The sequence below is a fragment of the Nuphar pumila genome, chromosome 10 (assembly GCF_984573655.1).
Source record: "Nuphar pumila chromosome 10, dmNupPumi1.hap1.1, whole genome shotgun sequence".
NCBI lineage: Eukaryota > Viridiplantae > Streptophyta > Magnoliopsida > Nymphaeales > Nymphaeaceae > Nuphar > Nuphar pumila.
Window position 1 is genome coordinate 115,688,444 of NC_143258.1, and position 144,179 is coordinate 115,832,622.

The 144,179-nt window shown below is 37.0% G+C and overlaps 3 protein-coding genes across 7 annotated transcripts; 1 reads left to right on the forward strand and 2 right to left on the reverse strand.

Annotated features, from left to right (window-relative positions):
* Positions 1–17,324: 17,324 nt before the first annotated feature.
* LOC149828012 (small ribosomal subunit protein uS11y-like) lies at positions 17,325–22,899 on the reverse strand. Its single transcript, XM_090019798.1, has 6 exons — positions 22,790–22,899; positions 20,300–20,422; positions 19,269–19,314; positions 18,697–18,782; positions 18,161–18,290; positions 17,325–17,631 (listed from the first exon to the last, which is right to left on the reverse strand). Exons 1-6 carry the CDS (start codon positions 22,790–22,792, stop codon positions 17,564–17,566), a joined length of 456 nt encoding a protein of 151 aa, XP_089875924.1. The 5' UTR covers positions 22,793–22,899; the 3' UTR covers positions 17,325–17,563.
* Positions 22,900–30,259: 7,360 nt separating this feature from the next.
* On the reverse strand, positions 30,260–35,992 carry LOC149828013 (small ribosomal subunit protein uS11y-like). The gene is made up of 6 exons (XM_090019799.1): positions 35,890–35,992; positions 33,406–33,528; positions 33,178–33,223; positions 32,609–32,694; positions 31,079–31,208; positions 30,260–30,586 (listed from the first exon to the last, which is right to left on the reverse strand). The coding sequence occupies exons 1-6, from the start codon at positions 35,890–35,892 to the stop codon at positions 30,519–30,521; spliced, it is 456 nt and encodes a 151-aa protein (XP_089875925.1). The 5' UTR covers positions 35,893–35,992; the 3' UTR covers positions 30,260–30,518.
* A 19,702-nt stretch (positions 35,993–55,694) lies between these two features.
* On the forward strand, positions 55,695–115,585 carry LOC149828014 (chloride channel protein CLC-d-like). 5 transcript variants are annotated; one of them, XM_090019804.1, is made up of 23 exons: positions 55,695–56,194; positions 56,336–56,408; positions 65,407–65,628; positions 65,734–65,780; positions 65,876–65,974; positions 79,039–79,113; positions 82,274–82,362; positions 83,055–83,195; positions 83,287–83,357; positions 83,453–83,532; positions 83,638–83,787; positions 95,837–95,896; positions 96,016–96,090; positions 97,129–97,280; positions 100,278–100,413; positions 100,484–100,615; positions 100,711–100,788; positions 100,884–100,939; positions 101,112–101,195; positions 101,269–101,425; positions 101,522–101,623; positions 102,495–102,563; positions 115,252–115,585. In XM_090019804.1, exons 1-22 carry the CDS (start codon positions 56,012–56,014, stop codon positions 102,546–102,548), a joined length of 2,316 nt encoding a protein of 771 aa, XP_089875930.1. In that variant the 5' UTR covers positions 55,695–56,011; the 3' UTR covers positions 102,549–102,563; positions 115,252–115,585. The 5 variants fall into 5 exon arrangements, with proteins under 5 accessions (XP_089875930.1, XP_089875927.1, XP_089875926.1 ...); XM_090019801.1 differs by having other exon boundaries at positions 102,495–102,541; XM_090019800.1 differs by having other exon boundaries at positions 55,756–56,194; positions 100,218–100,413; positions 102,495–102,541.
* Positions 115,586–144,179: the final 28,594 nt, after the last annotated feature.

Here is a 144,179-nt window from a genome sequence, read left to right on the forward strand (position 1 = left end):
CATTGTTTTTAATATGTTCACGATGCAAATTTAAACACACAGATGAATGCACATAAAGCCAAACATATACACATGTGAACATATTCTAGCCGAACATGTTTTCATGATCAATTTCATGCATAAATGTCCAAACGTGCATATGTTCACATTTATGCAAACATCAAATATATTTCAGACTCGTGCGTATGATATGCACAATTGCAAGTCAATCAAATCAAAATCATGTTTATATATCATTTCAGAAAGAATGCATACATTAATCTTAAACATATACATGACCCATTTCATGTATTAAATCAACTATGCAGAGATTTATGTCAAACCAAATACTTGGGTTGATCCATGTAAATGATCATAATCATGTGCATGAGTCAACTAGACCATATAAAACCATGTGTACAACATGTACAGCATGCTGACTACACTCATACATGAGTACAAAATCAATAGAATTGTAACATATAATTTTCTACAGATGCATGCACATGTAATTTGACTAACAGAAAATCAAAACACCATATTTGAATGCATGTGCATGCAGCTGGATATATCTAAATCGAAATCCAAAAGTCATATATTCGGCAGATCTGGACCAGATCTGCCAAGTGCATACACTCGCCAGATCTAATTCGAATCAGTGTGCCTCAGACTAGACAATTCTAGTCAGATTTGCATTGTATGCAACTCGGCAAATCAGATCAGATCTGCATACACATAATCAGCAAATTCGGATCAAATCTGCGTACTTATGAAACTTGGCAGGTTTGTCTAGATCTGTCAATACATGCACTTGACAGATCTGTCCAAATCTGCCAATGCATATACTCGGTAGATCTGTCCAAAACATATGAGAATCGATAGATCTATCATAAACAACGTGTGACTATTGCTCGGCAGATCTGATCCAAAATAGCATGTTGACTGATCTAAATATAGACATTTAGGTACATGAATATGTGGGTCACCAAATACTCAAATAAGAAAATATTTTTAGAAGCATGAATAAGCGAAACAAACAAATCTAACACAACAAAACATAATCAGTTGTATGCATGTGAGCTCGATCAACTAAATACAATCAGACTTTTCGAATATGAATATAACTCAATAAATTTGATTCGAACATGCAAATTCCATAGTATGCATATAGGTACAACTTTAAGAAATCAACCATCATGAATATATATATATATATATATATATATATATATATATATATATATATATATATATATATATACTCGATAAGCATAAACAGAAAAATCAATCATTAACATGTATTACATGCATGTTTAGTTTTAAATCAAGAAAAATTGACATCTTTGGAAACAAAATCTTACATATTTTTAGAATTTGATACTTTAGGGAAATCGACAAATCTCAAGAATTAAACATATACATGTATATATATAAAATTGTCACTTTATATATGTATATATATTCTTTTGAATCAGATTTTACTTTTTCCATTTAATACGTATAAATAAAATCAGATTTATACCTATTTCTTCTCGTAAAAACTTAGAGAGAAACTTGTACCTTGATCGAAAAGTGAAAAAAAATAAATAAAATGATGGATATATGAAGAAAAAATGGTTTTTCTTCTTCTTCTCCTTCTTTTCTTTCTTTCTTTTCTCTTTTCCTTTCTCTCTCACACAATTTTGGGGTTTTCCTTTCTGACTATTTTTCTAACTATCTCTCTAGAACACGAGTTCTAGAGAGAGGGAGAGACCAACCCTCTATATAATAATTTTTTTCTTCATTTTTTTTAATTTGATTTAATCTAGAAGGGAGGCAATGTCCCCTCTAGATGTCCTTAATTAAATACAATTCTTCTTCATGTAGAACTCTACACTACCTTCTAGATATTATCTCTTTAATTAATTATTTAATTTAATTTTTCTAGAAAATATTTCAGAGGTGCCACCCCCCTCTGGAAGACTCTATGGGGTAAAGTTCTACCCAAATAGAACTCTACCTCATCCTTTTTTAATTTAAAGGTGATTTTAAAGTTTTAAATTGGTCATCGATTGATTTCGGATCCATATCTAGATATAATATCTAAATCCATATGGATCATACCTAGACCAGATCCTAGTAAATATGGATCCTGGACTGGGTTCAGATACATATTAACTTGGATCAAATGGAGCATATTTAGTCTGATCCAATCCAATCCAAAAAAAGTAAAAATTAGAGGCGAGTCATTTTTGAAAAATGCAATTTTTGGGCTAATCGTAATCCGATTTCAAAAAAAAATAGGTTGCCAAATGCGATCAGTATTCCTAGACGCATCTAACAGTGTATATACCTGAATTTTGCTTGATTTTTACTCGAATTTAAAGGTTAAAAACAAAAAATTTCTTAAATTGTAATTGACTCAACTAGGTCTTGTTAGTGGGCTCTGGGCCTCGCCCAGACCCAACTGACATCACCTATAAAATCAACTTTTTTTCTATGATTTTATTAATTTAATTAAATATATAATTAAAAAATCATATTTATCATTTTTAAAAATCTTTAAAAAAATATATGATATTACATCCATACCCCCTTAAAATAATTTTGTTCACAAAATTAAAACATACAAAATAAATGTGGGTAGTGGTTACGCATATCAGCCTTGGGCTTCTAGGTGCACTCGTCTAGTCTATGATGCTTCCAACACACCTTCACGAACGAGATCGCCCTAGTATGAAGTGTCATCTTCTAGCAATCCACAATCTCCACCAGTTTATCCTCTTCTCGTCAAATTAGGTTGTACTTCGATCGCCTCATAGTGAATCACGTGTGAAGGGTCAAGCACATACTTCCTCAATATCGAGACGTAGAATACGTTGTGGATATAGAAAAGTTGAGGAAGAAGCGCTACACGGTAAGCTAACTCACTGACACACTCAAGAATCTCTAAGGGTCTAACGAACTAAAGGCTCAACTTCTCATTCTTTCCAAACTTGAACATGTTCTTTATAGGTGATATCCGAACAAACACGAGATTGCTCATGACAAAACTAAGCCCCCTATGTCGTTGATCAGCGTAGCTCTTCTGTTTGCTTTTCACTGCAACCAAACGCTACTGAATCAACCGCTTCTGGTCCAAGTAGTACTGGATAGCCTTTGAAGACTCCACTTCACTCACTCTAACCTCATCCCAACATACCAAGGATATGCAAGGTCTACCATACAAAGTTTTGTATAGGGCCATATTATACTAATATTGTCATGATAGTCGTTATTATATGAAAACTCTACAAGATTCACATGTTTATCCCAATTCAGCACGCATGCTCTAAGCATATCCTCAAGTGTCTGTATTGTGCGCTATGTATGCTTGTCAGTATATGGGTAAAATGTAGTGTTGAACTTTAACGTAGTACCAAGAGCCTTCTGCAACTGGTGTTAGAAATGAGACATGGAATGAGGGTCTTGGGCTGACATAATCGAATGTGACACCCCATGAAGTTGGACAATCTCATCCACGTACAAATTTGCTAAGCTCTTCGGACTCTAACTCATCTTAATAGGTAAAAAATGAACACTCTTTATCAATTGGTCTGCAATCACCCAAATGGCATCATGCTGATGATGGGTCCTTGACAAACTCATGATGAAATCCATCGATATGTCTTCCCACTTCCACTCTGGGATATCCAAAGGATGAAACAGTTTACCAGGTCTCTGATACTCGATCTTTACATGCTAACAGGTGAGACACTGAGACACAAACTCCTCAATATCCCACTTCATCTCATTCCACCAATAAGTCCTTTGGAGATCTTTGAATATCTTGGTAGAACCAGGGTGAACAGAATACTTTGACCTGTGGGCCTTACGCGCTAGCTCCTCTCGCAGTGCCTTCAAAACCCACCATTTGTCCCCAATCATAATGGTCCTATCCTCCTCACGATGAAACTATGTATCTGCTTCTAGACACTCGCGTATAACCTGTCGAACTCTAGATCGACTCACTAAAGCTCTATAATATGGTCTATAATCTCAGTTCTCGCCTTCATCTCTGTACAAAGTATGCGTCTAGCTTCATCTGTAAACGGTTGCTACTTAACAAACTCTATATGCAAATCCCAACACTGTCTAATCAAGTTGACTGTCGTGATTGATGTCTTTTTGCTCAGTGTGTCTGTCACTATATTCGCCTTACCAAGGTGGAAGGCTATGGTGAACTCATAATTCTTGAGGAACTCCAGCCACCTACATTGTCTCAAATTCAAATCCCGTTGCGTGAAAATGTACTTAAAGCTCTTGAGGTCAGACAGAACCTCGAACTGCTTCCCAAACAAGTAGTGCCACCAAATCTTCAGCGTGAAGACAAAAGTTGCTAACTCCAAGTTATGTGTGAGATAGTTCTTCTCATGCACCTTCAGTTACCGAAAAGCGTACGCGATGACCTTTCTGTGATGCATCAAGACACAACTTAGTCTGGTCCCCGAAGCATCGTTATACACTACGAATCCTCTCACCCCATAATACAAAGACAACATTGGGGCTGAGGTCAACCTTTGTCTTAACTTCTGGAAGATCTCCTCACACTGAGGCGATCAAACAAACTTTACCCTCTTCTGTAAAAGTCGAGTCATTAGAGCAGCTATATAAGAAAAGTCATGTATAAATCGACGGTAGTAGCCTGCCAACCCCAAGAAACTCTTGATCTCAGACACTGTCTTTGGTTGTTCCCAAGAGAACATTGTCTCCACCTTAACACCCTTCTCTAAAATTTTGTGTCTGAGAAATATCACCATGTTCAGCCAAAACTCACACTTAGAGAAGTTAGCATACAACTTATGTTCCCTCCCTGACTGCAACATAATTTGCAAGTGATCTCGGTGCTCCTCCATGCTCTCATAATATATGAGGATGAACATGATGACAAACTGATCCAGCCACAATTTGAAGACCCAATTCATCAAGACCATGAATGTTGCAGGGGTATTGGCGAGTCCAAAAGACATCACCAAGAACTCGTAGTGCCTATATTTGGACCTGAATGCAGTCTTCAGGATATTCTCTGTCTTGATCCGCAATTGATGGTACCTAGAACGAAGATCGAACTTGAAGAACATTTTTGCCATATGCTATTGGTCGAACAAATAATCAATCTTGGGTAAAGGGTACTTGTTTTTCATGGTAACTTGATTCAGCATGCGGTAGTCTATGCCGAGTTGCATGGATCAATCCTTCTTCTTGACAAAAAGAATGGGTGCACCCCAAGGTGACACACTCAGCCTGATAAAACCCTTATCAAGAAGTTCCTACAACTACTTATTCAGCTCAACCAACTCTACAGGTGCCATAAGATATAGTATGCGCTATACTGGTGTCGTTTTAGGCACTAGCTCGATCAAAAACTCGATCTCTCTGTGAGGCAGCAAACCTGACAAGTCCTCTAGAAAGACATCCAGAAAATCGTGAACCATATCCAATTGCTCCAAAGGTGTCTCCTGACTGTCTGTGGTGGACACATTGGCCAAGAACATCATATAATCATGCTTGTGGTACTTCAAGATCTTCATAGCTGAAATAAACTTCACCTCACTCACAAGCCTAAACACCAGAAACACAAGAGCAGACAGGTCAAAGCATTCCAACAAAACCTTCTTTCCCTGACATTGAAGAGTCGCATTTTGTCTAGACAACCAGTTCATACCCAGAATAATGTTTTATAATGTCTTGTCTAGTATGACCAGGTTGGCAGACAACTCATGCCCCTCAATGACTACTCGAACTGCAGGAAGGTACTTCCCACAATGAGTAGACACGCCAATTGATGATATCACATCAAGAGTCTTCTCTAGGATAGACAAAACAAGGTCATGCAATCTCGCAAAAGACGAAGATATAAATGAATGGGTAGCCCCCAAATCAAGCATAACACAAGTAAGAAGGTCAGCGACTACGAACATACCTTTGATCAGGTCAGCCTGATCGCCCTACTCGATAGTCGTGGTAGCATAAACTCTTCCATGGGTCTTACTCTACGCCTGATGTTGAGGTCTTTGCTACTGCTAACTGCCTTGAGCCGCTGGATTGTTCGAGCAGTAAGAGGCGATATGACCAGGTTGTTGGCACTGGTAGCAGACCCCATTGAAAAGTGAATAAGAGCCCCGAGGATGTTTCTTGTTGCACTTCCTACAAATGGAATAAGTCTTCCCCAACTACAACCTTTGTTAAGATCGACTCTACTGGGTCTTCTGCCTCTTCGCCTTACCCTACTGTGCCTTATCACCCACAGGTGGGTTCTTCCTTGTGTTGTGATTCTTGTTTCCTCTCTTCTTTTGTGATCCACCCTTGAACTGCTTTCACTCCTTGTTTAGGATGAATATAGACTCTATCAGCTCATCATGACATAAATTCAAAGACCGTCCTTCAAACTGCGTACATACTTTTTTGCCATCGCCTTATCGTCAGCAAATAGGTTTAGGGAGTATTGCTCCAGACTAGGGAATTTGATGGTGAAGTATACCAAGCTCATGTTCCCCAAAAAAATTTGAGAAACTGTTGGTGTATGCTCTCCTGGGCATAGGAAGAGAAATACACATTCAGGAACTCCACTCTAAAGGTCTCAAAAGGGATATCCTCCACTCTGACATACTTTACATGATGTAGGGCATCCCACCACTTCTTGACATTTCCCTTCAGCCAGTACGTGTCAAAGTCTGTCTGCCTGTCCTCAAGCACAAGCAGAATGCAGAAAGCTCTCTATCTCCTCAACCCAACTCTCAGTTGCTTCTAGCTTGGCCTTTCTTGAGAAAGTTGGTGGATCCAACTTCAAGATTTTCTCAGACGGCACTGCACTGGTATTTGTAGTAACCATTACAGAATGGACACATGTTTTCGATTGCGTTGTCTGCGCTTGAACATGTGTAGTCACTATCATGGCCAACGTGTTGAGGACATTCGTGAAAAAGTCTCTCTACTCCTACCAATCAACTGGAGTGCTAGAAAAAGAGATGCGGGTGTGGGCATACATCTATAAAACAATTTCAGCAAGATTTAGCAGAAATTTTATACCCTGATTAAACCTACCCCTTGAGGATTGATCCAGAACAACAATCACAATCACAATCACACAAGCACAAAAAAATTAATTCACATGCATGGAATTAAATTAAATCACTCCTACAGTAAAAAATATAGAAATTCAACAATTTCAAGACAGAAAGAAAAAAATCACAAGATAGCGCTTATCAGTGATATAGAAATCATTTCTATAGTATGAGTTTGTGACATTCTAGTAATGGTTCTGATAAATCAAGTAATTCAATTCATGGCTCTGATACCAACTCTTCAATGACCACAACTAACCCTCATAAAAATAGTGGATTTTTTTTTAATAATTGTGGAAACTAATCCAAGAATTCAGGCCTCACAAATTTAATATACCAAACCACAAACTATAACATGCATTAAAACAAATGAAGAATAATTCAAACTTTATTAATTTAATAAAAATATCAAATAGTCTAGATCAACAAAAATCATTTATCTTAGTAGAGCCACCCTGTTAGAACTCAGAAACCAGTCACACAACTTGTAGTCTCCAACCAACTAGTTAAGACATCACTAAGCATCCGTGCTTGTAAAACAATTTTAAGAAAATAGGTAAGAACTAAAGTTATTTATAAGAATTTCTCTAAAAATCCAAACAACAAAGGAAATAGCATAAAAAAAAATTATGCATAAATTTCAGAGAAATATCACATTTAACAACTTATCATTCAAGCATTTAAACAAGATATCATGCAGAATCAAATATTATGCAAAGCCAAATATGCATAAACGCATGAACTAATGTTGAATAGTAAATATGTATAATTCAATGCACATGTATGAGTAACTTATTAAGTTATTTATCATAGTTGTTTTTGCATTCATGTCCCTATTAAATGCATACAAGTTTAAATTTCAGTTTTTCTTAAACCTGCAGATAATCAAAACAAGCAAAAAATTTTGAGGTCCAAGTTAGGTTCTCAATTGTAGCTTAACACACAATTTGTATTTTATTACTGGGTTCTATATTTGTTCATTGACTGATATCAAGAAGCAACACCATCTATCAGAATATTAGAAATCAACATCTAATGTCGAGACATCAGAAAAATTAATATATACTCACACCACTTTCTTGATATACCAATAACTACAACTAAGTCAATAACACCACCCCTAGACAAAGTGATTGAATCTCCTTAAAACCGTGGTCGAGAGGTGAACTACCATATCGGGCTTAGGGACAATCACATATGAAGTTTTAGTATCTTCATGGTCCCCTAAGATCGCCATCCAAGATTCCCCCACTGTGAAAGAGACATCAAGGAAGAAATTAATTACAATGTTTGGTCTCTTTTACCTTTTCATATAATTTTGAGTTCTTTATACAAGAAATGTTTAAAAAAAATATGCAAAACCAATTTTTGGCCCTAGTCCGCACAATTTAACAATGCAATTAATTTTAGAAAATCATTAAATTTTCAAAAATAAATTTTATAATGCATAAATAAAATCACCAATGAGTGAAGCAATACATGCTCCTGACATACATGGCCCGCAGTGGTTCATATATGACCACCAACACATCTCAAAAGTGATTTATGCATCTTTGCAAAATTTCAGTAAACATGCAACACACTCATTGTTTTCAACATGTTCACAATGCACATTAAAACACACAAATGAATTCATATGAAGTCAAACACATACACATGCGAACAAAAACTTACATAACACATTATCATGATCAATTTCATGCATAAACATCCAAACGTGCACATGATCACATTTATGCAAACATCAAATAAATTTCAGACTCATGCGTATGATATGCACAACTGTAAGTCGATTAAATCAAAATCATGTTTATGTATCATTTTAGAAAGAATACATACATTAATCTTAAACATGTGCATGACCCATTTCATGTATTAAATCAACTATGCAGAGATTTTTAATGAACCAACAACTGAGGCCGATCCATATATATAATTAAATTCATGTACATGGTCAGCCAATGCTGAAAACTATGCATTTCCAGCATGCTAGATAATCCATGTACATAAGGATCATAATCATGTACATGGGTCAGCCAAACCATATGAATCCATGTGTATAACATGTACAACATGTTGACTACACTCATACATAACTACACAATCAATAGGATTATAACATATAATTTTCTACAGATGCATGAACATGTAATTCAACTAACAGGAAATCAAAATACCATATTCGAACGCATGTGCATGTAGGTGGAAAGATCTAAATCAAAATCCAAAAGTCATATATTCGACAGATCCATACCAGATCAGCCTAGTGCATACACTCGACAGATCTTATTTGAATCAGTGTGCCTCAGACTCAGTAAATCTGGTCAGATCTGAATGTATGCAACTTGGCAGATCAGATCTGCATACATATATAATCAGTAGATCTGGATCAGATCTGCACACTTATGAAACTTGGCAGATCTGTCAACACATACTCGACAGATTTGACCAGATCTATCAATACACGAGAATCGACAGATCTGTCCATAACAGCATGTGACTATTGTTTGGCAGATCTGATCCAAAACAGCATATGCATGTCGTTCAATAGATCTGATCCAAAATTGCATGCTGACATATCTAAATAGACATTCAGGTACATGAATATGTGAGTCAACAAATACTGAAATAAGAAATCATTTTCAAGAGCATGAATAAGCAAAACAAACAATTCTAACACAACAAAACATGATCAAGTGTATGCATGTGAGCACAATGAACTAAATACAATCAAATTTTTTAAATATAAATATAAACCAACAAATCTGATTCGAACATGCAAATTTCATAGTATGCATATAGGTCCAGCTTTAAGAAATCAACCATCCTGAATGTATATATATATATATATATATATATATATATATATATATATATATATATATATACCGAGTAAGCTTAAGCAGAAAAAACAATCATTAACATGTATTACATGTATACTTAGTTTTAAATCAAGAAAAATTGACATCTATGAAATCAAAACCATACATTTTTTCAGAATTTGATACTCTAGGGAAATCAACAATCTCAAGAAATAAACATATACATGTATATATATAAAATTGCCACTTTATACATGTATATATATTCTTTTGAATCAGATTTCCCTTTTTCCTTTTTCCATCTAATACTTATACATAAAATCTAATTTACACCTATTTTTTCTCATAAGAACTTAGAGAGAAACTTGTGTCTTGATCAAAAAGCGAAAAAAGATAAAAAAAATCAATGGATGTATGAAGAAAATTTGGTTTTTCTTCTTCTTCTCCTTCTTTTCTTTCTTCCTTCTCTTTTTTCTCTTTCTTTCTTTTCTCTTTTTCTTTCTTTCTCCTCACACGATTTTGGGGTTTTCCTTTCTAACTATTTCTCTTAACTCTCTCTCTCTCTCTCTAGAACATGAATTCTAGAGAGAGGGAGAGACCAACCCCCTATACAATATTTTATTTTCTTTTTTTTTTCTAATTTGATTTAATCTAGAAGGGGGGTGACATCCCATCTAGATGGCCTTAATTAAGTATAGTACTACTTCATGTAGAACTCTACACTACCTTCAAGATATTATCTCTTTAATTAATTATTTTAGAGAATATTCTAGATGTGTTGCACCCCTCTGGAAGACTCTATGGGGTAGAGTTCTACCTCAGATAGAACTCTACATCATCCTCTTTTAATTTAAAGGTGATTTTAAAGTTTTAAAATGGCCAAGGATGGATTTTAAGTCCAGATATGGATCTAAGATTCAAATCCATATGGATCCTACTTGGATTAGATCCTAGTTAATATGAATCTGGACTGGAGCAAACGAAGTGGATCCAATCCGATTCAATCTAGATAAAGTAAAAAATAGAGGTGGCTTATTTTTTAAAAATACGATTTTCGGGCCAACCGTAATCCAATTTCAGAAAAATAGGTTGCCAATAAGATCAATATTCCTAGGCGCATCTAACGATGTACATACCTAAATTTAACTTGAATTTCACTAAATTTTTACTCAAATTTAAACATTAAAAATAAAAAAATTCTCAAATTATAACTAGCTCAACTAGGTCTTGTTAGTGGGCTTTGGGTCACGCCCATACCCAGCTGACGTCACCTATAAAATCAACTATTTTCCTAAGATTTTATCAATTTAATTAAATATATAATAAAAAATCATATTTATTAATTTTAAAAATCATGAAAAAATACATGTATTATATGAATCCCCTTTGAGTACATAAAGAATAAACAAATAAAAAGACTAAAGTACCCCTAGTATTAGGTAATGTGCAATAAGTCCTAATACAAGGAGGTAGTACACAAAAATGTAAAACCCTGTATTATATGGTTACATAGTTCTAAATACTCTCCTTCAAACTTGGGAGGATGCAAAGGAATCATTCCAAGTTTAGAAAAGAAAGCATTGAAGTGCGAGGAAGGAATTTTTGTGAACACATCCGCAATATGATTCTTTGAGCTAACATGCTTAAAAGCTATAATCCCATCTTCATACACCCTTCTTGTATAATGGCATACTATTTCAATATGCTTAGTGCGCTCATGAAACTCTGGATTCTTTATAATATGAATAGCACTCATATTGTCACAATATAAATGAGTCTTATTTTCACATGAGATTCCTAATTCATTTAATAACCATCGTATCCAAATAATCTCAACACTTACTTGAGCCATAACTTTGTATTATGCTTCTACAGTAGACAAAACAACTCTATGTTGTTTCTTGCTCTTCCATGAAATCAGAGAGCTTCTCAGAAATATACAAAATCCTGTAGTGGAAAGTCTATCTGTGGTGAATCCTTTAAAACCGGCATCACAAAAAGCTTCCAACTCTATGCGAGATGAAGATAAGAAAAACATACCATAGTGCATAGAGTCTTTTTCATACTTGATGATTCTGAGTACAACTGTCAAGTGTACTAATCTGGAGGTACTCATAAACTTACTAACTACATAAATTACATGTGTTATATCTGGCTTGGATATAATCAATTATTTAATGCTCCCAACTAATTGCCTGTATACTACGAGGTAATTTAGCTCAATGTCATCAATGGTCTTCATCTCCAAAATTGTCTTTATGGGAGAGTTTACCCATTTTTAGTCATCATCTAATCTTGCTTTCACAACGAAATTTGTAGCATACTTATCAAGCTCAATAAAATACATTAAACGCCCAAAGTCTTTCATCTCAAACATGTTGGCAAGTTTCTTTTTGGTTTCTTCAATCTTCTTTATGTTGTTTCCAGTGAGAATCATATCATCTATATAAAAAAACAATATACATCTTACATGCGAATATGAAGACACAAATAAAGCATGATCATGATGACTCTCCTAAAAACCAAGTGATCTCACTATTGAACTAAACTTCTCAAACCAAACTCGAGGTGCTTGTTTGGGTCCATACAGTGCTCTGCGAAGTCTAGAAACTCTACCTTCTAGATCTAAATATCCTTATGGTAGTTTTATATATACTTTCTCTTGCAAATCTCCAATCAAGAATGCATTCTTGACATCTAACTACCAAATATTGCACTGTCGTACAACATCCACTGCTAGTAATGTACGAATTATGGTCATATGAGCCACAAGAGCAAATATTTCAGCAAAATCAATTTCAAATCGATGACTGTATTCCTTAACTACTAACCTGGCTTTGTACCTTTCTATAAACCCATTTGCCTTTGTCTTTACCTTGTACACCCATTTGATTCCAATAATATTTTTCTTTGGAGGAGGTTTTACTAATTCTCATCCCTGCACCCTTTCAAGTGCACTCATTTCGTCAAGCATGACTCTTTATCACTCTTTTCTTACTACCTATGCATAGGACTTAGCCTCAACAAAGGAATGAATTAAAGCTAAAAATGCACAATGATGAGAAGCAAAAGACTCATTGGATACAAAGTACGAGGGAAGCACAATGGATCTATAAAACTTTTAACTCTAAGTTTTGTTGGCTTGGATAAGCTGACGTAGGAATAGGATCAGGATTAGTCTCTTCACTTCTTTGCACTTCCACTTGATCTAAAAATGGGATTTAATCACATCTTCATGTCGCCTTAAATAAGTTTGGTCAAACTTATTTTTCTTAGCCAGAACATGCTCTCCTTGACTTTCCATTGCCTCTCTCATTTGTTTCTTTTCTTTAAAGGGAACAAAAAAGGACAAATTAGTCTCATTTTCTATATTTTTTTCATTCTAACTAAAATATAACACATTCTCATAAAAAAATACTGAGATACCTACACTTTTCTTTCAATATGATCATAGTAGTTGTACCTCTTTTTACCATTAGCAAAACTAAGAAAGCAATACTTGACAACCTTAGGAGATAACTTATCTTTGTATCTATCAACTAACAAGACGAAACACAGACAACCAAACACCTTCAACATATCATAGTTTGGAGCTCTTTCATATAATTTTTGAAAAGGAGATATGTCCTTAAGTACTTCAGAAGGCATATAATTTATCTGATAAATTCTTAGTTGAACGATATTTCCATAAGAACACTTTAGGTACTTTTTCTTCAAGCAGAAGAGCTTTTGTTGTCTCAAAGATATGTTTGTTATTTCTTTTAGCTACACCATTTTGCTCAAGAGTGTAAGGACAAGAGTCTCAAAGAGCCTTTTAAATGTATAACTGATATATTCACCACCAAAGTCAGTACGAAGAGCTTTAATCTTGGTAGTAAATTCTTTCTCAATCATGGCACAAAAGCTCTTAAAGATTTAAAAAATATCACTTCTATTTTTCATAAAATATGTCCATGTAAATTTTGCACAATCATCTATGAAAGTAACAAAATATGTTGATCATATTTTTGACACAATAGAAAGACCCCACACATCGGAATGTATCAGACCAAAAGGACTTTCTAATTTTTTATCACTGGACTTGAAAGGCAAAACATGACTCCTAGCCAATTTATAACTCAGATAGTCTCTGACATGATTTGACACAACTTGGATTTTTTACAACTTCTCGAGGACACTAAAATTTGTAACCTAGAGCTGAAAATATGACACAGTCTCTGGTGCTACAAAACAGACTCATTTATAACTAAAGCTTCATATCTATTTCCTCATATCAATTCAGTCCAAGTAGTAGAGATTTTCTTTTCTATATCAATCCCAATCTTCTTCCTTGACAAATGTTCTCGCACAACACAATCAACATGGGAGAAAATGACATTATAATTGAGTTTGGTAACTTTATAAAAAAAAATAAGATTCATAGCAAGGGATGAAGCATAGTAAACTTAAGGAAGGTTAAATTTACTACCAGGATAAGAATTACAAGTAATTGAACCTACTTTGAAGACAAACATAGACAAACTATTTGCAATGCGAAAGATACCATTGCAAGGTCGACAATTGGCTAGAATAAACTCTTGAGATGCCATATCACATAAAGTCCTAGAGTCTATTAGCCAACCAGAAGAATGACTTGAGATACTTGAGAAAGTAGTACTAGAGGAGGAGGCCAGAGTGATAGAAAAAGAAAAGTAGCAATGGTTGGCTGTGTAGGAGTTGTAGCTGTTAAATCTCATGTTGAACTTGTTCTAACCTTTGGAGTTGCCCACCACCTAATACTTCACTTCTAGCAGGTAATAGGCCAGCTAGCTGACTGCTAATTCTTGGACATTACACTCACACTCTCATATGAAATTGTATGTACCCCACCTTTCCTTTTCTTGAGGATGGAGCAATAATTTTTTATATGCCTAAACTTCTTATAATAGTGATAGTGAACAAACTAAGGTTACATCTTCCACCAAATCCCAAATCTTCTTGTCCTCCAGTCTTACCACCACCTCTTTCACAAAATCTACTACCCATCGGCCTAGATACCATGACCTTATCCCCAGATGAATATGATCCAAGAGACTTTATCTTAGTCTCTTTTGCAATTACCTCTGCAATGGCTTGAGTTATAGATGGTAAGTAGAAATGATGCAAAATGGCATTCCTCGTCCCATCAAATTCTAGTCTGAACCATGAGAAACTCAATGACTCTATCAATCTTTTTGTATTGATCAAGAAGCCTCTGACAGGTTTGACATGATGTACAGAAGACACACTATGTATATTTCTCACATTTCTTCGGACCCTCCATAAGAGCAAGAGCATCAAAGGTTCTCTGCATATTTGAATAAAATTCTTCAATGAATTTGTTTCCTTGGTACATACTTCTCAATTCTTGAGTAAGTTGATAATGTCTTGCCCAATTCTTTTGTTTATAGACTTGCTTGAGTTAAGCCCAAGCTTATTTTGCTTCATAAAATTTAGAAATATTTATAGCGATTCTCTATTTCAGAGACCCGAGAATCCATGCCTTGATTCTAACATTGTTCATACCCCATTCTTCTACAAACTTATCAAAACCCTCATCAAAGACTTCGCGTTTTACCTTTGAACCATCCAAGTAGCCTCCCAAACCTTTTCCCACTTCCAAGAAATCAATCCAATTTGCATAATCAGTTTCTTTCAACTTTATTGGAATGATTTGAATCCCTTCCTTCTCCATATCCGCACAAACAACCAATAACAGACAAAAGACCAGAAGAAAATAAGCCCAACAAGATCACACTACACCAAAATCCAAATGAAGATCACAAAACACCCCCTTACGCACAAAGGATGTTGAAACAAATCATACACAACACATTGGTGGAAGAGGAAATGAGGTTGGTACCTTAGAACCCCAAATCTAGGTTACCACCACCTATAGTTACCCTTAAAACAACCCAAATCTCTTTCGAAACCCCAAAATAACTTACCCAATCAGTTTCTTCAATCCCCTATACCAAAAACGACCTGAACAGAACTGATTTGAGCCCTTAAAAACCAAAACCAAAACAAAATCACGTAAATTCTCAAACCTGGACCGACCTTTTCAATAACTTTAAGAAATCTTTAAAAAAACACCAAAAATCCAAAAGAGCTTCAAATCAAATGAGGCTTGATTTGTAGAGTTTCTAAAATAACCTCCAGCTAACTAAAGAATCAAACTAACCCAAATTGAACATCATTCCAAGGGGGATGAAGTATTCCTTCCAGATTCAATAGTTCCTCCTCCCTGCACCCTCTAGCTCTCTTACCATGTTTAGATTTATGAAACCGGAAAGGAAGAAGAACCAGGGTTTTAAAAGAACACCAAAGAGTGAAGCAAAAGAGTACTTTCCAACATAATATCATGAGAGATTTTCTTCTCACTTGAAGGGTCGACTCTCCTTGGTGTACATAAAGAATAAAAATTTAAAAAATTTAAAATACCCCTTAATATTAGGTAATGTACAATAAACCTTAATACAAGTATTGCACAAAAATGTAAAGCACTATATTACAAGGTTACGTAGTTCTCGATATAAATTTGCACTAGCCGAAGAGCAATACAAATTTATCACAATATCCGTTCAATCGCAACTATAAAGGGTAAAAAAGTCCTATTGGGCATTTACAATTTTGAACATCAAGAGAAGAGCCAAAATTGTAGGGTTTTTAGGGAAACATCCGGTCATTTTCAAAAAAAAAAAACTATTTGATTAGTTAGTGGCTCCGACCACAAAAGCTCATTAACACGCACGATCCGAAACAAACAGGGATTAGCTTAGAAATTGCAATAAAAAAACTAAGAATATTTCTCCTTAACCTTCAAATAGAGCAGCAGATTGATTGTATCTAAGCAACACACAGATCTGGCTACAACCTCCGACCGATTGCCACAAAAGCAGCCATTCATTCGCCACCCACGTTAACTTTGGGAAATGGGCATCAGTCACAATGGTCTAAACATGATAATTAGTAACAATAATAATACAAGAACCGCTAGTCAAAAACATGTAAGGGAATTTGATGGACCAACCGGGGAAGGCTCACTCCGCTACTGTGGCAAGCCAGCCTAGGGCTTTGACCCTAGACGGATTTGTATCTTAAATCATAGCACAGTAAAATCTGAAATCAGCCCTAGGCTGAGGGCAATCACCAGGCCCAACACGCATCTAATGAACCGACCTAGTCAGCCTGCTCTGTTTCACAAGCTTTCTAGAACAAGCAATATGGGAAAGAAGCTAAGCCTGAATATCCAACAGAGAACAAGATGCAGACATGGCCCCCCAAACTCCGGTTAGCCACAAAGCACAAGCCAGTTCATACAGATACAGCAGGCAATTGCATTGCACCAACTTATGCAAGTGAGCTACCAAAATACGTTAAAATCCATACCTCAACAAGCCATGCAAACACATACTGCACATTTTAAATAATTAAAGTTATACCAAGAAATAAACCACAATTTAACTGTCATTTGTCTTTCCTAGGATCAATTCAAGAAGCTATCACGAAACCAGCAAAACATCCCTTCAGAACTAAGTTCACTAGTTCATTGCAATGTTTAAGAAAATATAATGAAAAGGGAAAAAGGAAATTTGCGGGGATTCCCTAAAAGTCCACGGCCTTCAACTTGAACATATCTGGATGATGAACAGTAGGAGTTTAAAGCCTTCTTCCTCTTCTCCCACCCTTTCTTCTGGTGCTATCAGTAGGAATGGGCGTCACGTCCTCTGCAAACAGCCATAACATGAGGTTAAGTAAAACAGACCCATGAAATAATCGAAGTCAGTCAGCAAAAACTATCATAAAAAGGAAAGGAATACTTATCTATTAAGAATTTTATACTGAGCAAAATCCAACTTACACACTTACACACACACACACACACACAAAGAGAGAGAGAGAGAGAGAGAGAGAGAGTTTAGTCCAAATCATGAATAAACCAAGAATAATACTACAAGTAACAAAATGGGGATTCGATTCATCCAAGTTTAAAACTGGGTGCAGCCTTTTTTCTTGCAGAAAATTGAAGCAAAATGTAACCATGCAACTCAACAAGAAACAAAAGAAAAGGAAAACTCAATGAACCATGACTCAAATGTTTTCCTTTTTAACAAAACTTACAAAAGCAGAACTTTTAGAAATTTCCCTTTCAACATTAGAAGTATCAGCCGTTACACTCAATTCTCCAACTCCTTGAAGAAGAAAAAAACTGCCAAAATTGTCCAATTTCAACTTAGTGCAACAACATAAGCATACCTATACGGCCAATCCTCATTCCAGAACGTGCCAAAGCTCGAAGAGCTGACTGTGCTCCAGGTCCAGGAGTCCTGGTCTTGTTCCCTCCTGTTGCCCTCAACTTAATGTGAAGAGCAGTAATGCCAAGTTCCTGCAGAGGGACAACACTGTCAGATTTGATGGTAAGGAACTTAAATCCAGATAATTCCACAGAAAAAAGATAAGGGAAAGGAAAAAAAAGAGGAAGAAGGAAACAAGGATACTGTAGTAGTTCACAAACATTTACTTAAGGTTAATAGTGAGCAAGATCAGCTTCCACAACCAAGTTAGGCAACCTAGCCCATGCCATACCGACCCAGATAGAAATTAGACAACTCAGACTGGACACAAGACCTTGGATCAAGCTATGCATAATGAGGCCTATCACAATCCCCACCAAATTGTCAAGGACAGTCCCTTAAGCCATTAGTACCAAGATGGCTCCATGCACGAACAAACAAACAAACATGGAAATTGCCACTTATTGACAAAAAAGCAAATCAAAAGGAAATCAATACCTTGCACCGCTGAGCAACATCTTGAGCTGCAAGCATGGCAGCATAGGGGGAAGATTCATCTCTATCAGCCTTCACTTTCATACCACCTGTCACAGAGAGAACCCGCTTTCACTAACATAGCTAACGTGTTTAAAATTACGGGCTTAGACTCCAGAACCAAAAGAAACCTGGATGGATGTGGATTGAAATGGCACACTTGCACAACATATGGCGGGAATAAAACAGCAGTGAATTCATTATTTGATATGCATGGGCAAATCAACTAGAGGTTTCAGGCTGACATGGGGGAGGGGGCCAGGAACTCCTGGCATCAAGTTAGCAAGAGAACCCATGGAGACAAAGTACTATTTATAGACTAAAGCAACTCAGACTGAACTGCAGTAAGCCATGATCATGCCAAGTTTTGTAGCCCAAATGACGAAACTGTGACTTGTTCATGCAATGCTTTTAGCTCTGAAAGAGGTCAAACAAGTTGGACTTGATGACAAAATATCAAAGGAATTTTCCTTCACATACAATCTTTCTAAAACAAAAAAATGACTACAATGACTACTTGTAAAAGGAACAAGCACCTGTGATTCTTACAAGGGTTTCCCTTCCAGATAAATCTGTTATATGCTGCAAAAAATACAATTCCAAACAACTCATTTGAGCGACAAAACAAGCAACAGGGAAAAAAATAAGAGCTATATTAACAGTCAAGATAGTTTTGTATTCTAGACTTGAAAGGAATGATATGCAAACAACATTCATAAAAAAACTTCACATGCTTCAATCATCTGATGGGCATAAGACCCATTCTCTGCTATGTGGTCAAAAGCCCCGAGTAGCCATTGACTAGTCGGTAAGACATAAGTAAAACGCCTAGGCTTTGCAATTCCTAGTTGGGTACCTTAAAAGGTACCAATTTTGCCAACTAGGCATGGACTAAGAGCCTAGTTGGCAACTAAGCTGCCTCCGCCTAGGCACGAGGGCAGTTTTTATCCATTTATTATTCTTATATATATTGTTATTTTATATACATATATATAAATGTGTGTGTGTGACTTGTTCTATAAAATCATGAAAACATGCTTAGTTATTATATATATAGAGAGAGAGCTAGATAGATAGATGGGTGTGTGTGATACTTTGGATTTTTTCTGTGAAACATTGAAAGCATGCATAGTTCATTTTAGTTGATTATGTTTTTTATATATGTGTGTATTTGTATTTGATGAATTTTTCTATAAAATCCTTAAAGCATGTTTAGTATTATGAATAATGTAATATGTTATTTATATATGTATGTGTTATTGTGCTTCTGTGAAAGGTTGAAAGCATATTTTGTTGATTATACTGAATTTGTTATGTATATTCGGGTTATGCATATGAATATATTTTGTGAAATCATGTGTATTTTTGTACTTGTGTAATGAAAACAATCAAAACATCTTATTACTAAAAGAATTAAACATATTTTTATGTATATTTTGTGTACTTTTTTATATTTCAATTGGGTTATCAACTAGTCTGACTAGTCTTTTACAGGTCTACCTACAAGGCACCGCCTAGCACTTTTGACTACATAGATGCGCTGAAATGATAAGGTAAAGGAACCAACCACAAAAGTGTCATTGAAGGAAGCAAAGATATGAGCCACCCCAAACACATGCTCTCCCTCACGAACATTTGGTCCCAGTGTGACATTTTCCTCCTTAACTTCTCGGGTCTTCTTTCTTCCAGACTGTCCAAACACCAGTTAGCCATCATCAGTAACAGCAAGATGTACGAAACTAAGGTAAATGATCAACATTTAGAAAGGTGATAACAGCATTGGCAAAACTAAAGTACTTTCATCTCTTAAACAAATACCATTATGTGATAAAAATGAACTTAATTATTTTATAAAGATGGAACAAATTAGGGGCTGAGAAAAGCCCAAGACAGGACAATAGCTAATGGGACAGACCCACATATTAATCCATATGACCCCATTTGTTTGTTCCTTGCTTGTAACTACTCAAACTGGTTCAGTCAATGACCTTGACTAAATTAGTTAATGAACATGATAATGACATAACTAAAAATAGCATAATACGTCAGCAATAACATGCAACTAAGTAAAGTTGTGTTTGTCATCTGCACTCTTTGTTCAAAAACATGTTTTCAGCTTGAAATTTGTTTGTTTGCGTTAATACATGTTTCATTACATATACTTTTGCAGACTCTCTCCCATTATGTCATTAAAAAAACAAAAGGTTACCCTAAATGAGAACCTCTGGCCTCGCCTCCTTTCATGATTTCCCTTTTTTTCATAGTAGCAAGGCAAGAATCTTAATCAAAGGGAGTTAAAGAAAGAATGACATTCAAGTAGAAAAGTGATCACAAATTTGACCCTTTCTATTACTTCATACAGTTTTCCTCTCCAGATTACCAAGTTTGACTAGTTTCTAATTTATTCTGATTTCCTCCCTCAGGGTTCAAATAAGAGTTGTCAGTCGGGGATGCGGGAAGCAAGGCTCTTTTAAAATTTTAGGAAGCGGGAAGTGCGGGACGACTTAGAAGCGAATCATAAATCGTCTTAGAAGCGACCTAGGAATCGAACCAGAAGTGACCTATGAAGCGAGGGAGAAGCAAAAAAAGAGAAAAAAAGAAATAAAAAGAAAAAAGAAGGGGAAGAGAACTTCCCTAAATAGGAAGGAGAAGCGTGCTTCGCAAATTTTTTTGGTGCTTCCCAGCACATTTCGGAAGCGCCAGCAAAAAGCGCTTTGGCGCTTCCCCATGCCCTATGGGGCTTCCAGTAACCATGGTTCAAATAGCCTGAAGTATCCAAAAGACTTGTACAATGTAAAGGCAAAAGCACAAAAAAGACAACTATTAGAGTATAAAACCATTTCACCATCACAGACACTCAATTGTAGGCTCAACATGCACCAAACAAAAAAACCAAAAAAGATATGCCATGTATAAGGGCAGTTCCTTGACAGGCCCATTCTCCTTGTATTGTGTAGTCTTCAGATCTTTGTAGATTCTCATTCATTCAGTGCCCCGCTTAAGGGCAGTTCCAAACAATAACTATATCTTTGAGTTTTTGTAGTTATTTGTACTGCGACACTAGCACTAGGATGGGGCATTAGTTCTTTCTCCCATTCCGAATCACAATGGAATGGTAGAGGAACTCATTTCTTTGGCTCTTTGCTAACAAATAAGAATTCTCTCCGGCAGTGGAAATAGAAAGTGAAAACAATAAAATGAGCCGCTTCAGTGACTTTGAAGCTTTGAAACATGGACATAAATTTACAACAAGAGCGAATAATTTTTAAACGCTACTTAGAGGAAAATGTCCCTAAGAAATAAGAGAAAAGAATAACCCGAACTTGGAAACCGAGTTGGCATGGATCACGAAAGAATCAGAGAATAAACCAGTATTAGAGTAATATGATCTTTCCAGAAACCAATTGAAAAAACGAGAAAGAATCATCAATCGGACACAGTACCAGTTAACTCGACGCAACTTAATGCACAGGTTTTAAGGCATACAGGCAAATGTATTGGGCTGGTTGGTGGCATTGCACTATCTTCGCTAAGACGCGTAGGAGTGGCGTTTGACGCACGGCGCCCATCAAATCTTTCCCCAAGTTAGGTCATCAAATATTTTCTAATAAAAAAATGCACACGACTATCTGCTATCGACATTCCACTTAGTGCAGTTGATACTCCACAAGACAAAGGCAAGAAACCATGACAAATTATATCATAAGAAACCAAAGTTTCATTGTTCCTAAATCGATTAAGCAAAAAAATCTATTTCACACCATGAAGTTGAACACCACCATCCCATAATCAAAATTTTGAAATTAACCTTCTCATGTAAGGAATTATTCATCGCGCTCAAAGCCACTCGCAGGAAGACCCGTCATAAAACAAGCACCAGCACTGAAACCTATCGTTACGCCATATATGTGCCAAAAGACCATAAAAGAAGAACAGAACATTTTTCTTGCTTACAGAATACCATTTTTCTTGCTTTCTCCCGCAAAATTGCGTCCCCTTCCGCAAACTCTAGATTACAGAGAAGTAGAAGGAAAGAAGAAAGAGAAGAAGAACTCACCATTTTTTCCTCTTTTGCCTCCTGCGGAAGATCGGAAACCTAAAAAACGATGGATGGCGCTCTCTCAAAACCCTAGATGGCTGCAGAATCCCTTCACCCTTCGCGCTTCAGGGAGCTTTTATAGGTCTTAAGGTTTGATAAAATTACCGAAATGCCTTTGTTTAAATCTCGTACTCAAAAAGTCTAGCGAGAAAAAAATCTGCGATATTTTGAAAGAAACTTGCCTCGGGTAAAATATTGTTGAGATGTTTTTTAAAATATAATGTACTTTTAACTCGAAATTGTCGCAGTTTTTTAATTATAACGGATTTTCAACACTTTGCAGTAAAATCACGATATGTTCAAAATATTGGCAATATTTTGCGAGACACCCATAAAAAAGAAGTGCAAACGGATTGGATATAAATTAGATCCATATGGATTCTAGATCCAGTTTTTAAGCAGTAGATCTTAAACCCGGTCAGGTTCTTTTTTTTTTTTGTGAGAAATAAAACGGATCAGGTTCTGAACTGGATCTTGTACAGCAGAGTTGTATCCAAATTAGAATTGCATATGGTGATACTGGATTGGGTAAAGAAAATTATTGGGAACATGTGCGTCATATTTAAAAATCTTAAATCAATTGATTTAATCCAAAACCATAATGGATTTTGGGTAAATCAATGATTCAACTTCCGTCTGGTTCAATTTAGTTGTGATTCTGAATAGAATCTTCTTAACAAATGAAAGCAATTCACAATCATCAGCTTAGGATCAATCCAAATATGTGTCTCGAATTCAAATTGGGTTTCGGAAAATCCAGTTTTATATATATATATATATATATATATATATATATATATATATATATATATATATATATATATATATATATATATATATATAAAACACATTTGGATCTTACTTCAAGATCCACATACATTAACAATGGGTTAGATATGGATTTGATCATATCCAATCCATTTACACCCTAGCTTTGGTGGCACACTGGCACGTAACTCGAACTGCTTCTTAGAAATGAGATGGATATGGGTATAGTTGGATGTAACCTGATAGGATTTGGATTTGGAACAGGAAAGAGTAGGTGGACTCATCAATAGACCCGTATCCTATGCACTAACTTTCTCGGATCTAAATTTACTTGTAAATTAATGAGGATCACAAGTGCGGAGTGCTTGGGTTTATTAACTAGATCTTACCTTTATTATCAGATACCAGTAGTCCATATCCAAACGTGGCTTAGATCCAAAAACATTTGCGGTCAAACCTTTGCTAACTAAACCCAGAACCAAGAAGGCATATAACCTTGGGTTTGGGTTGGGATCAGGTCTAAACTGACTTATTTCACATTTTTTCTATATGAAAACATTGGTTTTGTACCAACGGGGGCTCCGCTTGTCTGGCAGGATCTGTTAGTTCACGTCACCTTGTGTAGAGACTTTGCAAGTTCGAGCCCCAGATGGTAAGGTTGTATAACTGGTAGGGGTCTGCCTAACTTCAGCTTTCTCTGGCGAAGAAAAAGGAAAAAAAACAATGGTTTTGAACATTTCAATGTATAGTATCGTAGGAGTTCAAATAAGATCCTGATTCAGAACCTATCTTATGGCTTGATTAGAATTTATAAATTATAACCACTAACCATATCTCATTTGTTTGTACTGGATATATGGTCGGCTCATACATGACCTGACCCATACTTGTACCATTTGTGGTAGAGGCGTGGCCCCTGTGTCACGTATACAAGACAAAAGAGATATCGGACACGCCATTCTTGTGTGATTTTCCATTAAGGCTGGTACACATGGGGGACACAAGATGCAAAAAATAATTGTACTTTATGACAAAAATGATGTGTTTTTCAAAAAACAAAACCTATGATTTGCCAAAATTCACCAAATAACAAAAACTGCAAAATGTTGGGTGTTAAAATAACCATTTTAACCTTCGCATGTGCGGACCTCTTGAGGATATGCAAATTTCCTTTGTGACAAACTTTGCTACTGATTTTTTATCAAGAAATTTAAGGATTTTAGATAAACACAAAAAATAAAAATAAAAAAACTAGAAAAAAATATATTTTCAATGACATATAAATCACTGAAAAATGATGAATGAGCGTTGTGAGATACAACCCCAAAGTGTTCCGAAAAAAAAGATGAGCAGACATATTGCACCAAGCCTAGCTATTCTATACTATTTTTTGGCCACCTATACCAAATATCCAAAAAAACAATAAAAATGACAAACATATTGGCGTGTTAGCTTTTTAACACCACCAAGATCACCATGATTTGATGAGCGATTTAGGAGAAACGTTATCTGTAAGATAGATTTTTCGAACATATCGCACCATGCAATTAAAAGGTAGATTCACACAAATTTTTTGCGGACCTCACAAAATCTGCATAAATATAGGCATGAATGAAAAAGTTCACATAAAATATAAGCGAAAATTGACCAATATTTGCAAGAATAAGGAAGTCTGCATATATTTTGTGCGAGGATGAGAAAGTCTATATATATATATATATATATATATGCATATGTTTTGTATGAGGATGAGGAAATTCACATATGTTTTGTGTGATGATAAGGAATTCTACATATATTTTTTGCGAGGATTAAGAAATCTGCATATATTTTGTACGAAGATAAGGAAGTTTACATATGTTTTGTTCGAGGATGAGGAAGTCTGCATATATTTTGTGCAAGGATGAGGAAGTTCGCATATATTTTATGCGAGGATAAGAAAGTCTGCATATATTTTATGTGAGGATAAGAAAGTCCGCATATATTTTATGAGGATGACCTCACGAAATCTGCATAACATATATATAGACTTCTTTATCCTTGCATAAATTATATGCAAACTTTCTCATATTCGTAAATATTGGTTATTTTTTCTTGTATTTTATGCAGACTTCGTGAGGTTTGAAAAAAAATGTGTGAATTCACCTTTTATTTATAGGGTGAGATACATCCAAAAAGTTTATCTTTCAAAGGATATTTCACTTAAACTGTTCATCAGATCAAGGTGATATTGGTGGAGTTGAAAAGCTAACGTGTCGATCTGTTTGTCTTTTTTTATAGTTTTTTTGGGTTTTCAGTGTAGGTGGCCAGAAAATAATATAGAATAATCAAGCTTGGAGCAAGCACACCTATTCATCTTATTTTTTTAACACTATAAAGGTTGTATCTCAGTGTCCGTTCATCATTTTTCAGCAATTCAGATGTCATTGAAAAGATATTTTTGTTTAGTATTTTTTTTTTCTATGTTTTATCTAGAAATCGTAAATTTTTTGGTTAAAAATCAGTAGTAAAGTCTGTCATAGAGAAAATTCACATATCCTCAAGAAACCGTACATGCAAAAGTTAAAATAGTTATTTTAACACCCAACATTTGCGGTTTTGGTCATCAAGCAAATTTTGGTAGTTTGTGAAGTTTTTATGAAACACATCATTTTTATCTCATTTTTCGCACAAGATATGGCATGACTTTGAGTATCCCAACGATGAAACAAGTCAAATATGGGTCTTGTACTGCTTGTCTCAAAATTGTATCTAAACTTTGCAAAAGAGTGTAATTGAAGCTCATGAGCTTTATATCAATTGGATCTACCAGAAATTGTTAAAATTTGTTGTTTTTTCTTTAAAAAAAAGCAAAACGGGAAGTTGAATTCAATTATGTTGTTGATAACTAAAGATGTTGCTCAATTTCAATCCGGATCCGACTAAACCAGAGATTGTGTTTAGAATCAAACCAAGGTTTAGGTATGTGCTACTCGGTTTGGATAATATTGTTAACAATATGATCGGTCCAGCATATCCAGATCCAAGAGACCCATCGTGTGAGGATAAGTCGCATGAAGAGAAGGCCAATAGTTTCCATCTCAGGCATGAATTCCAACAAGAAAACCTTGCTGCAATTAAAAGAACAGTTGCAGACACCCAATAAAGGGACAAAATCTATTGATAAATATCTTCAAAGAGCAAAAAACCTTGCTCATCAGCTTGTTGTAGCTGCAAGACCAGTTAGTGATCAAGATTTGATATTATATGTTTTGAGAGATCTGCCCAACGAATATTAACTTTGATTTCTACCAGAAGCGATCCTATTACCCTCAGTGGGTTACATAGTTTGTTATTGATCAAAGAGGCTCAATTAAATGATGAAAATCATGATGATTCCATATCAAATAGTAGTAATCATCCAGTCAATTATGTCCAGCAGCAAAAACAATGACCAATTTAGAAAACTACCGCAATAATAATAAGATCTCAAGGCAGCAAAGATGAAGAGGCAGATATAGAGGACGACAATAGGGTCATGAGGACCAATTTGAGTGCAGTCGTGGTACCATTGTGTGTCAATATTGTGGCAAACCTGGGCACAGTGCCTGTCAATGTCAACAAATTACTACGAAACCTGTCCAATAATGCCAACAATCCAAGAAATTCATCGGTTTTTTTAATATTTTTTAATGTTAAAACCATCAAAACAATATTAAAAATTAATTTTAAATATTTTTTATATTTATTAAAAAACAGTGGATTCGGATTAATATCGTATCGATTTTCTACTGATACGATACAAATCAACAAATTTGCACCGATATTGACAACATTGGTTTGGACTCCATATTATGGTGTTGAGAATAATATTTGTGATGTGTGTCAAAGAGGCAAAATCCAAACTTTAGCTTTCACCTCTTCTTTGCATAAAATTGAAGAACCTTTAGAACTTATTTATTCTGATGTTTGGGGTCCAACCCCTATCACTAGTTTAAACCAGTTTCATTATTATGTTCATTTTATAGATGTTTACTTTCAATTTACTTGGATATATGTGATTTCCCATAAATATGATGTTTCTACGGTATTTCAGTTCTTCAAAGCAAACATTGAAAACATTTTTGGCAAAAGGATTATATTTTTAACAAATTGACAAGGGTGGAGAATATCAGGCTCTAGATTCTTACCTCAAGACATGTGGTATTGGAGATCGGGTCTCGTGTCCACATACTCATGAACAAAATAGAGCAGTTGAGCGAAAATACCTCCATATTTGTTGGCATCGGTTTGAGTCTTATGAGCGAAGTTGAGGTTCGCAAAACATACTGGTCATATGCCTTCAGTACAACAACTTATTCAATTAACCGATTACCCTCTCTTGTTACCTGTAGAAAATCTCCATTTGAAATCCTATTTAAACAAAAGCCTAAGTATAGTTTCTTGAATTTTTTTGGGAGTGCTTTTTATCCCTGCCTTTGTGAGTATATAGGACAAATAAGCTTGACTATAAGTCTCAACTTCATGTTTTTCTCGGTTATAGCAATTCTCATCTGGGATATCAATGTCTTAACATTACCATGGGAAAGACCATTATCTCTCGACATGTAGTTTTTGATGAGTCTTTGTTCTCATTCTAAACCATGGCCCAATCACCGGTGACCAGTCACAACTCCCATTCACCCATCATACCCATATCCATGCAAATGAGTCACCCATTGCTCCTCGTGTTCATCCTCCATAACCCATGAGTCCCATCAATGTCTCACCCAACTCTCACGAAACCGCTATGTTCTGTTCTTCCCAGTCATCATCCCCTATATCCTCTCTTTATCCAAGTCCACCTATCAACCAACCTCTTCCGCCTAGGGATTGGGCTGGCTCAGCTTGGCACGAGAAGAAATTTTGGTTGTTCAAGCTAGGCTCGAGCTTAAGCCGAGGTTGAACGCCTTTTGCTCGGGATAGAGCAAACCTCGGTTCGGCTCAAGTTGAATACCTTTAATTCATTTTTTTTTCTTAAAGCTTTTGAAAATTGTGTCAAAAGCCTTTTTGAAAGAAGGGAAGACAATGGGATTTGAACTCACACCACTTCTTGGAAAGACCAATAACCTAACCATTAAGGTATTATTGACACCCAATTTTTTCAATATGCTCAAAATGCTTTTAGGAAAATGTGCTCTCAGGGTTCAAAGATTGAGATTTCAAAAGGAAAAACTTGATAAAATCTCACTTTTCCATGAGATGACACACATGCCTGCTGTCCTACCCTAGGATAGCACACTGGAGTGGCATCCTGCACTGGGACAACACACCACGGCGTCGTCCTACCTGGTATGACACATTAGTGCCATCCTGCCCTAGGACAACACTCATGTCTGCCTTCCTGCTTAGGACAACACACAAGAGTGTCATTCTGCCTAAGATGACACACTAGACTGTCGTGTTGCCCTAGGACGACACACCATGGTGTTGTCGTGCTTGGGACGACACACTAGAGTGTCATCCAACCCTAGGATGACACTCATGAATGTCATCCTACCTTAGGACAACACACCACGACACTTTCCTGCCTGGGACAACACACTAGAGTGTTGTCTTGCCCTGGGACAACACTCATGGGTGTTATCCTACCTTGGGACAACACTCGAGTGTCGTCCTATGCAGGGGTCGTCCAGCCCTGGGGTGATACTTATGGGTATCGCCCTGCCGTGGGATGACACTCATGGGTGTCGTCCTGCCCTTGGATGGCACTCATGGGCATCGTCCTACCTTGGGACGACACTCATAAGTGTCGTCCTACACCAGGATGGCATTCAAGTCTGTCGTCCTATTGTGGGACGGCATTCTTCTGTGTCAGTCTATCTGTTTAGGACATAGATAAACCTCAAGAAGAGACCTATCCCTATCACATTGAAACTACTCGTGTGTTTTGTGCAGGACTCTTCATGGATGAGTCTTATCACCCTTGAGGATAAGTATGGATCCATTTGTGTTAGATCCAAAACCTAAAAACTCAGTTCATATCTCATCTTAGACTCATAAATAGGAGCTGACCCATAGAGCCTGGCAGATAAGAAAACTCCCTATTTCTACTCTGAAAATACGTAGAAAGTTTGATTCTTGTTTTGAAACAAAATTTTTTGGACAGTTGCATTACGGAAAGAGGATCTCCATGCTCTAGTGTCCAAATCGTGTGATTCTTATTTCTTATGAAAGATAATTCATTTCTCAATATTTTTTCTTTTATAAGCTTTTCTAGAAAACTAAAATTTCTAGGTCTAAATCACACAGAAACTTCCTATTTTTTGTTTGGTATTTGCTAGGGCTTTGATAAAAAACGGATTTGTATCTTCAAACATATAGCACAGTAAAACCTGAAATCAGACCTAGATTGAGGCAATCACCAGGCCCATCATGCACCTAATGAACCAACCTAGTCAGCCTACTCTGTTTCACAGGCTTTCTAGAACAAGCAATATGGGAAAGAAGCTAAGCCTGAATATCCAACAGAGAACAAGATGCAGACATGCCCCCCAAACTCCGGTTAGCCACAGAGCACAAGTCAGTTCGTGCAGATACAGCAGGCAATTGCATTGCACCAACGTCTGCAAGTGAGCTAACGAAATACGTTAAAATCCATACCATCAACAAGCGATGCAAACACATGCGGTACATTTTAAATAATTAAAGCTATATTAAGAAATAAACCAAAATTTAACCGTCATTTGTCTTTCATTTGTCTTTTGTAGGGTCAAAATTCAAGAAGCTATCACGAAATCAGCAAAACATCCCCTTCTGCCCTTCAGAACTAAGTTCACCAGTTCATTGCAATGTTTAAGAAAATATAATGAAAATAAAAAGAAAAAGGAAATTTGTGGGGATTCCCTAAAAGGTCCATGGCCTTCAACTTGAACATATCTGGATGATAAACAGTGGGAATTTAAAGCCTTCTTCCTCTTCGTCCACCCTTTCTTCTGGTGCTATCAGTAGGAATGGGTGTCACGTCCTCTGCAAACAGCCATAACATGATGTTAAGTAAAACAGATCTTTGAAACAACCAAAGTCACTCAGCAAAAACTACCACAAAAAGGAACGGAAATACTTATCCATTAAGAAAAAAAATTACTGACAGCAAAATCCAACTTCCACACACACACACACACACAGTCTAGTCCAAATCATGATTAAACCAAGAATACTACAAGTACCAAAACGGGGATTCAATTCATCCAAGTTTAAAACTGAGTGCAGCCTTTTTTCTTGCAGAAAACTGAAGCAAAATTTAACCATGCAACTCAACAAAAAAAAGAAAAGGAAAAATCAATGAACTATGATTCAAATGTTTTCCTTTCTAACAAAACTTACAAAAGCAGAACTTTCAAAATTTTCCCTTTCAACCTTAGAAGTATCAACCGTTACACTCAATTCTCCAACTCATTAAAGAAGAAAAAAGGTGCCAAAATTGTCCAATTTCAACTTAATGCTACAACATACTCATACCTATGCGGCCAATCCTCATTCCAGAACGTGCCAAAGCTCGAAGAGCTGACTGTGCTCCAGGTCCAGGAGTCCTCGTCTTGTTCCCTCCTGTTGCTCTCAACTTAATGTGAAGAGCGGTAATGCCAAGCTCCTGCAGAGGGACAACACTCTGTCAGATTTGATGGTAAGGACCTTAAATCCAGAGAATTCCACAGAAAAAAGATAAGGGAAAGAAAAAAGAAGGAAACAAGGATACTGTAGTAGCTCACAAACATTTACTTAACGTATGTAGTGAGCAAGATCAGCTTCCACAACTAGGGGTGCACAACGAGTCAAGCCAGCTCAGGCTTGACTCATTTAAACCCAACCCGGAATCGTTTGAATCTTTAAATGAGCCGTCTGTACAACACGCACAGGCTCGACCGAGCATACGAGCCGAGTTTGATCAGATGCTTGGGCTCATTTAAGCTCGATTAAGATCAGCTTAATCATAAAGTATACATTATGTTATATATAGTTTACAAAATACAGTTATGCTTCTTAGATCTGAGTTGTTGATTCATAATGTATTGAATCTTTCATATAAATATAAAAAAGCCAAAGACGATTAAGGTTTAGGGCGGTTCGAGTGCTACTGCAGTGCGGACTCTCTCCTTTCTGGCTCTCCCCCACACCCCAATCTCTGCGACGGTCAGCAGTGAGGCTGCCGATGGAGGATGGTGAGGCCGACACCTAATCTCTCTCTCTCTCTCTCTGGTCTGAGGTCTCTGCTAACATTATCCCTCACAATCGCAGGCCGTCGTCCCCCATTCCCAAATCTAACGTGAACTCAGGAGGCGGTGAGGGTGACCGTCTCCACAAAAAAGTTGACAAACTCAAGGCCTCTCTCTCTCTCTCAACAAATGATGGATGGATGGATGATTCTGATGGGAAGAGATTGATCTCCTTCCTTTGTTGGTGTTTTTGCTTTCTCCTTTTTTCTCCTTTTTATATATTTTTTTGTGCTTTTGGTGTAGCAGAAGAGATGGATTTGATGATCCTTTTTTGAGGATTTCTTGTGCCTTGGGGAGTATATAATGGTAGATTTGGGGGTTGATGACCTGCAAAAACTTTGGCGGATTCACTTGAGCATTTGTGAAATGAAATCATTGTTCAAGCATTTGGGAGTTTTTCATGATTCACGAGCTGACCTGAGCGCGGCTTGGCTCGGCTACAAGCAGAGTTCAAAGAAGACTGCTCAGGTTCGGCTTCGAGCTCGAACCGAGCCTGAGCAGTATACTTTTCTGCCGAGCTGAGCCGATTGAGCCTCAGCTCGGCTCGAGCCCGGCCCGTGTGCACCCCTATCCACAACCAAGCTAGGCAACCTAGCCCATGCCATACAGAACCAGATAGAAATTAGACAACTCAGACTGGACATAAGACCTTGGATCATGTCATGCATAATGAGGCCTATCACAAGCCCCACAAATTATCAAGGACAGTCCCTTAAGCCACTAGTACCAAGGCACTCCATGCACCAACCAACAAACAATCATGGAAATTGCCACTTACCTTGCATCGCTGAGCAACATCTTGAGCTGCAAGCATGGCAGCATAGGGGGAAGATTCATCTCTATCAGCTTTCACTTTCATACCACCTGTCACAGAGAAAAAACTCTTTCACTAACATAGCTGACATGTTTAACATTACGGGCTTACACTCCAGAACCAAAAGAAACCTGGATTGCTGTGGATTGAAATGGCACACTTGCACAACATATGGCTGGAATAAAACAGCAGTGATGTCATTATTTGATATGCATGGGCAAATCAACTAGAGGTTTCATGCTGGCACAGGGGAAGGGGCAGGAACTTCTTGCAATAAGTTAGCCAGAGAACCCATGGATTGGAGCCGATGTACTATTTACAGACTAAAGCAACTCAGACTGAACTGCAGTACCCCATGATCATGCCAAGTTCCATAGCCCAAATGACGAAACTGTGACTTGTTTGTGCAATGTTTTTAGTTTTGAAAGAGGTCAAAACGTTGGACTTGATGACAAAATAACAAAGGAATTTTCCTTCACATACAATCTTTCTAATCAAACAAAAAAATGATGACTTGTAAATGGAACAAGCACCTGTGATTCTTACAAGGGTTTCCCTTCCAGACAAATCTGTTATATGCTGCAAAAAATACAATTCCAAACAACTCGTGAGCGACAAAACAAGCAACATTCAAGAGGGTTTTGTCTTCTAGACTTGAAAGGAATGATATGCAAACAACATTCATAAAAAAACTTCACATGCTTCAATCATCTGATGGGCATAAGACCCATGCTCTGAAACGACAATGTAAAGGAACCAACCACGAAAGTGTCATTGAAGGAAGCAAAGATATGAGCCACCCCAAACACATGCTCTCCCTCACGAACATTCGGTCCCAGTGTGACGTTTTCCTCTTTAACTTCTCGGGTCTTCTTTCTTCCAGACTGTCCAAACACCAGTTAGCCATCATCAGTAACAGCAAGATGGACGAAACTAAGGTAAATGATCAACATTTAGAAAGGTGATAACAGCATTGGCAAAACTAAAGTACTTTCATCTCTTAAACAAATACCATTATGTGATAAAAAATGAAGTTAATTATTTTATAAAGATGGATCAAATTAGGGGCTGAGAAAAGCCCAAGCCAGGACAATAGCTAGTGGGACAGACCTGCATATTAATCCATATGACCCTTTATGTTTGTTCCTTGCTTGTAACTTCTCAAACTGGTTCAGTCAATGACCTTGACTGAATCAGTTAATGAATATGATAATAGCATAACTAAAAATAGCAAAATACATCAGCATTAACATGCAACTAAGTAAACTCGTGTTTGTCATTTGCACTCTTTGTTCAGAAACATGTTTTTAGCATGAAATTTGTTTGTTTGCATTAATACATGTTTCATTACATATACTTTTGAAGACTCTCTCCCATTATGTCTAATTAATTCGTTTCACCATTCCTTATTCTGTTACATCCTATATCATATATGATACTATTTGTAATCATATATGAGAAAGGGACATTTTCATTAAAAAAACAAAATAAGGTTACTCTACATGAGAACTTCTTGCCTCGCCTCCTTTCATGATTTGCCTTTTTTTCATGGTAGCAAGGCAAGAAGCTTAATCAAAGGGATTTAAAGGAAGAATGACATTAAAGCAGAAAAGTGACTTGCACCGTCTTCACAAATTTGACCCTTTTTGTTTCTTCCTACGGTTTTCCTTCCCAGATTACCAAGTTTGATTATTTACTAATTTATTCTGATTTCCTCCCTCAGGGTTCAAATAGCATGAAGTATCCAAAAAACTTGTACAACGTAAAGGCAAAAGCACAAAAAAGGCAACTATTGGCATATAAAACCATTTTCACCATCACAGACACTCAATTGTAGGCTCAACATGCACCAAACAAAACAACCAAAAAAGATGCGCCATGAGCGGGTAAAACAAAAACACCTCAATGCAATGAAACTAAAAAGAGGATAAGACATTCCTTGACAGCCCCATTCTCCTTGTATTCTGTAGTCTTCAGATCTTTGTAGATTCCCATCCATTCAGTGCCCCACATAAGGGCAGTTCCAAACAATAACTATATCTTTAAGTTTTTGTAGTTATTTGTACTGCGACATTAGTACTAGGATGGGGCATTAGTTCTTTCTCCCATTCTGAATCATAATGGAATGGTAGAGGAACTCATTTCTTTGGCTCTTTGCTAACAAATAAGAATTCTCTCCGGCAGTGGAAATAGAGAGTGAAAACAATAAAATGAGCTGCTTCAGTGACTTTGAAGCTCTGAAACATGGACATAAATTTACAACAAGAGCGATGAATTTTTAAACGCTACTTAGAGGAAAATGTCCCTAAGAAATAAGAGAAAAGAATAACCCGAACTTGGAAACCGAATTGGCATGGATCACGAAAGAATCAGAGAATAAACCAGTATTAGAGTAATATGATCTTTCCAGAAACCAACTGAAAAAAACGAGAAAGAATCAGAGAATAAACCAGTATTAGAGTAATATGATCTTTCCAGAAACCAACTGAAAAAAACGAGAAAGAATCATCAATCGGACAAAATACCAGTTAACTCGACGCAACTTAATGCACAGGTTTTAAGGCATACAGGCAAATGTATTGGGCTGGTTGGTGGCATTGCACTATCTTCGCTAAGACGCGTAGGAGTGGCGTTTGACGCACGGCTCCCATCAAATCTTTCCCCCAGTTAGGTCATCAAATATTTTCTAATAAAAAAATGCACACGCCTATCTGCTATCGACATTCCATTTAGTGCAGTCGATACTCCACAAGACAAAGGCAAGAAAACTATGACAAATTATATCATAAGAAACCAAAGTTTCATTGTTCCTAAATCAATTAAACAAAAAATCTATTTCATACCATGCAGTTGAACACCATCATCCTATAATCAAACTACAGCAGCAGCAACAACAACAACAACAACAGAAGCACATCAACTGGACGCCACAAAATTTTGAAATTAACCTTCTTATGTCATGTAAGGAATTATTCATCGCGCTCAAAGCCACTCGCAAGAAGACCCATCATAAAACAAACACCAGTATGAAAACCTATTGTTACGCCACATATGTGCCAGAAGACCGCAAAAGAATAACAGACATACACACCATCTACACATCAAAACTCGAAAAATGCATATAATTTTTCTTGGTTTCTCCCGCAAAACCGCGTCCACTTCCGAAATCACAAACTCTAGATTACCGAACATACGAAGCGACAGAGAAGTAGAAGAAAAGGAGGAGAAAAAGAAGAAGAACTCACCATTTTTTCCTCTTGACTCCTGCGGAAGATCGGAAACCTAAAAAGGATGGATGTCGCCCTCTCAAAACCCCAGCTGGCTGCAGAAGGCCTGGCCCTTCACCCTTCACGGACCACCTTTTATACGGCTTAGGGTTTTATGAAATTACCAAAATGTTGTTGATTAGGTAGAATATCGCTGCGATGTTTTTTACAGTATAAGGTACTTTAACCTTGAAAATGTCGTATTTTTCGACATTATATCGTCTTTTCAAAACGTTGCGGTAAAAATCAGGATATGTCCAAAATATTTTGCGACTCAGAAAAAAAAAAAGTGCAAACGGATTGCATATGGGCTAGATCCATTTTAAGCAGTAGCATTAGTTTTTTTTTTTTTTTTTTTTTGAGAAGTATACCCACCAGGTACTGAACCGGATCTTGTGAGGAACTGCTGGTAACGCTCGCCCACTTTCTCGTTGAGCAGTACCAAAGTTTCTCGGAGAGCACTCACTCGGTGATTTAGTCATCCACTTTACTGGATTTGGCCTCAAACGCGGTACGGAGTTCTCTTACCAGCTTTTGAGACCACACATGTCATGGGTTTTCATATTTGCCTAATCAAGAAAAGTGTGGACCCTTGCTGTATAGAATCTGGATACGAAATAGTCACAGAAAAGTTTCGATTGCGTACACGGTTGAGTAGACGTGGGCCTCTCACACACAAGACAAAGACGTCTTTGACACAACAGGTAGGACACAGGCAGAGAAAGGGGGAGCTGGACGTGTCTCAGCGTAGAGGACACGACCAGGAAAAATCGTAGAGAAAAGAAGGGTTGGCGTGTCTCAAGACTAGGACACGACCATCGAAGAAAACAAAGTGATAGAGGAAGAAGTCACACCACGTGGGTTCAGAAAATGAAGTGGATGGTGAAGGCATGGATGGATGGGAGAAATATGTTCCTGGTTGGTGAGCGATGAGCAGGGATGAACAAACAGTTAAGGGAGCAGATTATTCTCGTAGGGATTCCAAGGGGCGTCTTACTCTCTTTTGAGACTTGGGGTAAACACACGAACCGTGAACAAAATTTAGAGGCACGACTCAATAAATTTTATTAAACAATAAAAGAACTATACATGCCTATTTATAGAACAAAAAGAGAGATTAAGATAAGTGTGCATCCATAGACCTTCCCTGGATGGGATTTCAAGGGAGGGAGGGCGTCTTACTCTCTTGAGAGTCCAAGGGTAAGTGGGAGTCTTAGAGGAAGTGGGATTCTGCAAGAGGCATCCCACTTTGAAAGGGTCTTAGGAAGCTTTCTTTCTCTCTTCTACGCAATCCCCAACTGGGTGGGCCTAGGGTGGATCTGGATATCGTTGTCGGGCCTGAGGTACAAGCGGGTGCCTAACACATTGTCACAACCGATCTTTTTTGCTATCTTTTAGCTAGTGTGTCTACTTCTTTGTTAATGATCGAGCTTCACACACTCGACAACAAAGAGAGGCATTCTATAGACACCCAATTTTGAACCAAGATATTTTGTTATACGAAAAAACTCTACAAAGCTTATTTCAATCTTATTTTTAACCTTAAAAACTATCTCCTCAAGGTTTTTTACCCAAAAAAAAGTTGAAGATGATATAATAAGCTTTCGAACAAGCCATAAATCATGTTGATCTGGCACAGAGATGAAAAGTTATGGACAAAACTAGTTTCAGGGTTATAATGACAATTGAATTGTCGCTATTACCCTTTGAATTGTCATTATACTTGTATCATAATATCTCTTTTTAAAATGACTTTTTTTATTATGATGGCATGTGTCATTATATATCATATTTGTCATTATAACCTTCAAAATCTTTGTCATCATGTCTCCTTTTCAAAACAATATCATTTGTCCTTAGGAAAGATATAACGACAAATCATTTGTCGCTATATCTTGCCAAACTATCGTTAAACCTCTTTCAAAAAGTCATGCATTTTTTTATGTTGACAGCCTAAAAAATACGTGTTCCAACCAGTCTTAGAGCATTTTTTGACAACCCAAGTAGTCCCCCTTGATGACCTTCGTAAAACCAAAATCTTGTTCGTAAATCTCCTCTCCAAGATCAAATATCAACCTTTTACTCATATCCTTTTAATTGTAGCCCTAGAAATATGTTTGGATCTTGGATATGTAAGAAACATATCTAGATCCGCTCAAACCTGATAAAAAAGGGGGCCTTCTCTCTATTTCAAATAGAGGATCTGGAATAAAAAGGTCGACCAACCTTACTCGGTAAAAATTCTTCCACGGCCTAACCTAGCATAGGCTAGCTGATGATGCTTGAAATGAATATCATTTTCATATATTATTCTTGCATTTAGGTGTATTTTGAAGGATAAAAACTCATGTAATTGTGAATTTAGGTGTAAGGAAGCCATAGTTAGAATTTTACTTGAATCTGATCTAAAACGAAGGAAATGGAGCATTTTTAGGGTAATTAGAGTGAACGCCAAGGTAAAGTGGATTCAGATCCGATCCAAAGGTGAAATATTGGATCATGGACTAGATTCAAACCCAAGATATCCATAAACCCACGTGATCCAAGGTGCATTCCATGAACTTTTGCAAGAAACCTCCTCCATATCCAACATTTAGGTAGTTGTAATATTGAATATTTTTAACATATAGTTAGAATTAAGTTTTGTTTAAGGTAGGTTTTAGAATTAGGAATAGTTTTTAGTAAGATAAATAGAATAGAAAGGTTAGGGTTTGACGTTTTTTGGTATTTTTGGAAAAGTTGCCCATTCCTCTCTCTTCTTCTCTCTCTCTCTCGTTCTCTCCCTCTTCCACGATTTTAGTTCTTTTCTTTTCTTCTTAATTCTATTCTTCCTCTCCTTCTTTTTCTCCTACTTTTTGTTATGCTTTCTTGGTGTGTGCTGCCATTTATTTTGCAGGTGCAGCGGATTATTTCGGAGAGCTTTCTACTCGGATTCGGTGTGCCGTCTACCATCACTGAGGAATCGACCATGTTCTCTCTTCAACTGACCCTTGTTCTATGCTTCCAACATCACTCTCCCCCTCCGCAATTCATCTCCCTAAAGATTGCAGCCCTTGAAGATATGTTGCAAACCTCCAAGACGTGAAGGGTGTGCTTCCCAATCCCATTCTTTCTTTTTACCAAATCGTCGGACAGCCGTGAGGTACGTCTTCTCCTCCCTTTCTTCTAATTAGAATCGTGTCAAGAGTTTTGTCGTGTGTCTGGTCATGGATCTGCATTTAGAGTGTCTAGGTGAGTCTAAAATCTATTTTTATTTACTGTTTTAAATCATTATCGAATTGTATTCTTGCTTGAGCAAGAATCGATTTCATTATTTTTAGATCAACCGATTGAATCAAATATATTGATTTCAACCTTTCAAAATGCAGTCGGCTGAATCGTGTACATGGAATTGTTTTTTCAAGTTTTTTTTCAGATTAATCAAATTAGGCTTTTGTAATTTTTTTAAAGGTATAGTCGTGATCTAGTTGTAGCTAGAACCGACTATTAACCATCGGTTTCGTAGAGTAGTCGATTAAGTGAATCGGGTAGACTTAGTAATTTGGTTAGGTTAGTGGTTAGTCAATAATTTAATAGTTAATTTTAATATTAATTTAACAGTTATAATTATGATTTGTAATAGTAGGTTAACAATAGATTAATTAGATTCTATATTATTTTGGTTACATATTTAAATTAATTATAGTTCAATTAGATAGTGTCATGTTGCATAGTCGGGTTTAGGGCTAATCGAGTAGATTAATTTTCCTTGCATTATTTTTTTTTCCAAATTGTCTTTAATTTAACTAAATTTGATTAGGTTAAGTTAACTAGATTTAGGAGAGTTTGTTTTAATCCAGTAATTAGCAAATAGGTTGTGCATTTTGTTTTAGTAAGATTTGACTTTTAATTAGGGTTCTAAAAATTGTCTAGTGTGTTGATTTAGGAAATTATTTTAGTTGTTTTTTTGGGGGGGGGGGTGTACGGAAATTCTTGATTTGAATTCTTAGATTAGTTTCCATATTTTATTTGCTCTGTTTTAATTAGGGTAAATATTGATTTTGGTAAGTATTTTTTAGAAGTTGCCTTAGTAGGTTAGACATTTTTATTTCATGCATTTTCAAACTTGCCTTTCTCATTTGTTGATTTGAATTTAGTAATTTATTTAATTGCTTTCTTTACTTATTAGTTCAATTTAATCTATTATTTTTAGTAATTTGAATTAGCCATAGTGGGGTCCACTAAGGGGCATGAATTATTCAAATCTTAAGTCAATTTTCTAACCTACCCATATGGCCTTAATTAGCTTTAATTAGTTTTAAATTGTTTTAAGTAAGTTAGATTACCTTAAAATTAATTTTGAATTTCAAGATAAGTGAGTATAGTTTATGTTATGTATGTTAGGGTTAGTTAATTTAATTCATTGCTTAATGTTAGTTAGTAGTTACATGTTTTAGTAATTAATTAGTTGGTTAATTAGAGTTAGTCATGTAGCATTGCTTTGAATTGTTTAAGTCTTATTTCATTTTTATGTATTGTAGTTAGGTCTTAAATTTATGCCATTTACATTTCGTCATTGTCGTTTAGTAGTGTTTAAATCTTGCTTTAGATTAATTAGTTTAATCTAGTTAAATTAATTGATGGTTAGCATTGTTATTGTAGTAGATTAGCATAGTTATCGAAGTAGTTATTGTTGTTCTTATCAATTTCAGAATTAATTCATTTACTTCTCTGCTGTAGATTAGATTTTAATTAAGTATTTCTTTGTTTTTAGCAGTAGTGAAGTTGTCGTAATTAATTTTTATGTTTTTAGTTAATCATATAGTCAAGCCAAGTCAAAATAGTAATTTTTGCAGAAGTCGATTTTTCAGTCAACTTTAGGTCATCATTTTGTGCACTTTTCCAATAACTTTTGACCTGAGGTTTGTTCCACTATTTTCATCAGCATGACTACTGTATTCTGCCAATTTTCATAATTTTTCATGTTGGTTTGTCAGGGTATTTAATCTGATTTCGAAAACTGGTTCTATTGAATTTTCTCTTTGACTGCATTGATGACTAGGGGCAATTTCATAACTTCAAAAATCAATTTATGAGGATTTTAGTGGAATTTTTAAACTATGTAAATTGGATCTGGTTTCTGAGTGTTTCTAGAATATCTTTGCAAAATTTTAAGACCATCTTATTGTCCCAAAACATGTCCTGAATTGTCTTATTGGACTAGCATTTAGGGTAGTTTAGTAATTTTCTTTAGAATTAGGTTTTAATTTTGTTATTTTTTTATCCTTGTAATTAGAGTAGGTTTTCTTATTTTTGTCAGCAGTTAGTAAATTAGTTTAAATTAAATTAGTTAATTATTTATTTAATTGCCTAATTGTTTGATTTACTTGCTTTGTGGTGTAGTCAGTTAATTAGTTTGACATTAGTTGCTTATTTTCTTTTGTTCTTGTATTTTTTTTACTGCTAACTTAGTTAGATATTTATGTGTTAAATGTTTCAATAATTTATGTATTGTTTTGTTAATCTTGTTGTTAGTATTTAAGTAATTTAGGTGCTCACAATATTATTTAAGTCTGCATGGAATAGGTTATTTTGTAGGTTTTTTCACATGCATATGGAAGAGGGCTGGTATTGAAGAACAATTTTTTGACTTCTTCAACTGACATTTGAGTCCCAAATTTAGATTAGGATTTTATTGTTTGTTATTTATGTACTTGTGAACAACTCCGCCTGTGTAGTTATACACTGCCGGTCCCAAGCCCGGATAAAGGAGGAGGGTTGCGGTAGGCCTGTGACAGCCAGCATAAAAACTTTGTCATATCCTATGAAAATGAACCAATATGAAAATTTCGTTGGGGCGTTCCCTACTGAGCGACGCGCTGTACTCTCTAGGCCCGGAGGCAGTGATAAATGTGCAAGGGTTGCTAGGTCGTCGCCCAGAAGCGACGCGTCACACCGGCGCCCGGGTGTGGTGTCAAATAGGCAAGGGTTCCCTCACTTTGTGGGACGGGTGGGGGTAAAGAAGTTAGTCCAAGACCATAAAATTAGGTTAGCCACTTGGAACATAGGGTCTTTAACTGGTAAGTTGGTAGAGTTAGTAGATGTTATGTGTAGGAGAAAGATTGATATTTTATGTCTTCAAGAGACCAAATGGGTAGGTGAGAAAGCTAAAGTGATAGAACATTGGGGATATAAGATTTGGTATACAGGAATAAATAGGAGTAGGAATGGAGTAGGGATTGTTATGAGTCGTCAGTTTATAGATAATGTAGTTGAGGTCCGTAGGAAGGGTGATAGAATTTTACTTATTAAATTAGTATTAGGTACGGATATTATTAATATTATTAGTATTTATGCACCTCAAGTAGGTTTAGATGATTCCATTAAGCATCAATTTTGGAAAGATTTAGATGGAGTAGTACAAGAGACATCTTATAGAGAAAAGCTTTTCATCGGCGGTGACCTTAATGGACATGTAGGCATTAGTAGGGATGGATTTGAGAATATCCATGGAGGCTATGGTATAGGAGAAAGAAATGAAAGTGGAGAAAGGATTTTAGATTTTTGTTTGTCCTATGATATGATCTTAGCAAACACTTGGTTTAGGAAGAGGGAGTCTCACCTAGTAACATTTAAAAGTGGGGTTAATACGAGTCAGATAGATTTTTTCCTACTTAGAAAGAGAGATAGGGGTTGCTGCATCGATTGTAAGGTTATACCGGGAGAAAGTGTAGCTACACAACATAGAGTCTTAATTTTAGATCTTAGAATTAGACAATGCCACAAAAGGGATAGACATAGGATAGATCCTAGAATTAAGTGGTGGGCACTGAAAGGAGCTAAACAAGGAATGTTTGTAGAGCATGTAGTTAAGGAAGTTGATTGGTGTCTCGAGGAGGATTCAGAATCAATGTGGAATAAGATAGCGGGTGGTATGAGAAAAGTTGCTAAGGAGGTATTGGGTGAGTCTAAAGGCGGTGCACCACTAGGTAAGGATACATCATGGTGGAACGAGGATGTCAAATTAGCTATTAAGGTTAAAAGAGAGTGTTATAGAAATCTAAGTAAGAGTCGTGATAATGAGAATTTGGAGAAGTATATGATAGCAAAGAAGGAAGCTAAAAAAGTTGTTCGAAACGCGAGGGCTAAGGTATATAAGGAGGTTTATGACAAGTTGGATACCAAAGAAGGCGAGAAGGATATTTATAGGCTTGCAAAGATGAGAGATAGGAAATTGAAGGATTTGGGTATGGTTAGATGTATCAAAGATGAAACGCAAAGGGTTTTAGTCAAAGATGAGGAGATTAAGGAGAGATGGAAAGATTATTTTGATAAGTTATTTAATGATAGTCATGCTCAAGATCTTGGAGACTTCTCCATTCCTTTTCATGAGATAAATCGTGACTTCATGCGCAAGATTCAAAAGAAAGAAATTGCAGAGGCTTTGAAGAAAATGAAATCAAGAAGGGCAGTTGGCCCGGATGGTATACCTATCGAGGCTTGGAAATGCTTGGGAGAGAAAGGTTTAGAATGGTTGACAAATCTTTTTAACTTGATTTGGCGAACAAATAAGATGCCTAATGAGTGGAGGAAAAGTACTTTGGTGCCTTTATATAAGAATAAGGGTGATATACAAGATTGCACAAACTATCGTGGTATAAAACTCATGAGTCATACTATGAAACTTTGGGAGAGGGTGATTGAGTCTAGGTTGAGGAAGGTTGTCATGATATCGGGGAATCAATTTGGTTTTATGCCTGGAAGATCAACTATGGAAGCTATACATCTTCTTAGACAACTTATTGAAAGATATAGAGAGAGGAACAAAGATTTGCATATGGTTTTTATTGATTTAGAGAAGGCATACGATAGAGTACCTAGGGACGTTCTCTGGTGGACAATGATGAAGAAAGGTGTTTCTCTCAAGTACATTAGTATAATTAAAGATATGTATGAAGGAGTAGTAACCAATGTCCGCACTTGTGGAGGGGTGACAACCAATTTTCCGATAACGGTTGGGTTACATCAAGGATCTGCTTTAAGCCCTTTCCTATTTGCGATAGTGATGGATGAGCTTACGAGATCAATTCAAGAAAATGTACCGTGGTGTATGTTGTTTGCTGATGATATTGTTTTGATTGATGAGTCTAGAGTTGGGGTTAATGCTAAGTTAGAATTATGGAGACAGACATTGGAAGCTAGAGGTTTTAAGTTGAGTAAGAGTAAGACTGAATATATGGAATGTCGGTTTAGTAAGCAACGAAGTAGTGATGGGAGTGTAGTGAAGCTTTGTGAGCAAGATATACCGGTGAATGATTATTTCAAATATTTGGGATCCATCATTCAAAAGTATGGAGAAATTGATGGAGATGTAAATCATAGGATAAAGGTTGGGTGGATGAAATGGAAAAGTGCTACTGGAGTGCTGTGCGATCGTAGAATGCCATTGCGGTTGAAGGGAAAGTTTTATAGGACGACTATTAGACCCGCTTTACTATATGGTACGGAATGTTGGGCTGCCAAGAGACATCATATTCAAAAATGAGTGTAGCTGAGATGCGTATGCTTAGATGGATGTGTGGAAATACAATAAAAGATAAGATTCAGAACGAAGAGATACGTAAGAAGGTAGGTGTTGCACCCATTGAAAATAAGATGCGAGAGAATCGTTTACGGTGGTTTGGACATATTCGGTGAAGGCCTAATGATGCTCCAGTTAGAAGGTTGGAGAAATGGGAAAATATATTAGTTAAAAGAGGTCGGGGTAGGCCTAGGAAGACTTGGATGGAGATGATAGGAAAGGATATGAATGCTTTGAACCTCACCGAGGACATGGCGTTGGATAGAAATGATTGGAGGAAAAGGATTCATGTGGAAGACCCAAAATGAATTTCTTTTTTGGTTCATATCGCTGACCCCAATTGTTTTGGGATGAAGGCATAGTTGTTGTTGTTGTTGTATGTACTTGTGAACAATGTAATTTTCTTTACTTTTGAGATATTAATAAAGTGAGCAACTAAAGTGAATTATGCATTTGCTTTTTCCTGTTCCCTAAGTTCGACCCGGTCTTACTACTAGTGTAAGCTGGTTTCTTATCATTTGGTGTATGATTTACACGAGATTTTATTGAAAATATTATTTTAAGAATTATTTTTATAAAAGTTACACCACTAGCCTAAGATTCAAATCATCCAACTTACCCCTTTTGGATGTTGAACCAAGTTAAAGTGTCGTTTGTGCTCCCATGCGCTTAACCATCATAGAGAGAGTTACCTAAGATTGTGGTAAGTTTGGTTATATTTTGTTGCTATTTTACGCATTTTTTATAAGCTTAGATTTGTTTGATGTTCATATATTTATCATTTTTGTATTTTTTATTAGTTTTGGTTGTTTTCTCCACCAAACTCTTTTTTTAAGCTTTCGTGTTTGAGGTATGCTCTTTCTTTGCGATGCAGACCTGTCAACTATGATTTGACATTCCTTGTTTGGTTGATCCTTGCTTAACGGATGAGGAAAGACGTGGGATCTTGATGAATAATTCTCATTTTTTCTTCTAATATTCAAATTAAGATCTTGAAATCATTTTCTAAATATTTTTTTATGAAAAGTTGTGTTTTTAGTTTTTAAAAACTCAGGTTTTATAATATGATGATTTTAAGACCAAGAATGTGACAGGGGATCCATATCTAGATGCCACCTACAAAGACCGATGGCGGTCGACCAACAGTGTGTGGGTCGTAAAGTGGTGACGTAGAAACTAAGGTGGCTTCTCTAATTAAGGGAAGACTAATTTATTCAAAATCCCAGTCAAAAGAGGAGAATCCAGACATGTGGCATCACCATAATGCAAGTCAGTTAGCAAAAAAAGCCCCACATGAGGGGGTGTCAATCCAGAGAGTCCTAGAGGACGTCCACCCTACTAGAAGAGGATTAGATAGCTTTTAATTAAGAGTCTTTAATTAGTTAAGTTGACTAGTGTGAAGTCTTAATAGAATAAGAATCTTAACTTAGATGGGTTATTGACTTTTCTTAATTACATAAAGTGTGGCTCAATTAGGACTCAACCTCAGTCTCCTCTATATAAGGAGCTATGGGCTAACTCATTTGATTATTGAATTGAAGTATTGAAATCTCATCTCTCTCTCTAGTCACCCCCTCTCTCTAATGTTTATCTTTATCTTATCTTTTATCTCTTTCCTCTCACACGATTCACTGGTCCTCCTTGGACCGATCTGCATGTCAAACCCCAAAAGTTGGACATCCAACCTTTCGTTGAAGCCTTAGCTTTCCCCAATGCTTGGACTGTGCGTTTTGTTATTTCAACAAGCCAAGTGACATCTTTGCATTACAAATCATGCATTTGTATTCCAAAATGTGTGGGACCTTATATCAGACTTCTACAGACCTCCCAGGTTCTTATACTATCCCCTCTTAGCCTTCATATAGCTTTTGTTAAGTTTTTAGACCATGAAACCCAAGATCGCATCCCTCTAGGTGCTTAAAACATTTGAAACTGCTATATTGATATATCCTGATTACCAATAACCTTACTCTAAGTTTACTTCATATCTCATACCATCACACAAATCTCTAGGTGACCCTAAAACCCCTGGACCAAAGCATCTCAGTTTTGGGCCCAAACTACATCTAAAATTTTTACCTGATCCAAACCGCACCTACTTGATTTAGCCAATTAACCCCATTTTTTCTTGTTTCTCCCAATCTGTAACCACGGTTATCCTTAGACCTCTTTATCACCATGTCCAGTAGAGTTTTGTACCCTCGACATGTGTACCACAGGTTTCACGATCAGATAATCTTAAGTTCAATCCTCTTGAGTCTGTTGGGCTCGAATTGAAAGATCCGTCTGTTGAGAATCTGAATCTACCTTCTGACCTTTCTTTTGAACCATTAAATTTGAATTTCTTGAAGGTTCTAACATACTGGTATCAGAGAAAATACATTCAAATGCCCACTTTTTGGGTGACAACATGCGAGATTGGGTTTTCAAACTCAAACACTTTTTCACTTGTCACAACGTGCCCACTGAGGCATGTGTTGCCAAAGTGATTGCTTGCCTTAAAGCCCTTTGGTGTTATAAGTGGTTGGATCTCGTACACGAGAAGCCCTCTTCGGAGGAGTTTGCCAATCGAGGCATGGAGAGGTTTGGGCCTACGATATTGGTGAATCACCATAGAGCTTAAAAATCTCAAACAACAGGGCAACTTGGACGAGTATCAATCATAATTCAACATGATATGTACTCTTTCACCCCAAGTCAACAAAGAGACCTTGCTTGGGTCCTATGTCAGCAAACTACGGACGGATCTTCGCATCGAGGTCCCAACTTTGGATGTGAAGAATTCGAAAAAAGGCCTATAAGGTGGCCAAGCTTTATGATGAGAAACAAAGGAGACTCCAAGTCATGCAAAGGCTGAACCAACCTATTGATAGTCACGGTTGTTCTTTGAGAGGCCAAAACAAGTCTAGTTCATCCAAGGGAGTGATATCAGCCCCTAAAGTGGAGCTCATCCATACAGCACAACATGAGGAGCACATCAAGAAGGGGTAATACTTCAAATACAACGATAAATGGTTCAAAGGCCACATGTGCAAGTGCTACCACATCTTTCAAGTGGTAGAATTAGACTCCAAAGATGATGACTCGTCAGACGACCAGCCACTGAACGAGGTTGATAGCGAGGAGGAGCCTAGCCATGACATCTTTTACCATGCACTCTCAGGCATATCTACGCCCAACTCTATGAGAATTCACTATCGCCTCAACTTGCGAGAGGTAAATGTTCTCATTGACACCAGTAGTACACAATTTTAACTTTAAGAGCATAGTTTGAGAAATAAGGTGCAAATTCAACGAGCACCCTACCTTTAATGTAATAGTTGGCAACGAGACAAACTTAGAGTGTTTAGAAGTCTGTCCTGATGTGTATTTACAACTTCAATGAGCTAAATTTATGATAAAGCTATATACCTTATCTATCCATGGTGTAGACGTGGTCCTTGGAATGCATTGGCTAAGAACTTTGAAAAAAGTAGCCTGAGATTTCTCCAATATGAAGATGACTTTCCGAAAGGATAGAAGAAAGGTGAGACTTGTTATGATTAAACCTCTTATACTCATAAGAGAGCATTAACTATGCATTTCAACATTTAGTTCATATATCAGATAATGTCCACACACAATTCCATGATGTTCACTTATGCCTCAATATTTCATGTCATAGCACAAAAGAAACATAACTTTCGGATGCGTATTGGTGCATTTATATAACATGCTATGTACTTCATTCATATGTGGGCTTTATGGCCAAATCGTGAGGCAACACGTTACATGAACAATTCATGTTAATAACAAGAAACATCATTATCACATGCTTTTATGCATCATATGCCATTTATGTAAGCTTTTCAAAGCAAGTATAGCCTTTATTTCATATGCACTTTATCTTATTTCATTTTCGCATAACCTTAGGCATTTCATACGTGAATTTGCCATGTTGCATTTAGCATAAACATAAACATAAACATTTTATGTTATATTGCATTCGGCACAAGCATAGACATTTCATATGCACTTAAGACATATTGCATTTGGCATGAGCATAAACATAAACATTTTATGTGCAATTGTCATATTGCATTTGGCATAAGCATAGGCATTTCATAAGCAATTTTGACATATTACATTTGGCATAAGCATAGGCATTTCTTAAGTAGTCTTGACATATTGCATTTGACATAAGCATAGGCATGAACATTTTATGTGCAATTGTCATATTGCATTTTGGCATAAGCATAGGCATTTCATAAGCAATTGTCATATTTGCTTATGAGCTTAGACATTTCATATACAATTGTAATATTGCATATAAGCATAGACACTTCTTATGCAATTGCCATATGTAAGTCTTGTATTTTGCATAAACGCATTCATACGTGGTTCACGTAGACTCAATAGATCACATATGCATAATACGTATGCGCCTATGCATCAACTCACAAGTCTTTGCATAAATCTATTTGAATTAAATACATGAGCATATCACGTATGTGCTTATGTATTATCTGAACACATATGTCTGCCTGGTTTGCATTTATGAATCAATTTGTAGGAAGATGGCTTTAATACTTATATAATATAGGCACTACTAGAAGAAGTGAAGATCCATCCTGTCTTTCATATTTCTTGTCTCAAGTCATTTCATGGTGAACCACCAGTTGTAGTAGAAGCTCCCCCATGATGAGGACAAAGAGCCCCAACCTACTGGAATTTTGAGGACCAAGATACTCTATAAGTGTGACCCTATGATGCAAAAACATCTTGCAAAGTGGGGAGGTGTGGGCAAGGACACTGCTACATGAGAGTGTGAGTTTAATCTGGAGAAGTTTTCATAGTTTGGACCTTCGGGACAAGGTACATTGGAGAGTGGTGGTTCAGTTACTGTCCATAATATAACAAAAGATCCATTTCCAATACCCAGGATGTGGATGCCACCTAGAGAGACCCATGGGGTCCGACCAACAGTGTGTGGGTCCCAGGGGTGGTGATGTAAATGCGGATATGACTTCTCTAGTTAAAGGAATACTAATTGATTCAGAATTCCAGTTAGAAGAGGAGAAGCATGACACATGCTATCATCAGAGAGCAAGTCAATTAGAAGAGTGGCTCCCACAATGAGGCCCGTAAATCCAGAGAGTCCTAGAGGACGTACCCCCTTCCAGAAGATGATTAGAAGCTTTTAATTAGTTAAGTTGATTAGTGTAGAATCTTAACATAATAAGAGTCTTGGCTTAGATGTATTACTAACTTTCTTAATTAGATAGAATGTGGCTTAATTATGACTCAACCCCGCCCCCCTATATATAAGGAGGTATGTGGTAGCTCGTTTGAATTTTGAATTGAAGTTTTGAAATCTCATATCTCTCCCTCTAGTTGCCCCCCCCCTCTCTCTCCCTATCTTATCTTCTCCTCTCTCTCTCATGATTCTCTGGACCCCTCAACATATCAAATCCTAAAGGTTGGACATCCAAACCTTCATTGAAGTTCGAACTTATCCAATGTTCGGATCATGTGTTCTGCTCTTTCGACGAGCCGAGTGATATCTCTGTAGTGCAGATTATGTGTTCGTGTTTAAGAATGTATGGAACCTCATATCATACTGCTACAGACCTCCCAGATACTTATACTGGCCCTCTTAGTTTTTTCATAGCTTTTGTTAACTTTCTAAGTCCCAAAACCCAAAACTACATCTTGTCCGGTGCTCAAAATGTTTAAAACTACTATACCGATAGATCATGATTACCAACATCTTTTCCTTTAGTTCAATTCATATTCCAGACTCTCACACACATCCCTAGTTGACCCTAAAATCCTTAGATCAGAGCATCTCAGTTCTGGACCAAAACTACACCTGAAATGCTTACACGATTCAAACTACACCTACTTGATTTGGCTGATTAACCCTGTTTTTTCTCGTTTCTCCCAATTTATAACCACAGTTATCCTTAGACTTCTTCTCCACCTTGTCCAACAGGGTTTTGTACCCCCGAAGTGTACCACATATCTCACGATCAGAGAATCTTAAGTTGGATCCTCTTGAGTCTATCAAACTCGAACTGAAATACCCGTCTATTGAAAATTTGGATCTACCTTCATGGCCTTTTTCCAAACCATCAAATTCAGATTTCTCAGAGTTTTTAACAAATGACACAATATATAGTTTTTCTTTTTTGATAGTTCTTGTTGTGCTCCAACACTAGTAGATGATATGTGTTTGGGCCCCTCAAACATATACTTCTTAGTCCCCATAACTCTGCAAACCCTACTTGTAACAGAAGCCAAGTAACTCATAAAAGAATTCCTATGACAAATAGACATTAAGAAGTTTTAAAAGGATATCTTGCATAAGACATAAAATTATTACATTGACAAGCAAAACCATGTCATAAAAAAGTATCAATAGAAATTCCAACTTTTGATATTAAAGTATACACAACACCAATAAACAAAAAAATTATTCATCAATGAGAATACATTATTAGTCGTAGCTGTCATTACTACACCATCGCATACAAAATAATTTAAAGAAAATTAAGCATTCTAGAAAAATCTAAATTAAAAAATATGCTTAAAAAGCATCAAACAATGTTTTAATTGTATCAGATAAGAAAAAAAATATAATGCCTATAAGCAATAAAAAATGAAAGTGCTCATGGCTATCAACAAGGTATGGCTAACTCGTTGTCTCACTGTATAAGCAAGAGCCTCAGACCCTTAAATCAAGCAGTTAAACCACTATTCAACTGTATCAAATAAACCCAATGTTTAGGAATGTAAACTAATACTGCAATAGTTTTTTACATTTTCCAATGTATTGATTGTAGAAATATTTTTTTTATGAAGGATAAAGAGAGGTACAAGACAAAAGATGTAACAATATAGAAAAATGTTGAAATATGTATGCTTAGTGTTCTCGATATTTTAAGAAAAGTGGTTACTAAAAAACTCATCAAAAATACTGTGCTTGTCAGAAAACTCATCATCGGTGAATATGAAAAACTCAATGATGAAGTGTTGGAAAAAAGTGGATAAAAAAGTTGTTAAAAAAGTCACCATTTTTTTGCGAAAGTTCAAGAAAGTTTGGAACCACAAAAAACCTTAGAATATACAAAAATAGCCCTGGGCTGCGGATAATCACTTTTTATACCCCCAAAGAGTCGCATTTATTTTAATAGAAAATCACAAACGTGAAAGAATATAACATAACTAGAGATGTGGTCTTACTATGGTATATGCATAGTTAGTAACATATTTATGTCTCTCCACATAATTAGATATGTGATATTTTTATAAAATGTGTGATTTTACTTCGTTATCTGCGAAGTTATGATTAAAGGATGTTTCCATAAGTTATATTTGCATGCTTCGTGAAAACCTCAAAAAAATAGGTACGAACATATATTTAAGTGACAATTAAAGAAAAGAGAAAGAAGGTTCACACGGTTTCCTGTGACTTTGGTATAAAATATACGATTTTACTATGTTATTTATGAAGTTACGATGATAAGAAGGTTCACAAAAGTTATATTTGCACGCTTCACGAAGGCTATAAAAATTGTGTGAACATACATTTAAGTGACAATTAAAGAAAGAAAAATGGAGATACACATAGTTTTCTGTGATTTTGGTATAAAATATATGCTTTTATTATGTTATTTGCGAAGTTACAATTATAAAAGGTTCACATAAGTTATATTCACGCACTTTGTAAAGAACGCAAAAAAATAAGTGTAAACATACATTTAAGTGACAGTTAAAAAATGAAGAAAGAAGGTTTGCATGGCGTCTTGCGACTTTGGTATAAAATATGTGATTTTATTAAAGTATTTATGATTTTAGAATTAACAAAAAAGATTATATAAAACAACATATTTTTTTTGTGTTTCTTGAGGTTCGCAAAAAAAAATGTGAATATACATTTAAGTGAGGTTTTGCCTTTAACCAATGGACAAAATGATATATCAAGCGAATTTTGTAATGTTCGCTTGTGTGAAGTTTAAAAATATCTTACAAAATTGTTTATTTGCGGTTTTGAAAAGTACAATCATTTTTTTGATAATCAAAAGAAACCCCCGCCACCAACTGCATATTGGCTGGCTTCTGGTTGGTAAAACCCTTGAGGTCTCTTCCCATGGTTGGTAGGAGATGCCATATGTGGGTTTTAAACTTGTATCATATGAACAGACGGTCATTGACTTTTAAAGCTCGTAAACTCGTGCCTATAGTTGTAAACAGAAAAGCCGATTCCACTAACCAAATTAGTTTCATGAAAAAAAAAAAAAACTCATTCTAATGTAGCGACAACTTGACCATATATTAACCCACATGTAACATAATTTTATACCCATGCTTCTCTCGGTGCACACGATCCAAACCAAGCCCAGAACCCGTTGTCCAGCGGTCCATCCTCTCTATTCGACCGTGATTGACCAGCAACTCGTGGCTCATCTGGTCAATCTTATTTTGTATGGTCGAACGAACTTAGCTAACGTGGGCCACGAGCTGCTCGTATGGCTCCCAAGCCATACCTACCTAAAAGTCATAGCTACACAAGTGGGACCCACAAGTTGCACACAGAATAGACCATTGTGCACATTTGTGTGTCGAAAAATGGGTTGTTATCTGCAGAAATGCATGGACAGGTGTGCATTTTCACGGGCCGTAACGGCCCTGACAACATAAACAATGGAATCGTCCGTTTCCGCGAAAAAAACTTAATGATGAGTATGCTATTTTACACACTAGAGGTGAGTTTTCAGTAAAAGCAGTTATCGTCAAGGGATCTAATTTGATTTCCGCGGAAGTGGAATCCATGGAAAGAGGTGTCCCGGCACACTATTCCGTGACATGCAAGCGCCCTTTGGGATATGTTTGATCGCTTGTTCAGGGTGGAACGAAATGAACAAAAGGAATGAAACATAACATTGGTCGTTTCCGTAACAATTGTTCTAAGTTCAATGTTTGTTTGGATCGTATTGAAATGCCATGTTACTTGTTTGATGAAGATGTGAGCCGTTCTTTCGTCGTATGTGAAATAAAAAGAACACTGAATAATAGAAGCAGTGGACGAAATGCTGAACATTGCATCCAATGTTTGCTAAAAAATGTGATTTTTTTTTTGCTTTTTGTCCCACGCAATGCGCGCGACTTACCATCAAACATACCCTTAGGGTACATTTAATGCGCCGTTCCAAGCGTGATTTGAACGAAAATCAAGATGGGAACGATGATTTTCAATAAACATTGGATGTGGCGGACGACGTTCCACGCATCCGCTGAGTTTGATATATACCGTAATTGTTAGTCCACCTCCCCCCTGTTACAAAAAGAACATGAACGAAGGGAACAAAAAAAATCGTGCATCGACGGGTGTGCCAGAAACTTCTCTCATCGTTTGTGTTTCTTCCTCTTCTTCTCACGATTCTTCTTCTGGAAGCTTCAGCACCAACCCTAGCATCGTCGGATCTGTCTTGTTTCTCAGGGTTTGGTTCCTCGCCAGTAGAAAAATATCCGACGAAATGCGGCTGGGTTGGTCACTAGAGAGATCGGTGCATCCCTGGTCCCCGGAGAGATCAGCGAAATGCGACAGAGCAGGTCCCTGTTGGTTCCCCTTTCAGTGGTATGTCCAATTTGGCTCTGGAGACTGTCTACAGGCTCAATGTGGGAGGTCCTAAGATCACCCCAATCAATGATACATTAGGAAGAACTTGGGAGAGTGATAGGGTTTACCTGTTCTCTAACAACTATGTGACGGTTGCATATATGGATCCAACCTCCATTAACAATGGAATGATGGTCACCAAGGAGATCGAGCCCAATTGGGTATATGCCACTGCTGAAGCAATGACAAACATATGTTTTAAATGTCAACTACAACATCACATGGTCTCTCTCCATTGATCCAAGCTTCTTGTATTATATACGGCTTCACTTCTGTGATATCATTAGCAATGCTTTGAATGAGCTCATCTTCAATGTGTATGTCAATTTTGATTATGGGGCAATTGGTATTGATTCCTCCAGGAAGACCAATATGTTGAGAAGACCATATTATGCAAAATTTGTTTCCAATACCTCTCCGACCATATTATGCAGATTTTGCTTCCAATACCTCTCCGGGATCAACTCGCATAAATGTGAGCATTGACCCTGATTCGACTGTTTTGGATAATGCCAATGCCACTCTCAATGGTTTAAAGATCATGAAGATCAACAATGATGTTGGGGGTTTGGATGGCCTGCTTTCTGTCCGAGACATTTATTTCGGAAAATGAAGTTGACAATCGTTCTTGGAGTGATTGTGGGCAGCCTGACAGCAGTTTTGTTGATAGCTTTGTATTATTGTAGCTTTGTCTTTCTGACATTGAAAAGGCGACACCATGCTCATTTGTTACTGCCATTGCCATTATATGGAAATTCACACACCATGAGCAAAGTTTCAACTACTTCTGAGAAGACCAGAACTGCCAGCTTCATCTTTTTGACAAATTCAAACTTGGGGCGTTTATTCACCTTCCAAGAGATATTGGATGCGACCAACAAGTTTGATGAGGGTTTGCTTGTCGGTGTAGGCGGCTTTGGCAAAGTTTACAAGGGAATGATTGACGATGGCACCAACGTTGCTATCAAAAGAGGAAATCCAATATCGGAGCAAGGTCTCATTGAGTTTCAGACTGAAATTCAGATATTGTCCAAGCTTCGACATCATCATTTGGTTTCTTTGATTGGGTACTGTGATGAGCTCTCTGGAGAGATTGAGATCCATATTCAGGGCAAAATTCCAATTCTAAATCCATATTCAGGGCAAAAATTCATGATTTTATATATAATTGCGCAATTGGATCCATATTTGACCAAAAAACCATAATAAACTTGTTAAAACATGTAAAATAGTGAACGGATGGAGTCATACCATCCAAAATGAAGTAATTTGACCCATTATCCATGAGTGTCCAAGTTGTTCGTACATTGTCATCAAACGATAGACATTTGGAACATAGCATTTGAGTACGATCCAAACTAATGTTGTTCCGTTCTTTTTGTTCATTTTGTCCAAACCTGGACAAGCCATCAAACAAGCCCTTAGTGTATCACAGTCCATCCGGTCAATATCAGGTGCAAAATTTTATTAAAAGAAGCCCCGTTCATTTTCAAAGGCCACAAGTGCACTGCAGTCTCCACTGGACCTCCAAAGAAAGCAAGCGGTAAACAAGGAAAACAAAGCAAGAGAAGAAAAGCGCACGTTAAGAAGACCCTAAGCGCTTCTTGCAGTAGACCTCCAAAATAAGCAAAAAAAAAAAACAAGAGAGAGAGAGAGAAAGAAGAGAAGAGAAGAGAGGAGAACGGAAGAGAAGCTAAGTCACCGTTCTCTCTCTTTATAGATCTCTACGGCGCCCGCCTCTTTTAAATATAGAAGAGTCCACGCTCTCTCTCTCTCTCTCTCTCTCTCTCGCTGCGATCGGGGGAGAAGAAACCCTCCGCGAGAATCGGATTCATCCTTCCGAGTCGCGATTCGCCTCCGTCCACTCTGCATCAGTGGAGATGCTGTCGAGCTACATCCAGGACGGTCTCGGATCGGCGAGGCAAGCCTGGTCTCGGCTGCCTGATTCGGAGAGGCCGTCCGAGGATGTCGGCGGGATCGAGTTCGCGAGGCTCGGCCGCGGAAGCGGCGTCGAGAGCCTCGACTACGAGATCGTCGAGAACCATGCGTACAGGGAAGAACAGGTCGGTGTGCCCTCTCTCGCAATTCATTACCTTGGTCTGGTTTTGTTTTCTTGAAGCTTCGTTGAGGGTTTAGATTTCGTTGATCTTGATTTTTTTACGGTCGAAGTTAAAGATTTTTGTGCTTTTCGTGGTTTTCGATAGGCGCAACGGGGAACGTTGTATCGGTGGTACTACGTGATGGTGAAATGGTCTTTTTCGCTACTTATCGGAATCGGTAACACAAGATTTCCCTTCAGTTTGAAGATCTGGTCTGAATTACATGTTTTGGTTCTTTTCTTTTTTCTCTTGTATATATATTTTTTTGCTTTTTTATGAAAGAAGCTTTTCAGTAGGTGTTAGAAATGGATTGCTTCATTGAGAAATTGTTATGGGTAGGCGGATATTCGTCGAATTGGTGTTTGTTTTGGAAGAAAATGAAGAGAGGCATATCAGAGATGGAAGTTTGCGCGAGTTCATGTAAAACAAATTGGCCTTTGTTGCTCATTTGTCAGTGGGTTTGCGCTTAATTGAGTAGGAAATTGAGTAGGTTTTAGTCAATGTTGTTTGAAACTGTCAAGACACATGGTCCAGATTCACGATCCGTGATCCAAGTCCATCAGGGATCAACGACTAAAGGCAGCAGGTTTACGAAAGACTAATGATGAGAGCAAAGAAATCCAATCCGAGGAGTTGAAGTGTGTTGAGAGCAAATCCAAAGAGGCCTAGCAAGCTCGTGCAACGTCTCTTGATCTAAAATCAAAGAGACTCCCTATGTTCAAGAGACTCCCTGTATTCAAAGCTATGTAGTCAAAAGCGGTAGGTGGTGAGCCCCTAAAAAGACTAGTCAGGGACTAGATACCTCAATTAAAAGAATAAAAAATACACAAAATATGTAAACAAACTGCTAAAAGTAATAACAAACATGTATACAACATTAAATCAATCAACAATAAGCAATAAACAAAAAAATAACATGTAAAATGATTATATAGACATATGCTTACACAAAATTCATAAAATTCCTTAACAGAATCATGCTTTTACAATTTTACCGAAACATGCATTTAGATTTCAGAGAAACATGATAAAAAAAGAAAATTCAGAAATATAGTTATATATTAACACAAAATTTACTATAGGTATACTAATACTGTAATACATACAAAAACACATGCTTTAACTATTAGTGCACATATATATATCCTCTCTTTATCACACTCTCACACAGCCAGAAAAGAAGCAGAAGAGGAGAGGAGGAAAAGAGAAGAAAATAAGAAAAGGGGGCTGAAGAAAAAAAGAAGCGGAAGAAGAAGAATAAGAAAAGGGGCTAGAGAGGGGGGACTAGAGTAAAAGAAGAGAAAGAAGAAAAGGGGGCACAAGAGGGGGGGGTGGAGACAGGAGGAAAAAGAAGGGGCAAGAAGAAGAAGAAGAAAGAAGAAGAAGGGGGAGGGAGAAAGAGAGACAAACTGACACACACACACACAAAGAGAGAGAGAGAGAGAGAGAGAGAGAGAGAGAGAGAGAGAGAGAGGTTGATGATGATGAAGAAGAAGAGGTTGGAGCGACAGTGGTGGGTGAGGGCGATGACGGCGGGCGAGGGTGACGGCAGAGGGTTGAGAGAGAGTGTTTATAAACCCTCGATCTGTTAAAAAAAGAGAGGAAAAAAAGGTACCCCATCAGGGGTACCAGTTTTCCCGCCTAGGCGAAGACAAATTAAGCACCTTAGGCAGGAAAATTGGTACACCTGATGGGGGTGAACTAGGAATCATACGGATTGCTAGGTTCCCCATTGACTAGCCCTGACTAGACACCTAGTCAGCGCCTTTGGCTACATAGATTCAAAGTCCTTTTCTATTAAACCATTGTAATAGCTTCTCTATAAATAGTGAGCCTCTACCTTACGTTGAATAGAGAGAGAGGAATAGGGGCATCGTGGATTAGGTTATTTCAGACCGAACCACGTTAAAAACGTTATGTGTCGGTGTGTACGTGTGAGTGACTCTTCTTCCTAGCGTGTGTCTGTGTGAGTTTTTTCCCTTTGTGAGAATCAACATCTTGCTGTGTTCTTGTTTGCCACGAGCACATCGATTTCTTTATGGTATCATAGCTCTCTCTTGGGCAGTCATCTTAGCAAGGGTCTTCCTCTTTTCAGCCTGCTCGTTAAATCCGTTTAGCCCGCCTACACGATTTGTGATAGAGTCACCGACTTTTGAGATAAGTTTGTCATCGTCAATTTTGCCTTCTTCTAGCTCTTTCCAATATTTGCTCTCCACAAAATTAACTTCCTAAAATTACATGTTATGGGACTTGCCTACCTAGGCCTCTTTGGCAGTCCGGGTCTCCTACAACAGACGATTGGGGACCAAGGAGACGCCTTTGCCCTCCAAAGAGCATAACTATTAGTCGGTCGTGTGTACCTCCTACACTCTCTAAGGTAGACTAGGGTTCAAATGAACTATTAGGTGTCATGACACTGGGCTTAACTAAAACACCGAGTGCACTCAACACTGGGCTCCTTAGCCCTAAGCTCCACTCTGGCTAGCTTATCACATTGCCTCACAAGGCATGAACCCATACCCCTAAATTTTCCTAAGGTGCAACTAGATATAGCCCATTCGATCCATCTTAAGGTACATACTCCCTTTTAAGGAGCACCCAAGAGTTATACCTCTTTAAGGATTAAGTGTGCATAAACATGTCTATTATAAACTTAACTTGGTGCTCACTAGCACCACTGGTTCCACTGAACCTGTCTCACCTTCGAGCCCAATGAATGCATGCCTTACAACACATCACATGCCACATATCACACTATATGATGCATGAAACTCATTTCAATATAGCATGAAACATGAATTACATAAAATAACAAATGTATGCCTATGCACACTACATTACCCATTTATCATGCTTAAAACTCCGATAACATACAGTCTCATATATCATCATGTATAAATCATCAACATGCTTGCATACAGTATAAACATAAAATCATTAGAAAATATATGATTAACATCCCATATCATAAACAAACATAAGATTTTAAACAATGCAGGTTCACAAGATATGATATTGTCCTAAACCAGGGACTGCATACATTAGAATTTTACGCTGTTCTATGGTTTGTTAGACTATCATACTGAACATATCTGAACCCTTGAAAATTCACAGTCATACCAGAGGGTATTAGCTCTCATATCCAAGTGATAGCTCAAAGAAAACCAATTTCGTTTGCCTATAGAAATTCACGGACTAGAAATTGTTTTTCTGTTCTGTCAGAACCTGACAGAATTTTGCTTTATAAATAAGCAGTCACCAAACCCAATCCGAGAGGAATCTTAACCTCTCAAATTTTTTATGTTTGCTATACTTATTAGCGTTTAAAAGCACCTGATTTTACAGAAAGACTCCATTATATGAATTTTCTAGATTTTCTGGACCGGACCATGTCTGAGACAGTTCCAAATCTAGATTATCTGTAGAATCCTGAATTTCACCTAACTTGTGTGAGGCACTAGGATTCTCAGATAACGAATTTGTTTTTTCTTTTATTTTTCTCAGATTTGTCCATCTAATGACTATAACATATCAAAAAATCAGCCATAAACACTAAACCATTGATTTATTGGATTTTCTGCAATATCGACTATTGAAATCTGCTATGAACACTGGACATAATTTTTTGTCTTGTGTTGCAACAACCATAACCCCCAATTCTGTACCACCATTGGGGCCTAAATTTTTTTGACACACCTCACAGATGTTTAGAAGGTCTCCATAAAAGGATTTGCCCAGAGGTGATTCGATTTGAGAGCTATAATTATTATATCGCAATGAATCTGTTAGAAAAATCATGACAACATGTGCATCATAATACAAAATATCCTAAATATAAGGAGAACACAAGCATCAACGTGTAATATTGATTTTTAATCATGCATCAACCATATACACAGTACCTATGCTCCACGTAGACTCATAAAAACGTCCGATGATCATAAAACATGCATCAGATCTTAAACTATCAATATAACTCGTGATTTATGCACATAATATATAGTTTAATATGCTAGAATGCTAAATCTTCATACAACACTTAAAATTAATTTGCATAAATACTTTAAACACATAAGAGAAAATATATATTCATTCGATCATGCTGGAAACAACAACATGCCAATTTTAAATCATGTAGGAATACAAAACTATGTGTTTTACACTACCTGATTTCTCGGTTTGGCTGTTCGGGCATAGTTTTACTGAAAGCGTATTTTTAAATCCGTTTCAAAGCATGATATTGATTTAAAAACAATTTTTAAACCCTTTTCTAACTTGTTCCAGATCTGATCCACCATGGACCAGCCCGTGGAATTGACAAGATGCATGATCTATGTGCTTGCATTCGATTTATGTTATGAGTAAGATGAATCCTACTTTAATCGTGTTCTCGGATGAATTAATACCTTCGTCTCTCGTCTTAGCACATTGGAGCAACTTTAATGGCTGCTGTAAAAGCTGCAAGATAGAAAAACGAAGAAGATGGTAGAGAGATTAAAGAATTCTAATGAGAATGGGAGAGAGAGAACTAACTTTGTTAATCCTTCTTATGAGGACCTTTATTTATAGATGGACTTAAGCAAGAGTCTCATTTCTAATATAAGAGGTTAATATCTATTAATCTCTTTTATTAATAAAATAAAAAAATAAATTATGCGTCCTAAGTCATTAGATTTTGAAATTAATTAAGTTAAAGAAGAAAGGTGGGGACTCCTTACCCTGGCTTGGGCTCCAGTGACAGGGTAACCTTATAGGAAGGCCTACAGACTCAAAGTCTCAACAAAATTTGACGTTTAAATAGTCGATTCGATAGCCTTCAAAACATAGATCTTTGTGATTGTCCCGGACCGAGCTTTCAGAATGGGGCACGTGCAGTGCGAAACTCTATTGAGTGGAAAATGCATCGAGTGTAGGAACACGCGGTATGTGTTGGCTTGATCGGTGACGTGCGGTGGTAGCATGACATGCGATAGGCAACGATATCGTCGTTAGTGCATTGCTGTGTGGCGGCACAGACGTGGAGCGTTGTTTGGTTAAGTAGTGCCAGCGGATCAGAGGATGTTGCCTTTGGAGATTTGGTTAAGGACCTCTCGGCTTGCAGGATGTCCCACGTGTAGCGGTTGGATGCACGGGGGTGCGTGTGGGTTAGGGCTAATTCCCTCAGGAATCACATTAGGTAATTCCAATCGGGTATTACGGTGACTCAGGGCTAGGCAAGAGAATACCTAGGTGCCGACGAATGTGTCAACATATTTCAGGGATGCCATTGGACAATTCTACGATGTACCATAGTGTGGTTGAAGCTCTCCAATATGTCACCCTAACTCGGTTGAACGTGGCTTTCTCGGTCAACATCGTCTTTCAGTTTATGCATGCTCCTACCACAGACCATCGGGCTGTCGTCAAGCATGTGCTTCAATATCTCAAGTTCACTATTCAGCATGGGCTACACTTCTCTCCGATTGCGTCTCCCTGACTCTCTTGATGATCATAAGTCCACCTCAGCGTATGCGGTGTACCTCGAACATAACCTTATTTCGTGGAGCTCCAAGAAATAGTCAGTTGTGTCCCGCTGTGTACCGAGGGAGAATACCAGTCTGTTGCTAATGCAGCTGCCGAATGCATGTGGCTTCAGTATCTTCTTCGTGAACTCGGTTATGAGATTCCAGTATCTCCCATCGTGAACTGTGACAATGTTTCTGCTACGTATCTCATTGCTCACTCAACTTTTCACAATCGCAGCAAGCATATTGAACTCGGTGTCCACTTTGTGTGGGACAAGGTTTCTGCTCACGCTCTTGCTGTTCAACATGTGTCAACCAACGATCAGCTCACCGATAATCTCACCAAGCCTCTTGCTGTTCCACGGTTCAACTATTTACGGTCCAAGCTCAATGTCCACCCAGGACCGTTGCACTTGTGGGGGGGATATCAAGACACATGGTCCGGATCCACAATCTGTGATCCAAGTCCATTAGGGATCAATGACTAAAGGCAGCATGTTTATGAAGGACTCTAATAATGAGAGCAAAGAAATTCAATCCAAGGAGGAGACCGGTGTTGAGAGCAAATCCAAAGAGGCCTACTAAGCTGGTGTAATGTCTCTTGATGTTAGAGATAAAATCAAAGAGACTCCCTATGTTCAAGAGACTCCCTATATTCAAAGTCCTTTTCTATAACCTCTTCCTCATGTTGAATAGAGAGAGGAATAGAGGCATCGTGGACGTAGGTCATTTGAGACCGAACCACGTTAAAAGTGCTTTGTGTTGGTGTGTGCGTGTGAGTGGCTCTTCTTCCTAGCATGTGAGTTTTTTCCCTTTGTGAGAGTTGACCTTTTGCCGTGTTCTTGTTTGTCAGGAGCATGTCAATTTCTTTAGAAACAACTGCGAGCAGAAGACATTTGAAGCAGAAATGCGAGAATTTGTGTCAGGCATGCGTTGATGAGTGTGGCAAAGTCGGATGGTGTTTATATTTTATAGCTCCATGCTGTTTAGGTGTTTTTTTATTACGTTGATGATGATTATTCCTTGATCGAGTGCCTGGATGGCTGGTATATAAAGGACCTGACAAAATATGTTCTCTCATTTGGTGATTGTGTTTTGAACTATAAACAATATAGAGACTCGTACATTTTGTTTATCATCTTCTATGAGACTCGTAAGAAGATTGACACATATATTGAAGGGGATACAAGTACATAACCTATGTCACATGGGTGCGGGTGCGGTGCAATTTTAAAAATTTTGGACACGGGGACTCGGCTATATATATATATATATTTAAAAATATATATATATAATAATAATAATAATATATCTTGTGTGCATATATGTGGATATTGTCCTCTAAAGTTTGGCACCAACATGAGTGTTTTTATAAACTTTGCAAATTATACTTTTGCCCTTGCAGAAAGGGGGGTCCGGGGGCTCCCCCCGGCGTGGGTCCCGCTGCGCGGTCAGCGGGCGGGGGTCCGGGGGGGCCGCCCCTGGCGGGGGGTCGTAGGTGGGCAGCGCCCCCCGGATTTTTTTCTTCTTTTGGGGCTTATGTTTGAGACTCATGCTATATATAGATTTTTTTTAAAATATATATTTAAAAGATCTTTTTTTTGTTTTTTACCCTAAAAATGGATAATTTTTGGACTCAGTTAACGTTGACCGAGTCCAAAAAAGGATGGACTCGGCCTCGATGCGTTGACCGAGTCCGACTCGGCGTTGACTGAGTCCGGGCCGTGTCTGAAGCCGCACCCGTGTCGGGCCGTGTCGACTCGGGTGCGACGCCTCCCTAGCCGAGTCCGTGTGACATAGTACATAACTGTATAGTGGAGTTGTGATGCCCTACAATGTGACATTTAAACCTATACAATCCACCATGTATTACAAAACCACAAAAGTTACACTTTACTATCTCTTTCGAAGGTATCCCTACATCCACCAATTTGCAATATTTCCATGATGGATCATTTGAGCCACAACCTCCACCATCCATCGACCTTAAGGGTGCAATTTTGATATTTTAGAATACAAAAATAGGTGATTTAATATGAAAAAAATAAAAAAACTAAGATCAATAACATATTTAAGACTAAACAAAAAGGGCTAAATGCAAAAAAGAAGAAATAAATTAAAAAACATCAAAAGAAATGAGCTTTACCCTTGGTTTTGATGCTTAAATCCCTCTTCCAACTTCAATCTCACACAAATCAAACCCCTAAGGCTCAATTTTGGGGGTTAGAGGTCAAAAAATGTGTGTATAAGATGAGAATAGGTGGATTTAGGGTAAACTACACCATTATGACTCAGTTTTGAGGGTTAGAATTAAATAAAAAAAGATTGTGTAGGATGAAAATGAGGGGTTTTAGGGTTCAGTTTTGAGGGTCAGAAGCCAAAAGTGGTTGGGTAGGACGAAAATGGGTGAAATTTGAGGCAAATCATGCTTCTAGGTCTCAGATCTAGTAAAAGTTTCAATTTTTATGGTGGATTTGATCTCAAAATAGGGTTTGTAGGCTTAGAAAAGAGGTTTGGGGAGGGAGAATATGAAAAGACGATGTCATAATGACCCTTGGGGGCTAAAAAATGGACCCCATAAGTGGCCGGTCGTCACTTTTCCGGTGCCGAAAAAGTTAAAAAAAGTGCTTGACTCTTATGATACGGGGTGTATCATACGATATGGTACAGTATGCTACATCCATGTATCATACGATCCATGTCGTATCGGTAATCATACCGAAAATGATATGGGTCTCAAATTGAATCGGTGCCCCCGTTGATATTACGATATATGGTATCGTATCGTACAATATGATATGATAATGACAACACATGCAAAAACCACAAAGTTTCAAAAGTGAGTTGTGTTGCTTATATTTATACCTTCCATTTCTCAAACTGGTACCTCTTGGAGCTGGTGTTGGGCGCTTTGCAGTGCTGCCATCAGAGATACATGTACACTATTTTTATTTATCGTCGTGGTGTAATTATTTTATGAGATACAGCTCTCATGCCACTTTAACCTATAATTGAAAAATGTCCATGTTATTATTTCAACTAGTATGTTGGAAAACACCAATTTCATTGTAGGTATGATAAGCAGGGAAATTTTCTTTATTCTTGTTTTGCTTTTCTAGAGATGCAGATGTTCAATCAGCATATACAATCAAGTATCTTTTTTTGCTCAAATAACTATACCCTTTATCTTCCCTGATAAAACAAGACTGCTTGCGGTTACATAGTGGATGGTCTAGCTGGTTAAAGGAGGTGATTTACCATTTATTCAGAAAAGCTGTGCAGGCATTGATTGAAAATAATATAGGTTGTTCCCTCGGTCTCACAAAGTTAAGGAGATGTTCTGGGATTATGAATGGCAAACTGCACTTTTAATGATATTTTTTGATGTTTCATTGTTTGTTATTATGATTTCTTTTAGATTGTTGACAATCGGAGCCATATGCTGTGATATGCAAATGGATGGGCATTTATAGGTCCTAACTGATCTTTATAGGATATTTTTCTTTTTCGAGGAGAAAAGCTTAAAGTTTTTGTTTCATCTTTGAAGTGGAAGTTTCATATTATCATTCTTTTTGTTTTATATGGCTTATTATTTGGGCTTTCAGGTTTATCTCTTCTCACCAGTCTTCTGAATGGGCCATTTTCTGCTGTTCCATTATTTTGTAATTTCAGGCACAGGGTTGGCTGCATTTTTTATCAATCTTGCTGTTGAGAATTTCTCAGGATGGAAGTTCTCAGCAACTTTTTCTATAATCCAACACTCATACCTTGCTGGTTTTTTGGTTTATACATTGGTCAATTTGGCTCTGGTCTTCTCCTCTGTGTATATCGTGACAAACTTTGCACCTGCAGCAGCAGGCTCTGGTATTCCTGAAATCAAGGGTTACTTGAATGGTGAGCCATATTTGTTTCATCAGCTTAGGCTATGATGTGTGTGTGTGTGTGTATACTATCATTTATAGATAACTGTTTGATAGACATCATTTTCTACATATGCAGGAATCGATACACCTGGGATCCTTCTTTTCAGAACATTGATTGGAAAGGTGTGCTTGACCTGTCTTTGTTTTTTTCCTTTCAATTTTTACTATTTTACTTTCTAGCTTCTGAGCATTCTCTTTTTGTCTTTTTGAACCTACAGATTTTTGGAAGTATTGGTTCTGTGGGAGGTGGCCTTGCTCTAGGCAAGGAAGGGCCGCTTGTTCATACTGGTGCTTGTATTGCATCTCTACTTGGGCAAGTATGTACATATGACGCACTAGAAATGCCAATCCAAATTCAAATAGCTATTATCCTGAAATATTAAAATTTGATAGGTATTTAGGATTACATTCTTTGTAAAAGACTGAAATTTTCTGAATGTGAATTAGAATTTTGAAGAGACAAAAAGGTTGTGCTGAATGTGCTCATAGAAGGTTGTGTGCTTGTTGGATTTGCTGTGAGGTGTCCCACATTATAGGGAAAAAAGACATGTATAGTAGCAGAGCTGGAACTAAGGAAGATGCGAGAAAGAAATTAGAACCATTGAGAACAAGGAAAGGACAATAAAACAAAAACCTACCTGAATAACCTGCCTTATCAATTGATGTGAAAAAAGTGGTACCATCACACATTACCGAGTACATTAATATGTAATATATAAGCCAATAGGCTGGTAAACCTGTGTAACATACAAACAAGTAGCTTCATAGATGCATCCATGGAGAGTAGGCACAAAAGATAGAGGAAACTAAAAACTTCTTTTTTTTTCTTAAAGTTCTAAACAAGAGAGTTACAACAATATATGGGAGGCAACTTCCCTACTCCTCACTAACAAACAAAAACTGTTGACTTTAACAAAGAATGGAAAAGTACAACAATACCCCTATAAATAATAAAATGTACAAGAGAGAGAGGAGTAGCATGCAGAATAGTTTACATTTCTCAGCACCCCCCAAACTGAGATGATGCAAGAGGAATCATCCAAAGTTTAGAAAGTGACTTAAAATGCAATAAAGCAAAACTCTCTCTCTCTCTATCTATCTATCTATCTATCTATCTATATATATATATATATATATATATATATATATATAGAGAGAGAGAGAGAGAGAGAGAGAGAGAGAGAGAGAGAGAGAGAGAGTTTGGATCTGGATCATGTGTGGATCTATATTAGGGTTCATATAAAAAAAAGTCTAAGTGTAATTTTTGAAAAGGGGGGAGGGGGAAAGAAATTTTTATTATAAAAGGGGAAGGGGTTTCTCGTAACCCCCTTCCCCACTGTGTCTCTCTCTCTCTCTCTCTACATGAAGGAGAACGAGGAGGAGCCAAGTGAGGACCCCAGCCCCACCACCTCTCTCTCTCTACCCGATGGAGAACGAGGAGGACAAGACGAAGGAGGACCCAACCACCTCACTCTTTTTGGGTACAAAGAATGAGAACAAGGCGAAGAAGAAGAAGACAAAGGATGAGGAGGTTGGTACCTTTCTCTCTCTCTTCATCTTCCTCTTCTCCTCGTCTTTTTCTTCCTCTTTCTCTACAATTCCTCCTCTTCTTGTTGTCGAGGGTGGGAAGGGGTTTCAACGAAAAAAAAAAAAGAATGTGGGTTTTGGGTTGGGTCTTCGTTGGACCTGAGTCACCCGACCCAACCCACAGGCCCGACCCGTACTCGTGCCGCACCCGGTACCCGTACTCGTGTGAGGCCGTGTCGACACGGGTATGTAGGTTGTTTTGCCGTGTCTATGTGACATAGCTTATAGCAATCACAACAAGGTCCTTATGGTGGTCATATTATGCAGCCCTATCGCTGGCCGTCTTCGATCGCCGACCACCTCCTGTGTTTCCTTCCGCCGAAAAAGAGGTAGGGTTCTGTATTTTTTTTGTGGGCTATGGCATGTGCTCGGGTGTGTGCGTGTAAAACCAAAAGGAAAATCCCCAAATTGGAGGATTTCTGTCAACCCTAAACTGGAAACCCCAAATCTACGATTTGGGGTTCTAGATTGTTATTAGGAAGGGAATTATGGATTTCGGATTTCCTGATAGTAGGATCTCTGTCCTACGATGGGTTTAATGGCAGGGGTGGGTTACTCTGAGTTTTCGATATTCATTGGAAACGAGAAAGAAAAGAGAGAAGAAAATCTGGTAACCTGCGAAAATTTGTCTTGGCATGCTATCTAATCCAAACGTTAGGGTAGTTTCTTTTTGTTTCCCAAATGCTAGATTTTTCGTGTATGTGGGTGTGAAGTCTGTGGACCGAATCTGTAGTTTTAAATATTTGCTTAGCATAATACACCCTTTGGATGGGTTTTGGTGTGTATTGTCTGTATGTTAAAATCCTTTTTGCTATTTGGCTTATGTTAATGGTTTCAGTCACCCACTAGGTAGTTACAATGGAGATTAATCTGTACAATTTAGTTTTCAATGTTTCATGTCTAGCATGTTGTGTAATTTACGTCCTATTACGTGATGTTGGGAAATTAAATATGTTAAACTATGATTGAAATTATAAATTTTGGTGCACCACATTAATCATGATATGAATGTGGTGACTTTGAGAAAAAGGTATTTCTGGGAAAAAGTTCATGCTTGTGAAAGTTGTATATGCACTCTTTGTTTAACAGAGCATGCGTGAGAACTAGAGCTATTGAATTCTGTGTGTTGCAAAAAAAATAAAATTTGATGTAAGTTCTGGAACTTCATCTCATGGGTTATTGAAATATTCACAGCATAGGGATTTTAGCGGGTTTGACATGTTTCATTATGCATCTTACTTAAGCTGTTTTAAAAATCTGTTACGGCAATGAATGAACTTGCATCTTATATAACTGCACATCTAGCTTTGTATGTTACCCCAAAGGTGACTGCATATGTGTTATGATGAGATGCATCTGAATGGAAATTCCTGCATTTTTAACGGACGTCTGAATATGCCTATGTGCATATCCTCCTTTGATGTACACACTCTGCATAATGTTAGACAGTGGCAAGATGCACCTTGCCAAGCTTTCTTATGATGACATCTAATTTGAATGTCTGCATTTTTTTTAACAACCATACGATAGTGCCTTGCAATGTCAATGGGCAGCAGGGAAACACTCAGGTTTGTTACATTTTCAGTATACACCTGAACGGGGTTGGCACTTCTAATATACATCTGACAGAAGCTACATTTCCAATATGCAAAGAAAAAAATAAAATAAAATTTGCAGGGCTATGTTTATGGTCCAATACTTTCTTCTTAATGCAGGGCTAATATGTGATGCTACCTATTTGTGAAACACTATGATTTACGCTTTAGGGATAGAATGAACCGTAACTTGATATAGAAATGGGCATATGCGCAAGTTGTTTATATCTGAAATTATGTCATGTAAGCTGCTGACATTCAAATATGGAAATGTCTGAGTTTTGATTGCTTTTTGCAGAAGAGATGTGAGACATATTAAAGAAATGTCATTTATTGAAATGATTTGTTCCATGCAGTCAAGTTATGTGAATTACTTTCCCTTGTCCACTGCGAATTCAAAATGAATGATAGGGTGTTTGGGAAATCTTGCCAATGGGCAATATGAGTTGATTACCCGATCTGAGTACTTGGGCTATTAGCTTGTGTGCAATGACAATGAAACTGATAGAAAACCTAAACTTAAATATTGCATGCCTGACTGATTTAAAGGTACCGGGGCATCGGTGTTTGTGCTGTAGAATTTGTAACATGAGAAATATTTGATTTTTGTTAATATGTTATTGCTTTGGTACGGGTGCATACATGATATGAATGTGTGCAGTCCTGAAATTTCAATTTCTAGATCCGGGTTATGTTCATGTGGGTGGATGTTAACATATGTTATGAATGAAAAGTTTCATGTGCCTACATTTATAGGACATGTTTAGTTATCGTGCATTTATGAATTGGTTTCAAGTACATGTGCATACATGAAATCGATGTGTGTTTGACATGTACAATCATGCATAAATGTTCTCATGCACTTATGAATTTTGGATGAATGCAAGTGTGTTAAGTGATTACATGAAAACACTTGCACATGGATGGTGAACACATGCATATGATTGTGGTAGCTCATGCACATTGTTAAATTGGTTTGAATGGATATGCATTTGGAAGCATGTTGACCTCATTGTATACATTACAAGTTATGATTTTTGCGTATGATGCATCAATGGTATAAATGAATCATCACAGGCCTGGAGAGCCTTGAGCCTTGGTTTTCTCTTTCTTAAATTGTTCATATGCATCGCAAAAATCATACTTATACCATGATTTTAATTGTACTGTTCCTAATGCTAATACTGTTCATCCATGTTAGGTTGACATAGGTGCTCATGTACGAAATTTACGAAATTTATAAGTTCTGCATAGTGATATGTACATGTGATTGATCTTGCTAAGCAGTGGTTCATTGTCCTGGTTATGCCATCATTATTATGAGCATGTGTTGTCATTTAACTGCCAAGTTATTGATATTGTGCAATTAATGTACGCATGTACACTTGATAAAAATGTGTAATTTATGTGTACATGCATACACTCGAAGGAGATATGCATTGGTGGATACACGTATGTGATGGAGGTAGCACACATAGTGAGAATGCATATGATTGAAAAATGACATGCTTATAATTGAGTTTATGTTTGTATGAGTGCACATGCTTTTGGCACTTTGGCCTAGTGTTATGAATGAAACACTACTTTGGTTTGATTATGTGATACATCGATGGCCTAAATGGACCATCATCGGCCTGGAAAGCCGTGTGTTGATTCCTTTTCATATATGTTTTGATTGAATCACTTAAACCACAAAAGTTGGTATGCCACACTACTACACTGTTCTAGTTGTCCTCACGGGCTGGAGTCCCATAAGGGTCCCCGTAAGGGAGGATGCGGGTGTTCATTTTACTTTTGCATATGGTGTTGCAAACTTAAAGAATTGACTTTAATAAAAATACAAGAAATAAGAACAATGTAATATATGTTTTGAGATATTTCATCTGGAGAATGGAGATCTTAGAGATCCAGTCTTGGGGAGACTGTGAGGATACAAAAACTCCGTGTGTTGAAATTTTGTTCCTTGAATCCGATATTGAGCTTCCTTCTCCTGGCCACAGTTTTAGGGAGAGTCCGCCACTTGATCTGGGGGTGGTGTGTTTTGACACAACTGTTGTTTTGGTATACCAAGGAAGTGACACTTGTGGGCGTGAGTGTCCCTTGTGTCCCCGCCATTAGATGTGGAGGTCTAATGTTCCGAAGGTGATTCGGTCGAGGGCTAAGTGGGAACCCAGTAATAAAATACAAATTGTGTGCTAAGCTACCCTGAGAACCTAACTTGACCTCGGGGATTATACCCGTTGGGTGTATCCGCGGGCAATGGTAATTAAAAAGATGAACTTAAAGTTGTATGCATTTAATAGGGCTTCCATATGAAAAGAAAAAATGGAACTTAAAGGTAAGATAATAAAATGATTCATGCATTGAAAAAAAATCATGCATTTTCCTGTTATGCACATAAATGATGCATATTCATGCTATGCATTAGAACATGCATATGCTATCTGTTCTCTTAATTGTTATATATTTGGTGGATGCGTGATGTTAACTTCTAATGCATGTTAAATGCCTTATTCTACTTGAATTGTAATTCATAGTATTGATTAATGTTCTTTTATGCCTAATAGATGCATCATGTTGTATGAATGCTTACCTGAATTATGTGATTGTCATAATTGTATTCTTCTGAATCATTACATGAATTCATATCTATGGTTATGAGATATTTAAATACTGCTAACAATGTTACCTGTAAGAAAAATTACAGTAATTCCTACTTAGACAGTTGTAGTCTAATTCCTATAAATTTACCATTTTCAGGTGAAGAGTAGAGTTTATGAGCGGCTGCAGGATGAGGCTTCGATCGAGATTTTGGATTTACTGTTCTAGAGATAGTTCGAGAAACTCTGATGTTAATTTTCATTGATATTGAAATAAAATAAATGTTTTGGTCTTGCTTTCCTTGTAATGTTCCAGAATGCTTAACCTTATAGTATGACTTGTTTCCGCTGTTTTAAAAAAAAAATTCTTAAAATTTCGAGTTAAAATTTTAGGGCGTTACATAGCAGGTCTCCTCACTGGGTCTCAGAGACTGAAAAACATAAAAGTAAGGGTGTCAGAATTATAGATTCTGCGTACGAGTCCCTCTAATGAATCAAATAAGTAAAAAGAATATAAATAAGATTCATGCAACATTTTTAAGGGATATAATTACAATAAAATCATTATTCAAGTAATCATTTTTGTAATAAAGAACAATTATTAAACAATAGGGAATATTTATCATGCATTAAAGAATTATTATCATGCATTAGAGGGCAGTTATCATGCAACTATCATATAATATAAGAGGAAAACAAGTAAATATGCATGATCTAATGCATAACAAAAATATGTATGATATCAATGCACATGCATGAGTAAATTATTATCTTTATCAAAGTTTTCTTTTATATGCATGTCTCTATTAAATGCACACAATTTTTGTTCTTTTTATTACCATAACCCGTAGATACTCAAAACAGGTAAACAATTCCCGAGGTCAAGTTAGGTTTCAAGTTGTAGCTTAGTACACAATTTGTATTTTATTAATAGGTTTCATACTTAGTCTTCGACCGATATTAGGAATCAACACTATCTATCGGAACATTAAAAATCAACATCTAATCTCGCGACATTAGGGAAATCAACATCCACTAATGTCATTTTCTTGGTATACCAATAACAACTGTGTCTACACACCACCCCTGGCAAAGTGACAAAATCTCCCTAAAACTATGGCCGGGAGGTGAACCATCTAGTTGAGTTCAAGGCCACAAATGTACACAAAGTTTTAGTATCCTCACGGTTCTCCAAAACTGCAATCCAGGATTCTCACACTAAAGAAGGGACATAAAAAAAAACATGAATTACACTATTTTCTTCTTTTTATCGTTTTATTAAAAGAATGATTTGTTTCAATTCTTTATTTTGCAAATCAACGTGCAAAACATAACAACATACGTTTCGCAAATCAACATGCGAAACTCATCACGAGACCACAACCCGTGGTAACATGGAACAATGAAATTAATTCAATATACATTAAGTTGATTTTTGCGATGCATAAGAAAAACTAAACATGGAGCAACACCTGCTCAAGGCCCACATGGCATGCGATGATTCACTTTTGACCACCGATGCATCCAATGAAAAAACTATAATGAAGATGCCATTTATGCATTTATTTCACATGTTTTTAAATGCACATTTACATATGATAAACAAGAATGTAAATGAATAACCAATTTCACATGCATATGATCACATGATTGCAAAGATGCATCTTTATTTTCATGATTCATCTGATGCTCAATATGCAAACATGCATGTGATCATGCGAATAGAACACCAATATAAATTTCAGGACTGCACATGTCCACTACATGCATATGTAAGTAGCAACACTTTAAATGTCATAATCATGCATAACCAACAATTCTTTTAGCCATTTTGGGCAAGCTCCGGGTATAACACACAACCATCGAGTCCAAACCTTCCCGCACAGGGGACAACATTGGTACATTCCAAGCAACCATTCCCATACCCATATGAAAATATGTATAACAGTCCAGTTATAAACATGCAAAAGTTGAATATGCATAGACATGCAAATCTACATATAATACATGCATAAGTCTACATTGGCATGTATAAAAGCTAATCTTTTATCATATATAAATCTGGAAATAACATAAGTCAATGAGAATCTGGACATAACTATGTGCATTTGACACATACACTTCCGAACATAATCATGAGCATTTCTGATCTTACATATGCACAAATAAATCTGAACATGCTTGAACAACTAAATCTGGACATATGGTTAAGAGCTTGCACATTTAACATAGGAAATCTCTGGACATTTAACATACATACCTATTTATGATTCTTTTGAAATATGTCCCGTTCATCTTTTGTATATATATATATATATATATTTGAAGCTGTCCAAAGATGTATCAGTTTTATAAGTTTAAAACAAACCAAAGCAGGATGTTCTAACAGCATATATGCTGGAAAATTTGAACCTGCCCAGAAAATCATTTGCTTAGCAGAACTGCAGGTCGGTTGGGGCTTTGTTGTCAATATACATGGCCCAACCGATGCAGTCAGCTGTGGCTTAACAGGCATAGCAGTGCCCAGCCGATCTGTGGTTCGGCTGGGACTGTTTCAATAATTACCAGTGTCCAGTTTCTCTGTGTTTTAAATCTGCCCATCCATCCTACATTCGGACTGGGCTTGACAGGTTTAAAATCTGCCCATCAAAAGTGAAAGGGGATTTACAAGATCCAGGTAAAGTGTTATTCATTAGTTGAAATTTTCTATTGAAACTTTCTAACTTTGAATATGCTGAGGTCGAGCCGACCCAAGTCCGTTCCCAATTTTATCACCGAAATAGCACTTACACACACGTACACATGTATGTATATATATTGTCATAAGTAGAGGATCAATGTAAAGTGCGTGTGTAAAGGATTTACATGGGATCAATGGAAACAAATAATCTATATGCTTTTCTTTCAAATCTCATAAGCAACGAATGCATTTAATACATATAAAACGTACTCTTGCCATAAAATAAAAGTTCCAAATCTGGATTACACCAAAACAGCCATGCTTAAATTGATTTAACATAAGTTAAACATGGGAAACCAAATCAGATTCATGGATATATTTTTTTTGTAACAACACATGCAACAAATCTAGGCTAGATCTGCACACGTATGTACATGGCAGATCTGTCCACAATACATGTGGCAGATCTGTCTACCTATAAAAGTAGACAGATCTGCCCAGATGCTACTTTTATACTTTTGTTGAATCTGCCCAGCCGACTGTCAGCTGGGCTTAAACAACATGCACCCCTGCCCATATATATATATATATTTTATTTGACAGTCAAGGAGACTGTCATATATTTTATTTTTAAACATCCAATAGGACTGCCAGCTGACAGTCGGCTGGGCTCCTAATTTGGTTTCTGCCCAGTTATATATATACCTATTTTATTTTTTTTGTTAAAACAGGGACCCAGTCCCAGCCTGAACAATAAGCTGGGACTGGACAACAGACTGTTCTGTCCCAACCGGCTGTGTCAGCTGGGACTAGACAGCTGTCCGTCCTGTCTTGGACAATGGTAACATCGAGTCTGATTTTTTTTTCTTTTCTTTAAACGGATATATAAAAAAAATTCTTCTCATGTTCAGATTCAAATTTTCAAGAATCACAGTCCCTTGTTACCTGTTCAGATCCGTCCACTAGTCTAGTGGACAAATCTATCCAGATCGGACAAGGGTTCAGATCTGTCCATTATCACGATAGCCAGATCTGCTCGCTAAACACATGGGACAGATCTGTCCAAAATACCCATGGAGATGTTTATATATATCTTGGGTAACACAAATACATGCGGAACTAATGTAGGAACTCAAATTTCACATACTCTAGACCTTCTTACATTGATTTTCATGGATTAAAAGATGAAAAACCAAAATAGAATCCATGGTTCTCTACAAAAATATTATCTAAAGCTTATTTAAGCCCTTTTTTTTATCCGAAACAAGAGAGAACACCCGTACCTTGTTTGGAGTTTGAAAAACGATCGGAAGAACCGACAGATGATTGGAGAGGAAGAGGATCTCCTCTTCTTCCTTCTCCTTCTTTTCCTTCTTCCTTTCTCTCTTTCCTCTTTCTCTCTTTCTCTTTTTTTTTTTTTGAGCTTATATAGAAAAATAGGCCCTTATCCTTCCAACCCCTTCTAATGTAGGCTAGGGGTGGCAAAATCTGATTCGACCCGCCAACCCGTCCCGCCAGTCTGCTTAGGCGGATTCGGGTTTGGCTTAAACGGGTTCGTGTCATAAACAGGTCGACCCGCCTAACCCGTTTATTAAACGGGTCGGGTTTATGTTAGGGGTATGCCAACCCGCCAACCCAGCTGACCTGTTTAATAAACGGGTTAGGCGGGCAGGTCAACCCGTTTAGCCGAACCTGTCAACCCGCAACCCGCAACTCGTTTATATATACGTTGCAAGGAAGATAACCCAGATGCGGTTTCCGAAAAGAATATTTTTGCTTCTAAAGGTGCAACAGAGCAACTCACCATCTGGTCTTGTCTATTTAATGTATAAGTTATTGGCTCTCAACTTTTAATGACATAATACCTTATGATATTTTGTGCATTGAATGGGTTTTCACATTTTCTTTCTTTTTCTCTGCATTAAGGGTACTTATGTAATTTAGTGAGTCTTGAAGGTTCAAACTTCCGAGTTTGGCGCCTAGGATCAACATCTTTTGACTGAAAGAACGTTTGATAGGGGATGGATGATGAATAGTTTGGGATTTAAATTTTGTTGGTGAGAGTAATACCATTGTTTGATGCAAGGAAGACATAGGCTTTTTAGATTGGAAAGTTGGAGGCAAAAGACTGAAGCACGAGGTTGTTCTTGTCATTGAGGTTGAGTGCAATGCCATCATTGCCTGAATCTCTGATTCTTTCTTGTCCTTCAGTATCTGGCAAAAATAATAAACTCAGGCGGCTCTGAGCATTTATGGTGACCATCTCTTGCATCATCAACCTATCTTGGTCACTATTTATTTTATTTTTTTATCTGAATGCTACTAACTTTTGCAGTGACGGAAAGAACCTACAATGTTTCATCATTACCAAAGCATTTTAAGAGGCACCATTTCTTGAAAAAAGATAGAACAAAATACAGATGGAGGTGTAATCGGGTCGTGTCGACCCGACCCGTTTATTAAACGGGTTAACCGTGTCGGGTCGGGTTACCCGTTTAATAAATGGGTTGTGTTCGTGTTTGCCACATCCGACCCGTTTAATAAACGGGTCATGTTCGTGTTGAGGTATGATTACCCGCCAACCCGACCCGATTGCCACCCCTAATGTAGGCTGGAGAGAGGACTTCCCATTTGGGAGTCCTCCTCCACCCTACTTTCCTAATTCATGTAATCTTTCTTTTTTTCTAGATTTCTTTACTTTAAACCTTTCCTTAAACTATTAAGGACTCTTCTAGAGAGTCTAATTAATTAGCAAATTCCGAATTTTGGAATTAATTATATTTTAATAATTAGTTAATTAATTAATTAATTATTACTAATTAAATATTTAGACGCTTTCAGAGGGTACCTTATCCCTCTGGGAGTCTTTTTAACTTTAAATAATTTCAATTTAAACCTATATATTAAATTTAAAGTTGTATTTCAATTGGATCTAGATTTTGGATCTTGATTCAGATCCAAGATCCAAGATCCAAATCCATATCCAAAATTCATTTGGATCCTAAGCTGGATCAGTTCCTAATTAATATGGGTCTTGGACTGAGTCCAGATCCGTATTAATTTGGATCATATGTGTTGGATCCAATCTGACCCAAATCCGGACTCTGCCCGTCGAGGTGGTCATTTTTAGAAAAAATGCGATTTTTGGGCAAACCGTAGTCTGAATTCGAAAAAATAAAATACCATTGTACTCAAAATTTTGTGACACATTTAACGATATATAACTCAAATTTTGCCTCTGAAATTCGCCCGCATTTGACCTAAATTTCGCTTGATTTTAAAGGTCGAAGATAAAACTTTTTATCACATTTTAATTGGCTTGTTTAGATCTTGTGTTAATGAGACCTGGGCCAAGCCTAGACTCAAATATCACACCCTAACATCGAGGGTTCTACCTATATTTCTATAACACTTAGCCAAATTTTCATTAGTCTATGGATTTAACTATGAAAATACATGATATTACATAGAGGACCCAGCTACAATGCAAATGAGCCACTACAAAGACCATAAGAGGTAGAAAGAGAAGGAGAAAGAGAAGAGACTGTAACTTCAGACTGAGCAAGAAGTTGTGCAACAAAAAAATATCTGAAGAGCTTCTTGCAGGAGTACAATCAATACTAGTCCCACTATAGGACAAGTCTTCTTCATATGACCGAGTTTTTTACAATAGAAGCAATGCATGAAGCTCATGCCACCTCTTAATCTTTCAGAATTACCTCCAAACTCCAAGTCAACAGCCATGCACAATACACTAACTGTAGTAACCAAGGAGCAAAATTATACTAAACAACCCCCAAAATATAACAAATGATAAGCAGGAGAATTGCTGAACTCAAAATGCCTTAAGCAATATACCAGTACTATTCAACCGATATCAAGAATAAATCTTGATGAAAATTAGTCAAGAAATCACCAATCTTAGTCAAGATTAGTCTATCCTACTCCAAACAATGAAGAATGATTGTTGTAATCACCACCTGATGATCTGATTGAATATCCACCACAAAATCATATTACACACGATGATCTGATTGAATATCCACCACAAATGATATCTGTAATCACCACACAAATGCTTTGGTTTGGTTTGGTTTTCCGGGTGATCCATCAGCTAGACTTTGTTGACCTACTCATTATATGGCTGGTAGTCTCAACTTTTCTTCTTTAATCTTATTCCTCGTTCTTCCTAGAACATCTTTTGCACACTGAAACAAAGAGTAATTCTGGATAAATTTTTGCTTAAAGCTAGAGTGGATCTTTTCATATCCTACTGAACTAATTGATTCGTTTACCCATGCATTATATCTGAATAGCTGAAACGAAGATCATTATCCTTATTGCTTGATTAGATATAGAATATAATGTACCCGTTAACATCACCTTTGGGCTGCAGACAGTCGTAGGTTGCCTTTGCAATCCTTTGTGTTCATCATTAACTTAATAAAAAGCAACCTTTCTGATGTTTCATCATTAACTTATTTATTTTCAGGTCTCTTGATGTTCATATTTATTAGTTTTGTGGAAGACACATTTTTGATTATTCAAAACATGGTTACTTGAAAAAATATGGAGTTGAGGTATTGGTGCTCCTCCTAAGTTATGATCCTCTGAACGTATGACCTTTGTCCCTATGATGGTTAATTATGGATATTAGCGACTTTTATCTACTTTTGTATAGTCAAAGGCATGCAACCCAAATAAGCTACAGAAATTGGTGCACGTTCCTTTATTTATTTTCCTTTTGGTGTATGGATTGCTGAGTTTTTTTGCTTGTCTGCTGGTGGTTCTTAATCTGCCCTTAGTGTTGATGCTCTCTGGTTCTGTTCTATAGTATTCATCATCATGTCTTTGGTTATCTTAGTCAAATTTCTTATCTTATAGTCTTAATGATATGCTTCTCCTGTATTTGTATTCAGGGTGGGTCAACAAAGTACCATATACGCTCAAGATGGCTGCATGTGTTTCGGAGTGACCGTGATCGCCGTGATCTTGTGAGTATTATGGTCTCATGCTGATTATGAATTTACACAAGAACAAACACTATACAGTACCGTTATAAAACTTTTCATTTGAAGAAAAGATGTATATTATGATGTCGCTGTTGGAATTTTGTAGAACTCTGAGAAGATTTTGAGCACTAAGGTTTAGTCTCTGGAATTAAAAACTGTTTCCATGGAATTTGAACTATATTTTGTGTTTTATCTGAAATATATTCCAAAGCAAAAAAAGGATACAGAATTTATAGGTACTAGATAAGATGGTCTTTCTTCATTAATTGTTTAGGCTATGGGTCAAATTCTCAAATCACATCCCGTTGAATCAACTTTCATTTTTGGACCAAACATGGAACAGATTTATTCCTCTTAGGAACCTACATTGATTTTCTTGGAGCAGATTTTTCTTCAAAAGTTTGAATTTGATTTTCCAGTTGTACAATTATTTATTAGTATGTTCCTCTCAAAACATTATTTATTAGTGTATATTATCTGGATATGCAAATAGCCTATTCAATTGCATGCACATAAGCTAGATGATGCTGTTTTCATGCCCTTCTGTTCTTTCTTATGTTATCTGTGTTGTTGTATAATTGATAGATTGGTTTTACTATTCTTAATGGTGCATGAGTATGTATTGCACACACTGTATATTCTGGTGAGGATGCTATCACCCAGTTTTGATTGTTAAATTATGGCCAATATTAAACATACTGTATGCTAGATTAGATTCATTTGTTCTTAAAATTTTTTATGGCACTCTTAGTCTTATGTCATTAAGTAATATTTTACTTCATCTTTTGTAATTAAGAATTTTCTCATAATTCTGATTGCATTATTTTTTAGTTATAGTTAAGGCGAACATGAATATGAAACTGTTGGGCAAAATAAATGGACATCTAGATTCTGTAGCTTGTTCTTAAAGTCTATCCTTCATAAAAACACTATTATCACGTGGCATTAAGTAAATGAATTTCTTGTTCATCTCATCTTTGGAAAAAGCTAGGGGGAGCTTCTGCAGCTGTCTCAACTTCAAAAACACTGGATAAAATAATAATATTTGATTTGATCTCTGCTCATACAAAATGAATATCTTAGTTAAGTTTTTTGCTTGCATGGGAGAGTAGAGTAATTTTTGCTTGCCATGCATCTATCAAGTCCAGGGTGCCAACATAACACATTCATACCCTCTCTTTGACTTTAAATGCACTACCCTCCCATAACTCTATGCTTATCATGACTTGTACACATCAACTGGTGCAGCTTCAGGGAGCCCTATGATAAAGGAAATCGTTTGATGGCTTCAGCATGAGCGATCGTTCATGCAGAAACGTCCATTAGAATGCCTGTGGAAGATTTTGCATGCATATTTGTGTATTAGCCTGTTAATTGTATCATGTAAAAAGTTGTATGGTTTACCATTTATTTTGCAAATATGTTGATCAAGGTGGCTAGGTGATGCAGCATAAAATGTGTATTCTATTTCTAAGTGTTCAAGCTCCTTATGTGACATGCAAAAAAATTGAGTCAACTCACTGGCCTAGATTAGGTAGGAACTTCCATTAGAGCTTGGAGCTGTTTAGACATGTGTTTTCACCAATTTAAATTTTTTAGCATCATTTTGTATGTTGTTTGCTGATGATATTGTTTAAAAGTATGTGCCGTAGTGTATGTTGTTTGCTGATGATATTGTTTTGATTGATGAGTCTAGAGTTGGGGTTAATGCTAAGTTAGAATTATGGAGATAGACATTGGAAGCAAGAGGTTTTAAGTTGAGTAAGAGTAAGACAAAATACATGAAATGTCGGTTTAGTAAGCAACGAAGTAGTGATGGGAGTGTAGTGAAGCTTGGTGAGCAAGAAATACCGGTGGATGATTGTTTCAAATATTTGGGATCTATCATTCAAAAGTATGAAAAAATTGATGGGGATGTAAATCATAGGATAAAGGTTGGGTGGATGAAATGGAAAAGTGCAACTGGAGTGTTGTGCGATCGTAAAATGCTATTGCGGTTGAAGGGAAAGTTTTATAGGACGACTATTAGGCCCGCTTTACTATATGGTAGAGAATGTTGGGCTGCCAAGAGACATCATATTCAAAAAATGTGTAGCTGAGATGGATGTGTGGAAATACAATAAAAGATAAGATTCGGAACAAGGAGATACGTAAGAAGGTAGGCGTTGCACCCATTGAAAATAAGATGAGAGAGAATCGTTTACGGTGGTTTGGACATATTCGGCGAAGGCCTAATGATGCTTCAGTTAGAAGGATGGAGAAATGGGAAAATATATTAGTTAAAAGAGGTCGGGGTAGGCCCAAGAAGACATGGATGGAGGTGATAGGAAAGGATATGAATGCTTTGAACCTCACCGAGGACATGGCATTGGATAAAAATGATGGGAGGAGAAGGATTCATGTGGAAGATCCAGAATGATTTTCTTTTTTGGTTCATATCGCCGACCCCAATTGTTTTGGGATGAAGGCGTAGTTGTTGTTGTAGCATCATTTTGTAGACTTTACTAGGCACACATTACTGAATTCCTTGACTCAGGTCACAATACCCAACTTGAGCTTAGAGATCTTGGGGCTGTATAGCTGTAGTACGGTTATTACTCTTTATTACGTGATGTGATTGGTTGGGACTGGGAGCTGTTGATTCAGCGTGAGCAGTCCATGACATTATTGCAGATGTTAAAGATTTATCTTGTGCCTTTGATGTTAGTGGTTTTAGCATCTATTTCACATAGGACTAAAGAACCCTCATCTGTTGCTCCATTTTGTTTTCTCTTGACCTTGTCTGGTTGCTTCATGACATCATCTATTGATGAGAAATAAAAATTCTGCAGACATTGATGTTTGGTCATTGTAAATTGTAGCATGATGCTACTATTTTTTCTTTGTTATGTTGCTGCCTCAGTAGTCTTACGAAAAATTGAGAAGTATTATTCCCACCTTATCTTTGACAAACCATAAATTCTTTCCCACATCTTATTCCTTTAAAATTATTTATTCTGGATCTAGTTGATCTTAGCATATATTCTTTTCCCTTTATAAGATGGACATGCTACTTAAAAGGTCTTTTCTACTAAACTATGTCCCAAGCATTTTGCCTTTTTAATTAAATGCACTTTTCTCTAATTGGGTTTATGTTTGAAAGGTAACTTGTGGCTGTGCTGCTGGAGTTGCTGCTGCTTTTAGGGCTCCTGTTGGTGGTGTACTTTTTGCACTTGAGGAGGTTACATCTTGGTAAGGGCTATTGAAGATTCATTATTGTAATCACTGTAGAGCAATTGGGTGCTAAAGAGGCTAGATGGTATGACAACAGAAAAGTAGATTGTCATAAGGACAAGCAATTGGATGCAAAAGGGGCTAGGCACTATACTAACATAAAAAGTAGATCTTTGTAAGGATCACACATCACATTGCAGAAAGTACTACTCGAGTGAAAAAGGCTTAGACAATACAAGTAAATAGTGGAATAAAACTGGGACAAAGATTGTATGCTAGTGAGGAAAAATATCAGGTCAACGGTAAAGGCTGAGCTAACAATCCATTAAGCGTCTCATGTTATGTATTTGACTTCAATGATATGATATATCCTCTATGTTGTTGAGGTTGCTGTGGAAGGTAAGGGACAAACTTAATTAACTTTGATAATTAAGCAATGCCAGTCTTCGGAGAAATATTGGAAATATTAGCATGGAACCAAACAAATGGTTAGACAAATAATAGAAAAGCTTTTATTACTTTTCAGTCATAGGTTCAGGGGCCTTATATGATGTTGCATAGACATTCTAAGAGAGTAATGAGTCATGGAAAATACATGGGGGATGCATGATGCAATGACTTGTACATAAAAGATTTGTGGTGGTTGTTTTAACTTTTACTGGTTGGCATATGTTTGATCTAGTCTTGAAATAAGTTGTATTTTGTGGCAGGTGGAGGAGTCAACTCATGTGGCGGGTCTTCTTTACATCTGCCATTGTGGCAGTTTTTGTTCGTTCTGCCATGGGTTGGTGCAGAAATGGTAATTGCGGACATTTTGGCTCTGGTGGCTTCATTATATGGGATATATCCGGGTTAGTATCTACAAATTGTCAAACACTTATGAATCATTCCTTTTCTCTGAGTTGGTTCTGTAGTTGACTTTTAGTTATGTTCTTATGTTAGTGGTCAAGAGGATTACTCTTTTCAGGAATTATTGCCCATGGCTGTTATTGGTGTTATTGGCGGTCTTTTAGGTAAGTTTTTAATGAATGGCATGTTTGTTGTTGGATGCATCAAATTCTGTTTTCATCTTCTGAATTACTGAATGCATGTTCTGTGGTATTTCCAGGAGCCTTATTTAATCAACTAACACTTTATATAACTCGTTGGCGTCGAAGTTTTTTGCATAAGAAGGGGAACAAAATAAAGGTAGAGTAATAGGCTTGTAGCCATTAAGACTTGCCGAATGTAATTTTTCATTTGAATTGATCTGTCAGCTATCTCCAGAATTCTGAAAATTGTCTGCTCTTGCAGATCATTGAAGTATGCCTGGTGTCTTTAATCACATCAATCCTTTCATTTGGATTGCCACTTTTAAGAAAATGTAGTCCATGCCCAGAGTCAGAATCCAACTCTGGTATTGAATGTCCTCGTCCACCAGGAACCTATGGAAATTATGTAAATGTGAGTTTTTGATTAGCCTTTTATGTTGGATGTAGCTTGCCTGTCCATGGGATTTATCAATTTATTGCCTTTTATAAATTTAATTCAGTTTGTGGTGTCTTTAACATGGAAACATTATACATTTTCTGGAAAATGTTATTTTTTATTTTAAATCAACACTGAACACTTAAACCATCTCTTGCGTTTGGACTTTGGTTGATGCACACCTTGCATGGTTGGACATTATTTACTTCCAACAGATATTGGTCCCATGTAAATGAAAGATTCAGGGAATATCTATGGTGTATATCTTGAAAACGTGATATCTAGTTGAGCCATTCAGACTAATGTCCTATAAAGGTTCACACTGTTTGTAGATTGTAAGTTTCAAATCCAGCATAATTTGGAAAGCTAATAGGTCAGAGTTCTGTCTCCGGTCCAAACCGGTACCCATGTTTTAGGAACCAGGTAGCAGATATCTGAATTTAGGACCGATTCAGAACACACATTGTCCAGTATTATTTGTTGTGGGTTGGAATTGATTATACATGTATAACTTGATCCGCAAGAGGTTTGGTGAAAAAATCTGCCAACTGGTACTCTGATGTAACATAGGGCAGATCAGTAGTGCCATGTAGATACTCCTGTCGTACATAGTGACAATCCATTTTAATATGTTTTGTACGCTCATAAAACGTTCCGTTGCTGACAATGTAGATGAAACTTTTGTTGTCACAACACATTCGTTGACGCTCTTATGAAATGAATTTTCGTATCTGCTAGCAATCTTCGTAGCCAGACCACTTTTATAGTTGTCGTAGCCATGACTCGGTATTGAGCTTCAGTCGAAGAGAGAGAGACCTTTTGTTGCATCACCATAAAATCAAAGAATCACCTAAAAAGACACAAAAACCCTTGGTTGAGTGTTTGTTATTAGGATTACCTCCCCTCTCAATATCTATATAAGAAATTAAATCTAACGTGAAAGAAGCAGATAAGAAAAGACTGATAAATAGAAGACTTAATATATCTAATAATGCGAAAAACAACTCCCATGTGAACAGAAGTGAGAACATGTTGAAATTGACTAGCTGTGTGTGTAGCATATGCTATATCAGGTCTAGTAATTGAAAGATAAGAAAGTACTCCGATAAGTTGTTTGTAAGGAGTTGAATCTTTAAGTGGTTCCTCATCGTCAATTCTCATTTTAGCATTGACAACCTCAGGAGTATCAACCTTTTTTTCATTCGTGATTCTGGACATGAAAATAATATCAAGAATAAATTTAGAGTGAGACAACAGATAACCCCTAGGAGAGTAGGCAACTTCAATTACTAAGTATTTAAAAAACCCAAATCAGTTATTTCAAAATATTTTTTTAAGTTTTTTAATGTTTTCAACTCTCTGCTTATCTCCTTCGGTGATTATCATATCATTTACATAGAAGAGAAGAATAATGATACTCGCATTAGAAATCTTAACAAACAAGGTGTCAGTTAAGCATGATTGAAATCCGATATTAAACATAACATGACTAAACCTATCATACGGAACTTTTGGTGCTTGTTTAAGATCATAAAGAGCCTTATTCAAACGAAGAACTTTTCCCTTAGGAATGATTATACTAAGTGGAGCTTCCATAAAAACCTTTTCAACTAGGTTTCCATTAATAATTTTTTTTTTTACATTCATTTGACATATGAGCCATTTTCTAATAGGGGCTAAGGCTACTAAGGTCTTAACAATGGTCATCCTATCAACTGAAGCAAATGTTTCTTCATAATCTATGCCATATTCTTGGGAATATCCCTTGTCTACCAATCTGACTTTGTACCTTTCGAGAGTCCCATCACTCTTGGTTTTCACTTTATATACCCACTTACAACCTATGAGTTTCTTTCCATGTGGGATGTCTTGAATAGTCTAGGTTTGGGTTTCTTCTAAGGTTTCTAGCTCTAACCTCAATGCTTCTACCCACTCAGAGTATTCTTTGGCTTGAGCATAGGTTGAGGGTTCTATATATGAATGAATTAAGGCAATATAGGTTTTGTACTTGGGTGAAAAAGAATTGTAGGATACAAAATTTTCAGGTGGTTTTGAAATTCTGGATGACCTTTTAGATTGGAGTTCAGACTGGGTTTTAGTTCCAGAATATCTATCTAATGCACATGGGGGGGGGTAGGATCCTTTCACCTAGAATATTGAATACAGTTTTTGTATTCACCAAATCATCTCTAATCTCATGATCTTCATCAAGATCACATTCATAATCACAATTATCATCAAACTTTGGAATTAAATCCAACAAAAATGAATACTCTGTTGTTTCCTTAGATTTTTCAAAATAAAAAAAACTTTCCTTTTTTAGGAAAAATATATCTTTTGAAACATCATATGTTGGGCTGCCAAGAGACATCATATTAAAAAAATGAGTGTAGCTGAGATGCGTATGCTTAGATGGATGTGTGGAAATACAATAAAAGATAAGTTTCGAAACGAGGAGATACGTAAGAAGGTAGGCGTTGCACCCATTGAAAATAAGATGAGAGAGAATCGTTTATGGTGGTTTGTACATATTCGGCGAAGGCCTAATGATGCTCCAGTTAGAAGGATGGAGAAATGGGAAAATATATTAGTTAAAAGAGGTCGGGGTAGGCCTAAGAAGACTTGGATGAAGATGATAGGAAAAGATATGAATGCTTTGAACCTCACCGAGGACATGGCATTGGATAGAAATGATTGGAGGAGAAGGATTCATGTGGAAGACCCAGAATGATTTTCTTTTTTGGTTCATATCGCCGACCCCAATTGTTTTGGGATGAAGGCGTAGTTGTTGTTGTATATCTTTTGAAACATAAAGTTTTGTATTTTTAAAATCAAAACACCTATAGCTTTTTTTGGTTATTTGCATAACTTAAAAAGACACAAGGTATAGCACGAGGCAACAATTTATTATTATTGTTATTGAAAACAAAATATTTGCATCCAAAGACTCTTAATCTAGCATATTCAGGAGTTATTTTAAAAAGTGTTTCAACTGGTGACACATTTTGTTGAAGAGATAAACAACAGTTAAAGCAGTCTCAACCCAAAAATCCTTTGGTACTTGGTTTGTTATAAGCAAAGTTTTGGTTTCTATAATGTGTCTATGTTTTCTTTCGACCAAATCATTTTGTTAGGGTATGTGAGGACAAGATCTTTGGTGTGTGACGCCATGTAAATTTAGATAATTTCTATGTCACATAGGTGCGGGTGTGGGTATGGGTGCGGATGCGGCGATGCGACACTTTAAAAAAACTTGGGTGCGGAGGTGCGGGGAGCATATATATATATATTTTAACGGTTTTAAGTTAACATTACGTGTATGTGTTTGCATTTATTTATTTATATATATAATATAAATAAAAATGAACTTGATTAGGGTTAACTGAATCTACTTTTGGATAGAAATGGACCTAAGTGTGGTTGACTTCACCTAACATAAAGGAAGCTGTGTCCATGTGTTGCACCCGCCTGGGTGCAGGTGCGACATGGGTGCGGTGCCCTGTTAGAAGAGTCCGTGTTACATAGGATAATTTGAATTCTTTTGTTAAAAATTCTCCCCCTGAATGAGTTCGAAAGATAGAAATATCCTTTTCAAATTTATTTATCACTAAATTATGAAATATTTAAAAATGTAAGAAAACTTCATATTTATGTCTAAGGAAATAAAACCAAGTATGCTTAGAAAAATCATCAACGAAAATTACATAGTAGGCATATCCACACTGTGATACAATTGGTGTCGGGCCCCATACATTTGAATGTATTAATTGAAGAGGTTTCGAAGCAAAAAAAATTATTTCTTGAAATGGTAATGTGATGACCCCAACTCATACCCGTTGAAAAGTGATTTTTTTTAAACAATTGCGAAAACCAAACCCAGATATATATATATATATATATATATATAGAAAAGAAGAAGAAAAGGAAAAAATAAAGAAAGCCAAAATATCCCTAGTGGACATGGATATTTACCTAGATACAAAAAGACTAAATTGCCCCTAGTGGGCATTACCAAAGACAAAAGTAAAAACTATATTTAAATATACATATGCATGTGAAATGTGTATATATATATGATAACTTATATATTTTAACACACCCAACATCCATAAGAGGAGGAGACATTGCATTCATGGTTAGATATTTGAGAAACATATAAAAAAATTTAAATTTAATTTAGGAACATATCTAACTTTTGGAATAGCAAACTTTTTTGAGTTTTGAAAAGAACTTTCGAAATTCCCTATTCCTTTAATATCGAGAGATGTATCGTGAGAAATTTTAAAACACAACAAAAGTTATTTTTAAAATAGAAAATCTGCTCTGATGTTCGGACCCGTCATAGGTTAAAAATAAAACCACAATAATCATTTCAAAAATATTTCATTCCATTGAATGAATATTAGAGTTTATACAAGCCAAAAACAAAAAAACTTAGAGATAGTTCAAATCATCTTAATCTATGCCAAAATTTTAGTTGAGTCGTATACTGTAGCATTTGTCATCTCATTTCTATGAACCTAAAAAATTTTAAACAAAAATAAGTGAGACAACTTAATGTCAAATTATGTACTAGTAGACCTTTATCAAGTCTCTAGCATATATAAAATCACATAAAAATATGTCACACCTCTCATATATGATGTTTCACAATATATATAAGACACATCTCCTTTACGTGTTTTTCTACAATCATAATTAAACTATGCTTATAATAACAATCTTTTTAACTAAACTAAATATAAATACTTGCAATTAATTGAATGATCCTAAGGAATTGCTTGCATCTCAGAATCGCTTATGATTTATGTATATAACCAAAATAATTTAATCTAAATAATCAATAAAGAATTATTTACACAATCAATTTAAGCAATTAATTAAACAAATAATTATGTATCTACATGCCTATCCTATATGCATGAATCATATTATTATCTTTCAAATTAAATTGTTTTTGCATTAAATGTCATGCTAGCAAACATGAAACAAAATTTAGTGATCACCCTGATTCAACACCCGAGGCACCACTATCTTGGTACATTGTGATAGTTCGTAGCTCCAAGGGGTGTTCACTCACATTTCACCTTACATTTTACCCCTCGGAAAATGATAAAACAACTCCAGTTGATGAGGATGCTCTTTTGAGGAGAGGTTGCAGTGCTTCCACTAAATGAGCCAGAGACATGCTTCCGATGGTTGAATCTTGAAAGGTAGTGTTGATGTCATTCAACTCTTGTGAAGGACTAACTGAAGCAACCTTCTTCTCGTAAGTCCTTAGTTTGGGGCATTAAAGCTTGATATATCCTGGTTGATGACAATAATGACAAATAACCTTTCTTTTATCATTGCCATTTTCTTGTCTTCCGTAGTGGGGTGGCTTGTAGATACGTATGTAATTTTCTAGTGTAGAAATGACTAGGACCGAGTCTTCTTCGCTTTTGGTACTACGTTTTTTAAGCGTATTCTATTTCATACTCAACTCTTCAATAATGTCAACTATAGAGGGGAGTTTTCCCCTATGAAGGAGAGACGACTTGGTTGATTCAAATTCGGGTCTTAAGCTATTAATAAATTGATAGAAATGCTCCGCATCGATTTGCTTTTGGCGAAACTTAATATCTTCGAGACAATGCTACTTAAGCTCTAGAAGTGCCAACTCTTCCCATAATTCAGACAAGTCATTTTTGTATTCCTTAGTGCTTTTGTCCCCTTGTGTCATGACTCAAACTTTATCTTGTAAATTGCACACATACGAAACATATTTAAGGGAATACATATTTTTAAGGTATTTTCAAGCCTTATTAGTGTGCTCAAATTTTGCAAGGCTAGAATATTTTTTAATATCTACACTATTGATAAGCCAAGACATAATTTTGACATGTCCCGTTCTCCACTCTTTCCACTTTTTCTTGTACCTTAGTCTTCTTTCCATCGAAAAGAGACTTCTTTCTCATTCTCCACTTTAGTAAGGATTAGTTTTGGCTCCGGGTTGGATCCATCTATTAATCCCTACAACCCTTTTCCCTATATGCGATGCTTCATAATAGAAGCCCACGTAACATAATTAGTGTCATTAAGTTTGATGGGCATTATGGTGACATTATCTTTGTCATCCATTTTTACAAGGGATAAGAAAGATAGAAAGAAGAAGAGAAAGAGAGGAAAATAAATAGAGAGTAGGAAAGAAACGAAACAAGAGCATTCTACTATAAATTTAGAGAAGATGCACCACCAAGCAAGCACCAAAAGGATCACACGAACACTTGAGAGAAAATCTTCAAATGCATGACCACTATCACGATCATGGATGCTTGGCTTTGAATCACCAACGAGCTTTGTCACCAAGCTCTGATACCATGTAAGAAGAGGTGAAACATCGTTAACCACAAGCAAAGTGTCCACCAACAAGTCCAAAGTGCACAAGCACAAAATGCCACTAAGGGCACAATCACAAATGATACCAAGGGCATATACAAAGAACAATAAAAAAATAATATTTTATTAGAACACAAGATGCAAGAAGCATTACATTGACAGAGGGGTTTCACCCTTATTTATACACACCATGGAGTCCCAAATAGAGATGTCGAAGCTAGTCCAACGACTCTTTGTAGCGGTTGGACTAGCTCCCACAACTATTCAAACTAGTCAACATTGTGTTGACTAGTTCAAAATGAACTTCGACTAGTTCAAAATGAACTAGACAAAAAGAAAAGAATAAAAATAAAAGAAAAAACATTTATAATAAATAAATAAACATATGTATATAGTATATATACATACATTATATGTATAGATATATATACAATTTAACACTATGAGACTTGTAAGAAGCTTAACATAAACATTAGAGGGAATACCATGCGACTATAACCGTACAATGTACTTGCTTTGTCCTATGATGTGACATTTAAATCTATATAATCCATTATGCATTATAAAACTACAAAAGTTACACTTTACTATACCTTTCAAAGGTGTAACGTCCCAAAATTTCAAACTTTCGAACCTTTCAGAAAATAGGCAAGAAAATCTCTTTCCTTTCAGAGTTTGTTTATGTAATCAACAGAAGATAATCCTTTTGTTGAATTTAGAAAGGCAAGTTGACAACTTTGGACTCGTTAGGTAAAAGAACCAAAACTCACTACATATGATACTTGCAAAACACTTGGAAAAACCACTTTCATTTGAAGAAGTTCCCAAATAGTACAAAATTCGGATATCCAAAAGAAAATCCGCGACAAAACCCAAAAACGTTCAAGACGCGAGCTAAGAGCAGGAAAAGAAAATCTTGAAGTCATCTTGTCATTGCGCCATCGCCCGTAGTGTACCTAATCATCACCTGTACCCATAGAATGAGTTAGTTTCGCGAAAAACTAGTAGGTGCACAAGAGAGACTGTAAGAAACTGAATTAAGAGCATTTAATTCAGCATGCTAAGCAGTTTAAAGCAGATCAACAATTAAACAAGTAAGCAGTTCAAAGCAGGCAAGCAATTCAAAGCAAGTAAGCAGTTCAAAGCAAGTAAGCAGTGCAACTGTCAAACACAACATGACGATTCATTTGATCGTAAGCTGTGAACTACCACAGAACTAGCAAGTCTTATGACCCATCAACCCGTGTGAACAGACTTATGTTTCGATATTATTGGCCTGCAGGTAAGTGCAGACAAATCGTAGAAACAACTGAGACTAGTTCAGACTTCTGTTATTCTATGTATTTTCAATAACCCGAATTGCTAGTTGAGTCTGATCTTAAGGGGACGGATTTACCCGAGAGAGGATTCCCTAAAGGCAGGTACTTGGCAACGAATGCATCCAACTTCTGCAGAAGTCCATGAGATCTACCACCTAGGATAATGTTTGGTAGTCTCTTCTTCTAACTCCAATGATTGGGGAGGCCGGATCTTTGCTCATAGAGTGGTTATTAACAACCTGTCCATTGGAGTGTGTACCGCTCTGTCCTCTCCCTTGACAGACTACAAGAAGCGAATGAGTGTGTCAGGGGTAAATTGATTGACGACTCATTCTATATGCTCTGGTCTTTTGACCAAATGAGCATCTTACCTGAGAAGGCAATTCCATTTTTATGTGTTTACAACATTGTGCATTTAGCACTGTTTGAGATCACACGACCGTCTCATCCGATCATTGCAGTACTAGCGTGTAGTGCACGACTACAAGTATGAAAGGAATATAGTTCCTCAATAGCAGCTTCAACAAAAGTGTTTCACAAAGATATAATGTTTCTCAAACTTTACTTTTGACATTATTTATCTTTTGAATCAACCAACAACTTGTGCCAACATTTGGCATGCGATTTTCTAGAATCTCATAAGCTATCGTGGTATCTACATGCATCACATGACTCGATACTGGCCTCGATGAACGGGATACGGGTTTCTCAACAAAACCCCTGCTAAGAAGTTCGCTCAAGCCCCAATTCGAGCTTACCCGAGATATGTCGAATAGACGAACAGAACCAACCGATCACATCCTTCCAAATACTTCGATTTGGGCAGTCTTTGATGCTTTTGCGCAGCTCCCTAAATTCTCAAGTCTACTTTGCAGGACTGCTCACTCGAAAAGCCAGGATCCCTACTAGGGATCCCTCTCCTTAGACGAGGATGTATCGTTAAGCTCCCGACTCAACTCTTGTCGCAAGAGGGAGAGTGGTAAATGCCTCTTGCATCCTTCACGAGGATGCCTTTTATAGAACATGCAATGAGCGAAAACTTGAGCGTCATCTGTAATGACAAGACAATAATGAAACATTTACTAAAGCAGGAGCCTGGGTGCAAAGCGTGACGACAAAGTAAATACATGACAGAAAGTAAATGACAAGGATTGCGAAACTGTGTCCTTGAGTTAAATGCGTACTCGTATAAATATATATATATATATATATATGCATATATATTTATTTAATTGCCCTTTCTAGTTAATTGAACTTAATTCAATTGTCCAAGTCCTTCGTGCAAGCTTCTCCTACCTTGGGGAGTTGCGAGATTCCTGGCGTCTGCGAGTGTAAGCGATGGATGGCTCGGGTCGCGAGGCGCGAGCAGGATTCATCGTGCAAGTTGCAAAAGCAAAACGTCAACATGATATCTCAATCAGAAAGGTAGAGACGACAAGGGCATTGCCACTGTCCTGACGTGAAAGAAGCAGAGGCAGGGGCATCGTGCCCCTGCGAACCTGCTGAGCGCGAAAGAAGCAAGGGCAGGGGCTTGCGGCCCCTGTTGACCTGCTTTTAACAAACAACAAGGAGCCAGGGGGCTGCACCCCTGCTTGTCGACGGTTCAGGCAGAGGCAGGGGTTGCGCCCCTGCCTTTCGAAAGATCGGACAGAGGCAGGAGCTGTGCCCCTGCCTTCCGAAAATGAGAGTAGGCAGGGGTTGTGCTCCTGCCTGACAAGGTGGAAGAGAGGCAGGGGTAAAGCCCCTGCCTAACAAAAACAAGGGAGGTAGGGGGCTTCACCTCTGCCTGCCGAAGGAGCAAGGAGGCAGGGGTGAGGCCCCTGCCCGTCGATCAAAAAGGGGGAGGCAGGGGGCTTCACCCCTGCCTGTCGAAATTAGTGGAGGCAGGGGCGACACCCCTGCCTACTAGAAGGAGAAGGCGCAGGGAGGGGGCTCAACCTCTGCCTCGCCAAACTGAGGGTGCAGGGAAGGGGCTCAGCCCCTCCCTTGTATATAGGGGGTACAGGGAGGGGGCTCCGCCCCTTCCCTGTTGCTGAAAGGTGCAGGGAGGGTCGCAGCCCCTCCACTGAACAATGAGGGTGTAGGGAGGGGGATCGACCCCTCCCCTGCCAAAAAAAGGGAGCAGGGAGGGGCTCGACCCCCTCCCTTGCCGTAAAAGGGTGCAGGGAGGGGGCTGGGAGGGGAGGGGGTCGAGCCCCTCCCTCGCAAAACACATCACAGGGAGGGGGCTCTGCCCCTCCCCTGCGATTTATGGCAGCAAGAAGGGGGCTTTGCCCCTCCCTTGCGATTAAGGGAGGCATGGAGGTGGCTCAGCCCCTCCTTGCACAAACAGAGAAGTGAGGGAGAGAGAGACAGAAGGAAAAGGAGAAGAAGAAGAGAAAAAGTGTGCGTATCTGGAGGTCGCCGACGTGCGTGTCGCTGGAGGTCGTTGCTCGGCAAAAGCAAGGAGAGTGGGAGAGGCGGTCAGGGGGGGAGAGTGTACAAAGAGAAACGAGAGAGCGAGAGGGGAAAGGGGGTTTCTATTTGAAACCCCTCCCCTGCCTCGCTGTCTTTAGAAGGCACGAGGGAGGCAGTGGCCTCAGGGTGGGTCCGGATCCGACCCGAATCCAAGTTTTTTTTTGGGTTTTACAAAAGGTATCCTTATATCTGTAAGAAAGTGAAAAATAAACTACAATAAATGTCTCTCAACAAGTTCTCACAAATACACCATGAGAAACACAAAGGTTCACAAAGAGAACTTAAGAATACACACTACCCGAAACGGGTATAAAAATGAAAAATAAACAATTTTATTGATTTGAGATAAAAACCCAAAACAAGAGTAAGTATTTACAAGGGGAATAGCCCCATATTTATAGAGAGGTAGAGAGAAGCCTTAAGAGAGCTGTTGGACTCTCCAACGGCTCTAATAGAGCTGTTGGGGAGTCCAACAACTCTTTTTGGATTTACCTTTTTGACTTGGTCAAAAAGGTACCTTTTTGACTAGTCAAAAAGGTAAAGGCCAAATCAGTCCAATGATGGACTGGTTTGGCTAATTCTAGTTGTATTTTAACTAGAATTAATTAAACGAAAAATCCTAACCAGAAAGGAGATAAAACATTACATGTCTATGAGATTACATATGAGATATTATATGAGATTACATATTTTAACAATATCCACTAGTTTGCAATATTTCCATGCTGGATCATGTGAACCACAACCTCCACTGTTCGTTGGCCTTTAGGGTCCGATTTTGATATTTAAAAATACAAAAATAGGTGATTTAAGATGAGAAGAGGAAAACAACTAAAATCAACAACACATTTAGGACTAAAAAAAAGCTAAATGCAAAAAAAAAAGGAAATAAATTAAAACATCAAAAAAATGAACTTACCCTTGGTTTTGATGTTTGAAACCCTCTTCCAACTTTCAATGTCACACAAATCAAACACCTAGGGTTTGATTTTGAATGTTAGAAGAAAAAATGTGTGTAGGATGAAAATGAGTGGATTTAGGGTAAATCACACCACTATTTATTGGTTTTGAGGGTTAGAAGCCAAAAAATGAGTATGTAGGGTGAAAATGAGGGGTTTTAGGGTAAAAGAGGGGCTTTGGGGTTCAGTTTTGTTGGTTAAAGTCCAAAAAATGATTGGGTATGATGGAAATGGGTGAGATTTGAGGCAAACCACACTTTTAAGGTTCAGATCTAGTAAAAGCCCCAATTTTTAGGGTGAATTTGATCTCAAAATAAGGTGGGTAGGCTTAGACAAGGGGTGTGGGGAGGGAGAGCATGAAAAATGGGGTCAAAATGACCCTTGGGGGCTAAAAAATGGCCCCCATAAGTGACCAGTCACCACTTTCCCGATGCCGCAAAAGTAAAAGAAAAAGCAGGCTCGACTTGTACAATACGAGGTGTATCGTATCATACGGTACAGTACGATACACCCTTGTATTGTACGATACATATCGTACCGGTACAATTTTGGTACTGAATACGATTTGCTACTTAAATCGTATCGGTTCCCCCACCGTCACTACGATATATTGTATCGTATCTTATGATATGATACGATACGATACTGACTACACTGTGTATTTGTTTATTTCTATGTATACATGCATGCACACACACATATGTATGTATATTTGTATGTAGACGAGCATGTATAAGAGTTGTTGCTGATCTTTAGTTCAAAAGTTGGTGTAAGATTGTTCAGTAAGGTACAATCACTTTTTATTTAAAGTTTGTGTATTTACATTTATTTCCTTAGAATTAGAGTAATAATTGTCCAGTCTCTAGTTGATGCATTTGAGTTCATATTCTTGTTATTGTGTTCTCTGTGCAGTTTTACTGCCGCAAGGATAAGGAATACAATGACCTGGCAACCATTTTTTTCAATACTCAGGTTGTTATGCTACCGAATTTGTAACATGGTGTCTACCCCCTTTTTGTCTAAAGGCAATTATTGAGAATTTTACAAGGTTCTGTTGGTCTTTATTCTTTTATTTATTATGTTCCTTGCAGGATGATGCTATTCGCAACCTATTCAGTGCAAAAACGTTTCATGAGTACAGTGCTAAAAGCCTTGTTACTTTTCTGGTATTGTTTCTACTCTACTTTTGGTATCAGTTAAAAAGAGTTCCTTTTTATGATTACCTCACCTTCTCTTAGTCTCTGGGAAAGAGACAACTTCCTTAATAGGATGATCTTCTTCTCATGCTGGAACCCAAATTTTTGGGGAGTTTTATTGAATACTTGTTGACTGCTTCGTAATTTGTTGGTGGGACAATTAGTTTCAAGTTTTTATGTCTTTAATATGATTTTAGTGCAAAGGTTTCAAATGATAGGTGCTAGAAGAACAAAATATTTAGAAGAATTGCAGAACTTATGTTTGTTTTTGCTATTTGTTTTGTGCTGTTGAAACCTTTCTTCATTGCACCTTTTAACTGGAATCAAGAATGCATTCTATAAAATGTTAATGACACCGGTTTCTTTATCTGGGACTTTGCTTTTTATGATGGAAAGCTTATTATTTTTATAGGATTTTGCTTTTTCATCTGGCAGGCTTGATGAGTCGGTCCTGTCCAGAGGAGCTGTTTTCAGCAGCATATGACATTTCCGGATCCTACATATTGGTTTTCTTATTGCATGCCAATATTTCTATTGGATGGAAAAGCAGAACTGAAAAAGAACAGCTGAAAGTTTTCTTTCAATTCTCTGCATTTCTGTTGGTGGGAATCTGGTTCCCAGCCTAGTTAAACTGTTTGTTAATATTCATCACTGTACTCGTGCATGTATACCGTGTATGTGAATTGACATATGCATGATAATAAAATTAATAAATTCTTTTAGGCAAAAAGGCAACTGATAAAGTTGTGGTGTCTATCTTGGGCCTATTAGTTTGGCATGATAGGCATATTGGGCCTAGCCACCTAGGTATTTGTTAGGCATAAGTTCTGGACAGGAGCGCACGTACAGAAACCCATGCAGATACATATGGAAATATATGCAGTATCATCATTTCCTACTATGATAGGAAACTTTTGACAGGAAGTGTAGATACCTGCACGAGCCCATAGACATTGTGCAATAATCTTTTCTTTGGTTTGTCTAACCTCTCTCAATTTTTTTTCACAGGTTATGTTTTACTCTCTTGCCGTGATAACCTTTGGGACTGCTGTGCCGGCTGGTCAATTTGTTCCTGGTATAATGATTGGGTCAACATATGGACGCCTTGTTGGCATTTTTGTCGTCAACTTCTATAAGAAGCTAAATGTTGAAGAGGGAACGTATGTTTTTTCCTTACATAGATCACTGCTAAGGCTTTTGTTGTTTTGGATGAATGCCCCTGCATTCGTGGGAAGTTGAAGTTTTTGTAGTATAAATATTGCATGATTTATACCTATGATAAGAATCTCTCTAAAACCAGTTTGATCCTTCCATATGGGGGTTGCAGTGGTCCTTGAAGTTATGCCAAAGGTTGCGAGCCTTGCTAGGTTCCATAGAAGATATTGGTCAGATACTACATGTTGATTCAAAATTTAGCCCTTAATACAGAAAGCTGTTGGTATGGTTCTGGGATGTGGTCATTCCTTTGTGTGCTTGTCATATCACAAATTTTCTGTCAAATAAGTACATTTTCAGTAACTTTTTAATGGATAATGATAAGCTATGTAATAAATATAGGTGATATTTTGAATTTATTGCAATTTTATTGTACAATAAATATACGAGCCAAAAAATACAAGATAGAATTATAGACCATGATATTTTCATTATATCCTCAAACTTAATTTATTATTTAAAATTACGATAATTTGATTAAGTCATGTTAAAAACTTATAGGCAATTGCACGGCATAAAAAACACATCTTAAAGGGAAAAAACATCACATCCACACCCTTATTTTTAAAGGGTAAAAACATCATATATACAAACTTTACTTTTGAAAGGACTCTTAATTTAGCCTTGGTAAAAGGGTGGGAGTGGCCTTTTTGTAGAGAATTGTTGCTCTCCAGTGGGCCCGGAGTGAGTCTGGGTTTGAACCTAGGTGTGGGTTAGGTTGGATAGGTCAAACAAGGACTGGTTTTAGACTGGTTCTGTTTAGGAGACCGACCACTTTTCGTAGAAAATTCAGTACGCCCAAACGGGTACACTAAAAATCATGAGACTTGGTGGAGGTCTTCTAGAGAGGTCGAGGAAGACTTTGTCCAAAGGGCAGGGTCAAAATTGTTTTGAGATAGGAAAACTAGTCTAGGGAACAGGGGGTCGGAATAGGGACATGGCTCAAAACAGGTTCTGTTTGGGACAAACAGGTTTCAGAGAAAAAATCATTTCTCTTAAATGGAACGGGAGAAAATCCAAAGATTGGTGGGGACACTAGGAACAGGTTGAAGAAGTTTTTGACAAAAAATCAGAGCCTAACACATTCTGGTTGGAGAGAAATGAACTCAGAATAAGGAGAGATGAAACAAGGGACATGACTGGGTTTTGGGCCTAGCAGGTTTCAGTAGAAAATCTATTTCTCTCTATTGGGGTTTGGTAAAATCATGATTTTTTAGGGGTAGTCTTAGAATAGGAATCTCAACCCTTAATGAGTTCGGGGAAGGGAGATATGAGGTCTGCAAGTTGGGTCTATATCTGCAGTTAACAACAGAGCAGAATCTAGGCTAGGTGCAGGGTTTAACGGTTTAGAGAGTGGGCTATAGTAGGTTTAGGCTTAGGGCAAGGCTGGACTAACTCACTAGGGTTGTGCTAAAAGAGAAGCACACTTGGGCATGGGTTGGAACGCTGCAGGCCAACAGAGATGCCGAGGAGGGTGTCAGTCTGCTGGTTGCTTGAATGCACCACACGTACTAAGGACTTGGCTGCAACCTAGTCCCAACGAGTGGGTCAACCTACTAGAGGTCAGGGTGACTCTTGGCAAAGAAGCCTTAGCAGACGTGGACCTAGGGGCCAAGGGAAAAGGTGAAGAAGGCCTAGGGGTCAAGGGGAAAGCTGAAGAAGGAGAGAGAGAGTGGGACACGCCCAAGGAGGGAGAGAAAGAGAGAGTTTACAACTCAATTCAAATATTTTTCATGATGCAAATAACAAAGCGCTTGGCCTTTATGTAGTCCATGATTTACACATTTTGCAAGATCAAATTAAAGGGAAAATACGAAAAACAAGAACTCATTAACTAAACTAGCTAACACCTAACTTAGCAAGAAATCTATTCTAAGTAAAACCTAACTAAGGATAAATAACACCTAAAGGACCTTCATAAACTCCATCTTACATCCATCTAGGAGTTTTTAATATGGTTGGGGCGTCCTCCAAGGTGGACCCACAAATTTTGATTAATACCAAGAATGCCCCTATTGGTGGATCGGGTTTGGGCGGCTGGATCTCAACATGGTGAATCTGATCCACTTGGGTACGCTTCATGAATAGGACTTAAATTGGGCGGTTTTGGACCTTGGAGCGGCTTGGTTGAGCTTGGGTGACCTTGGTTTTGGATATGAGTTTGGATACCAGAGAATTTGGATACGGTTCCAAAATGGGAACGCATAAGAATGAAGGGTTCTCCCCTCTTCTCCCATTGATACAGGATTAACCATCAGGGAATAAGAACAATGAGTACATGGGAATTCCTTACAAAATACAACAAAAATTAAATTTTTTAAGAGAATAATATTATAACAAAAAACAATAACTAAGAATGCTATGGGATATTCAAATATTTTGCCTATTTACACCATATAAATATACTGATATTTTTCCAAGAAAACCTATTTTTTTAGAATCTCATGAGAGTTTTCCTTGTTAAAGAAAACCCCAAAACACATGATCTGTGACATGGATGATAAGTTGAAGGCGTGAGTAGCATGGTGCATTGCTGGTGAACTACAAGATCAAACCAGATCATAGAACAAGACCTGATCAATTTTCATTTTTAATTATAATCAAGGCCAAATGCAAGATAAAGTTAATTGATTTTCACAATCCTGACTTGTTTCATGTAGGGTATATTTGAACCACTGTTATATGTACTTTAGGTCTGAAGCTTGATCTTTGTATCACATGGGCCTACACTATGCCTTTATCACTGGTTAAACATGCAGCTTGAGCTTTCCTATGTGCACTTTATGGCTGGTTGATGTGTCCTTGTTAAGCATCGAATCTTCCTTTTCCCTTACCATGGAGAATCTACCTTTTATTTACCAGATATTTGCTATTGCATGTAGGAAATCTTATTGTATGTTGGTCGTTTTGGTAGTGCCCAATGAAGTTTGTCTAATTATCAGGTATGCACTGCTTGGAGCTGCTTCATTTCTTGGGGGATCCATGCGTATGACAGTATCCCTTTGTGTCATAATGGTCGAGATCACAAATAATTTGAAACTTCTACCTCTTATCATGCTTGTTCTGCTTATTTCAAAGGTAGGCTGCTTGATTGTTGAATTCTTTAGTGGTCTAGATCAGAAGTGATTTCATGTTTTTGTTATGACAGGCTGTCGGTGATGCATTCAATGAAGGTCTGTATGAAGAACAAGCACGCTTAAGGGGTATCCCCCTACTTGAATCCAGGCCAAAATATTACATGCGTAAGATGACTGCAAAAGAGGCATGCTCGAATCAAAAGGTTTATAGGATCAATTCATTCTCATAATTGAAGATTGGGATTTCCTTATTTCCAATATGTAAATAATCCAGATAATATGTTTTTGACTTTTATAGGTTGCCTCTCTTCCACGTGTTGTTAAAGTTGCAGATGTAGTGTCTATCTTGAGAAGCAACAAGCATAATGGTTTTCCTGTGAGTACTCACCTGTTTGTGAGATGAGATGCTCTCTTTCTCTTGATGTCTCAAATGTTTATTAGTGGTCTCTTATATTGACCTGTGTAATCTAGGTGGTAGATTATTCCCGTAGTGGTGAAACTATTGTCATTGGGCTCATACTAAGAAGGTAGAACTTCCAAGCTTGATATTCCCGCTGCATCTCCATGGTTGCCTTTATCACGCCAAAGTTCATTGTTTCTTTTTGTTTTGCCCCTATAATAAACCTATAGATGTTGTATATGGTTTACAAAGCTCACATTATAAGATAGACTTGATGAAACTGTTTGCTTGCTTTGCAGTCATCTATTGGTGCTTCTACAATCTAAGTTAGACTTTCAGCACAGCCCTTTGCCTTGTGATACAAGAGGGTCTTCACCATTCAGGTGATGTACATATGCACTTTGCCATCTTTTGATTCAATTGTAAGTTCTTTGATGGTATTTATTTTTTATATAGGCACACCTCCAGTGAATTTGTGAAACCTGTCTCTAGTAAAGGAATATCAATAGATGATATTTATCTTGATCAAGATGACCTGGAAATGTATATAGACCTTGCCTCTTTCTTGAATCCTTCTCCATATATAGTCCCAGAAGATATGTCTTTGGCCAAGGTAAGTACTAATTTTGTTATGTTCTTATAAGTTCTCTCTGAAATTGAGATCATGAACTTGCAATGGATTCTTATGTGATGCATTTCTGTAATATAGGTGTACAATCTTTTCCGCCAACTTGGATTGCGGCATATATTTGTTGTTCCGCGTGCATCCCACGTGATTGGATTAATTACTAGGAAGGACCTTTTGACTGAGGTATGCACTGAATTACTTTCATGGAATGACTAATAACTCGACATGGACTTGTTAGGTCAATGCCTATCCAGGACTCTGCAATTAACTTTGCAATAAAGTGGCTTGGTTATGACAGTCACACACCCCAGCTGTTTACCAGGTCAGCCAAGTTTCTCTGAGTCCCAGTCAAGTCCCTTGAGGCCCAACTGTGATGTTCCTGGCCTTCATTGAGTTTAGAATGTAAAATTTGACTATATTGTCTTAATTTGAAATCCATATTACCTAAAAGGATTCTCAAGTTCTTCAACCTTGAAGTAAGTTTTCAATTTCTAGCTGAGTTTAGTTTGAGTTGCCTGACTCTTCATCTGTTCTGATGAATCTTCCAAAAAGATGTTCTGAACAGCTTCAAGGAAAGGGAGCATGGTAGTACCCCCAATCTTATGTTTTTTCTAATTTCCATTTCCCCAATATCAATAAATTCCTGCATAAGGGCCCTAGGAAATGGTTGGAGGTTAAAATCCTTAGTTCATTTGAGAGGATTAAGCTGCACCATGATGCATAAGCCTCACTACGTTTTACGGATCAAATATCTCATTGTGAGGCATAAGACTCAACCTTTGGCCCAGGCAACTAGTTGTTCCTTTTAAATCATAACTGTGCCTTTGAGATAAGAAGCTTGTGTCCTTGGGCATGAGATGCAAGTGCTGCCTTGAGGCATATCCTTCCACAACTACTTCCAGGGCTTATTGAAGAGTTTGTTAGACTTTAGTAAATAATAAGGCTTGGACTCAGTGGACTTATAGAGCCGAAACACGAGTCATCCAGTCAAACTTTATTTGGAGTAAAGTACTTGCTAAGACACTAAGAGTACATTCTTTTGCTCACATTTCAGAGAAACGAAGATTCACCAACCATGGAGCTCCAGTCTGCTAGTGTAAGGTCTTGATGCAGCCAGACCTGTGTAATTTCTCTTCCATTTGTTTTGACATCTATAATTTTAAAACATGTAATCAAGTGCGTGTATGTACAATAGAAATTAAATTTTTAAATTTTGTTATGAAATGAACTTGGTGAGTGTTATATATATATAGGGTTTATCTAACATTAAACTAATTGTATTTAACATTAGCTACATTCAACCGATTGAAATGAACAATGCACCCTTAAAAGCAATGGCATTTTTGTAAATGCATGGTCACTTTTTTCGATAAAGTATATCTTTTGTTTTGGAGGGAAACAAAAAGTCAAACACCTTTTCCAAAAAGGCAAACAGGTGTACTATACGAATTTGAATTTAAAAAGTGAGTTTTTTTTACCCCAAAAAGTAACCATCTATTTTCAAGAATGCCATTACTTTTGAGGGTATTTTTGTCTTTTCAATTGGTTGAATGCATCTAATGTTAGATACAGCTAGTTTAATGTTAGATAAACCCATATATATATGTGTATAATTATGTGCATTCACCAATTTTCATTGTTCATAATAGATTTTGAATTTTTTGGTGTAATGCTTTGTTGAAAATTTTCTAAATTGATAATACATGAAATTGTAAGGATTCCTTATTTTTTAAAAATATGTAATAAAATACATTCATGCATTATGTGAAATTACAAAAAAGTTCTACTAGTGCTATATCTAAAGTAAATCACTAACATGGATTTTATACTTTTGTTAGACATAGGATGTGGAAAACGATTTGCCATGTCAGCTTTCAAATAGCTGCATAACTGGATTACTGACCTCCCTAAATTTTAGTAAATGATTTACCAAAAGTGAAAAAAGAGGCACCTCTCTTGTACTTTCTTGATTTTTTTGGAAAGTACTACAAATTCTCTCTCTCTGATGAAGCTTAGGTGGTCCGCATATTTAAATCAGTCAAAAGCACATTTTACTGGATCGGTGTTGGTATTAGGTTTGAAATGAATAGAAAGTGGAGGCATTTCTAATATTCAGCCTATTGTATGTGATCTAGTATCACATTAACAAATTCAGATCTGGATTCGATCTGTCATGATAAATCTTGAGTCTTGTTTTCATCACACACACACACAGAGTGAGAACTTTTGTATATCTCATTATTTACCTCTACTTCAAAAAGGTAGCTAAATTAAGTCAAGCCATTCTGATGTGGTATTGCATTCTCCTATCCTCGGGGATTTTAGATCCTATGGCCAGGCAGGCAGGTGTATTTTATTTTGAATCCTCTTGGGAGGACACAGATCTTTCCTCATATATATATATAATGTTGTTGGATATAAAATATATAAATAAAAATATAAACAATACCAAAGTCTACTTTTATTGCATTACCTGGATAAAATGACAATCTTCAAAATGGGAGAGATTTTGAAAATATCATTTTTTTCAGGAATATGTTGGCTTTTGAAAATGTCATGATAACAGATTTTCAAATATTGATGATATTTGTGACATATATGTATAGTCCTAAACGGCTTAAAAAGGCATATGCATTGATAAACACATCAGACTAAAGCATGCTTTAGATGTTTAGAAGTTTCTTTGAGGATGTAATTTTTATAATTATTTAGTAGTAACATGCTTTAGATGATGTATTTTTTCATGTTTAGAGTGTTTTTAGGGCTCATCACACTGAAACTTGATGATGAAAGAATCCAATTTTCTGCTTTAGTTTATTTGATTTAAAGCATGAGTTTTAGTAAATGAACAATGCTAAACACATGTTTGACTTTGGATTAAGCAAAAATATAATTGTAACTTTGTTTGAAGTGTTTAGGATATTTAGGATATACATATGCAATAATATTTGGTCATGTCGGCATGGCCCTCTGAATGAGCTAGAAATCACAGGCTCGGGTCGCGTTGACACAATAGGACCTCGTCCTGGTCCTGTTGTACCCTCTGGATTTTTTGAAGTGGACGGTTCAGAATTGGGACCAGTTGGGAGATCTGGGTTTGCAACAGACGAGTACCTCAATTGGAGTTTGACAGACTCGGGTGGATCGAACCTCAGTTTCTAGGCCGTGGGGCCTGTGGGTTTCATGTATGGAGTTCAGAACCCTGGTTGATACGGTGGGGAAGATGTCAGAGGTTTCTCGTGCTTGCGATTGAGGTGATACGGTGAAGAACTGGGCCAAACGGCTAGCCGAGTAGGTGCGGGTTGGGTTCGATGAAGGGTATAGTTAAGGGTATTGGTCCATAACTGGTAAGACCTAGTCCAGGGATTCTAGAGCTACCTAGGGACGTGTGTACGGGTTTGGTATACGTTCAAGAGGTCTTGGATATCAGGTTGGGCCGTAGGAAGGGCTGGTGAGGTCGAACGGTCAGAACTACATGTTTTCCATAATCTGTAGGATGCAGTTTTGGGCTTTCGATCTGAAAAAATAAGGCTTGGCTAAGGCTTGGATCAGGGTCTAGGGTGCACTTACAGGTCTTTAACATGTTAGGGAGGTGTCCCACACGTTCTGGAGTGCAGACATACGAGTCGTTGAGAATACAAGATCACACAGGTCCAGGCACAAGAAGAGCTCAGGCTCTTCGGGAAGGATGATCGACCAACCTAGGGTGGCTTGGTCCTCACGTGAACCAGAAGGAGATTAGAGAGAGGAGAGAGAGAGACGTCCTAGACGTCTGGGAGAAAGAAAAGATGGAGAGGTTTTGAAGTCCAATTTCATTCCATAATTTTAAGGGGATTTCCAGATTGTAATGAAATGTGATCAACACAAACAAGTGTCTCTTATGGGCAAGAACAACATACACAAATGGAGACCACTTATGGGTCAAGATACAATCACAAACACAATGCCACTTATGGGCATGAGAAATAGCATAAAAAATATAAAGATTTTATTGAGACAATGCTTGAGAACAAGCTTAACATACAAGACGTGTTACACCCGCTATTTATACACAAAAGAAAGCGAAGAAGAGCCATTGGGAAGTGCTTCCAACAACTAGAAATATAGTTGTTCAGAGCACTCCCAATTGCTCTATTTCAAGAGTATTATAAGGACTATAATGCCCTTAATAAAAGAATAAATTACAAAAATAATAAAATATACACAACTAATTACATAATGGAAAATGACTAAAATTGATTGGCAGTATAAACTGCATGTGAGGTATCAGGTCTCGTAATGGTCAAGTATGTGAGGGCCTCTATTATTTGGCAATAAGGAGTATGATCATCTAGAGGTGTGTCGTCATCTATCTTTATTTTTGCATTTATCACTTCAGGGGTGTACACCCTTTTTTTCATCTGTAATTCTAGACCTATCTATAATGTCAGAAGCAAACTTGGATTGAGTTGGAAAATAATCACGAGCAGAATGTGCAACCTCAATCCCTAAAAAAATCTAAGAAAGCCTAAATTAGTCATTTCAAAACTTTGTTTTAAATCATTCTTAATAAAACAAACTCATTGTTTGTCTCCTCCAATGATGATCATGTCGTAGATAAGGAGGATAACAATACTTGCATAAGATTTCTTAATAAATATAGTAATGTCAGTATAACAAGTAAAGCCCAATTTTACCATAGCAGAACTAAAACGATCATACCAGACTTTAGGTGCCTCTTTCAAACCATAAAAGACTTTCCTTCAGTGAAACACCTTTTCAACAAGAACCTCGTATCCAGGTGGTGGGTCCATATAAACTTCTTCTTTCAATTCACCATTAAGGAATGCATTCTTGACATCCATTTGATAAATAGGCCACATCTTGTGAAAGCTGCAACCATAAGAGTTCGAACAAAAGTCATCATAATCTATACCATACTCATAAGAGTAACCCCTGACTACTAATCTAGCCTTATATCTCTCTAAAGTTTCATGACTCTTTGTTTTAATTTTAAACACCCATCTACAACCTATTAACTTTTTTTTATGAGGAAGACTTCTTATGTCCCAACTTTTTTATTTTTCTAAGGCTTGTATTTCATCATTCATATCGCTCATCCATTCAGGACAATTTTTGGCCTGATTGTATAAGGTTCAAAGTAAGAAAAAATCTTAGCTAGACAGGCTTTATATTGATGAGTGATGTTTTTATATGATACAAATCTATTTGGAGGCCTATGCATTTTAGTGAATTTCTTAAGAGTTCTTGGTTCTATGCTGGAATATTGTTCTAAGGCATTTAGATGCCTATCACCAATTCTTCTTCTATATTGGATAATTGAAGGTTTATCATTAATGTCATTAGACTCACTGAATGTTGGATCGAGGTTCATCATTAGCATCATTGTTGTTTAATATATCATCATTACATTTAGGAAGTAACTCAAGAAAAGAGTAATCATTTTTTCTTTAATAGGCACATTTAAATTAAAGAAACTTTTTTGCTCTATAAACTTAACATTCCTTGATATATAGAGTTATTATGTTTTAAGTCATAACATCTAAATCCTTTTTGGGTTTCTCCATAACCAAGAAAAACACATTGAATGACTCTTGGTGAAAGTTTACCATTTTTATGGACAAATCATTTACATCCAAAAGTCCTTAGTCTGAAATGGTTAGGGGTAGTTTTATAAAGTTTCTCAAAGGGAGAAATATTTTGAAGTTTGGTTGAAGGAAGTCTGTTTATGAGGTAAACTGAAGTAAGTGCAACTTCAATGCAAAAGTGTTTTGAAACATGTTTAGATATAAGCCGGGTTCTAGTAGTTTCCACTATATGCATGTGTTTCCTTTCGGCTAAACCATTTTTTGAGGCATGTTTGCACAAGATGTTTGATGTAAAATGTTGTGATTCTCCAAATAAATTTTAAAGTCTTTTGTCATATACTCTCCCTCTGAATAAGAAAAAAATATAAAATATTGGTTTTAAGGAGATTTTTAACAAGATTGTGAAAGGTTTTGAAAGTTTCAAAAGCTTCATATTTGTGCCTAAGAAAGAAAATCCCAGTGAAACGAAGAGTAATCATCCATAAATATCACATAATAAGTAAATTCTCCTTTAGAGGCAACATGACTAGGACCCCAAACATCTGAGTGTATTAATTAAGTAGTTTGAAGGCAACAAAAGTTCTCAATTGGTAAGGAATGACTTTCATTTTTCCAAGAATACAATTAGTATATTGGATTTTTTCATTACAAAATTTTCTCAAATTAAATACATTGGATAATTTAGAAATGCTAGGATGACCTAGTCTTTGATGCCATAGAAAAATATTCAATTTTTATACATTGAAGCAAAAAAAATCTTTGAAAATGTTCAACCAGTTCATGTAGTAGAGATCTCCTTTATGTCCTTCCCCAATCTGCTTGCCAGACTGGAGATCCTGTATTAAACAGTGGTCAGATGTGTACAACCATGTTCGATTATTTGGGAAACTTGAAGAAGATTTATGTTAAGCTTTGGAAAAATTCTGATTTTTGGAATAGAAAATTTTGAAGAGGTTGAAAATTTTCCAATTCCTTTAATTTCAAGAGAGGATCCATTCGCGGTAAAAACATTAGATCTACTTGAGTTAACAATACAATCAAAGAGCATAATACTATTAGGGTCACATGAAATGAGACACCAGACTTTAAGAGCCAAAAAATCTTACCGAGAGGTGAGGAAGACGAAACTGTGGCACCAGTTAAGGAGGATGAGCCTTTTAGGAGAGATTGTAGAGCTTCCGCAAGTTGAGACACGGACATGCCTTTGAAACCGAAGTTAGAGGCTTCCTTGTTTTTTGAGGAGCTTCTAGGGTAGCTACTCTTTTCTCATCCATTTTGAATTCTGGGCAAAAATGTTTGATGTGCCCCGGTTCTATACAATTATGACAAGTAATTTTTCCTTTTTTATCCTTTCTCCCATCATACCTCCTATCATTGCTCATTGACTTCTAAGAATTGTTATTATTCTTGTAGAAGTGAGGAGGCCTATAGGAATAAGTATTGGCACCGGGTCTAGAAACCTCCAATACATTATCCTTAGACTCTCTAAATTCGCTCATGGATTTTAGCTTTGTTTTTTCCATACAAACTTGGGCTAGAATCTCATGTAAAGGAGGAAGCTCCTCTTAATTTTTGTTCTGGTGGATGATAGAAACACAAACATGTTCAGATTCGGGCATAAGCCCTCTCATATATTGAAAAAATTGCTCACCAAAGATTTGTTTTTTCTTATGGTGAGCATCATCAAGGGTATCCCGAATAGGCTCCATTTTAGTCATTTGGTCCCAAAGTCTCTTGAGAGTACCATAGTAGTCTCTAACAATTCTTTCTCCTTGCTTACAATTGTGAATCTTATCTTGCAAGTCCCATTTATTGGCACCATCATGTCGAGTATAGGTTTGATATAAACTTATGCTTCACCGGCCTTCTCAAATTCTAACATATTTTTGCATGTTTTTTTACACATACTTCCCATAAATAGGGATAAAACCTTGGCATGTCCAACATCCCATGCTTTAATAGCCTTTTTGTAGTTTAAAAGAGCTTTTTCTCTCTTTATCTTTAAGAGGCTCCTCTTTGGTAATGTCATCTTCCCCACAAATAGATTTTCTGAGAATAGGTTGAGGTTCTGATACAGAGCCATCAACATGGTCCCATTAATTTTTTCCAACCAATTTTTTTTTCATTGCGGTCGCCCACATATTATAATTTTTTCAATCAAATTTAACGGGAACAACTGTAACCACTTCTTATTCAACCATTGTACCAAGAAAAGAAAGAGTAGAAGAAGAGAAAAGAAGAGAGGAAGATTGCAAGAAATGTGTTGAAGAAGTTTGATGATATACTTGTCGAGGCAACGAACCAACAAACCAATGCTCAACCAATCTCACGATCCTCCTCTTGATCTTCAAATACAAATTGCAACCCAAGAGTACCTGTAACGCCCCGATCCTTAGTCTATTAAAATCTGAAGTAATTTTAAATAGTTTTTCAAATGGTGATACATTTTTTAAAGAAGAGGGCATACGATTTATAAGATATGTTGCGGTAAGAAGTGCTTCGGCCCAAAAATTCTTAGGAACATTTTTAGAGATAAGTAGTGTTCTTGTGGTTTCAATTAAATGTCTATGTTTTTTTTCCGCATGACCATTTTGTTGTGGAGTCTTAAGACAAGATCGTTGATGTAGAATTCCATTTAATTTGAGGTAATTTTGAAATTCTTTAGACATGTACTCACCTCCCGAATCGGATCTAAGTATGTCTACAGTGTTTTGAAATTGATTTTGAATGAGAACATGAAATTATTTAAAATTAGTGAAGACATCGGATTTGTTCTTAATAATATATATCCATGTATATCTAGTAAAGTCATCAATAAAAACAACGTAGTAAGAGTATCCTTCTTTGGACATAACGAGTGTCGGCCCTCATACATCGGAATGCACAAGTTCGAAAGGTCTTTTTAACACAAAAATACTATGTGAATACGAAAGCGAATGAATTTTTCCAAGAATACAATCATTGCACGAAAAAGTATTTGTATTGCAAAATTTTTTCAAGGAAAGAGATACAACTTGGAGATACTAGGATGTCCAAACCTCTTGTGCCAAGTCTCAATATCTTTAGATTCAACATGATTACAAAAAGATTTGGACGGCAAAGACAAAAAATGTATATAATAAAGATCCCCTTTTCTATGGCCTTGCCCAATCAGCTTCTCGGACCGGAGATCTTACACATAGCAATGGGTAGGTGAAAAAGAGACATTACACTCAAAATCGGTAATTTGAGAAACGGAAAAGAGATTTAGGTTAAGTTTTGGAATAATTCGTATTTTGGGAACAAATAATTCTTTGTTTTGATCATAAGTTTTCTCAAGGTTTCCAATACCTTCAACATCTAAGGATGTTCCATCAGCGGTGGAAACGTAGGATTTGAATTTATTGAGACTTGGTTTTGATAAAAGTGATGCATTCAGAGTCATATGAAAGGAGGCACCCGAGTCAACAATCCAAGATGTCATACTTGGAAATGATGAGATGGCGGCACCGGAAGTGGATGGTGTAGAGGATGATGGAGCGGAGTTTATCTTCATGAATTGTTGTAGAATTTCGGTAAGATGAGCAATGGACTCCTTTATGTCTCCATCTTTCTTTGAATCTTCATTCAGAGGAATTTTCCTAACGGAAGCTACCTTCTTTTTGAACTTGGGGCAATCCGGACGAATATGACCCGATTTATTACAATTATGGCAAATAATTTTTCTTCCTCCACCACCATTATTTTTCCAAAAATGGGGTGGTTTGTATGGCCTTACATTGTTGCCGGGTTTAGACACGACATGAACTTCATCAACATCATTTTTTAAGGCCAAACGAGTCTCTTCTTGACATAAATCTGCTAAAATGTCACTTAGAGGAATAGAAGCTCTATGAAGGAGGGATCCTCTTAATTGCTCAAATTCGGGACGAAGTCCATGAATAAATTGAAAAAATCTTTCCTTCTCCATTTGATCTTGCCTCATGGCAATAGTACTATCTTCCCATTGTGGTTCGAGAAGGGCAAGTTCATCCCATAAAGAAGATAGGGTACTATAATAGTCCCTAATACTCATATCACCTTGCTTGGTTTCTCTTACTTTTTCTTGTAAGAAGAAATGTCTAGCAAGATCTCTTTGAGTGTACATGCCTTTCATAAAGAACCAAGCTTCATTGGCCCTCTTGAACTTTGCAAGATTTGCACAAATTTTTAATTCAACATTTTTCATGAACCATGCTAAAATTTTAGCATGATCACTTTCCCAATCTTTCATTTTTGAAGAGAAGTCAAGAATGACTCTCTTTTTCTTCTTCATTCAATGCTTTTTCCTCATTACCTTCAAACTTGGTCAATTTCAATTGTGGTTCCGGAACGGTTCCACACACATAACCCCAAAGTTTTTTACCATTGAGGTTATTTTCCATAGCGGCCGCCCACATACGATAATTGGTCCCCTTTTAATTTAAATGAGAGATCAATTTTGACATCCTTGTTGGCCATTTAGAGAGAAAGAGTTTGAAAGCAAGAGAGAGAAGAGATATTACTTGACAAGAGAGGATCCGATGAAGCTTTCACAACCAAGGCTCTGATACCATGTAATGAAGTGCCGAATAAGAGCAGCGATATCTTCAAGAGCAAACAAGAGAACACGCACATACACAAATAGCCACTAATGGGCAAGATTACAACAAAACCACAAACCTGGCAAAACACCTAAAAGAAGAGGAAAAATATATTCCACTCAAGAAGGCTTCAAAGAAGCATACGTTACAATGGGGGAAACCCCTTTATTTATAGGCACAAGAAGAAGACCCTTGGAAGGGCTCCTAAGGGACGTTGGAGCCCTTCCAACGGTCACAATTGTGACCGTTGGAAGCTCCAACGTCCCTTAAGGGGGCTTTTCCAAGGAAAAAGGAAAAAGAAAAAAAGGAAAAAGGAAGAAAGAAAAAGGGGAAAAAATGTAAAAATATACATGTGGTGTGAACTAGGTAAAATGACTATTTTACCCATAGTGGGTATTACAAAGGGAATACATATATTTATATATGTAGATAGACACATAGACATATATATGTAAAATATATATGTGTATGTGTCATAATCTATATATATAAATATAGCATATTTTAACACAGGGTCTGCTGGAAAGACTTGGTGTATATCTACACCCATTGAAGTTCCCATCTAACGTCCTGCAAAATATATAATTCTGTGATTTTGAATTCATCATTGATTCGTGCTTGCAGCTACTCAAGGGCCTTTCAAGCACATTCATTCACTATTCTATGGAGATCCCGAGAGGGTTCATTGATTGAGATACAGAGCAAACTCAGCTACCATAACAAGTCGCTTAACGACGACAGTGAAGGTCGGTTGTCACCCTATTCTTCATCTCGTCAATTTGATTGATGCGAGCTAGGAACTCCGTGCGGAGTTTGGCAACCATATCTTGGGCCCACGTCATCTCAAGGGCCCTGCAAAGTTGCAACGAACTAAGGTTTAAGACTGACTCTGGGTTTGGTCTTCTGGTCAGAAGTATCAGGTACGTTAAAATAATTTTTCTGGAATTTTTTAGGGATTTTATAAGGTCGAAACTAATTTATTTCTATGATAGGCCAGGATGTTACAAGTTTAGTTCAACTTTTTGGGTTTAGACAAGGTTCGAAGATCGAGTTAGATCTTAGCGATCCAGGCGAATTTTTAAACTCTATAAAAAGGGTTTGAAAGCTAACAGATGTACGTTCCTAAGGTAAAAATATCTGGATTTATGGATATATATGATCAGGCCTAGAAATTTTTTTGAAATTCAAAATTGCTAGGTCATCAAGATTCAAACGTTGGATCTGACTAGTTTCGGTAAAATGGCGTTATCTACAGATTGAAATATGATTTTTTATCTGTAAATTGGATTTTGGTTTAGGACAGGTAAGGCTAACTACGGTGATTTTTTGGGATTTTTTTGGAACTGTTTGAAGACCTGAATAAGAGAAGGCCTGGGTTGAATCCTCCTAAAAAATATGCAGAAATTTAGCCTGACTTTTGAAGGTTAGATCGGGGTCAACAGAGGTCGGATTCGAAAGATTCCAAGTTTGATTTGGAAAAGCCGAAAATGTAGATTTTGATCTTAAAGTTACAGACAACGACTAGATCACTATTGACCATGATGGATCAGACACCGAAAAGTGTCAAATCAGAATCGGATTTAAGAAGGACTTGGGCCCTCGCTGGAGAGACGAAACTAATGAGGTAGAGATCGGTAAACGGTATCGCTATTTCTGCGTGCACACACGGCTGGATATGCGTGTGGCTCCTGTACACGTGGCAGACACGTCCTAGGATAACTGTTAGGTACCTAGGATGGTCAGACCCTCCCAAAAGTGTCTAGGTTGCACCAGAATACGAATCCAGACTTGATGCAGGCTGAAAAAAATTGAGCACATGACTACTAAGTCATCGGGACTATCCTCCAGCTCCAAAAGACACAAAAAGTGTCCTGGGGGACGTGAAGCAAATCGAATCCTCCGAATTTGATGTAGATCAGCGTTGGGATTGATCAAACACCACTTACGAAAAAAATCCGACGAAACTGAATAAAATATGATCCAGAAAATAAATACGAGCGTCGAATCGAACCTGTACGGAAACCGTGAAGGGCTTGGGGCCTTACTCCATTGTCCAATGCAGTTGATCGGCGTGGTTCCTGGGAACGATGCTTTGATACCACTGTCAGAATCCGAACTCGTACAGAGGAATTCTGGGGAGCTGGACGTGAGGCAATGCTCTAGAGAGAGGCGTGCACCACGAGCTGGAGGGGTGTGCAGCATTGGGGAGAGAGAGTTGTCTCTCCTGGTCAACTACATAGGGAAGCGTGAGGTGGATGGGGGGTCGATGGCAAGGGAGGGAGAAAAGGTGTTTTCTCGGAGAACAAGAACACGAATCAAGAACGAAGCTTAGAGAAATCTTACGAACACACTCTCACTCTGGATGGGATTCTAGAGGGGCGTCCCACCATAGTCCCAACTTGGATAGGACTCCAGGTTGAGCCGGTTTCTCTGGAGAATCTTGGGAAAGGGGGACTCCCCAAGATTCCTTGGTTTTGATACTCTAAACATGCATATATTTGGTTATGTATTGGGAACTCTTGTTTTCTAGGAATTGCATTTTTATGTTTGTACACGTGTGTGGGTGTGTGCTAAAAAAAGGTATGTACCTTTAATACATGAAAATGTCTAACATAAAGGATGGTGTACTTGGCGCATAAAGTATGGTATTTGACCCAGCACCCTGCTTAACTTTTGTGAGCAAGGTCGTCATTTTGGAATTTGGAGGGGGACTAACTGAAACTATCATCTTTTTTGGGCTCGGTGAAGGAGTTGGCTTGATTGTCCGATTGAGGATAAAAATGATAGACAGCTGCTCGACACTGCGGCTTTATAGGAATGGGTACTGTGTGGTAGCTTATCTTAATATAAACTGAAAACAACAGAATTATAAAGCCAAAGAACCTGCATGATCCATATCCAGTCTGCCTCATCTAGATTTGAAAGTAATGCAGACAGGTCATTTTACACATTGGGGGTTGATATGTGGTCCAAACTAAAGGTGTGGACTTGCTGAAAGTATTTAAGCCAACCATAGTCGATGTTTTCAAACTCTTGCTATATTGGCGGAAAAACTGGAAGAAGATATTGTGATGGTTGAAATCTTGTTTAAAAGTATGTTGTACTACAGCATCGAGAGTATGCAAGTTGGGGCTAGTTGAGAAAAAATACTCTGCATCTTAAATCATCGATTGCTCTATTGTATATTGGACACATCGAATGTGCAGCATTTATATATCCAATTGTTGCTTCTCTATTCAGGATAAATTTCCTTCTTTGCTTATTGAGAATGAACAATGCATATGGGTGGCAATAGCCCTACCACCTGGACTTGGTCCATGATCATGGCAAATAAGCATCTCTTGGGCTATGTTGACCCTTGTTTTTTAAAAAAAAAATATCTTGGTCATTGTTGCCCATAGAATACAATTAATCAAATGCCAATTGAAATTTTGTTGCCAATAGTTCTTTTCTTCTAAATAACATTTCTGCACAATAACAGTCGAGGTTATATTTTTTATGCTTTCTATGATGTATGGGATTCCTAGTTGGTGAACCAGTTGTTGAAGGAATTTGTCTTTATCCAAAGATGAGCAGATGTATATTGCTCTGACAGTGCCTTGCCTTTATTTTGGTTTAACAGGGCCCCTCGCCGTGATACAAATATGTTTGGGAAGCTTGATCCTGAGCATCCACTTTTAGATAAACTTCTAAACCAAGATTGACTAAGGAAAACTCCATCCAGTTGCACCAGTATTGGTATGACACCGTTTCTCCGCAATTTTCAACCTCATTGCATAGCTCAACAGTATATTCTGTCAATTATTTTTCTTCCGTCTTAAAAAGTGGAAGCACAGATGTACCTTCTGTTGTAACATATCCAGTACGCTGGAAAAGGAAACAGGTTGGGTTCAAAGTAGCCCTCAGTTTTGTTGTACATTATCAAATAATGAAATGAGAGAAATGATAGTGGATCATCTGAGTATGTTTCCTCTTTTAGAGCCTTACTATTATATTGTTATTGAGTCATGCATGCATGCACATGTGCGTGCTATGATGCCCACTTACATGGATGCTTCCTGTCCATCTGAAATCTGAATGGCAAAGCCATAGGGTAGCATTGCTTCGACGGGAAGGGTATGTATGTGTGGAAATGGAACGCACATACGTGCATGCACATGCAGAGCACAAAATTCAATCCTTTTTTCCGTCATCTTTAAACAATTGGCTATGATGGTTAGCAATTCATGAGGAGCATTGTAATGCATGCCTTGGTATAACAGTTCCAGAAATCAGAGTTTGGTATCACAGTGAGAGATTGCATCACATTGTATGGCCAGTTTAGTCCCACCCATGTATGTTCATATTCCTTGCTCCTCAGATTATGAACTGAGGTCCATTTGGCATGAATAAATAAGTTTGTTGTCGAGATTCACTTCAATTACGCGCTCTATAGTTTTGAGAAGTTGGGATCACTTTTGCATAACTGTCATTTTAACGTTTGATCATGGTTCTTGTTCAAATTTCTAGATTTATTATTTCCCATGCATGTGCAGGTGCCCGTAGCCTTGTATATTTTTTTCTTTCGACAGAGAAAGCTGGGGTTAGGCAGACCCCTACCAGTTTATTGATAACGCAAAAAAAGATGTACAAAATTACAAAGGAGGAACCCAATCTGGGTTCATATGGGACCAGTGCCTTTCTGCCAAAGAAGTGGCTGAAATGGCAAGAGTTCGAGCCATGAGATTGAACTCTTTAGAAACATACTTTACCACACACTTCTCAAAGCTCAGAAGGCTTCGTATTAAAATATCTAATTGTTCATGAGATGGGCCCCTGCCTTCAATTTTTCTATTAACAAGACACCAAGTCTTTGCGGGAAGCCTCTATGATCACCCTTGCTGACACAGGGATGTGATTCAGAATTTTAAGCCAACATCTATACTCTCTATCAGTAACTGCTACTTGATCAGATACCTATCCAGCTTTAACGAATCTGCCATACGAATCTCTAATCACGTATCCCACCTTCCAGAAATTCCTGTATAAACTGAACACATTGATCTTTAGCCATTGGTAGGGCGGAGGCAACCAATGACCTGCAAATCCCCATCGACATGTAACAGGATTATTAGCATCCTTAGGTATCCGTAAAGCATGTGCTCTTGCTGACAAGAAACAGAACTTGAGAATCTGCTGAGTTGTGAACCTTTTGCCTTAAAAAACAATCTGATTGTGATTTTTCCAGAGTTGCCAGATATTGATTTGAAAGCATACTAACCACGCTTGCTGAAGAGATTTACCGCGACTCCGTCGCTGTAGAGCTTGCGACAAACTACCAAAGGGACGGTGCCACACTCCAAATACATGACAGATTAATGCCCACGTTTTTTTAATTACCGTACATGTGATTATCAAACGAGTAACTGTTTCTTCTGTTGCCCCCACATAATGAGCAACAGGTTGCCATTTGAAAACCAAGATTCTTAAGCCGGTCTTCAACTGCAAAATATAAGATCAACGCTGTGTGGGTGAAGTGAGCTTTCACATCATATCAGCCACTGTAACGGGAGCCAAGAACCGGCATAAAGATCTGGAAATGGGCATATGCAGATGTTAAATGAGTGGATCAGAACCCATCCAAGGGTCTAGCCAGAATGAAAACTGATCGTCCCTTCCCACTTCCCATTTAAGTCCTCCCTGAATGATTTGTAATCCATGAATTATGCTCTTCCATCCAACCATGAGATTTTGTACGAAATACCTGGGGGCTCCAAATTGAAGTAGCCTGTAATTACTTCCGCTGCACAAGCTGAACCCAGGGATTTGCATGTTGTTCAATCAAATTCCATCCCATACGTGATAAACATGCCGCATTATGATCTTTTATCAATTTTAGTCCAAGGCCTCCTTCTGCCGTTGGCCTACATACTCTTTCCTATGACATGAGGTGAATGTGATGTCTGGAAGTAGAATCATACCACAAAAAGGAATGCATGATGTGCTCCATTTGAGATATCACAGAACTAAGAAGAGAAAAGAATGTCATCCAGTAAATAGGAAAAGAAGCTAACACAGATTTTATGAGCACAATTCTTCCCGCCATGGATGGAACCCGGCAACTCCAACTCTCAAGTCGTTTGCGAAACTTGATTATCAACGGTTCACAGAAGGATTTCTTCAATTTCCCTTTAAATAATGGAAGACCAAGATATCTAATGGGTAACTTCCCCATTTGCCACCCACTCAAGGAAGAAATAACTTGTGTTTTGGAGAGGGACAAATTAAAGGGAATAAAGATCGATTTATCAGGACTGACTAGCAACCCAGATTTACCTTCAAAACTCACGAATGATAGCCATAAAATTCTGAATGGATTGCTTTTTATCTTTCAAGAAGAACAGGGAATCATCCGCAAACAGAGAATGACTCCAGCTAAATTTTTTCACTGTTACTGGGAAAATGAGAGATTCATTTTCTGACTTCTGCTCAACCGCTCCATGAGTATGAGGACTAAAAATGGAGACAAGGTATCAGCTTGGCGGAAGCCTCTACTACTAATAAAATTCGGCCCTGGAACACACTTTATAATCACCACAGCAAACTTGGGCGTAGATATACATCGCATGATGCAATGGATCCAGAAATCCGCAAAGCCAAAGCGCCGAAGAGAATCCTCTAAAAAGTGCCAGTCAACCCTATCATAGGCCTTAGCAAGGTCTGTTTTAAATAAATTTGACGGAGATTTGCTGTGGTTCATGGAATCAACAAGTTCATGAGCCAATAAAATACTCTCTTGAATGGAACGACCTGACAGAAAAGCTCGCTGATTGTGGGAGATTACACGTTGAAGGATTGAAGACATACGATCAACCATAATCTTGGTAATAATTTTGTATAAAAAATTACACAAACTTATAGGTAGAAACTTTGCAAGAGTATGGGCACCATCTTCCTTAGGGATCAGAATTGTATGAGTAGAGTTGATACTGGAAAGAATTTTTTCTTTTCTGAAGAAATCAACGGCTAAAACTGAGTGAAGAAATTACTTGGGAATCCATCTGGAGCCGGTGTACTTTCTCCATCAAGATCAAAAACTGCTTGGGCAACTTCATCATCAGATATAAGAGTAACTTAGCATTCTCTTCCACATTAACACCCGGTTCCAATGATCCTTCAAGAGATGTAGGATCAACATTAGAACAAGTAAATAAGTGGAAGAAAATATCTGTCGACTCTTGGAAAATGTCCGCTTGAGCCGTGAGACACATCCCATCCTCTCTTTGAATCCATTTCAATATGCTTTGGCTGCAAGTTTTTATTCATCGTCAAGTGGAAAAATTTAGCGTTGCGATCACCTTCATGAAGCCATCTACACCTTGATTTTTGCTGCCAATCATTTTCTTCCATCCGAAGAATGTCAGACAATTCATCTTGAAGAATAGATTCCTTATCCATGGATTCTAGTACACCTGCTTCCACCTGGGTTTGCAAATGAAGGATATCATCCAAAATCTGCAATTTACGGGCTTGTGCGCTTCCAATCTTTGAGAGCTCTACGGACTGCACTTAATTTGGATACCACTGGGAACATCGGGCATCCATGAAAGGGAGTGGACCATGCTCTAGCCACTGTCTCAACACAAGATGGAATAGAGGTCCAAGAAGAAAAAAAATTGAATGGTCGAGAAACAAAAGATCGATGATTAGTAGACACCACCAATGCATTATGGTCCGAAATTGACTTAGGCAAGGATGCGACAGATGTAGTACGATATTTGAGAAGCCAAAAATCATTAACAAAGCACCGATCAATCTTACTAGCCCGATACTTGGACCCACTTTGCTTATTATGCCAAGTAAACTGACACTGAGAATCCTCCAGCTCCAAAAGGCCCATTGAAGAGAAAATTATTAAACTCTGCAGTCCCCAGGTGGTGACTGCAAGAACCCCAACGTTCAGTCATAGAGCAACATTCTAATCTCCCAATACCATCCATGGTGAATCCATTTGGTGGCCCTGCAACTCATGCCATAAAGAACCAAAACTTCAGCTTGCACCCGAAACAACCAAAACATCTTCTCCATTAGCTACTAAAACTGACATAAGTTGATCAGACTGCCATAAAACTTCAGCTTGCACCCGAGTTTTATGCCATAAACATATAATGAGACTTGAAGCAATACACTGAAAATTTCCAGTAATTTCATACTGCGGAAATTGAAGTCGAATGTAAGGAATAACATCTTCCGTTATTTTTTACTCTAAGAGAAAAACTAAATCTGGATTTATAGATGTTAATGATTCCGGTATGAATCTGCGCGCCCATTTGCGCCCAAGACCTCTTACATTCCAGCTAACACACTTCATTGGGACGAGCGTGTTTTATAGGAGCCAAAGTCGAAGAATCGACTTCAGATGGACTGCTGTTGTTTCGCACATAATTACATTTAGCTATATCCATCTCACCTGATTCAGAGGCCATCGCTGAATCTAATTTAGAGACACCCAATCCAGGACATTGATGCAGACGTGCAGATCGAGTTGAAGGCGATGATTGATGAATCTCACGCACTGGAGCTCGACCACCATCAAAGGCGCCAGACTTGTAACGCCGTCGTGATTTAATATTCTGAACCTTCAAAGCATTAGACGCTGCGTCTTTCAGAGACGAGCTTTTTCTTTCTCCTCCGTGCTACTTGCATCAAAGGTAAAAGAGAGAGTATCCTGCCCAAGCGTAGGAATGTGACCGCTGACTCAGACACAGGTAAAGACTGGGGAGTTATTCCATCTTCTATGGGTTCATCCACGTTACCGTTATGCTGAGACACTCCAGAGTGGGAGGGTGTTGTGTGTTCCCCCCCTAACACGCACTGCGTGTTGAGGGTCCGAATGAGCGCCACTTATATAAGCAGGTGGGGGCTCATATCCCCGTGTGTGTCATCATCACTTAGTATCGGAGTCTGGTGCGGTTGCAATGACTTAAGTACCCTTTTCCACTAGTCTCGCCATGAAACGACGGTTCTATAAAAAGATAAAAATATCCTCCATCCAGAAAATGTTGGATGATCTTAACTCTTCAAAAAATCCAAACGTTCCATTTTCGCCTTAAATAGTAAATTCATATACTGTAAGCAGATCACCCTTTGACGATGCACCATCTGCTATAACAGGAGCTCCCTTTGATGACACATCATTTACCATCGTCTGTTGCCGCCGAAGCACCCTTTGTCGTCGTCTCAAGTCAAGTTTCTGCCTTGGTTTTTAGCTTGTGTTACAACACATTGCCACCTTCTCATTCCTGCCTTGTGTTACAAAACATTCCTAGGTTCGTTCCTACCTCATTAAGACAACTATAAAACGATCCACTGGTTCAATCATTGGTGAGCATCATAGGGGCATTTGTCGACCATCTCTTTTTACAGTCTTCTCTTCTTTTTCGTTTTCGTTAGACAGTATGGAAAAAAGCAATGACGCACAAACATTCCAACAAGTGCCATTAAGGCATCGTGAGTACCTTTCCATGTCATCATGCTATTGTTGAAGAACGTATGTCATCGTGAGTGCCATTAAGGTGTTGTTTTGTTATTGCAGGTGGATCTTGTATTTTCGACGGTTAGAAATTTAAAGATATTTATAAGATGCTGGGACCTGTTGACAAGAATGCTTGGTTACATATGCGAGGAAGATCCTCTACCCCATCTGGTATCGTTCATTCACTAAGTATATGCAATGTATCGCAAATCGCGATTGTAGTAACATACTACCGATTTGTGAGATATTGTTTTGTTTGTTAATATCGATTTATAAGCCATTATGCTAAATTTCTGTATCGATTTATAATATATTTTGCGATATGTATATCGATTTGTAAGATATTATGTGTTTTGTAGTGTTGATTTGTAAGTTATTATGCTAAATTGGCGCACCGATTTGTAATATATTATGCGATATGTATATCAATTTTTAAGATATTATGTATTTTCTAGTATTGATTTATAAGATATTTGTAGAAAGAATTTTAAAACGTGTGCGTGCAGAAATACATTGTTGCGCGCTTGCGGTGGCAATTTTCGTATTCAAATCACTGCTCATTTAGCAATTTCTATTGAAATTGTTTCACAACGTCATAGATATAATTAAATCGTTGTCACGTGAATCTTTATCGTCAACACACATATACGACAAATCGTTTCTTTTATTGGCATGGTAAATAACAACTCGATGCATATTATAAGCAAATAACAAATCATTGTTGCTTTTATACTGTGATTCATTCAATCGTTTCTTTGACTTGCTTAACATTATTTGTATCCATTGTTATATGCATCTTGAATAAATCGTAATAAACGTATGCGCTGGCTAACACAAATTGATATCTTGCTTATAACAGTGGTGAGCTTAGCATCTGGTAGCAGTGAAGATGATCTATCTCAATTATTGAAAAGTTATGGAGAAGTGAACATCTATACTAATGACGCAACTGAAGAAGTGAACATGTGCACTAATGGTGCACATGATAAGAAGGGTACAGGCATTGGATTCACTCTTGACTTAAATGTTTCAGCAGAAGAAATGCAATTCGATAATGAGGTAGATGATCATGACAGTACACTTGAAAAAGGTGCAGACACTGGGAATGTACATAATAGTACACTTGACTTTGTTCCCGTAGAAGGAATGCAGTTTAATAATGAGGAAGCTGCATATAAATTTTACAATGATTATGCCTTAAAACTTGGCTTTAGTGTTAGAAGGTATTCTTCGTCAAAAAATGCACAGGGTGTCGTGGTGAGAAAGATATATGTTTGTTCTAAGCAAGGTTAGAAGAAGTCAAGTGAAAATCCAACAACGAGCAAGCCAGATTCAAGATGTGGATGTACAACGAGAATGGTGTTAAGAAGACTTTTCAATGAGAAATATGTAGTTCGTATTTTAATCAGTGATTATAACCATGATTTAGCAGTATCATTTATGACTCCTATGTTAAGGTCACATCGTAAAGTAATTGAAGTGCATGCTGCAATTGCTGAAATAGCTGATAGCATCGGCATTGCACCAAGGAAGACATACAATTTGTGCTCGCACATAAGTGGTGGTCGGGAGAATGTGTCATTCATACCTATGGATCTAAGAAACCACTTGAAAAGGAAGATGACAAATAACATGAAGAATGAAGAAATATGTTCTTTGGTAGATTACTTATAGAAGAAATCAAGCATTGACCCTGGTTTCTTTAATGCAATGCAACTGGATGAAGATGGATATGTTGTGAATATGTTTTGGGAAGATTTATAGTCAAGAGTAGATTATGAATGCTTCAATGATGTGCTTGTTTTTATACGACAATAAAGATTAATACTGAACAATGGCCATTTAAGCAGTTTGTCGGAGTGAACCATCACTCACAGAGTTGTATATTAGGCGGCGCTTTTTTGTATGATCAGACTAAGGAAAGCTTTGAATGATTGTTCAGAGTATTTACACAGGCAATGAATGGGAAGCAACCTGAAGTTGTACTTACAGATGGTGATCATGCAATTGTGGCTACAGTGTTTCATGTATGGCCAGATGCACATCATCGACTATGTTTGTGACATATCTTTCAAAATGCAGCAAAGAACATAAGACACGTATTTAATTAGAAGACAGGGTTTGATAAAAAGTTTACAATGTATGTACTTGAAAGTAAAGACGATGTTACCTTTATGTCTGATTGGGAGGAAATTATTCAAATGTACGACCTTGAAGACTGTGTGTGGTTACAAAATTTATATGCAGAAAAAAGAGAAGTGGGCATTGGCATATGGAAGACAATACTTTTGTGCAGGTATGATAAGCACACAAAGAGCTGAATCTATGCATGTCATATTGAAGAAAACCCTATATTCATGTTTAACAATGTTTCGCTTCATGAAACAATATGAATTATTTATAGACGGTCTTAGATAGAATGAGCTTGAACAAGATGTAAAATGCTTCAATACACGCCCTGTAACTTTGGGTATGAAAATATTGATGCATCCTGCAGATCTATATACACTAACTGTATTTGAATGGATTAAGAAGGAGGTTATACAGGTCATGAATTGCAACATAGAAGGATGCATACAAACTGAGAATATGCACAAATACCATATTGTATGGGAGGGCGAAGAGCATCCGAAAAGGCAAGAAGCACATGTTACGTATAATATTGACAACAGAATAGTTGAATGTGCGTGCAAAATGTATGAATTTAAATGTGTTTTATGTCATCATGCATTAAAGGCACTTAATCAAGAGAAGATACAAGAAATACTTGAGTCATATTTAATGCGAAGATGGACGAGACAAGTAAAGATTGAAATATTGGATACAGATAATGTCAGTCAATCTGGTGTTGATGAGAAGTGCCACATAACCTCCCATTACCAACAACTATGTAGGTCACTTATGCATGTTGCAGATTCAGCATCAAAAAGTGAAGAAGCCTATGTATGCATAAGAAGTGTTAAGGGAGTTACTTGAAAATGTTCAGTTAATTCACCATCAGTCAGTTGCAGCTCATGAAGACCAGTCCAAGAAAATGGAAGCGAACAACGAAGGTGAAAATCATGCTTCCCTTGACCCACATGAGAAGTTGCGCCACAACATAAACATCATCTTCAACAAGTTAGGAGTCAATGTTGTATATTATGATGAAAAAAATCACTTAGCGAAGGGTATCAAAAGAAAACCTGCCTCTGATCGCAGTCGTCAGAGGATAAAGGGTGCACTAGAATTGGTTGACAAGAAAAGGTCTAAGAAACAACCAACCTCTAAGCGAAAGTGATGTCTTTCTTGTTTTATAAAATATTTTTCATAAAGATTTTTAAATGAAAGCAATGTGAAAACCATACATCAAATATATAAAAAAAAATGGTTCTCACTAGTGGTAGAGATCGAGTCGAACTCAGGAAACAGGAAAATATTTTGTATTTAAATAAGCAATTAATTACTCTTTATTGCCAAAATGAACAAGTACGAGGAAAGTGAAGCTAATTAACTATTACAACAAATGAATACACTACGCAGAGGGTTTAAAATGGTTTCATTACAACCCAAGAATTAAATGGAACTTAAAACTCTTAATCTAAGAAAGACAAAATTTTTCTATGCTTGTGCCTCCATGTCGCGTGTCAAATGCGTGTGCAACAAGTATCACTCGCCTTCCTGCACAATTCACAAGTACACGAGCAGCACAATAGAAGAACAAAAACTATACTATGAAAAATATACCAAATAAATGCTAAAATCTAAATTGAAACAAGGAAAGATAATGTGAAAGAAATGCACTGACAAGTTTGAATTAAATTTATTACATGAGTGCTAAATTCTAAATGACAAGTAAAAAAAAAATATGCTAAACATACACTACAAGAAACCTGTGGATTAGCGACGACCTAAATCCGTCGCTAAACAGTTTAGCGACGGCTTAGCGATGGATAGAGGCCATCGCGAATTTTCGCTCGCTAATTGGCGAAAAACTTATCTGTCGTTAATTCTGTCGCAAATTTGCGACAGATTAGCGACGGACATTATCCGTCGCTAATCTATCGCTAAATTTAAAAAAAAAAAAAATTGATCCCTGTCGGGCGGTATTCCGGCAGCAATAAGCCAGACTTATACCGCACCCGACAGGCATTGCACAAACTTATATCATCCTCCGTGAACCGGTGCTCTCCGGCATCGTTGTCCTCCATGAACCGGCGTCGCCGTCCTCCAACAATCGCTCAGCCTCGTCGCCATCCACCGTGAAACGACGTCCTCCGAAGTCGTCGTCGTCCTTCGTCGTCACCGTCGCCGTCCTCCGGCGTCGTCACCATCCTCTGGTGTCGCCGTCCTCCATGAAACTGCGTCCTCCGAAGTCATCGCCGTCCTCCATGAAACTGCGTCCTCCGAAGTCATCGCCGTCCTCCATGAAACTGCGTCCTCCGAAGTCGTCGCCGTCCTCCATCGTCGTCGTTCTCCATCGTCGTCGTCGTCCGGCGTCGCCGTCCTCCGTCGTCGCCGTCCTCCGTCGTCGCCGTCCTCCGGCGTCGTTGTTTGCCGACATCGCCGTCCTCCGTGAAACTGCCTCATCGTCGTCATGCTCTCCAGCGCGCTCTTCGACGGGGAGAGAGCGGTTTAAATCATGCGCGGTCGATTTAAATTTCGAACGAGGAGAGAGGGAAAATTTCGCGCTCGGTTTAAATCGAAAATTAGCGAGGGATTTAGCGAGGGAATTTTTCTGTCGCTAATCCGTCGCTAATTAGCGACGAATTAGCGACGGAAAAATTCCCTCACTAAATCCCTCGCTAAAATGGTTTTCTTGTATTGAGAATTACCGACGAAAAATTGTTGTCGTTAATCTATCGCTAATTAGCGACGGATTAGCGATGAAACAACTTTCATCGCTAATCCGTCGCTAATTAACGACAGATTCATGAAGAAAGTTTTCTCTAGCTAATTTGTCGTTAATTTGTGATGAAAAAAATCCGTCGCAAATTTCTGTTGCTAATTAACAATTTTCTTGTAGTGATATAATGCCAATGTATGCAAGCTAACTACTAACTACTAATGTAAATGTTTTCAAAGTAATACTACTAAACACCTAAGTAACACACTATTAACTATTTTAAACCTAATGACAAATCACTAAGTAAACCTAAGCACTAAGTGTAATATCAAAGCAACTAACAGTAAACCTAAGCACTAAGTAAATGCATGCTAATGCTAATTATAGTGCTATACACAACAAATGAAAAGTATGCTATTACTAAGTATACTATTGCTAAGTATGTTATAGCAAATGAAAAGTGACAGTAAATGAAATCAAATGCAAACAAATGCTCCTGCTGATGCTAATGCTAATGCTATGTGAAAAGTATGCTATCTAATGCTACTGCTAAAGTTAAAAACAAATGTTACTGCTAAAGGCTAATGCTACACATAGCAAATGCTAAGTGACAGTAAATGAAATTGCAAAACAACCAATGCTTGAAAATCGATTTCTGCAACTTAAGCATTCAAGAACTTGCTTCCAGCAGCAATAAAATGATTTCTGTGAATTTCTGCAAGTGCAAATCAATTTCTGCAGAAGGAAATATTACCAATGACAATCAACAAATGATAGAGATCTAAATTGATCTTTGTTCACCAATTCACTGTGCAATATGTTTTCAATGCAGGGAAAACATGTGAACTCACATAGAATGCTATGTGACCTGCTGCAATGTTCTGCAAAATGTTATCATATAGAATGCAAAATGATGCAATACAAAATGTTTTGCTAATGCTACTGCTGAATCCAATATGCACTGCTGTATCAAATTAGCATTGCTGGTTGAATGGATACAAGGCAGTGAACAAAATGAAACATGAAATCAAATGCAAATTGGAAATCAAATGGAAATAGGAAATCAAAATGCAACATACAATCAAAATGAAACAAGATACAATGCAGTGAAAACATAAGAAATGCGATGAATGTTGAATGCAAAATCTGATATATTCAAAACAGAGAGGATCCAGTAAATGGATGAAACGATGCAAAAATCTGAAGTGGATGTGACGATGATAATAGGATGCAGATGAAAGGGAACTTTCACAAAATGCAAAGGCAATGCATATCAGAATCTTGAAACTAAATCAAATGTTGGAATGCAGGGAAACAAGTGCACAAGTGCGCCGGTGAAACACACTTGCGCAGGGGATGCAATGAAGATCAGATGCAGACAGTGAAATCAAATAAAGTGCAGATGTTATGTTGCCGATGTAGGAGTGAATCCGATGCTAGATGCTCAGATGATTGATATTGCTGATGTGATGCAGAGTGCAGAGGCGACTTTGATGCAATGAATAGCAAAGCATGAAATGCGTGAAAATGATGCTGATTCAGATCAGCGTAAATTGCAGATATGCATTTCAGATGCTGTGAAAGGGAAAAATGCAATGTGTATGCTGATGGAGTCAATGCATATGCTTAAATGGAGATCAAATCAAAATGACTATAGCAAATGAAAATCCTAAATGAAAGAAACACAAAATACATCTAATATGAATGAATCTAACTAATAGATGATGCTGAAACTGGAAAGCAACACATACAGAATTCGATCTACTCTTTTTTTTTTTTCATTTTAAAACAAATTACACTAATTTAAAATGCAATAGCAAAGAGAAGAAAGAACGAAGGAGAAGAAGAAGGGAAGAAAGGAGGAGAAGAGGAAGAGAAGGAAGAACTCATCGTAAAAGTCTTGGTTGGGAAAAGAAGATTGGCCTCCACCGTTTGCGCCGTCGCCGGTATGCTACTCCATCGGAGAAGAAGGGAAGGGGAAAGAAAAGAAGAGAGGAAGAGAAAAGAGAGGGAAGGAAGAGGAAGGAGGGAGAGAGCCGGTTAGAGAGGAAGGGGAAGGAAAGACAGACAAAGTAAGGGGGAAGACGCCCCCTTTTTCCCTCTTCATGAGATTTTAAAGGGTTATTGAGTTTGTTATTTGATTTTTTTCACAGAAGCCCCATTAGTTTCTGAAAATTCTAAAAAACACCCCCTTCTAAAAAATATTATCTACAACCCTTTACTACGGCTAAAGCTAATTCAAAACATTTTTTTATTATTTTTCTCACTTAATTAATTGCAAATACTAAACTACTACATAAATTATAAAATAAACTTATTTTTCATGCATTTTTCATTTCTTATTCTTTTTGCATATTTTCTCGAAACTAACAACAAACTTGGGTTTTTAATACATTTTTCTAGGAAATCATGCATAGTTTAATATGAATTAATCTTTAAATGTATGCATGATCAAATACCCCCATACTTATCTTTTGCTAGTCCTCGAGCAAACTAGAAAAATGCAAGAAATACAACTATCGCGAACTCATTTTCGTAGGAATCACGGTTGCATTTAGCACATGCAACAACCCCTTTCAACCCCTGGGTTACCCCAGTTGACGAGTGAGGTCTCGTGAGGGTTTGCAGTGATGCTATCCACAAACATTCCTGTCATGTATGTATAATATTACATATGTTCACAAGCAGCGGGTAGTTAAAGACTTTGTTTTCATAAATATTTCCTGTTATTTACAAAAATCAAAACATAATTAGTGTCTTTTATATACCACCACAAAAAAAGAAATTTTTTCACTTTTCTAAATATCATAATTATTTATGTTTTATTCTTAGAAAGTCCAATAAAAATATGTTATTATTTACTTATCCTCACTCATGTTTTCTGCATAGGTTTTCTCAATCACACTTCTAAGCACTGAAAAATTTTTTAAGCTCTTTTTTCTTTTCTTGATTTTTAATTTTTCATGCTTTTTCTTTTTGCGCACTTATTTTTATTTTATGGCTTGCGTATGGTCTGCTTTTATTCCCTATGCAATGTCAATATCTTTTATACTTTTTCAATGTATGTCAAGGATATTGACTAGGATGCAAAAGTGACTTCCTTCATTTACCTTTTCGACATGAGACTTAAACACTTCAACTTATGTTTGTTCTCAGCTACTAGGGATCACAAAGATTCTCACTCTCCTTTTCGAAATGAAACTCAAAATGCTTCAACTTGCATCTAGGTCCCATCTACTAGGGATTGTGAAATTATCCAAATAACCTAACGCATGCTCTTTTTACTTTTGATCTCATTTTTGCGCTTTTGTACATTTGCTTAGTTTTTTCAAAAAATAACATTGTGCATATTCATATTTGTGATTCAAAATAAACTCTAACATGCATCTATCATCATTTCTTCAAAATCCACATAAACAACCATAATTTCTAGATCCATGTCAAAAAATTTCTTTTCGTGGGGCTTAAAAATCCTCTAAAAACATTAGATTTTGAATAACATTCATATAAGTTCAAACTCTTTTTTTAAAGACCTACTTTTCATGAAAAATGTGTAAACATGTGCAAAACATAGACAACAATATTCAAGTGAGCTACTACACCCTCCCCCATGCTTGAATGACACTGTCTGGCACTCCCCCATGCTTGAATGATACTAAGTAAATGCACATGAGATGCAAAATGAGGGAAAGGACACAAACTCAACCTAAAATGATATGAAATGCGAAACATGCCTACGTTGAACATGATCTATACATTATGCACATGGACTATATGAAAACAAACTAAACTGAAACTAAGAATGTTATTTTATGAATATTTACAAAATTCTATGAATGTTACAATATACAAACATGTGTGAGCCCTATGCTTCTAAAAGATCCACATCCTCGATGTTGTGTCCTATCACATTATCTGAAATATAGGGCTTCAGCCGCTGCCCATTCACTTTGAAAATGCTACCTGTACGAGGGTCTAAAAGATCTATCACTCCATGTGGAAACACCCTATGCACAATGAATGAACCATTCCATCTTGACTTCAACTTGCCTATAAAAAGATGAAGACGCGAATGATAAAGCCACACTTTTTGACCAGGCTCGAACTGCTTCCTAACAATATGTTGATCATGAAATTGCTTGATTCGAGCCTTGTAAATCTAGGTACTCTCATAGGCCTCATTACGCATCTCTTCTAGCTCACTCAACTGTAATCTCCTCTCTGCGCCAACTTGGGTCATATCAAAATTGAACTTTTTGATAGCCCAATATGCTCTATGCTCCAACTCAACAGGGAGATAGCATGGTTTCTCAAAAACCAATCGATAAGGAGACATGCCAATCGAGGTTTTGAAAGCAGTCCTATAAGCCCACAGAGCATCATCAAGGCGCTGAAACTAGTTTTTGCGGTCTGGTCGGACTGTCTTTTCAAGAATCTGCTTGATCTTCCTGATAGAGACCTCAACCTGGCCAATAGTCTGTGGGTGATACGATGTAGCAATCCGATGATGCACAAAATATTTTCTAAGGAAGCTACTTGCATATTACGGAAGTGCGTTCCACCATCACTAATGATCGCTCTAGGGACTACGAACCGACTAAAAATGTTGTGCTTGATAAATCGAAGCACCTTCTTATGATCATTGGTTTGGGTGACCATGGCCTCGACCCATTTGGAAACATAATCGACCACCACTAAAATATAAATAAATACAAACGATGGCGAAAAAGGACCCATAAAATCAATGTCCCATACATCAAAAATCTCAACAATCAAAATAGGAATAAGAGGCATCATGTCATGCTTGGTGATGCGACATGTCTGCTGACAGCGCAAACACCTCCTACAAAACTTGTGAGCATCTCTATGAAGCGTTGGCCACCAAAATCCAGACTGAAGGACCTTTGCGGCGATCTTTCGACTAGAAAAATGGCCTCCACAGGCTAATGAATAACAAAAAGATAGAATGGAGTCATGCTCCTCCTTGGGCACACATCTCCGAATCATCTGATCCAGCCATAATCTAAATAATTTTGGCTCCTCCTAGAAATAATGCTTCACATGCGCAAAAAATCTATCTCTCTCATTCCGGTTCTAATGTGCAGGATACTCTCCGGTCACCAAAAAGTTTATGATATCCGCGAACCAGAGAAGACGCCTGACATGAAATAACTGCTCATCCGAGAAAGAATAAGCAATCTATCCCTGGTCAGTGGATGAGTCCACAGTCAATCTGGACAGATGATTTGCTACAAGGTTCTCACATCCACTCTTATCTTGAATCTCGAGATCAAATTCTTGTAGCAGAAGGATCCATCAAATGAGATGCAGTTTGTCATTCTTTTTACTCATCAAATATCGCAACGCTGCATGATCTGAGTAAATGATGACCTTGGAGCCTAACAAATATGAGCGAAACTTCTCAAGCGCGAAAATGACAACTAGCAATTTCTTCCCAGTGGTAGTGTAATGCATCTGTACATCAGAGAGGGTCCTACTAGCATAATGAATCACATGATATCGTCGCTCAATCTTCTGACCGAGAATCACTCTAACCGCGTAATCTGACACATCACACATAATCTCAAATGGCACTGACCACTCAAGAGATCGAAGAATAGGAGCGGTGGTGAGAGCCTCCTTCAGGGCTAAGAATGCCTTTAGACAAGCATCATCAAACACAAATGACTAGTCTTTCGACAGCAGGTTGCACAACGGTCAAAAAAACTGGCTAAAATTCTTAATTAAACGTCTATAGAAACCTGCGTGCCCTATAAATGATCGCACCTACCGCATAGAGGTCGGTGGAGTTAATCTAGTGATGGTCTCCACTTTGGCCTTATCGACCTCAATCCCTTTTTCAGACATAATATATCCAAGAACAATCCATTGTCTTACCATGAAACATTTCATATAGTTTTTCTATTTATCTCAGTACCAAAGGCATCTAAAAATGAAATAGATGTTTACATCCAACCATTAATCAAAGATTTGAAAGAGATATGGGATGAAGGTATTAGTACATATGACACATCAACTGAAGAGATATTTCATATACGAGTGGCGGTAATGTGGACTATCAATGATTTTTCACTGTATGTCAACTTATCAGGGTGGTTTATGGAGGAAAGCTTGTGTGTCCAGTTTGCAATGTCGATACAGGGTCAGATAGCTTGAAGTTCAACAAGAAGACATGTTATATAACACACCATCAATTCTTACCAGAAGATCACCCATAACATCATCAAAAGAAAGAGTTTGACGATAAAGTGGAGCTTAGAGGGCCACCAAATGAATTATCTGAAGGTAAACTAGAGATATAGTTAAGTAACATTACTGTTAATTTTGGAAAAATATGAGTTGGTAGAAAAAGAAAAGAATGCTTTGACAACAAACATTATCTAAATTAGACAAAAAAAATCAATTTTTTTACTACCATATTAATCATTACCGAAGCTAAGACACAACTTAGATGTGATGCATGTTAAGAAGAACATATATGACAATATCTTATATACACTGCTCATTGTGACAATGAAAATGCATGAAAAGATTTAAGACTAAAAAAGATACATCGTCACCTATATTTAGACAAAAATGGTGCAACACCGAAGAAACCACATGCACAATACACATTTTTTAGTATACATAAGGAGTTTCTTAATTGGTTGAAGAATATGAAGTTTTCCAACAACTACACATCTAACATTGGGCGATACATAAACATAAACAATGTAAATTTTCAGAAATGAAGTCATGATAGCAACGTCTTCTTTCTATGCCTACTTTCTATTGCAGTTCATAGATATCTAAAGAAGACAATCGACATGTCTTTAATCTGTTTGAATGATATGTTCAGACTGTTGTATGCAAGTACATTGAGAAGAGATGATTTAACAAAGATGAAAGAAAATATTTCAATAATCTTATGCGTTTTGAAGAAGATATTTTCACCTGCATTTTTTTACCATCATGGTGCACCAAGCCATTCATTTACCACGTGATGCCAAACTTACTAGACCAGTACAATATCGTTGAATGTATCTGATCGAGAGATTTTTTGGTAGATTAAAGTGAACTGTGAAGAATAAAGCACGAGAAAAAGCTTCTATTGTTGAGGCATATATTTCAACAGAATGTACGACCTTTTGCTTTATGTATCTTAGTGGTCTTGATACTAGATGTAACCATCGAGATCAACATGATGACAAACCCAGCATGGCAAGGGCACCCGATTTGTCTATATTCTCACATAACACTCGTGTGAAAGCTGAAGGCGGTTTACCACTTGTATTTTTAGATTTAGAATATGCGAGAGCTCATCGGTATGTATTGAACAACTATGTTGAATGTGAGCCATGTCTAAAGAAACACAAACATATAATATATAACTTGTATAATAATGTTCAGAAAGCTACAATACGATATAACCAGGAGTTCACAAGTTGGTTTCTACAGAATCATAGGGATGCTTCTCCAGAATTATGAATTATCGTAAGAGGACCTAAGTGTGGATCACAGTCTCATGACCGTAATTCTCAAAATAGTGGGGTAATAGTTATCTGTGAAGGCGATGTAGGGAAGCTTGATATAGACTATTACGGCGTTCTAAAAGATAATATTGAATTTAAATATATAAGACAATTTAGTGTATATGTTTACATGTGATTGGTTTGATAATAGGCATATATGTAAGGACAAATACTTTACATGTATCAACATGTCTCACCCAACATACCATGAGGATCACTTTATTTTAGCCTCTCAAACAATGCAAGTATTTTATATTAGAGATCCTACAAAGTGCGAAATGCATAGATTATAGAAGATAATACTAATAAATATATACAATATTCTACCATCTTCATCTGGACAAAATGAAGAACAGGACAATGATGCATATCACGAGGACGATTGTTGAGGGGTTAATTCATTACCCCCCACACCATCGACAAAGATCCCATGTTATTACACCGAGATGATTAAAAAATGATTGATTAATATTCTTATGAGTAATTTCGTAAAAGATAAAGGTTGCAACGAAATCCAAATGTCATCACCACAATCAGACTGGTTTTCATGCATCATAAGCATCATCACCATAATCAAACTGGCTTTCGTGCATCATAAGCATCATCACCATAATCTGACTGGCTTTCGGGCATCATAAGCAAATCAAGTAACAAAAGCCTTTAGTAACTATCAAGCCTGATATGTCTTTGTACCTCCAGAGATATCATACGAGGGTAAGTTTCATATTTCCTAAGTTTATTTTTTTATATAGTATAGTGCTAAATATGTTTGATCTAATAGATTCTTAATTTGCTTCTTGCAGACTAAAATATATCGACAAGAACCGACAGTAAGTGTGTTCTATAAACTAGTGGATCATCTTCGTACCTCTAGAAGTATTATACGAGGGTACATTTCTAATTTTTTAGGTTTATTTTTTTCATATAGTATAGTGCTAAATATGTTTGATCTAATCAATTCTTAATTTGTTGTTTGCAGGTTGATTTATGTAAATATTAGAAGTATATATGTTTGTTGCAGACTTGGAGATGATGTAGGGAGTGTAAGGAGTTTGTATTTGAAGTGTGTTTGTTGCAGGCTTGGAGAGGATGTAGTGGGTTTGTATTTTTGAAGTGTATGTATATTTTTTAAAGTATATTTGAAGTTTTTGTTGAATATAAGTTTGAAGTGAATATTTGAGGATGTAGTAAGTATTAATTTGAAGTGTGTTTGTTGCAGACTTGAAGATGTAGTGGGTTTGTATTAGAAGTGTATTTTTTGCAAGTTTAAAGAGGATATGGGGGGGTTTGTGTTTGAAGTGTATTTATTGTAGGCTTGGAGAGAATATAGGGGGAGTTTATGTATGTTTTCTGAAGTGTATGTATATTTTTAAAGTATATTTGAAGTTTTTATAGAATGCATGTTTGAAGTAAATGTTTGAGGATGTAGTGGGTTTGTATTTGAAGTATGTTTGTTGTAGGCTTAAAAAGGATGTAGTGGGTTTGTATTAGAAGTGCGTGTGTTGCATGCTTGAAGAGGATGTAAGGGAGGTTGTATTTAAAGTGTGTTTGTTGCAAGCTTGGAGAGGACGTAGTGGGTTTGTATTTTTGAAGTGTTTGTATGTTTTCTGAAGTGTATTTGAAGTTTTTGTTGAATGTATGTTTGAAGTAAATGTTTAAGGATGTATGTATGTTTTCTAAAGCATATTTGAAGTTTTTGCTTAATTAATGTTTGATGATGAATGTTCGAGGATGTATGTTTGAAGTGTATATGAATTTTTTGTTCAATATATGTTTTAGTTGCAAGTTTTTTAATGTAATTTTTTTAATACTAATTTTGGGTTTTAAATTTGTAGGTTTATAACCTATAACGACAACATTTCTCTGTCATCGTTATAGGCAAAATCCCTGTCTCATCGTTATAGCTTATAACGGTGAGTAGTTCTCCCTGTTATAGCCTACAATGACGAGTTAATGCTGGCCATTGTAGGCTATAATGACGAGAAAGAATGATATAACCTATAGGTACTTATAATGGCGAGCCAGAGATCTTGCCGTTATTAGGTATCTCACTGTTAAAACAACCTCGCCGCTAATAGTGTTCTTAGTTTCGGCGATATGGTGACTTAGAATACGGACACGAAGGGGGAGCCACACCCACAACATTGAATTTTGTTGAAACATGTGGGCAAAGAAAGAAAAATTACATACTTGATGATAGTTTGTATTATAAAGTACAAAGTAGGCTTGACACACTGGTAGAGATGGAGCCTGCTCTATAGTAAAAAGTCTGGGTGCCTAATATTTTTCACAGAAAATGCAACATTGACAAATTGAGACCCAGACTTCTATGCTCAAACTCGCAACAACTAACGCCTTTAGTACAGGCCAAACATCAAATACTTCAAGTGTGGCCCAAATCTAAAGACGAATGTAAAAAACAAAAAATAATCGTACTGTACGAATAATTTGACCCGATTTAAAAAAAAAACTATAATTTATGATATTATCTCAATGTCTAAAATTATAAATATCTGACATCGTTAGGTCCCTTTTAGCCTTCGCATCTGTGAATTTATACCTTATTGTGATAAAATTGTACCGCCTATTAGCTAGTTCCAACTCCTACTTAAATCCAGAATTGTAGGTTTTTTATGCAGAAACTCAAACCTTACAAACTTGCATAAATTTATTTATGAAAATTTTATGAAACTGAAACCACTAAAATAACAAATATTCTACTCTTTCACATATATTTCATGAAATCGCAAAAATATATGTGTGAAACTCCACTTACCACTAAATTCGCAAATATCCTACTTTTTCATATATACTTCATGAAATCACAAAACTATGTGTGAAATTTCACTTACCACTTACCATTAAATTCGTAAATATCCTATTTTTTCGCATATACTTTTTGAACTCACATAAATTTATGTGTGAAATTGCACTTACCACATACTACAAAATTCACAAATATCTTATTTATTCATATATACGACACAATATCACATAAATTTATCTGTGAAACCCCACTAAATTCGCAAATATGTAACTTATTTGCATATACTACACGATCTCTTATAATGTAATTTGTGAATCGCCTTATATCGCAAATATCATACTTAACTATTTGCAAAAGTATGACACATATGCGATATTGCTTATTTGTTTTGAAATATTTTCTTGAATCATATATGTTGTGGTCTCTAACATAATTATTTTTTCATAATCTAGGGTTTTTTTTTGCCTTTTGTCCCCAACCAGTGGTCCCCAATCTGCTTCCCTTTCGGCAACTATTTTTGTCAACTATTAATTAGAGGCATTTCATTATCGTTGAACCATTGACGACGTATTTTTTTGGTAATCACAATGCGCCCTTTTGTTTAACGGTTGAATCAAATATTGTTCCATTTTGTTTAATGGCTGAATAAAATAGTGTCCACTTTTGTTTTTTTGGCTTGAAATAAAATGCCTTTTTATTATTTCTGGTTAGCATAGTGTTCCCTTTTTTTTGAAATATTTTTTGAAACATAAATAGTTTGTTTATTTTTTTGCAATGCTTATTCAATATTCTCTATATTGTTATTGTAGGAGAATTTGAATTTATTTATTAATATAATATCACCAATAATAAGAAGACTATATTGAAGGGGACCACACCCGCATCATTTAAAATTTTGCAAGTATAACAACAAAAGTCAATGAAGAACTATGAACTGGGTCATCCTGGTAATTTGGAAGCATGACTTAGTGTACAAAAGTAGATAGAGATTGAGCCACATCCATTGCTAAAAATGTGGGTGAACATCAATTTTCACAAAAAATGTACCATCAATGATCACATACAGTTGTATTCAAGCATTCAGCTAGAAAAAAAACTTGAATTGTCGTACAATGAACAACTATAAATTCCAAAGTGGCTTGTATATAAGGCAAAATATATAGAAAAAGTTGAGTAGTTTATCATGTATGTGTGAAACATATAGAAATTCATTGGAATTGACCAATTTCATTGATTAAATTGAGATATATATTGCTAATATACATGATTGCAATTGATTAGTTTGTCATGCATGTGTACAACATATAGAAACTTATTGCAATTGACTGATTTTATTGATTAAATTGATATATATATATATATATATATATATATATATATATATATATATATATATATATATATATATATATATATATATATATATATATATATATATATATATATATATATATATATATATATATATATATATATATATATATATATATATTGCTACTATGCATGAATGCAATTGATTAGTTTGTCATGTATGCGTAAAATATGTAGAAATTCATTGCAATTGACTGATTTGAGTAAAATTAATTTGAATTATAGGATTCTCAGCCAACTCCGCCTGTGTAGTTATACACTGCCGGTCCCAAGCCCGGATAAAGGAGGAGGGTTGCGGTAGGCCTGTGACAGCCAACATAAAAACTTTGTCATATCCTATGAAAATGAACCAATATGAGAATTTCGTTGGGGCGTTCCCTACTGAGCGACGCGCTGTACTCTCTAGGCCCGGAGGCAGTGATAAATGTGCAAGGGTTGCTAGGTCGTCGCCCAGAAGCGACGCGTCACACCGGCGCCCGGGTGTGGTGTCAAATAGGCAAGGGTTCCCTCACTTTGTTGGATGGGTGGGGGTAAAGAAGTTAGTCCAAGACCATAAAATTAGGTTAGCCACTTGGAACATAGGGTCTTTAACTGGTAAGTTGGTAGAGTTAGTAGATGTTATGTGTAGGAGAAAGATTGATATTTTATGTCTTCAAGAGACCAAATGGGTAGGTGAGAAAGCTAAAGTGATAGAACCTTGGGGATATAAGATTTGGTATACAGGAATAAATAGGAATAGGAATGGAGTAGGGATTGCTATGAGTCGTCAGTTTATAGATAATGTAGTTGAGGTCCGTAGGAAGGGTGATAGAATTTTACTTATTAAATTAGTATTAGGTACAGATATTATTAATATTATTAGTGTTTATGCACCTCAAGTAGGTTTAGATGATTCCATTAAGCATCAATTTTGGGAAGATTTAGATGGAGTAGTACAAGAGACATCTTATGGAGAAAAGCTTTTCATCGGCGGTGACCTTAATGGACATGTAGGCATTAGTAGGGATGGATTTGAGAATATCCATGGAAGCTAGAGGTTTTAAGTTGAGTAAGAGTAAGACTGAATATATGGAATGTCGGTTTAGTAAGCAACGAAGTAGTGATGGGAGTGTAGTGAAGCTTGGTGAGCAAGATATACCGGTGAATGATTATTTCAAATATTTGGGATCCATCATTCAAAAGTATGGAGAAATTGATGGAGATGTAAATCATAGGATAAAGGTTGGGTGGATGAAATGGAAAAGTGCTACTGGAGTGCTGTGCGATCGTAGAATGCCATTGCGGTTGAAGGGAAAGTTTTATAGGACGACTATTAGACCCGCTTTACTATATGGTACGGAATGTTGGGCTGCCAAGAGACATCATATTCAAAAAATGAGTGTAGCTGAGATGCGGATGCTTAGATGGATGTGTGGAAATACAATAAAAGATAAGATTCAGAACGAAGAGATACGTAAGAAGGTAGGTGTTGCACCCATTGAAAATAAGATGCGAGAGAATCGTTTACGGTGGTTTGGACATATTCGGCGAAGGCCTAATGATGCTCCAGTTAGAAGGTTGGAGAAATGGGAAAATATATTAGTTAAAAGAGGTCGGGGTAGGCCTAGGAAGACTTTGATGGAGATGATAGGAAAGGATATGAATGCTTTGAACCTCACCGAGGACATGGCGTTGGATAGAAATGATTGGAGGAAAAGGATTCATGTGGAAGACCCAAAATGAATTTCTTTTTTGGTTCATATCGCTGACCCCAATTGTTTTGGGATGAAGGCGTAGTTGTTGTTGTTTGTTGTGATTCTCAGCCAATTGATTTAGAAGCACCAATATCCTGCATGCACCAGTTCTACTGGAACCAAGCATACTAATGATTTTTAACACTGACTGAGGAAGAAGAGTTGTTGGATTGAATGTATTTTTGCAAATTTTTGAAGATCACCTGCATGTATGCAAGTTTGAATAGTACAAACATCGAACTATTGGAAGACCTGGATCATGTCAATACACATGGGGAGCAACCACACTTGCACACTTGTATGCAAGTTTGAGCATCATGAGGAATGAAAGAAAAAACCTTGTCGGGATATCAATGTTGTTTGAGGTATTTATTCCTTCATTGTACCAAAACTTTTGCTTTATAGTTATTCCTATACTTACATAATGTATATTAATTATTTTTATGCATGTTTGGGTATAGGATCACATATTCATTGAAAGGCCCTAGATGTGTGGCGTTGCCCATAAATTTTCATGTGCTGCAATGTAGAGTCAGTCATGCAACGAAGAAGGTTATGATCAAAGATTGATGGATTTTTGCATGTCATGTGTCGACTACGTTGCATCACTTTGTAAGCTGACTAGGGCAAATATAAGTATTATTGTCGATATTTTGTATGATTTTTTAATAAATGCATGTTTGCAGGCTCAACCATAAAGAAAATATAGGTAAATTGGTGCCCCTATGAAGGCACGTTGGAGGAGGAAGAAAATGCCGATGTGGGTGTGGAGGCGAAGGATATCATTAGGAAGGATATTTGGATGCACAATATGAATGAAGTTGAGCACCAAATGACTAGCTGAGTAGTTCAAAAGTTTGGGTTTGTTTAGCAACCAACTAGTCGCTCTCCTACAGTTAGCAAATTTCTATTGCATGTCACGAAGGATCAAATGAAGGATTGCCCTATAGTATGCTTCTTCAAACTTTAAGACTGATGTGGGGGCAACGAAGACATCAACTTGTCATCCATAGAACGTGCCACCAATGATGATTTTGTAGCTGCCCACCAGGTTGCATGTTCTTCAATGGCAAAGAGAGCATTTCAAGAGGAGAAGAAAGTTGGAGAAAAATACAGAAAGATCGTAAGTGAATCAGAGGGAGAGTTGACTCTTGCACTTAAAGAAATCTACATGTTGAAGAATATGGTATGTACTCAAGCTGGCCTTCTGGAGAACACAAATAAGTTCATCGAGGAGCTACGATCACAGCAATCAAAACATCCTCAACCATAGAAATTCATTTGATTATTTTTTATTGTTTTATATATATTTGAAGATCAACATTGTAACGTATCAATTACTCATTGATTTGTATATAATGTTATTTGAATATTTCTATGAATGAATTCTTATATAAAGTTGTTTGTTTGTCATTCATTTATATATAATGTCATTGATTGAATGTTTAAATGATTTGAATATAATTTGAAACCATTGTTGAATGTTTAAATGTAAAACTGAAACCAATGTTGAATGTTTAAACTAGAAGCACTTTTGAATGTTCAAACTGAAAGCATTGTTGAATGATTTGTATATAACACCAATGTTTATATGTTTATATATTTTCAAATCATTTAAATGTTTAAATAATTTGAATGTCTATTTACTTACATTCACTATTATTTGGCTTGTTATATGCGAAAATCCACTTAAAAACTGAAACCACTAAAATTGTAAATACTATATAAATTTGCTTAAACATATATCTACTTAAATTGAAACCACTAAAATTGCATATATCAGACTTTTTTGCATATTAATTCACAAATTCACAAAAAAAATATTTACAAAAATCCTATTGATTCGCACAAATCTGACAATTTCACAACAATCCTATTGTTTCACATAACTACTGAAACAACTAAAATAGAAAATAACCAATTCATTTGCGAAACAAAAGGATTTTTGTGAAACAATAGGACTTTCGCAAATATGTTTATGTACAATTGTGAATTATATGTGAAAGGTATAATTTATGTGAAACTGTGGGATTTTAGTGGTTATAGTTTTAGTGAAGTTTCACAAATATTTTTATGTGAAATGTTGACGTATAGCAAAAGAGTAGGATATTTGTGATTTTGGTGGTTTTAATTTCACAAAAATTTTGCAAATAAATTTATGTGAGTTCGTGAGGTCTAGGTTTCTGCATAAAAAACCTGTGATTATGGATTTAAGTGAGAGTTGGAACTAGCTGACGAGCAGTATAATTTTATCACAATAAGGCATAAATTTGCAATTGCAAAGGATAAAAGGGTCCTAATGATGTCAAATATTTGTGATTTGGATATCAGGAAAGTATAAAAAATTGTAGGATTTTTAGAGAATCAGATCAAATTATCCGTACACTCATTTTCTATGCAAAAAAATTATTGACGAGTATGTGGCTACATTGATGTCTCCCATCCCAAAAGCATCTGAGGGGGAGGACTTAGTGGTGAAGAAGTTTTTACACATTGACTGACTTTGAGGTTGTTACTAAGCTCAATCTCCAAATAGAGAAAGCTAGAGATGTGGCTACCTGCAGTGGCAGTGGTGAGATGGAGACGATACCTTAACAAGGGGACGATGTGAACCCTAAGATTAATGTTAATGTAGAGGGTCTTCAGGAAGTGGAGGTGAGTGAGGGTCCTTAGGAACTGAAGGTGAGTGAGGCTCCTCAGAAAGTGGAGGTGGGTAGAACGAATGCTCAACCAAAGGTTAAGGTTGCAGTGGAAAGTGCACATGATTAGATGTAACAAGAACAAGGTCTGGTGCTCTAAGGAGGGGGGCGCAACGGGGAACAACTTTCGGTGCTTGTGTACAAGTACTTTGTTCATTTGTTATTTTGTATATACATGTCTGTAAGATGTTTGCAATCATTAACAATTTTACATTCAATCAATGATTAAATTATCACACACACACACACACACACATATATATATATATATATATATATTGCACTTTAATCATTAAAATGTTATGTCTCTGTGTGTAATTAAATGATTAATTTGTCTAATTTCATCAAAATTAATTGTGATTCTAGGATCTACAATCTCAAAATTCAGAGGATCCAACAAGCTGCATACACTGATTCTACTGGTTTCAAACACACGAGTGGTTCGTAACACTAACGGAGGATGTGAAGGGCTGGTTAGCATTTTAAAAAATTCTTGAAGATCACACCATGGAACATGTTACGATCTAGAGTATTACAGAAGATCAAGAACCAGTGCTAAGGATCCAGACACCTCACCCAAAAGCCTCTGGTCTAACCAACACAGAGTGGGTCCTAGGATGATGATGTGATAGCGGACATGACTTCTCTAGAGGTTGACAAGTCAAAGATACAGAGTCTCAGTCATGAGCAGAAGGAACATGACACATGTCAAGTATAGAGTCCAAGTCAATTAAGGAGTGGGGTCCACCTATGAGGGCATGTTATGCTAGAGAGTCCTAAAGGGACATCCCCTACTTTGAGAAGCTCATTAGTGGTAATTACGTAGTTAATTAATTATGAAAGTCTTTTAGTTGTTTTGTTCCTCTAAGGAGTCCTTAGCTTAATAAGAGTCCCAGTAGAGTTGGTTCTTTGGCTTTCCTAGTTAGAAGATGTTTTATGCAATAAGGACTCAACCCAAGGTCCATCTATATAATCTTGTTTTAGGGAACCACATAATACATGAAATAGAATACATTGAGGTTTTTTTAAGCTTGGTCATCCCCCTCTCTTTATATCTCTTTCTCTTGGATGTCCCTACCTCTTGACGTCTTTCTCTCTCCTCTCACTGATCTCACCTAGCATGTCCTTAGTGTGGTGGTGGATCTAGCTCGAGCAAGGGTCCAAGCCTTTCACGTATATCCTTCAAAGATTCTAGAAGGCTACATTGCCCAAGAAAGCGGTTCAGAAGCCTCTATAACCATCGTTTTATTGTATCACACTCTCTAAAGCCCAACTCAAGTACATTTTGGTGTAAGTTTTATAAAATAGATTTTCAAAACAATATTTTTAATAAAAGCAGTGTGAAATCTAGACACCAAATAATAAGAATTGTCTTGCACGAGTGGTGGAGTCTGGGTCGATCTTAGGGAACAGGAGAAACACTTTGTATTCCACAAAAGCTAAACTACTCTTTATTGCCAAAATAAAATGAATTAATTAAATAATTAAGGTAAGAGTATGGCCCTCTGTAGAGGGCTTAAATAAATGGTTTTATTACAAACCCAATTAATTAAATAAATAAAATAAAATAAATCCTAATTTAAAAATAAAAGAAAAGGTCTTCAGTGCTCGAGCTTCTAGTCCCTTATTTGATAGTTGTTGTGATATTTCTACTTCTCCTTTATTGATCCTTGAGGGTGCTCTGAGGGGCCTGAAGGGCTTTTGAGGGGACGTTTTTGGGACCTCAGAGGGCTCTTTGAGGGCTTGTTTTAGAGCTCACTACACGTCTAAACGCTCTCCTATAAAAAGAAAACCATAGAAAACAAAAATACGAAAAAAACTGCGAGAAAATCAAAGGCTAGTATGATGAAAAATCACAAAAACACTAAACAAGCTATGAAATAACACTACACTACAGGACAAGAGAACATAACTAACTCTATAACTAACATGAATTAAATTATAAAATGAACTAACTAAAGGGCAAATTAGCATAACAAACTAACTAATTAATTAATAAGAAACAATTTATGGAATTAACTAAGAACAAATAACAAGAAACAACTAAACTAATTGACTAACGAGTTAAAAATAAACTAGCAAGCTACTTACCAAAACAAAAATCGTGAA

What these genes read in the sequence shown, in the direction of transcription:
- LOC149828012 (XM_090019798.1), bottom strand. An exon ending in ATGTTGCTCAGCGGTGCAAG is followed by an intron (nt 18,291 to 18,696) that starts GTATTGATTTCC and finishes GTCCCTCTGCAG; the next exon opens with GAACTTGGCATTACTGCTCT. An exon ending in AATGAGGATTGGCCGTATAG is followed by an intron (nt 17,632 to 18,160) that starts GTATGCTTATGT and finishes GGCTGTTTGCAG; the next exon opens with AGGACGTGACGCCCATTCCT.
- LOC149828013 (XM_090019799.1), bottom strand. An exon ending in AACCCTTGTAAGAATCACAG is followed by an intron (nt 32,695 to 33,177) that starts GTGCTTGTTCCA and finishes TCTCTGTGACAG; the next exon opens with GTGGTATGAAAGTGAAAGCT. An exon ending in AATGAGGATTGGCCGCATAG is followed by an intron (nt 30,587 to 31,078) that starts GTATGAGTATGT and finishes GGCTGTTTGCAG; the next exon opens with AGGACGTGACACCCATTCCT.
- LOC149828014 (XM_090019800.1), top strand. Translation starts at nt 56,012, where the DNA reads ATGCTGTCGAGCTACATCCAGGACGGTCTCGGATCGGCGAGGCAAGCC. An exon ending in ATGCGTACAGGGAAGAACAG is followed by an intron (nt 56,195 to 56,335) that starts GTCGGTGTGCCC and finishes GGTTTTCGATAG; the next exon opens with GCGCAACGGGGAACGTTGTA. An exon ending in AAGATATGTCTTTGGCCAAG is followed by an intron (nt 101,426 to 101,521) that starts GTAAGTACTAAT and finishes TCTGTAATATAG; the next exon opens with GTGTACAATCTTTTCCGCCA.